Here is a 144,179-nt window from a genome sequence, read left to right as displayed (position 1 = left end):
ACCAACGGTCCCAGTCGTGACGCTCGACAAAAATTATTTTCTCTTAAAAAAATCTGAGAAAATTAAACACATATAGGCGTTACGTCAACAGTATTTTCCCAAAACAATTTGAGCGGGAAAAAATTTTGGGCACGTGAGCGCCATTTTAACTTCACGAAATGTTGGAAAACCAGGTACGCAAAAAAATTGGACCGTTCCAGGCATTCTTCCAACACTTGCTTTTTTGCGCTTTTCGGGCATCGTGATTTCATTTTCGGACAGTTCCTCCTAGTAGCTTTATCATTTCTACTCCTTAGCGCGTAGGTAAAGTTAAGTAAATTGTAGCGTTTTCGGGATTTTTTTTACAAAGGACAATTGTAGATCAAATGTAAATGTGTATATATATATATATATATATATATATATATATATATATATATATATATATATATATATATATATATATATATATATATATATATATATATATACACGCGAAGAAATTTCCATTCCCCGACAGGTACCGATTCAATTCAATGTTGTCCATGTTGTCAGCAATGGTTCAATGTTGTCATCAACTCGAGATAACGAAGTTTTCCCAGAATTAAATGAGCAAAAATGATTTCCTTCCAATTTTTACACAGACGGCTTTTATTCGGACATGCGCTGTAACGCTGTCGCGTTTAGACATCTAGCCACGCTATATAGTTAAGACAATAGTTTCATTTTGACGGGGCTGCACGCCGCAGTCGGTAGCGCTTTTACGTATCAAATGGCGCTTGGTGGTAGTGGTTTGTTGTCCCTCCAAATAATCCCACGGGAACACGTCTCCCCGTCTTTGAAGATCAGCAGCTTGTCGCCACTTCACGTGACCGTCTACCTCGCCTGTACTGCGCGGACATGGAAGTAATTCATGCTCGGGCTGCCATCGCGGAGTTATTACATGCGCAGGCGTGTATTCTAGTGACAAATAAAATGATGCGATAGTTTTCGGGCGACGGTACGTTGCAATTTTAGATTTCGAAGGAACGAAAAATTTCTTGCTTCATACAGTTGAAACTCGATTTAACTAAATCAGGGCGCTCGAATTATTCCGTTAAATCGGGAAGTTCGTAAAATGTCCGGTCAATACAGGTGAGGTAGACGGTCACGTGAAACGGCGACAAGCTGGTGATATTCAGAGACGGGGAGAACGAATGCAGGTAAATGTGCGAGCAGGGAAGAGCAAGAGAGTTCCAAGGGGACGTTCAGCGCCATCTGTCGCATAAACCATTAAATAACGAAAGTCACCACCGTGTTCCTGTTGGAGCATTTGCAGGGACAACAAACCACTACTACTCGGCGCCATTTAATACGTAAAAGCACTACCGACTGCGGCATGCAGCCTCGTCAAAATAAAACTATAGTGTCGTGACTAGCGGGGCTAGATGTTGAAACGCGATAACGTTACAGCGCATGTCCGAAGAAATCTGTATAAAAATCGGAAAGAAATCACTGCATTTTTGCTAATTTATTTCCCGGAAAACTTCGTTAAAACGAGTTCAGTGCCATGAAAGCGTCGTTATCTCGAGTTGATGACAAAATTGAACCCTATGGGTGCCTAATAATAATGGTCAACTTATTCCAGGCCTCAAAACAACAAAAGGCATCGCTCGCACACAGTTCAGCTAACGCGATCTAAAGAAAGAACTTATTTTAGTTCGGCTTCAGCTTAACATGAACGAAATTCGACACTGCGGCAGCCTTTAGTTTGGTAGTACCGCTAACCCAGAGAGAGCCACCGTGAAGAGCAAGAGGCCCTAGCTGAACAATCGCTGGTTGTTCTTTTGCAGAATGCTATACCCGGGACATCTTGCGTTTCTAGACGCTGATCAAAGCTTCCGCGCACGTTTTTGTGGCAGTGCTTAGTTAAAAATAAGGCCCAGACAAACGTGGTTCTCCGCTGAAATGCTTCTGAGCAGTGCCAGATCAGAAAAGGGGCCGACTAATATTATTATTTTCTCTTTTTTTTTCATTTCGCAATACAATATATTGGTGCTAACCTTGCAGTGGCTTTCCGAAAGCTCACCGAGTCCGAAAGGGCAAGGTGGTCTGCTGATAGGAATTTAAAGAAGGGAAAATAAAGAGCGCTACATTTTCCCCCCGTGCCTTCCCCTTCTGATAAAGTAGTAATGGTTATAAATCAACTAAAACCTCGACGCCATCAACAAAAAATACTAAAAAAAGTCTACTAAATCAAAGACGAAGCTTCAGTTGTGTGTACACGCAGTCAGATAAAGCCAGAATTAGGCATGGACGATTTTTGTTGATATTGAGTTAATTGGGCGTATTTGTAAATGGTACCTAGTATGTCGTATCGTGCTTTGTCATAAAACAGTCTGCACAATTTGTCAAAAGCCTGAGCAATAATACCAAGCTAACCTGTCCACTCCAGTTATCGACTACGCAAACGTTTTGTATACGTTACGGGTCTTGCTTCGCTTTTCTTCACAAAACAAGAAAAGCGACGTATTTTTTGGGAGTTTGAATACTCCAACAATACAAACAAATTCAGCATTATTTAGCGTTTTTTTTTCTACATTACCTATTACTTGCACTGGATCATTATAAAAAGACGCGGCCGCATATTAGAAAACTATCGTACGTCCGTTTTATATATATATTTTTTTATATTTGCTGTAATCGTTTACGCGCTGTGTACGTATCGGCTTATGTCACTTCGTAGTTTATTTCGTTAGTTCATCGAAGAGATGCGAAAAAAAAAAGAAATTGCATTCCTTATGCCTCTAAATGTTGGTGGCTTTTTTCGGTGCCAGTCTTTTGCAGCAACACGACAACACTCATTACTGAACAAGCGCAATATGCGTATGCGTGCGGTACGCCGCTCTGACAACCGATGCCAGTGAGTGCGTCCAGGAATAACCTCGTGATGTTATGATGTAACGTTCAACCCGGAAGCGATATTTTTCAGGTTTTATGCTCGCGGTGTCGTGCTGCTATGAGCCTTAACTTAAAGTGCCCCTACACCATCTCCGATCATATTTTTTAACATTTCAAGTAAACGCGCGCATCGAGTTCAGAATGCTGTCACAGTCAACAATGCCAAACGCGGCAGCGCTACGAGCCGTGGTCGCGTCACATATTCCAAGAAACAACCCCTTGTCCTCTCCGGGCTTTTCGGAATCCCCAGCGTTGGCCATGACGTCACTATTCGCGTCTTGGCATGTTACCCATAAAAAGAACCTGCTTGTCTGCTCGCGGGTGGGCGTGCTCGCTACTCTTCCTCCTCGCAAGGCGAAGTGAAGCACTCGGCCAGGACGAGAGACGAGTCGATGAAGGGAGCGTAGCGAAGGAAAGAACGAAGCGAGCGAGAGCCTCTTTTGGATCATCAAACGCGTGTAACTCCGCTATTAAGGCCCCGTTTCGAAAAATTCTCGCGGCTACTTGTCTGTGAAAGACTCGTGCAACACAACACACAAATACACAAATTTCGACCGCTGGGTGGTATACATATATATATATATATATATATATATATATATATATATATATATATATATATATATATATATATATATATATATATATATATATATATGTATATATATATATATATATATATACCGTGAAATGCCGAGCAAGCGCCTTCCCCTATACGGTGAAGGACAATCCGACCAGATTTGGAGGGGGGGGGGGGAGGCGCTTGCTCGGTTCAAGACCGAAATTAGAGATGGCGGCTGGGGAGCCACTAAAAATAAAAAATACCCATCTATGTTTCTGAAGAAATGCTTTATTTATTTGCTGTTTTTATTCCCTCCCGTCCCTGTCAAACCATTGAAGCAGCGACCGGTTTGACCAATATACGACCGGACACATGACAACGGAATTTCATAAACAACATTAGATACGCATTCAAAGAGCTCATTCTTGTGATTCTTTTTACGCAAGTGATGCTCTTCTTGAAAAAAAAGTGGCCGCAGGGGAGGGCGCTTGCTCGGCATTTTACTGTATATATATATATATATATATATATATATATATATATATATATATATATATATGGGCTCTTCCCGCTCGCGCTCTGAGCTCGTGTTCTTGCTTGACTGTCGCCATTGAGCATCGTCGCCGACTGCCGTCTAATAAACACCTCAACAAATTGGTGGAGAGTGCTGGGCTCCCATTCGATGCCCCTGGAGCTAAGATCCCGTACCCTACCAACTACCATGCCTCAAGACGCTGCTCAGCAAACGCCTCCTCCGTAACATTATTGTTTCTTCCATCGACGTTCATACCATCGCTACCGAACAGCGCAAGGATAAATGGATTGCCTCGCTGATAGACTTGCTCACTGATCCGTCGGCAACGCCAACCACTCGCGCGTTGCGTCGTCAAGCCCACCATTTCGCCATTCGTGACGACCTACTGCACCGACGCAATTACAACGCCGATGGCCGCCAGTGGCTACTTGTGATACCCCGCAGTCTGCGTTCTGAAATATGCGAGTCCTTCCACTCTGATCCACAATGCGCGCACTCTGGGGTATCCAAAACTTACCACCACATTCCACAACGATACTTCTGGCGAGGGATGTACCGCTACGTGCAGAAGTTCGTTCGCTCCTGCCTCGATTGCCAACGCCGAAAACCTTCAACGCACGTGTCACCCGCTGGTCTACAACCATTACCTTGCCCTAACCGTCCGTTCGGGAGCGTGGGCATCGACTTGTACGGACCACTTCCTCTGACATCGGCTGGTAACCGCTGGGCAATCGTCGCTGTTGACCATCTAACGCGATACGCCGAAACCACCGCCCTCCCAGCGGCTACAGCACGCGACGTTGCCTCCTTCCTGCTACACCGATTCATGCTGCGTCACGGTCCACCCCAGGAGCTGCTCAGCGATCGAGGCCGTGTCTTCTTGTCGGAAGTCGTCGAAGCCATTCTCAAAGAGTGCCATGCTGTTCACCGCAAAGCTACTGCTTACCACCCGCAGACGAATGGCCTCACCGAACGCTTTAACCGCACGCTCGGCGACATGCTCTCCATGTACGTCGCCGCCGATCACACAAATTGGGATGCCATTCTGCCCTTCGTCACCTACGCCTATAATACCGCCCCTCAAAGCACAACTGGGTTTTCACCCTTCTTCTTATTGTACGGAAGGCACCCGTCGCACACCATCGACACGATACTCCCATACAAGCCGGATTCAACTGAGTGTGCGCCGATTTCTGACACAGCCAGGCTTGCGGAAGAGTGTCGTGAGATTGCCAAGACTTTTACAACGCAGGAACAAGAGCGGCAGAAGAGCATTCGCGGTGGCACCACCACTTCTGAGTCCACGTTCCTCCCTGGAGCACTCGTATGGCTCTCGGTCCCTACCACTGCAACTGGCCTCTCTTCAAAACTACTGCCGAAATACGAAGGCCCCTATCGGGTCGTCGAGCGCACATCCCCGGTCAACTACGTGATCGAACCCATCGAACCAGCTTCGGACATGCGCCGTCGAGGGCGCGACATAGTCAACGTGGAGCGCCTCAAGGCCTACTATGACCCACTCATAGTGACGAGCTGTTAGGTCGCCGGACGGCTCCCTTTTCGTTCCCGGGGTAATTGTAGCGAAGCCTTTGAGTTGAATAAGGGGTTGCGCTCTCTATAGCCTTCTAGTGGGTCGTCGTCTTGGGCTCTTCCCGCTCGCGCTCTGAGCTCGTGTTCTTGCTTGACTGTCGCCATTGAGCATCGTCGCCGACTGCCGTCTAATAAACACCTCAACAATATATATATATATATATATATATATATATATATATATATATATCGTTAGCATAAGGGAAATTATTTTTCAAGGCCAGCAGTTAGCAGCGCTTACAAAAGAAAATGCTTCTAAATTCGATTCTTGCTTTGTAAATACAACGTATTCGCAAATGCTTTCATTCGTAAAGTTGCTCCGATCCGCTAGCTAACTTCCCTAATATTACGCCCAGACCACGAATAGCTGTAATCGGCTTTCACAAAGAGTTCCATGGCATAAAAAAAATTACTAGCCAATGATGACATTGTGGATTATATTACCGTTGGTCGCCAGCACACAGTAAAAAAAATCGATCAGGGAGTGGGGATGTGAAATGGAATGTTTTATTGCGCCTCCTGATGCAGCCGTCTTTGCTCTTTTCTATAGTACAAACCAACTTGACGAGTTAAAGACATTAAGATTTTGTTTATATTTATCGATCTACAATCAGTCCATGTGTCTTATTATTGGCATATATATAAAAAATCTCAAGTGGCAATTCTAAGAAAAAAATTCGGCAGATCCCAGGTCTTGTGGGAATCGGTTTCCTGTGAAGCAGTCGGCGAGTAATTGTCTATGCTGCATTTTTTTGGCTTTGAGCCTAGTGTTACGAGGTGGATCGACATGTTTTTGTAAGTGAAGTAGTAATGTGCACATTGTGAGTTTAGCAGGAACGTTGACTACACTGGCGTTTAAATGGTAACTTATGGTCTGGCGTAACCTCAGCACTCACGTTAGAGCACAGCATCAGTATTATTGAAACGAAGGGGAGTTTACGGTGCTGTGATCTGAATATCATACGTAACCTTTATTGGCGTATTCCTCCGGGGTGGAGCAGCGCTTGAATACAGCTTGCTGATCGAGTCATAGGAATACAAATGAATTGTTTATTAGACAACTACACGGTGTTAGAATAAAACAGGTGGCCCATCGAGCGCGGCGAGCGCATCGCCGTGCTGCTCGAGTTGCTCGCGGCCGCCGCTAGGCTCGCGACGAGTTTTTGGGCCGAAAGACGCGCACCGCAAGCTCTCGCTGTGCTGTAAAAACCTGTTTCTCTAGCTAATTTTGTGACTTTAAAACGTTGTTTGGGTTTTTACTAGCTTGTAGTGGCTGTCTGCCAGTTTCGACCGCTAAAGTAAGAGCGCCAGGCTTTATGAAGCTTAAAATTTTCTAATCGGCGCGGGTAAGCCCGATATGACTGTCACAGGGTGCCGATTGCAAGAGACGGGCGTGTATTTCTTTCTTTTTCGAAAGCGTGAAAATTCCTACCTAGTGTACAGAGTAAAAAAAAAAGCATTTGGTTTTCATGTTATCGTATGTATGTCGGAGGACTGCAGCCGGCGGTCTTTCTGTGGAATTGCATTTCTCCACAACTGCAGTCGCTTTTCGTCTTTCGGCGCGGAGAAAAGACAAAGCATTCCTTTGTACGTTTTGTAGCCAGATTTGCAATTTGGAGCGAAGAATTTTCATTCCATGGTGGCCGCCGCATCAGCGGCACAGTTGGAACCACCGTGGTTTCAGCCGTGGTTCCAGCTTACAAAGTGAGCGGAAACACCGATGAGGTCGCGCGCGTTGTTTTCAGAGTGCGCAGCAAACGCGACGCATCAGAACGGATCTCAAGCCGTGGGTCATCTAATCACGACCACCGTGATGTGGCCGTGATCATGACTCGGAGGCTGATTGCGACTTTGCCACGCTGGTTGCGTCGCATAGGGACGCTCTTGCTCTTCGGACGCTTGCACCCACGGACGCCTCCACATTTATCAAGATGACCAAGCAGAAAGGAAGAGACGCCGCTGCTACGCTGGTTGCGTTGCGCTAGTGGCGCGCTCGTTCTAAGCGACGGCAACTCTTCAGTGTTGTTCAAGGCCTCTCTGGTGTAATAAGTACACCGCGGATCTCTTTCTCAAAAGTTAAAGGAGTAAAATAGCAGTTTATATGCCCGCAACGCACGCTGGCCACATGCTTTCAAACGCGCCGGAGCGGAGATATCGGCCCAGACAGAGCCATATATACCCTTCGGGAGAGTTTGGCGATTGTTTCATCTCGCCGCTTTCCGAGCTCCGCCCCAACGCCGCCCTCTTCTCGTGACGTAAACCCTCTCTCCTCGTCGGCGGCGGCGGGCGGCAGTGGCGACAGCGCGGCGCGGAGTCCGGCGCTGCCGCGACGGAGAGATGTCGGCGCGCCGCACTTACACGATCGCTTAGGAGCGCGCGTAGGTTACGAAGCCCTTGTGCGAAGCCGCGCGTATTCATGGCGACTGCTCCTCGCATTCAAGCGTGAATTTGTTGCGTGCGATGGGCTGCTGTTGCGCGGTTGGCTGTTCAAACAACAGCGCGCAGGGTTTCCGCCTTTTTAGGCTTCCGAAGGAAAAGAAGCGACGGCGCCTTTGGATCAGAAACATCAGACGCAGCAAATGGACCCCGACCGACTGCCATTCCGGGGAATTAGAGCTTACCGCAATTCCATTCCTTTCAAATCCTCGGAATGAAAAAACTTAGCCCATTCCCACTCGCGGGAATGGCCCGACAGTTCAGTTCCATTCCTGTAATTCCTCAACCTAGGAAAGGCACCTTGATAGTTTTATCGAGTTAAGAATGGCTGATGTCATCAGATGCACTAAGAACTGCAAAAGTACACAAAACATCTTACCAAGGCCGAGGGATAGTAGCTTGGTGATCTATCTCGTGCATTACTACCACCCTACTAATTCCCATAGGGGCAGTCCTCCCGCTACCTATAGTATTTGCATGGCAGCATGTTTGAACGAATGATGTTTGCGACAGACGGTACCATTCACCAGCAGCCCCGAAGAAAATAGAAAACACGTGCGTCGAAGCTTGGCGGATGGATCAGATGCCGCCGACGCCTTCTTATCTTTAAAATTTGAGTGAGCATTGTCCCGAAATCATACGGTTCCCTCTTCGGAGTTTGAGGAAGGGAAACACATGAATAGGGCTTCTTTTCTTGTTCGGCGGGTATGGAAGGGTGCTTCAGGCGGCGGCGGTGCTTGTCGGCAAAAGAACAGAGCAGTGCAAGGGCTTGACCGCAAGGCATGAGTTGAACAGTGAAGGGGGTAGGGAGCTTTTTAGACGGACGCGTCGAAGTGGGTACGCAGATGCCTCTCTCTCTCTCTTTTTCTTTCTTTTTTTTGTGTGCTGTACACAAGGGGTAGGTTGCATTGAGCGCGGTTCACGTTGTTTGGGTCGCTAACATATGTCAGGATTCATTTCCGGTAGTTGGTTTCAACTGCGAAAACTGTTGTTTCAGGAAAATTGATTCGGCGGTCCGCGTCCTCGGAATCTTCGGCTATGAGTTGCGATCTCTTGCAAAATTGGTTCCCGCCTTTCTTTCAGGTTCTCGGTTCAGCTGGTGTCTTGAATTTTCTCTTTCGGCGGCCGGTCATTGGGAGCGATGGTTTCGATCACTACTCGGATAGTAGAGACTGATGCATTTCTGTGGTGGTGTTGATTGGAAAAGGGGGGGGGGGTGTTGCTGGATTTATCAGCTTGCATCGTGTTTTTGGAAGTGAACTGCTTTCTGAATAAATGACTTTCCGTAGCTGTTCTTGGTAAGTTTCGTGAATATATCATCTGTTTTTCTTTTGTTTTTTCACGTTGTGCGCTGCAGTATGTTCCGGCTCTTCGTATTGATGTCTAAGACTAATATATTCCGCTTTTTGGGGGGGTCTGAAGAAAACCGAAGATATCGACTTGTGTAGGTGTTTGTGCAGAGTTTTATTTTCAGGCTACGGGAACATCCAAACACGGCCGCGAGTCTTATGTTTTAAGGGCGAATTGAATTCTCGTTCAATGAAATTTATATGAGAGAGAAAAATTATGACGTAGGATCTCTTGACGATCGAAAAACAGTCGTTTAGACGTATCTGAGAAATATTTTTGGTTGCGGCTGGAGTGGAATGAGAGCTCGTCCCTCGATGTGTTCCATTCTTATATTTGCCGTGGCATATGCTCTATTGTGGTAATCAAAGGGGCAAGAAAATAAAAAAGGGGCCATACTGACAACCCGTGAAAGCATATTTTTTCTTGGAATGCTGCGCCCCGCTACGGTGGTCTAGTGATAAGTTATGGCGCTCGACTGCTGACCCGAAGGTCGCGGGATCGAATCCCGGCCGCGGCAGCTGCATTTTCGATGGAGGCGAAAATATGATGGAGGCCCGTGTATTTAGATTTAAGTGCACGTTAAAGAACCCCAGGGGTTCAAAATTTCAGGAGCCCTTCACTACAGCGTCTCTCATAATCATATCGTGGTTTTGGGACGTTAAACCCCAGATATTATTATTGGAAAGCTGCTTCCCTGGAAATTTAGGAACGCAGAGCCATAGAGCACGCCATAGAGCACTCCTCAACTTAGGAGTAGATGAGTGAATACAACACATTTCCAGAGCCGGTCAGGAAAAGTCGACCTCAGGGCACCTCTGGATATGAACCTTGGACTACCGGTGAGAAAAACAGCGGGGCAGTTACGGGGGGGGGGGGGGGGCTCAGGGGGGGGGGGTTACAACCCCCGAAACCCCCCCCCGTCGGTGCGCCACTGTAGTGCACGATGTTTGTGCTCGTGCAGGAAGCTCTTCCACTATAGCAAGGGGCCTTTATGTGCTCGATGAAATTTCGTGATTAGGAAGTATAGAGCGCGAAGAAGTTGAGCAGAAAAATGATTTTGTAAATTAAACCAACAGGATGTCCGCTATCAGACTAGCCGAACAAGGTATTGTTTTCATTTAACACGCGCCTACTGGGGGCCCTGCACCTGCTCTGACGAAAACCTTAGATGCCTCAGCAAACGCGAAAATTGACCGCCGGCGTCCGCGGCGTCAACACGACGGATGTCAAAAATCATCACGTAATGACGTGACCATACGACCAAAGATTGTGACGTCATCATGACGTCGAATAACGTGACTTCACGTGATGACGTCAGCACATGACCAGATGTGGTGTAGAAAGATTGCAGTGTCTCCGATCTTGGAGGCAGTGCAAAACAATGTTAGGTCACAAAGCTTTCGAGGGGGGGGGGGGGGGTGAGGAACAATTTATCGACTGAAGAAAAGGAAGACGGCTTTTCGCCTTCGAGTGGTCTTAGGCGAATGCATAAGGGACCCTGTGAGTTTGTTTTTTTTTTCTCTCTTATTAGAGAGTTTTAGTGCCGGGGACTCCAAGCCGCTTCCTTATTCACCCTCTTACGTTCCCTTGTACTCTCAGCCGCACCCATGGACTATACAAAGGAACGTAAGGGGCTTACATGCGCAAGGCACTCTGGGGTCCCGGCACTAAAATTCTCTAAGAGGGAATTTTAGGGCTCGAGATCCCCAAGCCGCTTGTGTACGCCCGCTTTTGCGCTTTTGTGGCCTTAATACAATTACGTGCGCTGGTATATCTGTTTCTTTTAAAAGCAGAGCTGTTTAAGCTTGGAGAATTCCCGTTAGTGGCGAATAAAAATTGTCATCATCATGAACCGGCACGCAATCCGTCCTCGTCTTTATCTTATGCTTTGCTGCCAGAACACGTGCACAGACTTTTCCGGCGTGGTATGCAATGATTCTCACGTAGCACTTATTGTCACGTGACATGTTCCAAAAATCACACATGTTATATATGGTCGTCACAAAGTCCCATCACGCAATACAAATTTTGGTGTATATCAATCTGGCGGTACGGCCGCCATCGCACCATGAGCGTGGCACGTAAGTCAAGCTCTACATGACACGCGTGTTATGATATTCACATTAACTCCCGTTATTATGTTCGTCACACAGTCATGTCGCGCACTACCAATTTTGGTGTATATCAAGCAAGCGAAACGGCCGCCAGCGCTCCATGAGCGTGGTACGTAAGTCATCTTATACATGACACGTGTGTCATCATTTTCGTATTAACTCCCGTTATTTATGTTCGTCACACAGTCATGTCGCGCAATACCAATTTTGGTGTATATCAAGCTAGCGAAACGTCCGCCAGCGCACCATGAGCGTGGCACGTAAGTCATGCTCTACATGACACGCGTGTTATGATATTCACATTAACTCCCGTTATTTATGTTCGCCATACACTCTTGTCAAGCCACACCAATTTTGGTACACATCAAATTAACGAAACGGCCTCCAGAGCACCAAGACCGCATGTAAATCATGCTGTACATGACATGCATGTCATGATTTTCATGTTATGACCAGTCATTTACATTTGTCATACAGTAACATTATGCCATACCAATTTTGGTATACACCCCATGAACGAAACGGCCAGGAGAGCACAAATTCGTAGGCGGCTAGATTGGTATAGATAGACAGATAGATACGCTCAAAGTCGCAGAAGTTCGCTAAGAAATGCTTCGCATTTAAAAAAACCAAGATAGACGCAAACCTACAGGCATTCATAGCTCGAAAAGTCACCGATGGTCACCATACTCCCTCATGCGAATTCTGAGCGCAGCTTTGTGTTGAGGCAACGCGAACTGTGTTTGAATTTCTGGCTATCCGCATTGGAACATTTGTTACATATTGCCACAGAAACTGCCAGTGCTCGAGTGCTACGCACGCCACTCTGTGCATTGCAGGCGTCATCGACATCCCCGTCACGACAAGCAAGACAGTAGCAGCGCACCCACCAACCCTGCATTGCATGCGCACGAACTCCGACCGAAGGGCCAGCACGCATGACGGAGGAAGAAAGCGATGTTAGAGGCCAGTGGCTCGTCATATCGACAGAATCCACGTTCGCTGTATTTCGTCCTCGTTCGCTCTATTGGTTACGCCGACTACGTCAACGGCGATGCCGAACAACGCAGGAACAGACTGGGCTCTAAAAGCACAGCGCGTATCGTAGAACGTCGTGGACTCGAATCGGCGTGCACAACTCAGTTTCACGATGATTTGGACACGCCTAATTCACTCCATATTCGTAATTAAATTTGTATAACAATGTTCTTGCACAATTTCGCTTTCGCAATTTGTTTAGGAGCGCTAGCTTTCACGAATGAACATTGCGTACATAGCCTCAGCCGTGCGCCCGTCGCGCGGAAAGACTATATATGGCGGACGCCGCCGGCGCGGAGGCGTGGCGGTGACGTGAACAGCGTCATCGCCGCGCCGCGACGTCACTGCCCCGCCCATTCGCCAGACTCTCCCCATCGACGGCTCTGGGCCCAGAGTACCCCTGCTGCCACCATGCGGAAAAGCGGTGGCAACTCGAGCACCTCCGTGACAAGCGCGGCGCATTGGCGAAGCGGCGCGTCGCGCCACCTGTTATTCTACCACCGTGGACTACTATAAAAGCGGAGCCAACACTGGAACCACAATTGACGTTAATTCAACATGACGTCTGTACCATAGGAGTGCATATGTAATGTTTATTGCTTTGTTATAAAACTAGATAGTCAGCACTGCAACCACAATTCACGTTGCACCGACATTACGCCTGCGTAGGGCCTTTTTCTAAAGCAGTTTAAAGACCTGGCGTGGCCCTTTGGTAGAATACCTGACTGCCACGCAGAATGCTTGGGTTCGGTTCCTGCTAGGATCCCGATTTTTATTCTTTGCATTCGTCGGGTCAACGCTGCCGACGTCGGTTTTTCTTAACGGTCTCGCACTTAAATTACCAATGTCTGTTCTCCCCATTACTGGGTAGCTATAAACTGTCAATCACCTGTGGCGCATAACCGTATACCGCGGCCCATGGTAAACGGATATGTGTCACACGTGTCTGGAGGAAACGGCTTGACGACGTACGCGACACGATTTTCACGTTATTCATATCATGACCAGACAGTCATATTCGCGAAGCCCTTTTACCCTACCGCACCAGTTTTGGTCTGCACCAAGTTAAGGAGGCGACCACGATAGCACCTAGACGTAGGCGGCTAGATAGATAGATACGTAGATATAAACGCTCAAAGTGCCTTTGGTTCGCTAAGAATTGCTTCGCATTTAAAGAATGTAACCAGTCATGATGCTGAGCCTATCATTAGCGCAAGCAGACGGCCAATAGCATTGAGCACTGACGAACTAAGGGTTTTGTGAACAAAGGCCCAGAAATACAATGCGGGCCCATGTTCGCAAAACTTTTTTTAAAGTAAAACTATTATTTCATAATGAGGAACACCGCGGTGGGGGATTTCGGATTAATTTTGAACACATGTAGTTCTTTAACGTGCACCTTAGGAAGAGCAAAACGATTTTTCTCATATTAGTAAAGTACTCTGTCACGATACCAAAAACGCCACGCTTGCTGCGAGAAGACGCTTAGTAAGCGAGAAAACGCGCAAAAACAAAATGTGGGTGGCGACGCCACCCTGAAGTTTCCGCACCATTCGCCTTGACGTCACATGCTTTGACGGCGCCCACTAGGGACTACGTATAGTTCCTAATCGGTAAAAATGAAGTCCATTGACCTCTGAGGGGGCCATAGACTTGACATACCAAGTTTGGGGTAATTTTGTTGAGCTCAGTGGCGCCAAAATACAATAAATAGACGTTGAAATCCGTGACATCAAGCGGGGAGATTCCGGCACGAAATTTAAAAATGAAACTTTGAACCACTTTCTCCTTTCTATGATGGCGAAATTAAAGACATTAGATTTCTCATAGCACAATTTATCTATCTAAACCGATTCATTGTTTCTCTTTAGTGTCCCTTTAAGTACAGCAACGTTATTGCCATTCGACCCAATCAGAATGCAGCACCGTGGCTGGGATCGAACGTGCGACGTCGACGTCAGCAGCGCAATGCCACATTTAGCCATGCACTAGTGGCGCATTCACACTTGAGAAGCGAAGAAAACGCGAAAACGCCACAGCGGCCGGAAAACCGTGTTCGCGTGTGTCGAAAATGCTCACATTTGTTCTGCGCCTCCTTCATGCCGTCGCCGCCTTCGCCACATTAAGAATTCATTCTATTTTACCCGTTCCCTGAGCATTCAATTTCTTACCAAATTCAAGTAATGCATGCAAAACAAGGAAAAGAAATAGCTTTAACCTTTTCAAAGCGTTGTTTCGGGAGATACACCAGCAGAAGCTACATAAGCGGGCACGACAGAAGCGGTGGCGGCGGATTCACCCGGCTGTGCAAAAGCGAGATACGCTGGGGCACGCCGACTCGCTGCTGCTTCACCTTCTGCGAATTCCAGTCTTCTCGGCAATCTTAATCCAAACCAGGCCCTCGAGGAATGCGTCCTTGCCGATGCTGTGAGTTTTGTCGTCCTGCACGGGCAGTTTGCAATTGCGCCGATGCTCTGGCCGCCATGTTGAATTTGCGGCCGACCGTTGTTTACACCACGTGGTTTAAAGGGGCCCTGAAACACTTTTTCAGCATGATCAGAAAACGCTGCCGATCGGTAGTCGAGGCTCCCGAGAACACGCGAGCCAAACATTATAGCGCAGCACGCGGCATGGGACTTGCAATAAATTCGCAAAGTCAGCTAAAAAGTGGTTCCTCTTCTCTCGACGAAAAATGATGCTTACAGCGTCACATCGAGGTTCCACATCATTGGCTGATTTGAACATGGCGCGCTCGGTATTGCGGCCGTCGCAAGAGGCGGCCACTCGCCCGCGCGAGCGCGCGTGCTATCGCATTGAAAGTACGCCACGCGTTCGAAGAAAAAAAAAAAAGAAAATGTACTCAAGGTCAGGAAGCGCGCGTGACCTACCGTCTTTCCCCGTGCCATCCCCCCCCTGCTTAGCTTCCAGCGCTTTCGTCGGGGCGAGAGAAGAGAGAGATAGCAATTACAGCTTGCGACAAATCTTTGTAACTCCGTTCGTACTGGACGGATTCTAAAAAATTTTGCGGCCTTCGATTCGTGAGGCCATAAGTTCCTTTACTGAAGCCATTCCATGGCTACTTGGAAAAGTGTTGCAGGGCCCCTTTAAGCTAGTGCAGCCAAAGTACGGCTTCCCGTGAAGCGAAAAGGCGATCAGCTTTTGCACGGCGGAAAAATCGTTCTGGCACCGATTTTTTCGCATCGGGCTTGCCGCCTGGTTTACCGGCCGCTTAGGCCACTTAGGCGGCGAAGCGAGTGAACTTCCGGCGAGTTTTGTCGCTTTCGCCCCCTTCGAGGCCAAGCGTGAACGCGCCTTAAGATAGCGCGGCGGGTATACTTGTTTCGCTGGGACAGTTTGTAAAGAGCAGATGCGCCACCTGGTCCTGATGCCGCTCATATTAACAGCGAATGCTATAGTGGAAAATATCAGAGTGCACCTACGGACAAAAAGCTTTGCGAATACGACCCTTCTGCAATTGTCTCACAGTGATACAATTGCTAGACTCGCCTCACTAGATAACGTTCTAGCGTTAAGCGTTGCCAGGTTCAGATTACAATGGTGGCCTGTTCGGACCCAGAGTTTCTTAGCTCCTCCACGGTGTCCTTCACGAACGTCTTTGCCTGCCGCATCAGAATGACAGACAATGCTGCATGTGACCATTGCCGTAGTGACAAAACCATCGAACACATCCTATGTAATTGCCCTCAGAACAGCTCCCAAAGACAATCCCTTTCAACAGTGTTTGTGCGCCTCGACGACCGGTCGCTTTCTGAGCAATCAATTTTGGAATGCCGGAACGATCATGCTTCACGCCAGAAAGCGACGAAGGCGCTGTTGAAGTTCCGACGGGCGACTCGCCTCGTTCAACGGTTATGACACTCCTGTGTGAGTTTGTGTGTGTTTTTTACTTACCTCCCTCCCTCTATCATTTGTATTTTTCTTACTTTTCTGTCTCCCCTTCCCACGTGCAGGGTAGTAAATCGGATATTTATTTTCCGGATAACATCTCTGCGTTTCCGCATTACATTTCTCCATCTCTCTGACCGCCAGCGTGGTCAGTTGCTTCGCAGCTGCTGGGGACTGAGGGCCGAGGGTTATTTGGCGTATTCATATAGTACGTGGTAGCCAAGTACTGCACCAAGGCGGCAAATCCTTGTCTGGTGAGGGAATGAATTACAGGCTGTGGTCAGAAGGTAGAAGGTACAGGCAGAAGGTAGCGAAGGAATGATCTGTTCCGAGCTTGGCAGCTTGGTTTTATAGCCACCGTCGGTGACGTAAGCCTCCGGTGACGCTGCGGTGGCCATGTCCCTTATCTGAGGCGTGATGTAGCATGCAGCCGTGTCACGCCCGCCTAGATAGTGACAAGGCGGTGGCTGCTCTGTTCTGTGCGCACTGTGTCACCACATCACCCCCCCGCGGAGTGCAGAGCCCTCAGGGTCTGTAGAAATCTGGGAGGCGTACCAGACGTCCAGAGCGTGTCGTGACCGGAGCGGGCTGCGACGTCGGCGGCTCTGGATAGATGCCTGTGGTTGGGGTGGCGCTGTCCGGTTCGTTCGAAGCGATGTATGCGGGCTTGAGCCGGTCAATCGAGACGCGGACGTCGTTTCCGTTCAGGCGCAGGGTAAACTTCTTGTTGTCGGGATGGACGACCAGGTAGGGTCCGCTGTAGGGTGGCTGGAAAGGCCTGCGGACGGTGTCGTCGCGGAGGAAAGCGTGCGTGCACGAAGCTAGCTCCTTGAACACGAAAGGTGTAGGCTTGCAGTGGTGGGCTGCAGGTGACGGGCGTAAGGCGGCGATGGTGCGTCGGAGTCGGGCGACGAAGTCGGTGGGGTCTGACGTCGTAGTGCTCGATGGTAGTGCGGCGAGGAATTCACCTGGGAGACGGAGTGGTTCTCCGTAGACGAGCTCTGCTGGTGTAGCGTGGATGTCCGGCTTGAAGGTGGCGCGAAGACCGAGGATGACGGCTGGGATGGCCTCGAGCCAGGTTGAGTCCGGGTGGCACATAATGGCTGCTTTGAACTGTCGATGGAAACGCTCGATCATTCCGTTGGCACAGGGGTGGTAACTGGTGGTCCTCAAGCGTTCGAAACCGATGGTCAGCCCGAGGAGCCTGAAAAGGTGCGACTCGAACTGTCGTCCTTGGTCGGTGGTTACGCGGCGGGGGGCGCCGAAGCGAGCAATCCAGCCGGTGAAGAAGGCAGAGGCGACGTCTTCCGCGGTGATTCCTTCGAGGGGCCATGCCTCGGGCCATCGAGTGTACCGATCGATGGCGGTGAGGCAGTAGCGATAGGGTCCAGCAGGCGGAAAGGGTCCTATGATGTCGAGGTGGACGTGCTCAAACCGACCGGAGGGCTGAGGGAATGTTCCGAGTGGTGACGTGTCGTGCCTGGTGACTTTAGCGCGTTGGCATTGAATGCAGGAGCGCGCCCAGGTGCGACAATCCCGCTGCATGGAGGGCCAGACATAGCGGTCAGCCACGAGGCGTGTAGACGCGCGTATGCCTGGATGGCTGAGGTTGTGGAGCTAGTTGAAAAGCCCACGGCGATGGGACAGGGGCACATAGGGCCTGCTTCGTGCAGTCGACATGTCGCAACAGATTGTGGCTGTCGACCCTGGAATGGGGACTTGTTGCAGCTGTAGTGAGGACCTGCCCTTGAGAAGTTCCTGCAGTTCGGCGTCCGTAGTCTGAGCCTCGGCGAGGACGTCCGCTGTTATGTGCGCAGAACTGATGGCTGCTACTCGTGAAAGCGCGTCGGCGACCACGTTGTCTTTCCCGCTGACATGCTGGATGTCGGTGGTGAACTGTGCAATGAACGAGAGTTGGTTCTGCTGTACAGGCGGGATTTTGTCGCGACGTTGAGAGAAGGCGAAGGTGAGAGGCTTGTGGTCGGTATAGATGGTGCAGTTCTGTGCTTCGAGAATATGGCGAAAGTGTTGCACTGCTTCGTATATCGCCAGAAGTTCTCTGTAGTAGGCTGGTAAATTTGTCGGGGCGGTAGTCGTGGTTTCGTCAGTGGAACTGGCGGTTGAAGGGGTCGTTTTCTGAGCTGCGAGTTTCTTGGAGAAGAACGCCAAAGGATGCCAGGTGTTGTCCACGCGTTGCATGAGGGCGGCGCCGATGGCGAAGCTAGATGCGTCCGTGAAGAGTCCCAAGGGAGCGTCTGGCACGGGATGGGTGAGGAGCGTGGCGGTGCAGAGGGCGGCTTTGCATTCTTCGAACGTTTTCGTTAACGTCGGTGTCCACGTAACGGGTTGGTTTCCTCGTAGCCCAGCCAAAGCATCATGGAGGGGAGCCTGGTAGTCGGCTGCGTGTGGCAAGAAACGCCTGTAAAAGTTCAGCATGCCGAGGAAACGGCGAAGATCTTTAACGGTGGTGGGTTAAGGGTAACTTTGCAGGTCCGAGATGCGTTTGGGCAAAGGCCTAGTTCCCTCAGATGAAACTTCGTGGCCGAGGAAGTGGACGACGGAAGCGCCTAGCGTACTTTTTTGGTATTGACGAGTAGACCGTGGTCATCGAGGCGTTGGAACAGCAGACGAAGGTGGCTGTGGTGCTCTTCGGCGTCCCGGGAAAATGCCAGTATGTCGTCAAGGTAAACGAAGCAGAAGTCGAGGCCGCGGACGACTTCGTCGATGAAGCGCTGAAAGGTTTGTCCAGCGTTCCTCAGGCCGAAGCTCATGAAGGGAAACTCGAACAAGCCAAAGGGAGTGATGATTGCGGTTTTCGGGACGTCATCCGGATTGACGGGTATCTGTGTGTAGGCCTTCGCCAAGTCTAGTACGGAGAACACGTGGCAGCCATGAATGCGATGGGCGAAGTCCTGTATGTGGTGGACGGGGTACCTGTCCGGGATGGTGCGTGCGTTGAGGGCACGGTAGTCCCCACAGGGCCGCCAGCCTTCGGTCTTCTTTGGAACAAGGTGAAGTGGCGAGGCCCATGGACCGTCAGAGCGGCGGGCGATTCCTTCGCAGAGCATGGCCTCGAACTCTGCTTTGGCTATGCGCATGCGGTCCGGGGCAAGGCGACGGGCGCGGCAGAAAACCGGGGGGCCTGAAGTGGTCCTGATGTAGTGCACGGTGGTATGCTGCACTTTGCGTGGCAGTCCGCTGGGGCGCGTCAATCGGGGAAATTCGGCGAGGATGGCGTGGTACGGCGAATGGTTGTCAACACTGTGTACCTTGATGCTTGGCTGTTGGGCGGTCGTTCGCTGACCTGGTGTGGAATGTCCCGTTGCTGCGTCGATGAGGAGGTCGTTGCGGTAGTCTGGAAGGATGTTGTAGTGGGCCAGGAAGTCTGAGCCGATGATTGGCTCGGCGATGTCGGCGATGACAAAGTTCCAGTGAAGGTCACGGCGTAAGTTTCTGAGCTGGATGTGCAGGCGGAGCGAGCCGTACGTCTTGATTGTGGAGCAGTTTGCCGCACTGAGCTCGAAAGATGTAGGCGGACGAGGACCTTGAAGGTGGGATCGCGGGTAGCAGCAAATGTCGGAACCGCTGTCGACAAGGAACCGTTGCTTCGTGATTTGGTCAGTCACGAAGATGCGACGGCCTCTGGGTTGGCAGCTTGCGGCCGTCTCTACAAGCTGCCGTTGGCGTTTTCCGCATGCCCAGCGGAACAGGGTGGTCGACACTGCCGGGCTCTGTCCCCGAAGCGTCGGTGGTAGTAACACGGGCGGCCGTTGTTATCGGGTTGCCGCGACGAAGTAGTGTTACGGTCGCGGCTTTGCGAGTGGCAGCGCTGGTGCATCGGAAGACCTTCACCCAGGAGTTGCTGAATGAAGGTGAGCTGCCGGTCGATGTCGTTTATACGGCGTGCAAGCTCGGTTGTGTTTAGCGGTGCGGCGACAGCCTGGATTGCGGGCGACAACTGCGGCAAGGAGACCTCGATCACGCAATCAGCGACCTCGGCAAGTTGGTCGAGAGGTAGCGTCAGCTGAGCCCGCAGAACTGGCTGAACGTGCAGTGGAAGTCGTTGGAGCCAGAGTGATCGCAGGAAAGATTCCTGGACTTCCATGTTACCCGCGAGAGCACGCATGTGGCGGAGTAACTGCGAAGGTTTGCGCTCGGCAAGTTTTGCGGACTGAAGTTGTCGCACTCTCTGGTCTTCCGAGAGTGACAGCCGGCGGATGAGTTCGCTCTTGAGGTATTCGTACAGGTTGGCCATTGGTGGTTTGACGAGGATATCACGGACCTCGTTGGCGTAGCGGGCGTCCAGGTGGGCGACGACGTAGTCGTAGCGGGTCCGGTCTTGTGTAATGCGCGCCAGGGAGAACTGGGCCTCGACTTGCGCGAACCATACCTGGGGCGAGTCCGCCAAAAATGGCGGAAGCTTGACAGTGACACGCCAGACGTCCAGGTCGGCAGTGGCCGCAGTGGTAGCAGCATCTACGTTGACAGCGGTCATTGGAACGGAGCTTTGGGGGGCGTTGTCCGCAAGAGGCTGTGCGGAATCGTCGGGCGAATGCGGTCCATTTTGCATGCGCTGCTGCTGTTGCTGAAGTTTCTGTTGAATTTGTTCCACTTGCTGCCGAAGAGCGGCAAGGGCTTCCGGGTCGGCCATAGCGGTGCGGTTTGTTGGGTTTCTGGGTCACCAGATGTGGGATGCCGTGTCGATGGAAGGACGCATCCCAACAGAAAACGTAACAACTGTTTATTAACGAAGTAGCAGCAGCGGGGCGAGCATACCGACGCTGCGCCCGGTCGGGTAGCGAAGGAATGATCTGTTCCGAGCTTGGCAGCTTGGTTTTATAGCCACCGTCGGTGACGTAAGCCTCCGGTGACGCTGCGGTGGCCCTGTCCCTTATCTGAGGCGTGGTGTAGCGTGCAGCCGTGTCACGCCCGCCTAGATAGTGACGAGGCGGAGGCTGCGCTGGTCTGTGCGCACTGTGTCGCCACACCTACCTCCCTCTATCATTTGTATTTTTCTTACTTTTCTGTCTCCCCTTCCCCAGTGCGGGGTAGTAAATCGGATATTCATTTTCCGGATAACATCTCTGCGTTTCCGCATTACATTCCTCCATCTCTCTGACCGCCGGCGTGTGCAGTTGCTTCGCAGCTGCTGGGGACTGAGGGCCGAGGGTTATTTGGCGTATTCATATAGTAGGTGGTAGCCAAGTACTGCACCAGGGCGGCAAATCCTTGTCTGGTGAGGGAATGAATTACAGGCTGTGGTCACCGATATGAGGCCGAACCCCAGGCCTCTTCATGCAATTACATCAACACGCGGATTTTTTTATCTGTTGGGGAATCACGCGGAACCCGGATTCCAACCACGGACCTCTTGCATGCGAGGCTGATGCTCTATACCTCTACGCCATCGCTGCATCGCCCAATTGCGCCATTGTGTGCAGTTAAAGATAGTTGGGATCTGAAGAACCCGTTTGAAAGCAAGAGTAAACTTTAGATCTTTACCGTACGTTCCTGCTGCGAGCAATTGAGTAATTTTTGTCTCTGTTATTTAGATAGTGTTGTCTTGGGTCTATCAAGGTTTATTTACCGAGTTTTAAGAAGTGTTACTGAACGCCTTGAACGCTCTGTGCAGCATCTTCTGCACTCTGTAGGCAGACAGGTAAAGATAGCACGTCTGACGTTTACGAAAACTTATAGGTGCATTTGAATGTTCCTACGGTTGTTTACAAATGTCTAAATCTACGTAACGTGTCAGCTTATTGAGGAATTGTTTCAGTTTAATATAACTATAGACGCAGCTGCTCAAATTGAGCCCCACATTTTCGAAATTCTCGGCCTGCACTCACAGAATGCTTTTAGGCTGAATTATTTATTACAGGGGGTTACTAACAGTGTCGCAATGATGCATTCACGCTGTATGATTACGAAATTGAAGCCAATGCTTCTGCTGTGCATATTAGAAACAAAGCAGGCCAGCCACCGGCGAAATTTGCTTTGCAATCCAAAACTTTTGTAAGTACAGGAACTCTGGCATAAGTGCGGTCTTAGATCGGCCATTGTTGCGCTAGTCATCCCTTTATCAGGTCTGTCGCTGCTACAAGCAGTGGGTACTAAGACGACTGTCACTAAAGAAGCTTTTACGCGAGTGAAATTTTCTTAACAAGATACCGAGGCTCCCGTTCCCAATAAGTTTAACTAGAACTCTTCTTAAAGGGACTGTCTACCGCTCGGAAAAATTTTTCTGATTGTGGTGAAAGTGAGAAGATCGTTCGTCACATCGGCGGCAACGAGCATAAAAAAGGAATCATATTTTTAATTTGATGTTGAAAATCGTGAAAGAATGACCGCTAGCGTCACCCAACGGGGATATGGTTCAATCTGCTGGTATGACAAGAAATCCTCGCAGGTAGACTCATTTTGCTTAAAGACAAACACGTATAACTTGAAATTGTATTTTACGCACTTGAGGCACCTTTCGGTTGCGTCAGAGAGTAATTTATTGCTTTTCTTTTTCTCACGCATCCAAAACGAAGATGGCGCCGCAAGCAGCGCCACCGGGCGCTGCTTGTGGCGCCGTCTTCGATTTCGTCTGCTTCAACTCATGCGGTATGCTATGCGGCTCTCCGCACTGGTCGTACTGTGCCGCTCGCTGTATTGTTGTAGGATGTATCATATGTCCTGCGCTGTGAAGGCGCGCATTTATTGTCTCTTTTTGATGAATCGACTTGGCTTGGAGTGCGGCAGCAGTGCTAAAATAAACGCATAGACTGCAATTACGGCAAAACAAGTGTTCTGTAATCGTATAATAAGGCTTCACTTACCCGCTAGCGCGCTGAAAACGACTGTTACATTCATTACAATAGGGTTCAGCGAAAATAAAGTAAAGAAATCACTTGTGCTTTCGCTTTTAATTTTTACCGGTACTACAATCGTCATCGCGTCTACCAACCAGTGTTGTGGGCATGTTTCACGCCGATAGAAGAAGACTGAACACAGATCGAAAAATCCTGTTTTAAAAATTTCTACTCACTTTCCAGAGAAACCGCTGCAAGGTTGGACACTTCAGACGGTACGCTTTCTATTGCGGTACAAAACAGAAAAGCCATGAAGGACGGTAGACAGTCCCTTTAAACGAACGTTCGAGCGAATCGTGTTAACGAACATGTCATTTTAAAAGGCAGCTGCCGATGAACGAAAAACAGCCCTTACTAGCAAAAAAACGTAACTTTCGCTCGAATCACTGTTGAGAGCGCTGCAATAGGATAGCACACTCACTGGGCTTTACTTATTATTTCGCAGGCTTTCTTTAACTGCCGGGGAAAAAAAGTTTTTACGCGACATGTACGTTGTCACGAAAAAATTCGATTGGCTGTTTCTGAGTACCTTCTACAACTTTATGAAACGCCCTTAGCCCTGAAGTTAATATTAGACATTTTTCGTAATTGTTTTTAGTTAACCAATGCCAATGACGGTTTACGAAATACGATTGAAAACCTAAACAGAAAAAGAACTAAAGTAGGGCTGAATATGAATATGCCAGAGACAAATGTATTCATTAATCGCCTAGCGAAAGAGCAAGAGTTCACCACTGGTAACCAACTTCTGGAGTCTCCAAAAGAATTTGTATACCTAGGGAAATTACTGACAGGGGAGCCTACTCATGAAAAAGAAATCTACCGAAGATTACACAGGTTCATGTAATGCGAAGGACACATAACCGATCGTCAGTTAGAGCGACGGAATGGGTTCCAAGAAGTGGGAAATGTATATCCGAGGACGGCAAAGTGTTAGATTGAGCGACGAAATTAAGACGTTCGCACGAACGAAATCCAATCGCCTCGCACAAGAGAGGGTATTATTGGAGATCATTGGTAGAGGCCTTCGTCCTGCAGGGGACACAGAAAATAGGCTGAAAATGATCAATGATGGGCTGATTAAGTGGTACATAAAAAATATACTGTAATGAACGCCACACGACGGCAGATCAAATGTCGTTGGTTTCATCCAGCCGCAGTTACCCATTCTTTTTTTTTACACCTAGGTTCAAGTTATGTGAAACCCTACAGAGATGCATGGTTCAACGTGGTGGACTTGTATCCACGGGCTTTTGAATGCGTAATCATTTATATGCCGATTCAACGAGAAAACTGTCCGTCCCTCTGTCACGTAAGACGATCATCGCTGTAAAGCAATAAATGTATAAAACGATAGAGTTGGATTTACCGTTTTCTCTTGGGTTTACTGTTGGGTATTACTATTTCTTACACATGCAAAGACGTCATCAAACTAGTTGTTAGTGAATGGCGAGAAAAAAAAAAAGCCGGCAGATCCCACGCATTGTGGGAATCGATGTAATGCGAAGCAGCCAGCAAAGAGCTGCATACATCGTCTTGTATGTCATTGAGGAAAATGCGTGTCATGGTTTTCATGTTAACTCCTATTATTTATGTTCGTCACACAGGCACGTCGCGCAATACCAATTCCGGGGTAGATCAAGCTAGCAAAACGGCCGCCAGCGCACCATGAGCATGGCACGTAAGTCATGCTGTACATGACATGCATGTCATGATTTTCATGTTAACTCGTGTTTTTATGTTCTTCACACAATCACGTCGCGCAATACCAATTTTGGGGTAGATCAAGCTAGCGAAACGGCCGCCAGCGCACCATGAGCGTGGCACGTAAGTCATGCTGTACATGACATGCATGTCATGATTTTCATATTAACTCGTGTTTTTATGTTCGTCACACAGTCACGTCGCGCAATACCAATTTCAGGATAGATCAAGCTAGCGAAACGGCCGCCAGCGCCCCATGAGCGTGGCACGTAAGTCATGCTGTACATGACATGCGTGTCACGATTTTCATGTTAACTCGTGTTCTTATGTTCGTCAGACAATCACGTCACGCAATACGAATTTCAGGATAGATCAAGCTAGCGAAACGGCCGCCAGCGCACCGTGAGCGTGGCACGTAAGTCATGCTGTACATGACATGTGTGTCATGATTTTCATGTTAACTCGTGTGTTATTTATGTTCGTCACACAGTCACGTCGCGCAATACCAATTTCAGGATAGATCAAGCTAGCGAAACGGCCGCCAGCGCCCCATGAGCGTGGCACGTAAATCATGCTGTGCATGACATGCGTGCCATGATTTTCATGTTAACTCGTGTTTTAGGGGCGAAGCTCCTTAAGGCGGCACCCGTTCGTCCCTCGTAGTCGTAGTCGTAGTGCGTAACCAGTCTTACGCTTTGACCTCCAAGGTGGTGCCGGTGGGAGATATTTCCTGTGCGTTGTTGAACAATAAAAAATTCGCAGCGTGCGCGTTAACTAAAAGCCGAATTCTTCTGTCTCTCATTCCCCATTAGCAGCCATTGGCATGTTCCAGTAGGAAACGTTAGTAGCTAAAAGCTGACTACTTCTGTCTCTCATTCCTATTAGCAGCCATTGTTTACCTCCAAGGTAGTACTTGGTGAGATTTCTCCTGTGCATGATTAAACAATAAAAATTTTGTTCAAAACGCCGTTGATTGATGAAATAAACCAACGAAAGATGCCAGATGTTTTGTAAAAGCAAAACGAAAGAACGCCAGATGTTTCTAAAGCAAAACGAAAAGACGCCAGCTGCTTGACGAAAGACGCCAGATGTTTTCTGAAGCAATGGTTTTCTAAACAATGAAAATTCACAGCGCACATGTAAAATTAAAGTGAGCTGCAAGTCGTCATAACTCATCGAACCTTTAGTATAAACGCGCCCGATCTCACGTCGGTGATGATGTACTGGGCAGAATTCACGGAAGATTCACGGTTTGCCGATGAACCTCCGCAGCTTCGCCCACTCATCATCATTCACTCCGTGGATATGCTGTGATTTTTTTTAGGTTCGTCACACAGTCACGTCGCGCAATGCCAATTTCGGGGCAGATCAAGCTAGCGAAACGGCCGCCAGCGCCCCAAAAGCGCGGCACGTAAGTCATGCTGTGCATGACTTGCATGTCATGATTTTCATGTTAACTCGTGTTATTTATGTTCGTCACACAGTGACGTCACAAGATACCAATTTTGGTGTATATGAAGCTAGCGAAACAGCCGCCAGCGCACCGTGAGCGTGGCATGTAAATCATACTGTACATGACATGCGTGTCATGATTTTTCATGTTATGACTTGTCATTTACGTTCGTCATGCAGTCATGTTGCGCCATACCAATTTTGGTGTACATTCGATTAACCAAGCGAGCAGGAGAGCACGAAGTCGTAGGCGGCTAGATAGATAGATAGATAGATAGATAGATAGATAGATAGATAGATAGATAGATAGATAGATAGATAGATAGATAGATAGATAGATAGATAGATAGATAGATAGATAGATAGATAGATAGATAGATAGATAGATAGATAGATAGATAGATAGATACGCTCAAAGTCGCAGAAGTTCGCTAAGAAATGCTGCGCATTTAAAAATAACCTACAGGGTCCCTTATGCTATCGCCTAAGACGACTCGAAGGCGAAGGCCATCTTTTTCTTCAGTCGATGTACTGACCCTCCCCCGCTCCCCTCCGAAAGCTTCTACATCTAACGTGTTTTTGTACTACCTGCAGGATCGGAGGCAGTGCAAGCTTCTGCACCTCACCTCGTTTTCAAAGCGACGCAAAGCGACGATGTCAAGACGTCATCATGTGACGTCAGGTTATGTGACGCCATCATGACGCCATAGGGACGTCATAATTGCGCCCCACATTTTGGCTATCTGTGACGCCATGATAACGTCATATGGTGACTTCAACACGCAATGATCATTTTTTACATCACTCGTGTTGACGCCGCCTACACGGGACGCCGACACCGCCGACGGTCAGTTTTCGCGTTTGATAAGGCATCCAAAGTTTTCGCCTTAAAACATTTTTTTTTTTTGGCGGTGCTGGGTTTGTAAACCAGGCCCAAATGCTCCGAAGGCACGTGCGTTAACCACTGGGCTACACACCAATGCACGTAGAGAGTGAATATATCTGAACCTTATGAATGCGCTGTGTGGGCGGTGCAAAACGAATGTAGATGTAGAACATTTTCTACAGAGACTTCGTTGAAATATTTTGTGGTGGTAGAATATAAGCCCTCTCTTGAACGATATGTAAAGTCGAAATGAAAGCTCGTGCATATCAGGAAAATTCCAACTTTACGGAAGTTTGATGCCAAACACGCCACCATTCGGTGGTTGAGGGTTGCGCCTTCCAGAAAGCCGTTCCAAACGCTGACGAACCGTAGAAAGAAAGGCGCCGTGCCGATGCCACACGACAGCAACGTTTCTTGAAAGGCCGCAGCCATGTAGTTTTCTTCAGTAAAGCTCTTCGCTTACGCATTCCCAAAGGAGATTCAACGTGGATTTTTTTTAACCATCACTCATTACTACCTTTATTCTGTCGTCTTTAAAAGGTAACTAGCGACAGACTTAAGCAAGCAGTCGGTAAGGCCAACTTGTCTCAATTTTAGTAAATAAGTTCTCACTGACACGAGCAACTAACACCAGAGCCTAGGCGCGCGCAGAGGGGGGGGGGGGGGGGGGGGCAGGGGGCGCCCTCCCCCCCTCTAGTCACCTAAGAAGAGGGGGGCACAGAGTCTGCAACATACATTGGCTTAATAGGGAGGGGGGCGCCACGATGAACCTTCGCCCCCCCCCCCCCCTTTGAAGGGGAACCCAGCGCACGCCTATGCACCAGAGTACAGCACCCGCTCCCCTTGAGGATGGGAGACATTCGGCCTTGTTGCAATATGACATGTCTGCCGGAAATAGCGCAAATAAAACACAAACAGATAAAAGGCACGATACATGCGCTAATTTGCACAAATGGTTTTATTCGAAACAAAGCACAAATATGTTAATTGCAATGTGCACTGGTAGATGCAGTGAACTGCCAAGCACTGCCAAAACAGTGAGTTAAGAATATGAATGTATATTGGACGAACTTGAGGGCAAGTCACTAAAATCACGATAATATCGCAAGAAAAGACGTCGTCATTGTAGCGGAAATCTTGGTTTGTATTCTATTTAGAAAGAACTCTTCTGAACAGCAAATTAATGCCCGTGTTGATGCTCAAAATATCGACATAAGCTCGACAAAGGTTGCCAGCCGATCGCGCACAGCACTTGCGACTGAAAGGGCATTGCGAATTACGGTCTATAGGGCTATAGATTTCAAAACAGGAGAAAGTGCCTCAGATCAGGCTGGCCGACGTTTCGATAGGGGACCTATCTTTGTCAAAGGCGCCTTGTCATCCCTGGCGTGTTAGTTTTATGGGGTTAGTGATGACGTCATGTCAGCGGCGGCGCGTCTGTTGCTGTTGGTAATTGATTACCAACAGCAACAGACGCGCCGCCGCTGACATGACGTCATCACTAACCCCATAAAACTAACAGCCAGGGATGACAAGGCGCCTTTGACAAAGATAGGTCCCCTATCGAAACGTCGGCCAGCCTGATCTGAGGCACTTTCTCCTGTTTTGAAATCTATAACGTGTATCCATCCGTCGGCTCCCTTCTTGATCTTGGTCTATAGGGCTGCATTTCAAAAGCTTTTCCTTCGCTAGTGCGTTCTGCCACTGGCCTAGTGGCTTCACTAATGGCATACTTTTAACCGAGATTAGACAGTTTCTCTTACGAAGAATTCCAGCGTAAGGCATTTTGTTAATACGGGCTCTGATCTATAGTGTTCAGAGCGCAGATATTTTACCTGTGTACCATTATGCATGACATACTGATCAGGGGCATAGCCAGAAACATTTTTCGGGGGGGGGGGGGGGGGGGGGGCACCTCCTTGATCTGAAGTGGGGGTCGGGCAGGCAAATGTGATCGAGCGTCATGTTGAGCTCTGTATGCCATGGCAAAAAAAAAATTCGGGGGGGGGGGGGGCATGGGCCCGGTGTGCCCCCCCCCCCCCCGTCCTGGCTACACCACTGATACTGATTCCTGGCATTGACGTAGTATCAATTCAGGAACTCACGACCGATAGCTCTACATGGTTTTCTCGTAGATAGCGAACTGATAAATGCCTTGTGATTGACAGTTAATACACATTTTAAATTTACTTTGCAGCCAGTGTGACAGCGAAGAAACGATAGACCACGTTCTTCGTCGCTGCCCTCGCTACAGCTCGCGCAGACTGCCGCTAGCTGCTGCGATGGCCAGCCTTGACGACAGACCCCTGTCGGAACAGTCAGTGCCGGAATGCCGACCCGAACTGTCTTCACACAGAAAATCAATTAAGGCCTTACTGAACTTTTTGCGAGCCAGTGGCCTATTGAATAGGCTTTAGTACTCCCGCTCTACAGCTTCCATTTGTTTATGATTTTTTTATCGCGCGCCTGCTCTTCTCTCCGCTTTCCTTTCCATCTTTCTTTCCCTTTCCCCCTCCCCTTAGCGTAGGGTAGCAAACCGGATGCTACAATTCTGGTTGACCTCCCCGCCTTTCTCTCGTTTTATTATCTCTCTCTCGCTCTCTCTATGTTCTGATCACCTGCGCGTGTATTTGTGTCATTTTTGTAGTCTAAGTGACTTTCTTATTTTCACTCATTCGTGGTTAATTGACCTGCTGTGTTAGTGTTTCGTGATTCTGCGACAGCCTTTCGATAGTGCTTTTTGCTTTAGTATCCTTATTTTCGTTCTCTTTACTTTGGATGACGATGTGATGCCCTACTTTTGGTCAAGGTCCTTTTTTTTCCAGATTAATAAAGAATAATATTGATTTCCTGCATTCTCAGTCTCCACTGTTTGAGGCAGCCCAAAGAGATCTTCAAGCTTGCTGCCTAACACAAGGCGTGGTGCCCATTTACGACTTAAGAGCGGCATCGGAGGCTCAAATTTCTCCAGCGCCCAAACGATCGTAAGACACTATTTTCCTGCCGTGGAATAATTGGCTCCTGCTTTCGATAACGAGCGGCTAACGTAGGCTTCGATCCTTTAAATTACGTCTTTACTTTGCCTTAGCACGGCGTCAATTGCTAGATTAGTTGCGTCGGTGTGGATTTTGGTATACTATATAACGACGTCTTTTTTCAAGTGCGCGAATACGATATTTTGACTTCAGGAGTCGTTAAAGCTCGCTTAATGTTTCAACCTGCAGCGTTTCCCCTTTAACGTCAAGGTATGTTATTTTATCGTACTGCCGGTTATGTGAGATATGTGTTTTGCAAAACGAGCGTAGTATGTGCGCATAAAAAAATCACATGCACTGCCTTTTAAATGCATTAGCATTTATACGCCTACCTAACTAGGAAGCCAGTCAGTCCGTCACATAAGACGAATCGCTCTAACGAAATTTTAAGTGCGTGAGTATTAGTCTATCGAATCACCGGGAATGCTGTCCGTTCGTCCGTTCGTCCGTCCGTCCGTCCGTCCGTCCGTCTGTCACGTAAAACGATCATTTCTATAATGAAATAATGCAGAAAACAAATATTTTTCTTCGTGGTGCTGTGTTTGAATCCAGGCGCCCACGCTCAGAAGGCAAGTGCTTTAACCACTGGTCTATACACCCACGCTTGCATAATGTGAATATATCTGAACCATATGAATGCGTTATACGGCGGTGCAAAACATGTAAAAGGAGAACAATTTTTATAAAGGTTTATTTGAATTTCGTAATAGTGAAATGAGAGCCATCTCTTGGGCAAGATTTAAAGCCGACATGGAGGATTTTCCACATAAGGAAAATACCGACTTAGCAAAACTTCGCGGCGGCTGCATTTTCGATGGAGGCGAAAATGTATGAGGCCCGTGTACTTAGATTTAGGTGCACGTTAAAGAACCCCAGGTGGTCGAAATTTCCGGAGCCCTCCACTACGGCGTCTCTCATAATCATATCGTGGTTTTGGGACGTTAAACCCCAGATATTATTATAATAGCAAAACTTCGATGCAAAACATGCGCTTCGATGGTCACGGGGTCCGCCTTCCACTGGGCCGTTCCAGACGCTGACGAACGCTAGAAAGAAGATGAAAGGAAGACGCTACGCCGATGCTGGCCGAAAAAAACGTTCTAGGGAAGGCTGCAACATACAATGCAACTTTACACTTACGCATCGCTTAGACAACTCCCAAAGGAGATTTCGGAATACGAAGAAATATATTAGAAAGGAAAAAAAAAAAAAAAAAACGTTGGCGACGGTGGGTTGCGAAGCTACGAGTCCAGGCTCAGAAGGCGGGTGTCTTAACCACTGTGCTTAACTCCCCACTTTTTATTCACACCTTAATTTTACAAGGTGTTGCAACCTCACCACCCGTTTCAAGATTTTCTTTTGGCGGTGTTTCTCGCAATTATACGAAGCAGAGCAGCTCGCGACCACCAAACAGCAGGTCATTAGAAGAAAACGCTGAAGAATCACTTAAACAACTCCCAGAGGTGATTCTGCATGGATTTTTTGTCGATGTGGTGCGGTATCTCTGAAATGGGAGCAGTCTTTTGTGCATTGAAATCAGTCTGAAAGTTAGTGATAGTGTGTCTAAAGAACAGGATCTTTCTTTCTTTCTTTCTTTCTTTCTTTCTTTCTTTCTTTCTTTCTTTCTTTCTTTCTTTCTTTCTTTCTTTCTTTCTTTCTTTCTTTCTTTCTTTCTTTCTTTCTTTCTTTCTTTCTTTCTTTCTTTCTTTCTTTCTTTTTGTAAGTGCAAGGAGACGTTTCTGGATTTCAGGTAGCCCGAATGACCCGACTGACTCGAGTACTGCTTCAAGCCGCGTCATAGGATCGAAATCTGCAGCAAAAACGGCGCAATCGATGTATCTGAGGCAGATATGCCGCTTCAAGCTCGTCAACGGCGTATTCATAACGCGCTAGGATGAATAAGGTGCCAATTAAGCAAATGCCGAAAAGCATTCAGTGGTCATATTACATTCGTTGGTTACATTACCTAGTGCACACTGTCAGCGTATTCTCGGCTGCTGCGACTCCCATTATTTATTTTACAAATCTAGGTCTTTATTGGGTTGCGTATTACTCTACCGAAGAGCGTATGCTTCAAACCGCATAAAAAATAGCCTACTTTTCTTTTGGCCTGCGGGGGGTCCGCATAGCAAAGCAGGAGGGCCATTTCGTGCGTAAAGATTAAAATGCTTTCATTATAGTAGGCTGTACAGTCGGGCTCGTAGTAGACATATGGCCAGTTCTTAACGTGTAACATTCGTGAATATCTTCAAGAAGCTATATTATGGGCGTGCCTTAAGTAGCGGTGTCCTCGAAGAGGGAATGGGGATAGCGGAGTTCGTCTTGAGAGTTTCAGTTGCTGAAAGTATTGAGCCCTTCAAATGCTTCCAGAAATGTCCTGCATGGGTCGTCGGACTAAGTTCCATTGACAGTGATTCAACATGACTGCATGGTTGCAACATGACTGTCTCAGCAAAAATCTTGGAGGACGTTTGAGCTTCACCTTCAAGAATAGAACGCGATAGTGTAATCGGGCCCCGTGCGCATCGCCTTCTCAATTTCTAGCCTAGCTTCGGTTCTCGGTGCATGCCTCAACCATGCCGTAAGGAAACGAACGACTGTGCGCATGCATAACATTGGCCGTTTCAAACTATCCTAGAATGCCTACTACAAGTACAGTTGCGCAGTGCCCACTACGTCATAATTCTTCCTTTTGCGAATCAGCGAAGGGCCCACTACGTGCCCGTAAGGCAACACGCGAACCTACGCAACTGCTCACTTGGTTGATGCTTTTGCAGCTGATGATGATTAAATATGTCTGAGCACTTTCTAATGGGTGGGCCTTTAAAATACCCACTCGCTGCGCAATTCACATGTTTTGACGTCTAGCGCGTTTCTACGCTTCTGCCACGTAATATTACATGCGTTAAGGAGGCTTCTCCCACTACAAGACATTCATATAGTGTTTTTTTATTCGAAGCAGTTTCAAGCAATGTGGCTATATGGTAGAACACCTGCTTGCCACGCAGGCGGCCTAGGTTCGATTCTCAGTAGAAATGAAGATTTCTTATTTATTTTATTTGCATCTTTCTCGATTTTTCAGTCACGGACAAGATTTTTCGCTCACAACCAACGACGCCGAAACCGACACCGGAATTTCTGCGAAATGAGCTCTTTAACGCCTATCACCTATATACTCACCTATATACTCCTCTTGCAGTGAACGACAAAATATCTCTCTAAGGTTGTTGCATAAACGGAGGTATACATTTTCTAGCAGTAATGGGCTGTAATCATCACGTTAAAAAAGGGACACAAGTTTGGCAAAGATCTGAACTTGTACCCGAGGCCTGAATTCTCAAATGGAAGAAAGCGGTTGTCACTCCCCATGGCTTGATAGTGCGATCGTTTCAAACAAAAGTGGCAAACACACAATCCAATTTCGCATTCGACACGATCCTGCAAGCATTCGTCGTTGAAGATAGAATTCTTCGACAGGGAATAAGAGGCGCTCGAGGCAATATCAAGGCGCAAAAGCTGGAGCGACTGGCCAAGCTCTCCCAGAAAAGCAATAGCCCGCAAGGGCCCTCCATTGCTAGTCCCGCTGGTCATGATGGTAGTCTTCGTCTCTCCTTCTTCCATTTTCTCTGTGTTTGCGCGCAGTGTATATCGTGCATAGGTCAAACCAATACGCCTGACGTCTGCGACAAAGCACGTCGTAGCAGAGGTCACTGTGACTGCCGACCACTAGCCAGAAATACAATGTACGAATACAATACAATGTAGCGGATGTACCAGATGCCCTGAACACGTCTACTTATGACACCTCACACCATAGGTCTGCAAACTCACTCGTGAGTCGACTCACTCAGACTGACTCAGACTAAGGTCGGGCCGTGAGTCTGAGTGAGTCTGGGTGAGCAGCATTTTGGTGAGTTTGAGTCCGAGTGATGATCTGACTAGTATCATTAAGGAGTGTGCAGTGGAAGTCGGCGGTACAGTCGTTAGACAGGACAGTGGTAAGCTATCCCAAGAGACGAAAAACCTCATTAAGAAACGTCAAGCCATGAAAGCCTCAAATGCAACAGACAAAATAGAGCTGGCGGAGCTTTCGAAGTTAATCAATAGGCGTAAAGTAGCCGACATAAGAAAGTATAATATGGAGAGAATTGAGCATGCTCTAAAGAACGGAAGAAGCCTCAAAGCTATGAAGACAAAACTGTGCCTAAGCAAAAATGAGATGTATGCATTAAGGGACAAGGAAGGCAAGGTCACAAACAATAGGGATAGAATAGTTGAGGTAGCGGAAGAGTTCTACAGAGATCTGTACAGCAGCCGAGACAGTCAGGATGATAACGTAAGAAGCAGTAATCGCCCAGAGGAATCGGACATCCCACCAGTATTGACAGGAGAAGTAAAGATAGCCCTAAAGCCTAAAGGGAATGCAAAGAGGCAAAACCGCTGGTGAGGATCAGATAACATCAGACCTGTTAAAAGACGGTGGAGAGATTATGTTAGAAAAAAACTAGCCACCCTGTATACGAAGTGTCTCTCGACGAGGAGGATACCGGAATCTTGGAAGAATGCCAACATCATCTTGATTCATAAGAAAGGGGACGTCAAGGACCTGAAAAATTACAGGCCCATCAGCTTACTGTCCGTTGTCTACAAGCTATTTACAAAAGTAATTGCTGACAGAATTAATAAGACATTAGAGTTCAATCAACCAAAGGACCAGACAGGATTTCGTACAGGCTTCTTAACAATAGACCATATTCATACTATCAATCAGGTGATAGAGAAATGCACGGAATACAACCAACCCCTATACATAGCCTTCATAGATTACGAGAAGGCATTTGATTGGGTGGAGACATCAGCAGTCATGCAGGCACTGCGGAATCAAGGCATCGACGAAGCCTATATAAACATAATGGAAGAAATCTACAGCGGATCAACAGCCACTATAGTCCTCCATAAAGAAAGCGACAGAATCCCAATAAAGAAGGGTGTACGGCAGGGAGACACGATCTCTCCAATGCTATTAAACGCGTGTTTACAGGAGGTTTTCAAGGCCCTAGATTGGGAAGAATTAGGGATAAGAGTGAATGGAGAGTATCTCAGTAACCTGCGATTCGCTGATGACATTGCATTGATGAGTAACGCGGGAGACGAACTACAGCTCGTGATTACTGAACTGGATATGGAAAGTAGAAGAGTAGGTCTGAAAATTAATATGCATAAAACTAAAGTAATCTGGAACAATCTTGGCAGAGAAGAGAGCTTTGCGATAGGGGGCGAGACACTGGAAGTTGTAAAGGAGTACGTCTACTTAGGACAGGTAGTAACCGCGGAGCCGAACCATGAGAGTGAAATAACCAGAAGATTAAGGATGGGATGGGGCTCATTCGACAAGCATTATCAAACCATGAATGGTAGTCTACCGCTGTCCCTCAAGAGGAAGGTATATAACAGCTGCATCTTACCGGTACTTACCTACAGAGCAGAAACCTGGAGACTTACAAAGAGGGTTCAAATTCAATTGAGGACGACGCAGCGAGCGATGGAAAGGAAAATGATAGGTGTAACCTTAAGAGACAGGAAGAGAGCAGAGTGGGTCAGGGAACAAACGGGACCGGGTTGATTGGCGGAACATGGGAGAGGCCTTTGCCCTGCAGTGGGCATAGACAGGCTGATGATGATGATGATGATGATGATGAGTCAACAACTTTTAGTGAGTCTGAGTCCGAGTGAGTCCAGTTGATGAAAATATTGGTGAGTCCCAGTCCGAGTGAGCCCTAAGCGCAAAATATATTTCTTGAGCGAGTCCGAGTAAGCTCCACGTTTTGTTGCCGACTTATGGTCCTATCTACTCTAGTTAAGCATTACTATCAGCCTTATATGGGCTTACGTTTATACTCAAGTCTATTCACACATATCTCAGCACACTAACATTCATCCGCCACCTGAATATTTATTGATCAGAGGCATAAGTTAGGGGAATGGGTGCCATGACCTCCACCCCGCGAACTCTTTAATGGGAAGTACTTGATAAAAATATCTCGTGTGAGTCGTGTATTTCATAAAAATACCTTTACTGTATCGGGATATAATAATGATATATGATATACGATGATAACTCGTACTTTAAAGTACAAGATCGAAAGGCATGTCGTAGCGCACCGATTAAACGGATTGACGCCATGGTCTAAAAAGCTAATTTTATGCCAACGGGCTCATGAGTCGACTCACTAAGGCTCACTCAGACTCAGGTGAAGCAGTGAGTGTGAGTCTGAGTGAGTCCGGCTGAGTAATATGGTGGTGAGTTTGAGTCTGAGTGAGTCCGGTTGAGAAAAATTGAGTGAGGCTGAATCCGAGTGAGTCCGGTTGAGGAAAATTTTGGTGAGTCTGAGTCCGAGTGAGCCCTCAGAGCAAAATATATTTCTGGAGTGAGTCTGACTAGGCTCGAATTTTTTTGCGGACCTATGCCTCGCACATCATATATGGCACTACCCTGTGAACACAGAGCTCCAGAGATAGCGCCTCCGCGCACCTTCCGCATATTCTTTATTTCTACCATCGAATAATGAAGCAGATCAAGGACTTCAACAAAATAAGCTTCATTCAGCTAGACCGCTAGTCAGCTGGTTCCAGCCGAAGAAATGTCCTGTAGTCTTGGTGTCGCAGATAATTCTTCTAATCTTACGTGGGGGCCTCGCGAGGTGACGTGCCCAGGTACGATTCATTATAAACAAGTATCACGCATTCAGTCCAGCCCCCTGCAGGCTCAGTAGTTATCAGTGCCTTTCATCGCACTATGACGAGGGAGCTCTGACGTTTTGTTTTGCAAAAGTATGGAAAGGTGGACTAGTTGGTAATTCATACTTCTTCAGCTTACTGGGAGCGCTCGTGTTCTGGGGTTCTTCCTTCGTCTGTTGTGTGTTCCCGCGCTCCCAGTCAGCTGAAGAAGTTTTGATTTTGTCCTCGTGAATTCACGTACACACTTCTAATAGCCTTGCGCGAAATATTGTTCATAAGAGGGTTTTGTGTATTGGGGCCCTATATGTAGAAACTGGATATTTCGCGCGCGTCTGGGATCTCATGGCAGATAAGAAATTATCATATATTATAATTCAGACCTGTTATGTGCGCAGGCAACTGAATCAATAACGCTACGCTTTCCATCTGAGTACTTGTTGAACACGTCGGAGTGAGCGCAGGTGGTCATGTCACCGAAAATTTTGCCTTCGCCACTGAGGCGATGTAAGTTGCCAGTCTTTGCACACCACATCCGCGGAGCTTCTCAAAGACTTTAAAAAATTGCAAGAGAAAGTCAGTTATATGGGGAGGGCCTCTGAGAGATGGCACGGGGTTTTCGCGTTCAGTAGCCGAAGTACAACTGAAGATATTTCTTCAGCATTCTATGGCTAACTCAATTTGCCCTCCTGCCACGCGCGTACCCCTGCGCAAAGGAAGAGGTTTCCAAGCATCAGCTCGTGGAATCCAGTCCCAGACATTTCAACATAGCAGCACTTCGACCAGCTGCGCAGTGTATTTGCCAACCGTGTCCGCTGCGCAGAAGTGTTGTTTCCTACTTGTGCATCATTAGAAAAAAAAACGATGTCATAGGAAACCGCAGAGACGAAATTTTACCAACTAAATTCATTGTATGCGTTCTCTTTCTTCTTTTTCAATTTCAGCACTCTAGGCGGAGGAGGAGAAGGAGGAGAGGAATAAACTTTACTGCGAACCATCAATTTGAGTGGCGCGGCCTAGGCCTCCCACGTGGGGACGTCGAGGTTCTGCCTCTTCGCCGCCTCGCGGGTTTGCTGGGTGGCCCATAGCTGATTGTTGAGGTGGGAGCTGCGCAGGACGGCGCGGCATCTAGACGAAAAAAAAAAAGATTACCTGTAGCTCTTTTTTTAATAATAATAACATCTCGGGTTTAACGTCCCAAATGCTCTTTTTTTGGTCAGTAATGAGCTGCCACATATGTCACTCTTTTCAAACATAAAAAAGTCACAGTTTCGCCGCAACGGCGAAGCAATGAATGCGATAGCAACAAATTGGAATGTAACGCGAAGAACGGAAAGCAGCTCGAAATTGCCAGCACGTCGCTCGAGCCCAAAGGACGCACGAAAAGAACGCACACAGGACGAGCGTGAACTATCATGCGTCACAGCTCGATACTTGAAGCGCACTGCTGAAACATAAAGCAGGACGCACGAAACGAACGAACAGGTTCACACAGGACGAGCGCTAACTAAATGTCGAAGTTGTTACTTATTTCTGTTTCAACAGCGCGCTCCTTTCGCAAACGCGGCCGTTGCAGCGAGTTAAGTGACCTTCGCACGCTCTGTGACTTCAGCGCGGACATTGCGGGGAAAGCACAAGACATACAACCTCTCGCTCCTCCCCCCCGCTCCCCCCCCCCCCTTTTTCTTCGAGATACGCGCACGAAGGCGACCACGCCCTGTAGGGCGAAGAGCATCGGCGTTCGCAGGAGTTGGGCGACGACCTTTAAAGCGCCCCCCGCGCGTATTTCGCGCCATCTCGCTGGTGAGTAAGAAAGCACGCTGAAGTAAGTAGTGTATATAAATTAGCATGCTGAAAGACGGTACTCTTCGTGGCCTAGCCGTCTAACGCCGCGCATTTCGTAGTGAGAGGTCGGCCGTTCGATTCCGCGCGTCGGAAAGTATTTCTGAATCATATTTCTTTGTGGCTTTCATATATATATATATATATATGCGTGTGTGTGTGTGTGTGTGTGTGTGTGTGTGTGTGTGTGTGTGTGTGTGGTGCATGACGGCCGCGACGGCAAAAACCAGCAGAGACTGTCCATATAATTGCTATCGCAATAAAAACACACGTTAACGCTCTTTGGAGAGACGCGTCTCCCAAGACTCTCCGAAGAGAGCATGGTAATCTCCAAAAGAGAGTTAGCGTGTATCATTATTTGATTTATGTATGCGGCGAGTCAGGACTCACCGAAAAAAGTAACGAGTAATGTTTTCAGAGTGAATGCTCGCAAAAATGTGAATACTTCTTGCTTCCAAAAAACAATGATAAACGAGAATCCTCACAAACTACAGACATGACTTGCACGCCAGAGTCTAAGCTAGGAAAGCTTACAAATAACTCAAGCTAACGGAATTAACGTATACAAGACACACCCTAAAAGCCCGGCACCATGCCTGAATCCGTCCGCTCATGTAAATGAATGAGAACTCGGGACTAATGCATCAACTTCGCCCGCTCCAGATTTCTAGCGTGCATATAGCAGGCGTTATGTCGGCGCTTTTTCTGCTGTACATATTCACCATCCTCACTCGGCACCGTACTACGGAAGCATACATGCTCTGGAAGAAACTACTTTATTCCAGAAAGCGTACTTGTGTCTTAAGCGCAAGTGTATTAGTTATTGGATAATTCAGCACATTCATGGCTCATTTCCATCTTTCCTTCCCTCCGCTCTCTCTCTCCCTCTCTCGAATGTCTCTTCCCATTTCCCCTTCCCCCAACGTAGGGCAGCCAACGCCAATCGAACATGTCTTTGGTCAACCTCTGCCTTCTTCCTTTTGTTTTCTTCCTTCTGCGAAGCTGATACACACAGTCATCTACGTCACAGGTGTTGTCATCTACGTCACAGGCTTCTCAACCAAGAACTTGGCTTCGGCTACTGGGACTTGTTAAAGAGCAGCTTGGCCAGATTGTTGCCATTCCTTTTGTCCGCTCCGAGATAGCGAAGAAACTTGCTTAGCGCGACCAACTCTCAGGCGACAGTGGCGAGTAGTACACTTACCTAGAAGATGTCCTCGCGCTCTCCTTTGTGCGAATGACAGTGTGCGCCATTTACCCAAGGGTATTGGGCCCGATGCGTTGAATGCCCTTCTCATCAAAAAGATGGTTGATCCCTCCGTCATAGGAATCGGAATAACACGAAAGTAAAGCGTGCCCTAAAAGAAGTAACTGAATGTTTACTGTACATTGATATAAGAGAGTTTGCACAATGTATATTGATGTCTGGCAGCTATAGCACCGTTTAATGTGGATGCACCCACTTTGATGATTGGTAGTACATCTCCGTCCCGACGACTAACGTCCATGTTAAATGATTACACAAAGCCTTCTGGTAGCTGTAGTAGTTAACGGTGAAAGCGTAATCAGAGAACGAGGTGTGATAGCCAGAAGAGCGTCGCATATTGGACGCAGAACTTGGTCGCCATCCCGTGGCATGTTAAAATGTGATTGAACACCACGGCCGGACTAGAGGGAAACGCAAAGCGCGTCGTGCCGCCCGCCCGGCCGCGATTTTTCTCGGGGCGAGCGCGTGAGCACTGAACGCGGTGTAACAGCTAGGTGAGGCAGGCGCGCGTCGCAGATCTATTTTTGGTTTGGATTAGCGTGATGCTATGAGCGTGGCCGACGCTTTTACGACGCTTGGGCTAAGATCGCCACCTCGCGGTGTGTTAAGGCATTGACAAAATTGAACTTCTATTGAAAACGCGTCGAATGGGACGGACGTGTAACGCGTTGCAGGTGTTAAAGGGACACTAAAGAGAAACAATGAATTGGTTTAGATTGATAAAGTGTCCTCGGAGAACGTTTGTGTAGTTTATTTCACCACCATAGGTTGATTATTAGAGGAGAAAACCAAGTTCAAAGTTTCATTTTTAAATTTCGCGCCGAACTTTGTAATTCGTGACATAAAAGATTTCAAAGAGCATTTAACGTATTTTGGCGCCACTGGCTCGACGAAATTTCCACAAACTCGTTATGTCAAGTCTCTGGTCCCCTCAGAGGACAATGTACTTCGATTTAACCGATTAGGAACTACGTAGGCCCAAGCAGGCGCAGTCAAAAATGTGTGACGTCACGGCAAATGGTGCCGGAATTCCAAGGTAGCGTCGCCACCTGCATTTTCTTTTTGCGCGTTTTCTCGCTTATTAAGCGTCGTCTCACAGCAAGCGTGGTGTTTTTGGTATCGTGGAAGACTACTTTACTAATGCGAGAAAAATTGTTTTGCTCTTTAGTGTCCCTTTAATCGCGGAGGCCACAGTAATGACGAATTACTTTACTTTACCGCTCCCAGAGGGCAACACCACTCCGCCGACCGGGAGAGTGGTAGGTATAAAAGGCGCGTTTGTAAAGCCTCTACAGTCTGTGACCGTGGCGCAGTGGATAGCGTGCCCGGCATGTGTTGTTGCAGACAGAGAGGTCGTTGGTTCGATGCCCGTTGACGGAACTGTTTTTCTTTGCCATCTGATCGTGTAAATTTTTTCGACGTCATTTTCGTGACGGAAATACGTCACTGAAGTCTTGGTGGACCCCGGCATAAAACACTTTCGTGTTAAAAGAAAGCCACACTTATGCCACTTGCATCATGACTACGTGCTAGCTGCCTTATGAGTCTCATTTGATCCTACTGCAGGCTGACACATCTGATCCCAGTGTAACTGACGACAGCGACCTGGGTGCGTTGATCCGCTCCGCGATTCGCGCGGAACTGCATGCACAGCCTTCTCCGTGCCCTCTCGACGGCTAAACGACGTTTGCTGGTGATGGTCCACGCAACGTTGTGAGCCCAGAGCTAGCTTTGATAACATGCGCGCAAGCCCGAAGCTCGCTTCACATACAAGCACCCACATACGCTCAGGTTGATGCCACATCGTCAGTGTCCAAGCAGCCCGCGCTGTAGGCCCCTGTAGCGCACGGATCCCGACTTCCCTTGCACCAAGAGCACCTGTTCACACTTGTTACAGCACCTGGCGCCTACCTCGACCACTTTGCTATTACTGAGCCATTCATGGCCATATTTCAAGGAAGAGTGGGCGGGTTGGTACAGCTTCATTGAAGCTATATACAGCGCGACTGGAGCAGACGAGAGGAAAAAGCCAGCCTTCCATTTCATTACTTGATGACAAGGTTGCCTTTTTTGGATTTTGGGTAAAGCTTATGTATTGACTCGTGTCTAACTGATTTATGTTGCAATTTTGCGGTGAGTTTTTCCTTGGCTGTTTTTTACTGTTTCCTTGTTAATCAGCTGTGTCAAATATATGACAATGAAAAGTTATGCAATGGCCATTTTCTAAGCAGGTTGATAAGTTGCTTGTATGCCTATGGCCCAGGTATTGACCCCGTCGGGGCTTGTAATATATGCCTGGTTTCTTCTATGAAACTTCAATTGATACAGCGCCATGTTGTGTCCTTTTCTTTGTCCTCGTGTCTGTGTCAGTCACGCGGTAGGTACGATATCTTAAAATTATACCGTCAGCAAGGCGAACGACGGGGCTTTGATGCCTTTGAAATATACTATTTTTCATCTCAGGTCCACTACAGCGCCGCTCGCATAAACTCTACGCTTGGAAAACTAAATAGTGCTGCTTCGGAAGAGAAAGCTGCGGCTTTGGCACTGCATCCAACTCCTTCGGACTGCCGGTCCAATATGCACTATCGGCGCTTGTTGAAGGTCTAGAGTCTAGAGCATTTGGTGATATGCAGGGGCGGCGCCAGGATTTTTTTACTGGGGGGGGGGGGGGGGGGGGGCACCCACGACAAGTGGGTTCCTTCAGGGGGCAGGGAGGCTGGGAACATATGCATTGTACTTTGACTATGCTTGCTCTTGAGGGGGCAAAGGGGGGGCAGACGGAAATTTTTGGGGGGCTGGAGCCCCCCCAAACCCCCCACTGGCGCCGCCCCTGGTGATATGAGTGCATCCCTTTCGTCTATAGTGCCCATTTGTGCTGCTTTTTGAGAAAGATGAAGAAGCCCAATGCCCTCCCCACCATTGCGCTGATGCTATTCTAGAGTACAGTCTAGGGTATACATGTAGAGTACAGTTAGGAACGAAAAACAAAGCCATATGACCAACCACTTGCGCACCGCAGTCACAGGGCTCTCAAACACAAAGTCCGCGAATGAATTTCGCTCTTAACCAGCTCATAGAACTTCTTAACGCAATTATTAAAGGAGGTCTTGCGCGAATACCAATGGGTAAGCACGGAAATCAGCCCAGCTCAGCAATGATGAGGGAACGCATACATTTTTGTAGTTTCGCCTTTTTGACTTTCAGCGGCTTTGCGAGTTTGCGAATTTACCATATACAGCAAAGGTTTGCACTGTGATGTACGTGTCCTGCCGTATTTAATAAACGGTGAGGCTTGCAAGACTATAAACACAAAGCACGATAGACAACGTCACGAGATCACCTTATGTCACAAGTATGAAGATTAAACAATTACGTGTACTGCCCATTCTTCCGATGGTAACTGAATGACCACAGTGTCGGAAGCCCCGTACTTTTCATGGGAAACTGTTCCGCGCACCGTTGCCGAGGAAGGGACACGGGCAGCGAAGAACGTGTTAGCTGTGAAATTTGCTTTGACCTCATACAATAAGTGAGCGGTTATTCACTTTTTATACAACATATTTCTTTTAGAATATGAAGAATGTTTGGTAGGCACACTCAATTTGCTTCGATTTCGGTGAATATAGCGAAGGACACGGCGTTTTGCGGCTTGAAGTGAGTGCTGAGAAAGTTGGAGGACACTTGAGGTTCACTTCAAGAGTAGAACGCGATAGTGGAATGGGGCCCTCTTCGCATCGCTTTCTCAATCCGTAGCCGCTATTCGCTTCTCGGTGGACACCTCAACCATGCTGCAAGGAAAGGAACGTCTTTACGAGTAGCAATGGCCCTTTGAAACTATCCAAGGACGCCTACCGTAAGTACATCTGCGAAGTGCTCACTACGCCATGATTATTCCTTTCGCGAATCAGCGAACTACCCACTACGCATCCGTGAGGTAACCTGCGCAGCGGCCCATTTTATTGACTCTTTTGCGAATTATGACGATTAATTATGTCTGAGCTCTTTGTAATGGGTGGGCCTTTAAACTCCTAACCGAACTCGTTGTGCAATTGACATGTCTTAACGCCTGGTGCGATTCTACGCTTCTGCTACGCAACATTACATACCGTATTTACTCGAATCTAGGCCGGCCCCGATTCTACGCCGACCCCCGATATTCGCAAGACCAGAAAAAAAAAAAAAACTTATTCATTGCACTTGAATCTAAGCCGACCCCCCCACTTTCGCACATCGTTTTTTCGAAAAAAAAAAACATCGGCTTAGATTCGAGTAAATACGGTACGTTAAGGAGACTCCTCGCATTACATGACGTTCGTATAGGGTTCTTTTCGAAAGCAGTTCCAAGCAATGGCGTAGTAGTGCGCCTGCTTGCCACGCAGAAGGCCTGGGTTTGATTCTCACTCGAACCGAAGTTTTTTTTTATTATTCGTCTATTTGCATCTCTCTGAAAATTTCGCTCACGGACAGCGCTGATTTTACGCGCTCAACCAACGACGCCGGCACCGACGCCGACACCGGTAATTCTGCGAAACGGGCTCTTTACCGCTATCGCGTTAAAACTCAAAAACATTGCTTCCCCGTCACATTAGCTGTGAAGGGCGCACTTGGTCGAAAGCGCTCTTCCTTTATACATAGCACTTTTGAGTACACGGCCCTGTTGACGTGCAAGATACCCACCATGTGGTCTTTCCTTTCAACGGAAAAAAAGAAAGAAAAAGTTACCACGTCACACACGTATAATGTTCCACGTTAAGAAATCGGTCGTTTCTGAGGATGCAGTATGACATTAATGTTCGTTCTTTCTACAATTAGATGCCATACAAAACAAAAAGGCATGCGTTGTTGATGAAAGTGGCCAGCAATAAGCATTTCGTCATTTTTCTGTTCTCGTTTTTTTTTTTGTGGTATTGTGCACCGCAATATTATAAGCCCGCGACAACCTGCATATCGAAGAGAGAGAGCAGGAACGCTTCGGTTCGCCGCTATAAATGGAGGCACCCGCAGCTGATCTTTAGTTATGTCAATGAAGCATGATGATGAAGTTACGCGGTAGTTGCGGACACCAACCCAGTGGACTCGTTACAAATCGGAGATCGGTGTGCAGTATCCAGTCGCATTGATTTCTCGCGTTGTTCGTCGCAAGTGAAATATTCCGCAAACAACACTGACATCCAACAGCCGTTGAAAACAATTATTATAGCTCATGTCACGATGAAAAAAAAAATTGTGAACGCAGCTCTCGCTAGCAAGAGTTTTCTAGAATTCGATCCACCGTTTTATTCCGCTCACGTATCTCTGTAAACGCTTTTACAAACTGTTGCCGGTAACACAAGAAATTTCCATTTTTTTCAAAGCCTTCTTGTTCGGAGAGTTATTAAACTGTCATTAAAATTAGCAATGCATTGAGTTTATATTTATAGAAGGACAACATCATACAGTAAGTTGAGTATTTGGTTTTACAGTTTCGTATGGAAGCGGCAGAAGCTCTTAGCGAGCTATTTATTGAGTTACGGGTCCCCTGCGGTACCGTATATCGAACATTTGATGTCATTTTAGAAAATCTATTTGTACAATTGCGTTTTACCTAAATATATAGAAAATGACATCTGGGAGTTTTGTTGACGTACGCCTGTTCGAGTATAAATAGGGCGAAAAATATAGATGCCAAGCATAGCGCCTCTTGGATGCTGTGTGAAGTGCTGAGTTCACCGAGCTAACTCGATTGAGGACAACGTGATCCGCATGTCCAAATATCACAGTGAAGTTTTGACGAGGCCGTGCGGAAGCTGTCGTGCTTACAAAAGACGGTCGGTGTTTTCATTTCGCTTTCTGTAAACTTGTTGCTTCCAGAGCTGGTTGGCTTCCTCTTGCCTCGCTCACCATCCACAAGTTCGCTAACCGGGTCACGACTCATCCTGGTCTTCGCTCTACTGGACGTGCGAACATGTGACGAACACGCCGTAGACGGCTGCGATCGGTAGTTTAGCGTCGTTTTATGTCAGCAGATCTATTTGCGTCTGCTTCTCTTGTTCCCTAAATTTAATTCGCTTGTCGAAGAATGGGAGACCTTCCTTATTTGTGCTGCCCTACTTGACACGGCGCAGCTGAGTGACTGCCCGCTTTAAATTGCTCATTTAACTGATCATACAACTCCCAGCCCCGCGCTGATTAAAGACGATATTCTTTCTTGGGGAACTTAAACGCAGGAATTCTAGTCTGTCTGTTTGTCTGTCTGTCACCCGGCCAAAGTTGAACCACTTGCTTACCGCCCACCCAGCTTGAACAGGTACGGCTGTTCATACTTGTGAACGTTGTCGATTAAAAAGTAAATATAACGCACATCTGAGGCGCACAATCACTAGGCAAATATTAGATGGTGTATTCCTTTAATAGAAAATACATAGATACGCAATTTTAAAGACCCTAGTTTCTTAAGCTGCGCTGAAAATGCGACTGCGCTCAATATGCGACGCGCCGACGAAAGCCTTCTGCCACGGAGGAAGGAAAGAACTTTCCTCCTCCGTGCCCTCTGCACAAGCTCGTTTCCCGACGTATTGCCAGGTAGCGCCCGTATCTCCCGCAGCGTAGAGTTACTGCATATGCTACCTTTAGGCAGCAGAGTTGCGCATCTGTCTTCCAGACGCCGCTAGCAACCGTGCGTTGTGGAGACGCTTACGCTGGGGCCAAGTTTTGTATTTCTCGATGGCGCCGCTGCAGAGAACTGCATTGACACTAGTCATTCACATTAAAGCAAATCACCGGTCTTCGACACGCCGAACATGTCGACCAGTGACCCGGTAAGCATGTCGCCTGTAAAAACGGAGTGAGTCTTCGCGACATAGCCATGGTTGCTAGCCAGACCTATGCGCAACTCTGCTACCCAAAGGTAGCATATACAGTAACTGTAACGCAGCTCTCCTCTATCGTCTTTCGACGACATTTGCAGCGAAGCACGCAGATACGCGGCCAATTTTTTTATTTATTAGATGCGAAGCAGCTTATGGCAGAGTTCAATCGGTGTGCGGCATGACCACCCTTACTTCGCATGCGCATCCTCCTCCCCCTCCTCTCCTCTCCTACGCCCCCCTCTCGCGCGCCTCATTCTCTCCTGCGGAACGCCGCGATGAGCGCCAGCACATGCGCGTCCCCTCCCCCTCTCGCTCCTCTCCTACGCTACCCCCCCCCCCCTCTCGCGCGCCTGTAGACCGCGTTCCCCGCTCGCCCTCTATCCCCGCTCGCACGGCCGGGGTAGAGGGAAGACACGACGCGCCTAGCGTTCCTCTTTGCGTTCCAGACGCTTCGAATGGATGGATGCAGCTTACGGCGCGGGACTGCGCCCCAGCTTAAGAATCTGGTGAGCCAGCTCCTAAAAAAATTACACCATCTCCCGCTCAAGCGAACCATCTCCCCGCTGCTTCGCATCCACACATGGTTCCCTGTAGTGGGAGATGGTGTAATTTTTTATTTAGTTTATTTTTACGAAAACGAACCTTTGTGTGTACGAATATGTGTTCTCGGCGGTCCTGTGCTGCGGTGCACATAAATAGGTTTTTCTGAAACACCTGAGATATAAATGCCTCTGAGATATGATAACTTCCTTTGTACAACAGCATTTTGTTCGAGATTTTAACGTATCGTGCAGAAAGCAGGAAAAAAGAAAACGGAAATAATACACTTTCGAAGCACTCAATCGAAGAACGTCTGCCACACACAGAATAGCGATGCCCGAGTTAAAAAGGTATATTTTTTTATGTGTTATTGAGGGGACAACGCTGCTGCCGTCGCCGTCTTTCGTCTCAAGTGCGTGGGGCACCCTATCGTGAGCACGCTTAGCATCAACGCGGCCGTGAAATAGCGGAAATGGGGAGTGTACCGTACTGCGTTCGCTTTCTGCCGCACCCTGCTGTCACGTGGTCATTTGCCGCCGTAAATAGTCCGCGTCACTTGTTTCTCGCGGCCGGCGACACACACATCGTGCGGTGCCTTGCGTAGCCATTGATCTATATGGCTTGACAAAACCGTGCAAGAACGTCGCGGTCGCGATTTTGACGCTTGTATTTTAACCAGTCCATCAAGACATCGAAGAACGCCTGCATACTGCGCTTTCAAGTGCAGAAACCGGCGAGGATCAGGTAGAACGCTCTCTGATATTACGAGCGGAAAATAGACGCCACGCGACGGCCTGTATGGCTGCACAGAATCCGGCGGCAGAAATTTGTTCCTGCGCGCGATGCCCGCCTGTTTGAGGTAAGCGCCTCTCTGAATACTCGCAAATAATGTTTTCGTGGCTATTTACGTTGCTCCGACGCCACTTCAGCGTGTTTTGTGTGGCTGCTGGAGAATGTGCGTGCACAGAAAGATTGCCGAGCGGATCTTATTGTGTTCGCATAAAATTGATGCATTTGGGCTCACAAATAACGATGAGTGCGCCATGGAAACTGAGTGTTACAACGTTTTTGATGCAATCACTCTCCGCATGAGACATGACATTGATCCTTCATTTTACGTGCGTGCTTTTGTTTCTCTCGTTCGTACTTTTGTAATATAACGTGCACCGAGCTGCGAATGACGTGTGAATGTCCGGGGTATACATGATATATGCTGCATACCCATTCTTAAGGTTCCTGAAAGCTAACTCCGATCTTATTTCTTGAATGACAAAAGGTTTTATACGGCTTAGAGTCTCGGTTTCAGTTCTCTGTTATTACTTTCACGAAAAGGCTGCCCGCTGGAGTCAACGTTTCTATAATACTTCGCTGTTATATATTTGGAGCTCACCACGTTAGCTTGAAATGCTTCGGCAATTCAAGACTTTTTCACCACAGTTACTGTTTCCTCCCTGACTATTTTAATGGGAAATTGTTTCATGTTGAGGGCATATACTAGTAATTCGGATAATTGTCTTTCTTTTCGAAACTTATATCAGTGTGTTGTCTTAACGTTACTCCTAGATTCGGCACTTCTCCGATACTTAGCTCTTTCGAGAGAGTTTTATTGGTATTTGTTCTTTCTACGAGCTATGTTCCTGGGGGACTACGAACCTGTTATACTATATTTTATGGGAAATTATGAACGTTGCGCTTTCTTAGTCAAACTTTTTCCTGCCTAATAGAACTTTTATTTATTGCCAGCAGCTTTTCGTCTTATAGGAAGTTTTACTTGTCCCGCCCTTGTCAACTGCAGTTAACATTTCGTTTACTGATAACAATGAGCAGGAACATACACGAATTTATTACAGTTTAGCCGCTCATCACCGTTTGAGCATTTATTGCTGGCGGCGAAAACTGACACGTATTTATGCTAATGAGCGAAATTCTGGACGCCTAAAACACCGCAAGAAGAACGAAGAAGCACAGGGAAAGACGCTCTTTCCCTGTGCTCCTTCGTTCTTCTTGCGGTGTTTTAAGGCTCGTTCACACCGGCGACTAGCAACGGTCGCGCGACTAAGTTAGTCGCAAATGACCGTCTTGGTCGCAAAGCGACTGCTTTGGCCCAGTCGCTCGCTGCTCGATTTTTCAGTCGCGCGACTGCAGTCGCAGATTTCTGAGCCAATCACGTACGCAGGAACAGGACGTCAGCCTATTTTACGGGGCAACGGTAATACAAGCTCTATACGAGCAGACGTGAATTCTATATGGCGACGTATATAGGTCGCACGCAGGTGTGAACATCGGTCGCTTTGAGTCGCCTTTTGGCCGCCAGTCGCAAACGGTCGCGCGACTGTTGCTAGTCGCCGGTGTGAACGAGCCTTTAGGCGTCTAGAATTTCCCTCGTTATGATGAGCAGACTAGCCCAGCAACAGGTACTTCTAAGGTATTTATGCTACTTTCTTCTGGATCGCTTCTCTTCATATCAGTTCGCTCCAGAAACCGAAATGCATCTCTAAAAGCGTGGGTATGCGCGCCGCTGTAGTGAAATTGGTACAGAATAAACCTACAATGTCAGAGTGAGCAACTGGGCGTGTTGGTATTGCATGATTCGAAATAGCAGGCGCAGAGAAGACGACGGACGAAAAGGGACACACACACACACACACACACACACACACACACACACACACACACGCACACGCACACGCACACGCACACGCACACGCACACGCACACGCACACGCACACACACACACACACACACACACACACACACACACACACACACACACACACACACAGGGCGCCGTGTGTGTGTGTCTCCCTTTTCGTCCGTCGTCTTCTTTGCGCCTGCTATTTCGAATCAAAATAAACCTCATATGGAATACTGCGCATTTGTTTGTGGCTTTAGTTGTGTGTCTTCCCGCGTGCGCTTCCATGCGATGTGTTTCACCGTGCAACGGGGTGACCAAAAGGAAGGCGAAAAAGGAAGGCTCCACTGTTCGTATTTTTCATCGCACCTTTGTGGTAACATAAAGATGCTAAAGTTGTCGTTGATTGTGTTATATAGATGACTCTTCTGCCTTTTTCAGCCAGGTTACCAGCGCTTTAAAATGAATGCTAGCGGAGGAGCGCGCAGGTGTCGCGCGTTTTGCATTTTTTAATCGCGCCGGTACGCATGCGAGCATAGAAAAGTAATAACTGCAACACTTTTTTCCTAATTAGAAAAATAAGAATGATATACTTCATTGGGGGGGTGTAAAATGCATGCGATTCGTAAACCATGCGTTATTCCATGTAAAATCCACATCGCGCGGCCGTCGCTTCAGCCGTGCTGGACGTATGGCGTGGGGTTGGACGGTGGCCGTGCTTTTCCCGTTACAGTGCATTTGCCGCACATAGAGTTACCGCAGAGTGGGACGCATTTGGGTAGGTTGGTTAAATCTGTAACGGTTGGCGATGTTAAATCTCCCTGTTCTAGAATATGCATCTGTGGTTTGGTTCCCCTGAAAACTCTGTGAAATCACCTTGCTCGATAATGTTCAACGAAAAGATATATGTTTCCTTTTTCAAAACTGCAGCCATAGCTTCTCCCCAACACTGGCTCTGCATTCATTGAATACTCAACCACTGATTTTGTGTTATCTGATGAAAGCTTTAAAATTTTTATATTCAATTATTAACTCCTCACCTGGCCTTTCTGACGGTAAACTCATCACATTTACTAAGAAAGTTGTACCGCATGTCCCAAGCCTTGAACATAATACATTTATTTGCTCTTACTAACACATTCGACTAGCTTTTTTCCACTCAGTATAGATCTTTGGAACTCTCTGCTCGATGCATGGGCTGGCACTCGTCGTCCCCAGGTCCAGATAAGGTGACCTATGCTGCCTTACGTCACCTAGGCCAGAACGCACAATGCTGCCTCCTGGATATCTTCAATCAATCTTGGCATAATGGCTTAGTCTCCGATGAGTGGAAGTGCAGCCACCTGGTGCCCCTTCTGAAGCCTGGAAAAACTCTGCTGGACCTGGCATCATACCGGCCTGTCGCACTGACAAAGTTGCGTCGGCAAGGTCATGGAGAGGATGCTGCTGACACGCATGTAATGGAGCCTAGAACATTATAGCATCTACTCTGACGCTATGGCTGGCTTTTGACGAGGTCGGTCTTCATTCGATAGCGTCAACGACCCACTGAGCTCCGTTTAGCACCAGAAAACTATGCAGCGTCTTTCGGTAGCACTGTTCTATAAGTAGAAGGCGCCTATGGCAATGTGACCCGTGAGGAAATTCTCGATGCTCTCGAGGCAGTGGAACTTCGAGGTCGCGTCATCCGATGAGTCAGGAGCAACTTCACAAATAGATCTATGTTCGTCCTACCGATAAGCATTTCCCACATGAGCCCGACTCTTTTCATTCTAGTTCTGGTGGAGCTCACTGAAACACTGCCATAGACGGCTAATATATTACTCTACACTGATGATATCTGCATCTGGGTGTCCGACGGGACACGCCCTCAAGTGCGCGCAAGAATACAGCAACCTTGACATACCTTCGTCTGCAAGGTTTGGCTATTTCTGCAGAAAAATGCGCAGCGGGGGCCTTTACATGCAAGCCGATGCCCTTCTACGCAGTGTGCATTGAAGGCCAATAATTTGCCTACAAGAGCAGTCATAGATTTCTAGGTGTCATCGTGTATCACGATTTCACCTGGTGTTCGCTTATTTCTTTTCTAAAGAAAAAGCTAATTTGTATTAAGAGCGTTTTTAAGTTCGTTGCCGGAAAATCATGGGGCCCATCCGAGCGCTCAGTGTTGCAGTCATATATATACAGTCGTTTTTCTCGGTTTTCTCCGATACAGTCTTCCTGCCCTGGCGAAGTCGTGGACAATTAATATCTGTGCACTGCAGAGCGTGCTAGCCCAATCACTTCGGACATGTCTTGGCCTTCCCAGATGCTCATCGACGGCTGCAACTGTCGTTATTGCATCTTGAACGAATAATAGCGCAACCAAAACGAGGGCGAGAATAGAAAAGACAGACTACAGCGCTGACTCCCACTTAAATTTTGTTCCGAAAAGAAGCAGAATAAATAACATCGGGAAAACCTAAGAAAAGAAACAACCATCGCGCATGCTCAATGTGACAAAACAAACAACAAAATGCTATGTGGCTGATGAGACGTGGACGTGACGCAAACTATCCGTGAGGTATGATACTTCTGCATCTGACAGTGCTAACGAAGGCTGACTGACACAATTATCACCTTCCAGTGACATGAAAAAAGCCTCCATGATCTCCCGTGAGCGCTGATCTCTATGACAATGCAAGATTTCCGTTTTATCAAAACAAGGTTTGCAAGCACTTCTTTGACAATGAATGGCCAAACGAGAACCTGTGCCGTTTTTGACATCACGCGCATGCCCCTGGATTCTGATGTTTACGCACCCACTAGTTTGCCCAATGTAAAACTTGTTGCAAGAACATTGAATTTTATATACTGCATTAGTTTTCGACAATATACCAACTTATTCCTGTGTTTTGTTTTATCTCGCAGTTTTGCCGTTTGTCATATTTTTCTCCGTTTAACTTCCTATGCACAGATGGACATACCTGCCGCAACTTGTGGCCAACACTGAATACAACATCAACTTGGTACCTATTACCCCCATTTTTAATCCCGTGCGACAGCCTATGCACATAAGGAATCACTGCGACATTCTTGCGAATGGTAGTATGAATATCTTCTGTTTCCTTCTGCCGAGCTTTTACTTTCTTTGCCACTTTTTCGCAGGCCCTCGTGATAACCCATTCAGGGTAACCTGCTTCTTTAAGTAGTGAAACTTGCTCTGTGAAGCTATGTTGATTGAACAAACAAGATTTGAACAATGAAGACTGAATGCATGAAACACTAGTGCCACTTTTTACCACTTTCGAGTGATCACATGAATACGCAAGCAAAGGCTTATCTGCTGTAGGGGAATAATCCCAACAAACGTGATCTTCCGCCGAAAAAAATAAACTTAAATCTAGAAATTGCAACTCTTTTTCAGTCGGCAATTCACTCGTGAAACTGAGCCCCCTACCACATTTCCTAAACACTTTTAGAACATCGATTACTCTTCTTTGTACGTCAAAAGTCTTGAAAATAACTAAAAAGTCAGCTACATACCGCACCTTTAACGACAAAGTCTTCGATTCTTTGTTCTACCTTTTTATCCACATAGGCTAAGAAAATGTTACTGAGAACTGGCGCAACGCTAGATCCGATGCACACTCCCGATTTCTGTACAAAAACATTTCCGTCCCAGCCGACAAATGTGGAATTCAAATAGAAAGACAAAACCTCCATAAAACTATAGACGGAAACAAGGCATTTGTTAATGAACAACTGTTCATCATTCTCATCAGTGATACAACTTTTGATGCACTGCATTAGCGTATTGTGTGGTAAAGAATAATACATATCCTCTACATCAATACTAAAACCAATAGCATGCCCCGGATTGCAATCTTTCAAAAATTTCAACAAGGTGCCAGAATTCGGAACAACGAAAGGGTCACGAAAAGTAAGAGCCGACAGATGAAGCTGCAGCGACTGTAAAACTACGTGCTTCCAAGTGTTTGCTTCCGAAACTATGGCTCTAAAGGGAACGTCATGTTTATGTGTATTTAGCGTGAAAGAAAACTTTCAGCGTGCCAAGCTTGGCCTTCTAGACCTTTGCTACTAAACTCTCAAGGTGTAGGTCACCTAACAGAGAAATAGCTCGGTCTTTCTCCTCAGCTTCATGAACAGAGACTTGTTTGAAGTTTTTCTTCGCGGCCTCCATAGCCTTCTCGGAAAAAGTTCCTTGACGCAAAATAACAAAAAAAAATTGCGCAAGAACAGCCGGTCACAACTCATATCGTTGTTGAGACGCTGGGAGGGCACATTTGGCACCTCTCACGGCTACCATCACAGCATTTAGCGCGTTTGCCTGCGCGGATGCCATATGCTTCGTTCTGCGGTATTCTGACGACTCACCAAGACACATTATCATCTCGCTTCAAGCCTGCGATGCGCCCGGCATCTGCGTTGTGGTGTCTCCGTCAACCTCATGTGTGCCTATCGGTTCCTGGAATCGTTAAGAAGGTTCACCCGTCACCACTAGCCCTGAAGCGTCTTTGCGTCTGCTAAACGCAGCCTACTTTGACCGCATACACGTTTAGACCAATGACTCCACTAATTCCAACAGCTCTACCGGAGCAGTGGTTGTTCCATCTGGCGACATATCATTGCAGTTTTTTTCCCACATAACGAAATTGACAGCAACAGAATTCGCAGCGCTTCAAGGTGCTGTAAAGTATATACTTCAGCAGCCCCTTACTCAATGGGCCATCTTTACCTACCCGAGGTTAGCCTTACAAACCCTACAGTTTGCCATACGGCATGGATTACACGAGCACCTAGAGTATGAAATAAAGCACGCCTACCACTAAGCGCTCGAGAAAGGACACGATATTATATTTTAGTGGTTGCCGAGCCATTGCGGAATTGTCGGCAATGACCGCGTCGATGAAGCTGCGTGATCAGCTCATTAACAAGACCTGCGGATGCCCATACCGCTCTCTAGAACGGGCGCTGCGCGGCAACTGCAATCACATGCTCGCTGCATCACACTTTTACAGTGGAGTACACAGAGTTTCTCCAATTCACGCTTGTATTCTGATGACCCTAATTTACGACTTCACTTGCCAACCAGGCTCTCCCGCCGCGATGCGACATTGTTGTGTCGCATGTGCTTGGGTGTGGCATTTGCGAATGCATATTATCTCATTGGAATAGCCAATCAGTGCGGCATCCAACTTATGCGGCTGTGAGGAGGCAAATGAGCACGTTCTAGGACATTGCCCACCCTCCCAGACTCAATAACGTGTTCTAGGAGCCAAACTCCATCGTCTTCCTGTAACACCACTATCAGAAAAGAAGATCCTTGGATCTGGCCCACGTTTTCGTGCATGCACAAGGCCACGACAGCCCTATAGTGCTACTTTAAGACGACCGGACTTCACGAGCGTTTGTGAACTACCAGCGTGAACTCGTATTGTGTGTGCTGACACTAACAGTTCATTTATTCTATTTATTACATTCCTTCTTTCTTCTCTAGCTTATCAATTATTGCCCCTTCTCCACCCCCCCCCCCCCCCCCCACGTTTAGGGTAGCCAACCGAGCCAAAGCTTGGTTAACCTCCCTGCTCTTCACCTTCGTTTCTCTCTCTCCCCCTCTCTTTCTCTCCCCGGTGACATTCGTTCCTTACGACTAAAAGATCTTATAGTTGGCACTGGTGAGCATCTTGCGAACATGTAAACGGCTTCATTTTTAATGATTCTTCTTTTCGTGTATTTTTACCGCAACTAGCAGTCTACTTAATTTATTGCGTTTTTTTTTTTGTCTTACTAGCATTGTATGAAGTTCCCACTCCAACTATATCGCCAAATAAGGGCTGCAGTGTATACGAATAAATAAATAAATAAATAAATAAATAAATAAATAAATAAATAAATAAATAAATGGGCAGCTGAATTTCTTGTTCGTTTCTCATGGATATGAAAGCTTATAATGATCCGTTAAAGAACGCCTGTCATGCTTTGTCTTGATAACAAAAAAAATCACAGTATCGCCGCAAGGGCGAAACAATCAATAGCATCGCGGGACAATGCTCTCGAATACGCCCTCCATGCAACGGAGATGGCCGGCTCGTTTCATTTCAGCTTCAGCTGCGATCGCCGCTCGCGCGCTTTTACTGCTTTTACTCGAGGGTAGAACATACAATGCGCGTGGCGATGTTACCGAGTTGGACTTTATACGGAACATGATGGCGGCTGCGGCGGTAGAAACCCGTCGAAAGTGTCCATACAATTGCTATCTCAATACAAACAAATTTCGGAAGGTGTGTACAACATTACCAGTAATATGGCTGCTTCGCTGACAAGTTGCTACGCTGCAAGTTTCACCGAGGGATTCTGATTTGAGAGCTTCGCATGCCCGGACTACAATCACAAAACGAGGCAGGCAGCGTTCCACGGTTTGACAATTTCCTGCCTTAGCCTGCGGCAACAGCGACTCTACTGTACTACTTGTTCATGTTTGGCATCACGGCACCGCCAGTCCAAGGATGCTTCTTTCGCTGTTGTACGAACCATCGTTGGGTGTTCCATGAGCCGTTGGCGCTTTTTGTGCTCAGGCATGTTCGATCATCTCGTGGCGCACGCCTGTCACATACACCGCTCTGCTCCAACCTCAACGAAACAGAGGAACATAATCCCCTCTCAATGCAGATACCCAACGTTTCTCAATTATGTACGGTGTGCAGTTCGTGTAATTGTTCAATGTTCTCTGTTATAAAATGGCACCTGTCAATTTAGCCTCGTACCCGCCGTGGTAGCTTAGCAGGTAACGTGTGGCGCTGCTAAACTCGTGGATGCGGTTTCGATTCCCGGCCACGCATTCTGTATTTCGATGTGGCCGAAATGCAAGAAGTCCCATGTATTTAGGTCTAGATGCACGTTAATTAACCCCAGGCGGTCGAAATTTATGCAGACTCTGCAGCGTGCCTCATAAGGACATCGCGATACTGGCACTCAATACTCCAGAAATGACTAACATCGGATATATTAGCCTGCTAATGCTATTCTAGAATGATTTATCTGTTGTTATTCCTGTCCTGTATACGGCTTCACCGTTCCACCCCTCGACCTGATGACGTCCAAGTATTCTGAATAATTATTATTGATAAGGTTGCGCAGGCCGTCTGGCTGTCTTGGCAGTGACGCATGATGTATCGCCCGCACCACCGCTGGCGGACTTGACAACGAAGTGCAAATGATTATTGATCGTTGCCATAAAATTTCCTCCTCCATAGATTGCCAACCTCAAAGCTGAGGAGCAGTTCAGAGTATAGTTACCGTTTCGTTTTCGCGCTGTATTCGTGTTTTCTCGTTCTAGTGTTACCGTCCCTTTCGCACACCACCGTTTGAAGTTTCCTTTAGGATTGAAATTCATGCATTATAGCTTTTTTTTACGTATACATGATACAACCCACGTGTAGGCTCTGCTTAGCAAAAAGAAATCCGGCAGGTGATGCACAAGATTTAAAAGATGCTTCTATTAAATGCGAAGCATTTCTTAGCGAACCTCAGGCACTTTGGGCGTTTCTATCTACGTATCTATCTATCTATCTATCTATCTATCTATCTATCTAGCCGCCTACGTCTGGGCGCTCTCCCGGTCGTCTCCATAGGTTGTAATATACCAAAATTTGCACAGCACAGGGTGAGTGTATGATGAACACGATTCACTGGTGATGACATGAATAACGCAAGATACCGGTCGCGTACGTCGTGAAACTATTTCTCTCAGTCACGTGCGGCACATACCCGCATACCAGAGTTCATGTTATGCGGGTATGTGCCACAGGTGATAACAGTCTCAACGCAGTAATCGCGAACATACACACTGACATGCAATGAAAGTGATAATAATAGTAACTGTTGGGGTTTTACGTCCCAAAACCACGATATGATTATGAGAGACGCTGTAGTGAAGGGCTCCGGAAATTAGGACCATCTGGTATTCTTTTTAATTTGCACTGACATCGCACAGTACACGGTCCTCTAGCATTTCGCCTCCATCGAAATGCGACCACCGCGGCTGGGATCGAACCCGCGACCTTCGGGTCAGAAGCCGAGCGCCGTAACCACTACACCACAGCGGCCGACGCAAGGAAAGTTAGGGAGCTGAAGACACAGCACCCCTGGAAGACGCTGGGCTACCATCCACTCGTCCACGTGGTCTGCAACGTCTACCACGTGGATTACGCAAAAGCAAAAACCGGGGTCAATGCATCCTACAATAACTCCGCCGAGAGGAACATGTCCCTCATGATTACCGGTGACTTCAGCATTGATTTATCAAAACCCAACAACGCCTGGTTCGTAGACGGCATGAAAGACGGCTTGGATGTCGACAGGGCATCACAACACCTCGGTGCCACGTCCAAGACAGGAGGCATCATAGATCATTTCGTCGTAAAAGCCATCCGCGGTTTCCACCAGCTCTACTATACCTCGCACTTCACTACACTTAGACCGTTCGTAGCCGCGATCACGAACGGATCCGATAACAAGTCTTGTCCCGCTGCTGGTGCTCACTGATCACGGTTATGGTGACCTTATTCAAGAACTGCCAAGAATCCCTTCCATACATGCACACGGGTTCGTGAAACGTGCGTGCTTTCTCCGTGATACCGGATACGTATAAGCATAACAACTGTAATGCAACTCTAACAACTGCAACTGTGACTGTAACGTACGTGCAGTGCGCCTGCGCGTGCCACTCAGCCATGTATATATTTAGGTAAATTTTTCTGAATAAAGCTTAGTTGCGAGTAACGCCTGTGTTCCTTCATTGTCCTATTCGAATTTGCGCTATCCAGTATTGAAGAATATAAGCACTACATATCAGCTTACTGCGTCTGGTGTTGGTAACACCTATGTTGCTGTTGGCATCGTTAAGCAACTTTAAACAACTGGTTGTATAACACATGTGCGACTCTTCAAAATATGTGTGTGCGTACACCATTTGCACATTTCTCTAGCGTCATTCCGTAACGTTTCGCTCAATGTGAAAATTTGCGACACAGTCATCTTCCTGCGCATGCTTCGCATAACAGCGATTCCCACGGTACGTGGGATCTGCCGAATTTTTTATATGGGACGAATGACACGTGTGCAGTGAACAGAGAACTGAGGAGTAAATGTCTGATGTGAGAAATATTTTCATCTTACTCATGATGAAGAGAGACCTACTGCGTATAAAAACAGTAGCCGGCGCGGTCTGCGGGTGCCAACGTTTTCTCATTTATTGATCTCAATAAAAATAAAACAAGCTCACGCGCCCATGCAAACGCGCACGTGTGCACACACATTGTGATTTTAAAGAGACAAGGCGTGCAAACACGGACACAAGAGAGAAGTCAAGGCACCACAAACGTGCGTTTGTGCTCTCTTGACTTCTCACTTTTGTCCGTGTTTGTATGCCCTGTCTTTTTAACATGGATACTTACCAACTAGCTCAGCTTTCTGTTATTCTAAGCACATTGTGAGTGAGCTTTGCTAGTAAAGAGAGGGCACACTGTGCGTGTATTTCGTGCCATGGCCCTAAGCTCCTTTGTGTATTGTTTTCACTACTAAACCCAACTAGTCCAACTTTAAATATATTCTCCTCCTAAATCCGTTTTGTTGTTAAAATCTATTATTGTTCGCACTCAAAGGCAAGAAATTGCTTATCGGAGAATTCCTCGTTTATTCCTCCGTTGTCGACTGCGCTCACTCATTACCACATTTGCTGGCACACTGCTCTCGTTCGTGCATTATTCTGCCACCACAATAGTCCAGTCGGCGCCCTTTACGCAGTAATCCATTCAAGCACGTCAGCTGCCGACCAGCAGCATCCCGTACATTCACTTCCATCACGCAGGGAAGGCAGTCTAAAATAGCCTACGAGGAGGAATATTAGTTTGCGCCTCCTGCGCGCGGTACTCGTCCAACGTTATGAAAACATGCAGCAGAGAATAGCGACGCGTGTGGACCGAAGGGCAACCACACTTCTTTCCACAATGTGTTCTCTTTTGAATGCGGACGGCCTTAGGGGCCCGGGCTGTCGTCTCATGTCATCTGTTGTCATCTGTCATCTCATGTCGTCGCTTGGCGTCACGCAGGAAAAACCATATATAGCATAGCCATGTCTAGTATAATATGGGAAGGGGGCCCTGCCGGCGGCAAGTCATCTTTTCGTCCACTTTACTTTCTTCACATATATATTCTAAATGCTACAGATAATACCCCCTGTACTTTCCTTGGCGTTATTGTCTGTTAGTTCTCATTAATATTGTGTCTAACAAAGATAAACGAGCCCTTGAAAAATCCTCTGCTTTCCTTCATTCATAGCGAGGGTCTCGTCCTGGCAGACTTAATGCCTTCAGGTAGTATGCGAGGGATTATTGGTCAGCTGCCTACTCGTAAAAAAAAAAAAAGATCACGTGCTACGTGACGCCAACAGGCTAAAAAAAAGAGTGTTCCACACTCGCCGCCATGGCTGCGATTGGCGCTGACTAACACTCCTAGGTTTAAATCAACATATATACCCCAGAAAGTGGACGGGAGGATGACCGCCGCCGTAGCTCAGTGGTAGAGCATCGGACGCGTTATTCGAAGGTCGCAGGTTCGGTCCCTGCCGGCGGCAAGTCATCTTTTCGTCCACTTTACTTTCTTCACATATATATTCTAAATACTACAGATAACACCCCCTGTACTTTCCTTGGCGTTATTGTCTGTTAGTTCTCATTAATATCGTGCATAGTATAGTATTTTAGTAGGATTTATGATTAATGCTTTCCCTATAAAACATCTGGCAGCTCAAAAAAGGGCAGGAAGCCACGGATGAATCTTGAGCTGCTCAGCCAAATACGAAAACGTGAACAACTTTACACATCATTTGTTCAAGTAAGGTCTGCCGAAGCACTGAAAACTTACACAGCATTCAGAAACCATGTAAACAAAAATATTCGCTTAGCCGAAAAATTCGGCAGATCCCACGCGTTGTGGGAATCGGTTTGATGCGAAGCAGTCGGCTAGTACTTGTATGCTGTATTTTATGGCTTTGAGCAAAGCGTTAAGAGGTGGATCGATGCGTTTTTGTAAGTGTAGTAGCTGTGTGCACATCGTGGGCTTACCAGGCATGTCGACAACACTGGTGCTTAAAGAGTAAATTAGAGTGTGACGTAACGTCAGCCCTTACGTTCAAGTACATACGTCAGTATTGTCGAAACATAGTGCACTTTATGGTGCAATCTGGTGAATATCATACGTAACATTCGTTAAGGTATTCCTCCGGGATAAAACAATGCTTCAATATAGCTTGCTGAATCAGAGGAATACAAATGTAATGTTAATTATATTGTAGTGTTTATTGCTTTCTTGTAAAATTAGATAGCCAGCACCACAACCACGATCGACGTTGCACCGCCATTACGCCTGCATAGGCAGTTTTTCCAATCCGGTTTATAGACCTGCCGCAGCTCTGTGGTAGAATACCTGATTGCCACGCAGACTACTTGGGTTCGATTGTTGCTGGAATGCCGATTTTTATTTGTTGCATTCGCCGGGTCAACGCTGCCAATGTTTGTTTTTCTTTACGCTCTGGCATTCAAATTACCAATGTCTGTTCTCGCCGTTCCAGGGTAGATATAAACTGTCAATCACCTGTGGCACATACCCGTACACCGCGGCCCGTGGTAAATGGGTATGCGCCACACGTGTCTGGAGGAAGGGGTTTGACGACGTACTCGACAGGATTTTCACGTTATTCATGTCATGACCCAACAGTCATATTCTTCAAATCCTCTTACCCTCTCATGCCAATTTTGGTCTACACGAAGTTAAGGAGGCGATCATGAGAGCACCCAGACGTAGGCTGCTAGATAGATAGATAGTACGTAGATAGAAATGCTCAAAGTGCCAAAAGTTCGCTAAGAAATGCTTCGCATTTAAATGTAGCCAAGTAGCCAAGCCTTTTAGGGGCGAAGCTCCTTAAGGCGGCACCCGTTCGTCCCTCGTAGTCGTAGTCGTAGTAGTAGTGCGTAACAATTGTCTTACGCTTTGACCTCCAAGGTGGTGCCGGTGGGAGATTTTTCCTGTGCGTTGTTGAACAATAAAAAATTCGCAGCGTGCGCGTTAACTAAAAGCCGAATTCTTCTGTCTCTCATTCCCCATTAGCAGCCATTGGCATGTTCCAGTAGGAAACGTTAGTAGAAGTAGAAGTGTAAGTGTTAGCTAAAAGCCGATCCAAGGTAGTGCCTGGTGAGATTTCTCCTGTGCGTGATTAAACAATAAAAATTTTGTTCAAAACGCCGTTGATTGATGAAATAAACCTACGAAAGACGCCAGATGTTTTGTAAAAGCAAAACGAAAGAACGCCAGATGTTTCTAAAGCAAAGCGAAAAGACGCCAGCTGCTTAACGAAAGACGCCACATGTTTTCTAAAGCAATGGTTTTCTAAACAATGAAAATTCACAGCGTACATGTAAAATTAAAGTGAGCTGCAAGTCGTCATAACTCATCGAACCTTTAGTATAAACGCGCCCGATCTCACGTCGGTGATGATGTACTGGGCAGAATTCACGGAAGATTCACGGTTTACCGATGAACCTCCGCAGCTTCGCCCACTCATCATCATTCACTCCGTGGATATGCTGTGATTTTTGTTCACCGTCACACACTCTGGAGCCTTTACAAACGCGCCTTTTATATCTCGCAGTTTCCTCTCACAGTGCTCTTGGTCGGCGTGGTGGTGTCGCTGTCTGGGAGCGGTAAAGTGAACTAATGCATCACGACTGTGGCTTTCGCGATTAGCTCCTGCAACGCGTAGTTGCTACGCTTCCGTTCCATTCGGTGCGTTTCTAATAGGAGAAGTGTTATTTTGCCTTAACACACCGCGAGGTGGCGACTATAGCCCAAGCCTCGGCCTCATGCTCGGCCTCGCTCATAGCACCCATCCATATTAAAGATAGCTCTGCGACGCGCGCCTGCACCGCGTTCCCCGCTTACGCTCGCCCCGAGAAAAATCGCGGTCGCGCTAGAGGGAAGACCACGGTGGGGAAGACACGACGCGCGTTGCGTTTCCCTCTAGTCCGGTCGTGGTGTTCTGTTTCTTTTTAACATGCCGCGGGATGGCGACCTTAGCCGACGCAACACCATACCGAGGCGCTTCAGGCTGTCACGCCGCTTTCTCTGATTACGCTCTCACCGTTAACTATAGCTACCACAAAGATCTGTGTAATCGTTGATCATGGGCGTTAGTCGTTGGGATGGAGATGTGCCACCAAGCGTCAACTTGGGTGAAATTATGTTAAACGGTGCTATTGCTACCAAACACCAATAGACATCGTGCAAGCTCTCTTATATCAGCGTACAGTAGACATTCAACGATTTCTGTAAGGACGCGTTTTACTTTCGTGTTATACCGATTCCTACGACGGAGGGATCAACCTTTTCTTTTTTTTCTGCCGCCACCGGCGTAAAAAAAAAAGTCAGTTTCACCGCAAGGGCGAAGCAATGAATGCGATAGCAACAAATTGTAGTGTTACACGAAGTGAGGCTGGCAGCTAACTGTTTTGTATTCGATCTCGCGTAACCACAAAACGCTGGTGTAAGAGAATGCGGCCGCTTCAGGGAGAGATGTTCTCCGCATAGTCACTTCGCGTTGAGAGCGCAGAACGTAGAAGGGTATACGAGCTGGCTTTCGAAAGCCACTGTGATGGCTTTCGAAATAGCGCGCACGCAAGCGATCGCGACCGCGCCCTTAGATTCAAAGTTCAAAGTAGTGGATGCTCGCGCGACAATCCCCCCCCCCTCTCGCTCCCCACCTCGCGTATTTTTTCATGGTCGTTAAAGACTGCCGGGGCGTTTCCTGTCTGCTTCGACGGCAGGCCTACCGAGCGGGGTTATGTTATCGCATGCACCCTAGCTCCGAGCGACGGAAATGGGCCGGCTCGTTTGATCTCTGCTTCGGCCGCGTTCGTCGCCCCCGCTCGCGCGCTTTTACCCGCAGTGGAATATACAATGCGCGGGGGGATCTTATCAATATGGACTTCATACCGGAAGGACATGACGGCGACGGCGACGGAAACGGCAAAAAAAAACCGTCGAGACTGTCCATATAAGTGCTATCGCAACAAAAATGGCCAAATTGGCGCAAAGTAGCCAAACCTGGCCACCCTGGCCGCGCAGTTTGCTAACAACCACCGACGCCACAGCTGCGCACCACCTGTTCTCGCCTCGCCTTGCTACCGCTAGAGTGTACTAGAACAGGGAAGTGCTCGGAACGGCCGCAGCACCAATGTACAGAAAGTGAAGCCCAGAGTCAATCCACCTGCGGCGCTGCGATCGGTAGTCTGCGATGTGTCGTCGTTTAAGAGTTGCGCGCGGCTCCTCCAATGTGGGGCAGGGGTAGAATGCCCGCTTCCCACTCAAAAGGCCCGGGTTCGAATCGCAGCAGTAGGTGGTGGGTTTTTATTCTTAGTGTCACGTTTTATAGCCGTGTTGGTTTTCCTTTGTTTCGTAAAACTAGCTTCTGTTGCTACGTGTTGCCACAAAAAGTAACGTAAAATGTGAAATCTCGTTTCGAGTCTCGTATTCACGAAAATCTCTGAGGCCATACTTTATGTTTTTGTTCAATACCGGGCGGTGGCGCTGCAAATAACTGCGCTCCCTGTGAAATTTCTTCTATTTTACTCCACATTTTGCGTTACTTTTTGAACCAACACGTAGCAACTGAAGCTAGTTTTAAGAAACAAAGGAAAACCAATACAGCTATAAAAGGTGACACTAAGAATAAGAACCCACCATCTACAGCTGCGATTCGAACCCGAGCCTTTTGATTGGGAAGCGGGCATTCTACCCCTGCACCACCTCGGCGGAGCCTCGCGAAACTCTTAAACGAAGACACATTGCAGACTACCGATCACAGCGCTGCAAGCGGATTGACCCTGTTTGGGCTTCACTTTTCGTAGCTCGTTCCGGGCACTCCCCTGTCCTAGTACACTCTACTACCGCGCTAGCTGGTGTGACGTCATGCCAAGCCGCGCATGCGCCGAAGCAGTAACGACGGGGAAGCCGCCGTCAAGCCACGTTCGGCAACGGAACTCGCCGCGCGTAGCTACAGCGACAGCTGATGTGACGTAATGCCAAACCACGCATGCGCCATAGCAACAGCTGCGGAGGAGCTGCGTCGAAGCTACCGATATGATTAAGTATAACCGCACCAAATTTAAATAAAAGAGTTTTCTAGCAACCGTTTGCGTAAATAAATAGGTCATAAGTGGACTTACGGCGCATGTGTCTGTCCTCGGGATCATCAAAAGGCTGTGCTCGGCCGCGGCGAGGTGGTTCGTAGCCATGGGCCGTCCGAGGAAGATCCGCACAACCGAAGAAGAGGCTGCCTACCGCGAGGCACGACGTGACGTGAAGATAGGGCGTAGCTGTCGACGTCGAACTGATCCAGCCTTCTTGGGCAACGAAGCTGCGGCGAAACGGTTTGAGAAGATCCCTTAGTCCCCGCATGCAAAACCATGCAAAACTAACGGCAACAAAGTTCAAACCTAGAAGCACCCAAGTGCAAACCTAGAAGCAGTCAAGTTCAAACTTTAAATCAGTGATTCCCAAATGGGGGTTCGCGTTTTTTTTTGAGGCACATTATGTTCCGTGACAGCGGCCCCTTCTGCATTTTGAAATGCTTCACAGCATAACCATCTTGCGTTGCGGCGGAGCTGACTTATGTTTTCCCCTCGTGAGATGACTGCAACATTGCAGTCTTTTGCGACATATACACGCGAGCATACATTTTCTAGGCTTGCATATTTCAAGAGCAGACATAGCTAGAAACAGTTTGAACGTGGCTGCAGACCGCACAACTTATTAACGAGTTGTCGAGATCTAACTGGCGCGGCACTTTAACTTATCTTTCCCGGGGAGAAATAAAAGGCACCTATTTCACGCTGCATGTTGTGCTAAGTTATGACCCTCTCCTTTTCTCTCACTGCAAGGGCTCCTTCATCACTTCCACCAATCCACAAGGGGTCCCCGTAACATCCATGGCTGAGAACCACTGTCTTATATCGACCAGCTTCGCTGTTTAAAGCCTTGCGCGGCCGAGTGCAAGCTTACCCGTTTTTTTTTTCTTTCTATTTCTAGCTCCATCTATCTTTCTTTCTCTTTCTTCTCTTTCTCTCTCTCTCTCTCTCTTCATTTCTCGTTTCCTCTTTCTTTTTATCTCTTTCTGTCTATATATTTATCCATCTTTCTTTTATTCTCTCTTTGTGTTTCTTTATCTTTCTGCCTTTCTTCCCTTTCTTCTCTCTATTTCTGTCTCTTTCTTTCTTTCTATACTATGCTTTACTCTCTCCGCTCCTCCTCATCCTTTCCCCACATCTCTCCTCCTTACACTCACTTCCCTTTCTAACCCCCTTGGTATACTATACTAGACAAGGAAGGCTATGTTGCGCTCTGCTAGCGTGCCTGGACAGCCGAGTGGTTATGATGCCCGCCTTTGGATCGTGGATACGCGGTATCGAGTCCCGCCTCGTGAAGAACTTTTTTCGCCAAAAATTTCTCGCTTTCGTTGTATTTTTATTCTCTCTCTCTTTCTCTCTTTCTGTACTCGTTCTCTCACCCATGGGATTTATTCCATCCCACGCCTGACAAATCGGCGCACGTGCGCACTATCAGTTCGTCACTATCACTACCTAACGTTGTGCAGAGTAAGCGACGCGTTTTCGTAGTTGCGCGTTATGGACACGTTTAATGGCACATACAGGCGTAGGCGGATGCAACTTACAAAAAAAAAAAAGAAAAGAAAAGAAGGAAAAAAAAAACGTCTGCACGCTTCAAGGACGCCGTGCGTAGTTTTCCACCCGTGCACCTTGGCCTAAACGACACAAAGGATTTGACGATTTACCTGTAGAGACAGAGAGTTTCAGACGTGTCTTCTAGAGTCTGTTTTGTGCGGCGAAGCATTGCAGTAAGAATGTGGTGACGGTCGAGTAATAAAGGTGCTGCTACGACCTAGTACAGCTCGCAGTCTTTTTTATAGGCTGCATATGAAGTTTATGAATGGCAGCTACATCGTTTGTCAAGGCAGCACGCGAATAATGCATCCAAATGTTGCCGATGAAAGTGAATGCTATTTTACTGAGCGGAATTTATGGGCTTGCTTCTCTTTGCATTCTTCTTTGCGATGTTCCTGTGACCATATCTATCTATCTATCTATCTATCTATCTATCTATCTATCTATCTATCTATCTATCTATCTATCTATCTATCTATCTATCTATCTATCTATCTATCTATCTATCTATCTATCTATCTATCTATCTATCTATCTATCTATCTATCTATCTATCTATCTATCTATCTATCTATCTATCTATCTATCTATCTATCTATCTATCTATCTATCTATCTATCTAAGTTTTTCTTTAAAAAACGAGCATTAGGAAATATGAGCGTACGAGGGAACTCCGTATGTTTGTAAGGGAGCATTAGGAGGGCGTGCCACAGTGTTCGACGTTGCTCAGACCGCCACCGATATTTGACACTGTTGCGCAACCTACGGCACTGAGCCCTCCGTGGTTGGCGAACTCGCAGCCTCGCTCACATGCGTAAATGCCGACACCGGCAAGAGTGAGGACGGCAGCTGTCGCCGTTCAGGTGCTGGAGCATCCCTCACGCCGCGTGGGATGGGACGCTTGTCGATCGCTGCAGTGTCAGCAACGCCTTGCCCTCCTCTCTGGCGGCAAACTTTATTAATCTACGGTGGCCTCATCATTGACTCCTCTCTAATTCAGCGTCACGGCGTTCAGCGCCGTTTCGTATTCCATCCGCGTGTCCCTGTCGAGGGCCTATGCTACTAAATAATGCCTTTAAATGACTGGCGTTCGGAACACTTCAGAAAAGGCAAGTTGGTCTGTTTCAGAGACACGTGCGAGAAGAGCATTGCGTGAAGGCGCCCGTTTGCAGCTATGCGTTTTTTTTTGTTTCTTGTGTTTTTTTTTTTACTCTCGTCCACGTGCCCTCATGCCTGTTTGAGCGTGCGATGCGCCTCACTAAGAACGTCAAACATTATTGTCAAAAAGTGTGCTTGATTGGGCTTGTTGGTGCATTGTAGATGAAAAATAAAACGGCACTTAGAAAGGACTAGATGAAGACATAGACATGGCGCTGACTAACAACTAGCGCCGTGTCTGTGTCTTCATCTTGGCCCTTCTTAAGCGCTTTTTTATTCTTCCCCTATTGTTATCGAAGTGTCAAGAGAGAGCAAGTATAGAAGCAAGTATAGGAAGTGTGGCACGCGCGTTTTACGATGGCATATTTTTCTTTAAAAAGGAAAGGAAGTGATCCTTGTGAATCAAGTGTAACTTCAGGTCATTGTTCGAAGCGCAATACTAGAAAACAAATTGACACCTTCCACATCACTTTCGAAGTGCGCCAGTTTGATCTACCACCTCTGAAAGATTAAAGACACAATAATCTCCATGTAACGCAAGTTTGCAGCAATGGACAAGGTCAACATGGTAGCTACACCTCAAGTAGGGCTTTGCGGAACAGAGCCTGGTGGTTCTTCTAGGGATGTCCCGGCGAACATCCCTATAGAAGAAGTCTGGGTCTGAGCTATGTTAATTCGCTCGCTCTCATTTTCCTTTCTTCCTTTGCTTCTTCCCTAGGTGGCAACCACCAAAAAGGAAATTCGTAACCATATATGTGTAGTAGATGCAGTGTTTGCACCATCTGAGGATAGCTATAGGAAGTTCTCGCTAATACAGTCAAACCCGACTACATCGAATTGGGTGAAATCGAGTTGTCCTTTATATCGAACTGTTTTGGAACACGAAGATGGTTTAATGTCAATGCATAGGAAACTCTACCGCTACATAGAACAAAAAAATAAAGAAGAGAAATCAGGAGCCTTTTCCCAAGCGGGGAAATGGGGACAAGCAAAGCTTGGCGGGGGGGCGGGGGGGGGGCGTGCCTGGCGTACTGCTTTACTTTTCTTTCTTTCTTTCTTTCTTTTAGATGCGAAGCATCTTATGGCGAAGTTCAAACCGGTGGTGGTGGTGTGCGGCGTGACCACCCTTACTGCGCATGCGTAAGCCCTCTGCACACACCTCCTCTCCACACACCTCTTCTCCACCCCTCCTCTCCCCCGTGCCCCCTCTCCCCCTCTACACTCCCCCTTTCCGCTTTCTCTCTCCCATCTTCTTTCCCTCTCCCATTTCCCCCTCTCCATATCCCTTTCCCTTCTACACTTTTCCTTTCCCCTCCCCCTCTTCACTCCCCCTCTGAAACGCGGGCTCGACATGCCGAAACGCTGCTTCGCATCGCCCATGGTCCCCTTTAGCGGGAGATGGTGTGATTTTCTTTCTTTCTTTCTTTCTTTCTTTCTTTCTTTCTTTCTTTCTTTCTTTCTTTCTTTCTTTCTTTCTTTCTTTTCTATCTTTATAGGTAACGGCCGCCCACGGAACGCTATTTTCTGGCGGAATTGGCGTGGCGTCTTTTATGTTCTTTCCAGCGCTCGTCAGCCTGTAGAAAGGCCCAAAGAAAGGACCATCACGCGATCATGAAAACGCGGTTTATAAACTCAATTTTCTCGAAGTCGGAATTTTCCTCAAATGTGCAATTCCTGATATTGACCTTCCGTGTTGTACAGCAGATCGCTTTTTGTCCGCCAACACGAAATATTACAATGAAGCACTCCACAGCAAGTGTACTGGTTCGCAATCGTTTTTTTAATAGTCGGTAGAACGCATTCGTGTGCCTTATTTCAGTTCACATTGGGCAAGCATGGGCGCGTGGCCTAGTGTTCAAGGCACTCGATTTCTGACCGCGTGGAGCCAGGTTGAAACCCCAGCCCCGGATGAATATTTGGTTTGTTTTATTATTTCTTTGGTAGCTGTGGGTGAGGAGGATTTTTTTGAACACCACCAGCTGCAAAGGTCAGTCAATACAAGCTTCGCTTGAAAAACTGGCAGAATCGATGTAATGCGAAGCAGTCAGTGAGGAGCTCCCTACACCGCATTGTTTGGATTTCATACAAATGAAGGTAATCATGTCATGACATGTCATTCGATATCACATGTTTGTCATGCATGCATATACATTCTGGTACATACCATGCTAATGAAAAGAACACGACGTTTGCAACATGCGATTTGTGTTACTCATGTTATGATACACATGACATGCATGTCATGAACTTTGATGTTTTCACCTGTCATTCGCGTTCATCATACGTGGACGTGAACTGATGTACATTTTAGTATATAGCAGGGTGATGAAACGACCATATGACATCACGGTGGTGACTTTGATGTATGTCATGACATACGATACATGCATGTTGCTATTCATGGCATGACCTACACAATTCATGTTGGTCATGCACTAACGTCATGCACTAACGTTGGTATGTACCAAAATTGGTATGTATAAATTTTGGTATATACCAAGTTAGTGAAACGACCACGAGAGCACGAAAACCGCATCATGTAAATCATGTCATGCAGGACTTGCATGACATGATTTGAATGGTAGAACCTGTAATTTATGTTCTTCATACACCAATGGCATGTCATCCTAATGTTGGTATGTCAAGTTAATGACGCGCCCGCGACAGCACGGAGGCCCTATCATGTAAATCATGTCGTACATGTCATGCATATCATGATCCTCATGCCCGGGGCGTAGCCAGGGGGGGTGGGGGGGTTCAAACCCTTCGAAATTTTTCAGTTTTGCTTGCGTATATAACACGCGCACATACAAACGCACGCACGAACGTACAGAATGTCTGGTTGAACCCTCCCCCCCCCCCCCCCCCCCCCCGAAAACATTTCTGGCTACGCCCCTGCCTCATGCTACGACCTCTCATTTATTTTTGTTATACACTCATGCCATCCCCTAGTAATTTTGGTTGTATCTGGTTATAGAGACGGGTGTGAGATGACCAAGAATATGTCATGTAAATCATGACGTACATGACATGCATGTCACGATTGTCGTGTTACAACCTGTCATTTATGTTCGCCGTGCACTCATGTCGTCCCATACCGATTTTTGGTATATATCAAGTTAATGAATAACACGGCCACGAGAGCCCCAATAGCGTGTTATGTAAATTATGACATATCTACATGACGTGCATGTCATGATTCATGCATGAAACATAGGGACACCAACGTTAAAGAATAAAAGTAACATTTTTTTTACTTTACAAAAAAACAAACAATCCAGACGTTTCTGGTCCCACTCGGACCCTTCTTCAGGGGAGACTGGGGAGACCTAAGAGCATTGTTTATATAGCCTTGTTTACCTCATGCCGTGGCGTCACGCCTTTTCTCCATAATGTGCCGAAGTCCGCTAAAGTAGACGCTCGGCAGCGCACCTTTAGACTGGTTGACGTTTCCGGGTGTCGCCTGGATGTGGAATCCTGGCACAACTACAAACGTCAAAAAACAAAAACTGGAAAGAAAAATCCCGCGCGTTGCCGTGAAGCTGCCTTCTTTCCAATGTCGGGAAGCGGTACTGCGAAGCCAACTCGCGCACCGAAATTATGGGATATTCCACTATTATAGGATATATAATAGTGGAAAGTCATTTGTGTCACCACAATATGTAACTTTGATCGACAATACGCCACTGACGTCAGTCCAGTAAAGTCGACTTGAGAGCGTCTAATCCAGATGCCGAGACCTGGACGAGCGCCGGCTCAGGTATTTAGTTTATTTGGGCCTTCAGAATCTTATGAAGGTGACATCCGGCGAACGAAGTTCCACGAAGAAGTCAACGTGACAAAAACTTTAGCACTACGATGTAAACTTATTGAATGTGCGCAATCCACTGAGGTAGTCACTGTATCAAAGTGCCAAGGACCGAACCATTTGGATTTCAGTGGGTGGACTGTTTCTTTAGTTCCACGTTCATAAAAATGGAGAGAAAATCTTGGTATCGCGTCAAATAAATAGTGGCGCAGCGAAAAAAAAGAAAATCGCTAGTTGCTGGTAGCAATTAGCTATTTTTTTCCAAAGCTCCAAACACAAAAACCTTCTAATTTGGGTTTGTTTTGGGTTGACTTCTACTACAACAACCCAAAACAATCGGAGGACGTTTGAGCTTCGCCTTTAAGAGTAGAACGCGATAGCGTAATCGGGCCCCGTGCGCATCGCCTTCTCAATTACTAGCCTGGTTTCGTTTCTGGGTGCATGCCTCAACCGTGCCGTAAGGAAACGAACGATTGTGCGCATGCATAACAATGGCCGTTTCAAGCTATCATACAATGCCTACTACAAGTACAGTTGCGCAGTGCCCACTACGTCATAATTCTTCCTTTGGCGAATCGGCGAAGGGTCCACTACGCGTCCGTAAGGCAACACGCGAACCTACGCAGCTGTTCCCTTTGTTGATGCTTTTGCTAATGATGGTGATTAAATATGTCTGAGCACTTTGCAGTGGGAGGGCCTTTAAAACACCCGCTCGTTGCGCAATTCACATGTTTTTACTCCTGTCACGATTCTACGCTTCTTCCATGTAATATTATATGCTTTAAGGAGACTATTTCGCCTATATGACATTCATATAGTTTTGTTTTCCGATGCAGTTTGAAGATATAGCGTGGCTCTGTGGTCGAACAACTATTTGCCACGCAGACGGCCTGGGTTCGATTGTCACTCGAACCCCAAGATTTTTATCATTTATTTTATTTTCATCTTTCTCTATTTTTCGGTCATGAACAAGATAATGATTTTTCGCTCATGACCGACGACGCCGTCACCGACGCCGACACCGGAATATCAGCGAAACGAGCTCTTTAACGTTATCGCGTTAACAAAGATAACGCTATAAGCTGTTGGGAAGGTGCTCCACGGCTCTAAACTCAAGCAGACAAATGCAAGAGTCTAGCAATGATATCGAGCCTGCCAGTTCTTGAGCTTCATGTCCACTGAGAACATCGGCAGCAGATTACCGAATAAACGGTTTAGTTCCCTGCGTGGAGTTTCAACATCTGTCACACATTCTATAGTAGGAAACAGGTTGTGGTGGCAAAATGTCTAAAGGAAAAAAAAAATATTCTGCAAACTGATGTCTGAATTTTAAACGTTCTTTTTTAAGTGTTCCAGAAAAACACATTTATTATGCTTATGAAATAGCGATCATTGATTCAGTGCAACGGCACAAATGGCACTTACTCAAGAACAATAGGACTCCTGGCCCCACACCTACCCATCCTGTTGCTGTATTTTAAATCATAGCTTAACACGATGAAGTAAGTATAAAGAAAGAAGTCGGCCGTTTCAGTCGGAGGGTGCAGCATTGACAGCGATGGCGAGGTGTAGTGTCGCTGTCGGACGGAGTTCAAGCTATACAGAGACTTTAAAGGTTGGTGAAGCACAGCAAGCAAGAAGGCAGCTGCTGCCGCACTGCAGAGACATTGTGCTTGCAGCTACCAGGTCACACAACTCTGGTGCGATGAGGAGGGTTGCCAGTGGCCTTGCGGTCATCGGTGTCTCGTGCCAGCAACAGAAAGCAGAACGCTTACATGGCTTCACCAGCGAGCCGATTTAGTTGATCAGCACGTGTCACAATGCTTCCAAAGTGGTTTTGCTAGTCTTTAGCGCGAGAAAACCTGGAGTCATTGGTTCCTCCTCCCCCTCATGTGAAAATGTTTACTGGTAAGTTTTGAACGGTTTATACCGTGCAGCTAAGTAATGACATTGTCATTGTGACAAGCTTAGGCGTGCAGACACAGATACAAGAGGAAAGAAGCAAACACAAGCACCGACCATCAAACGAAAGGGCACATTGCATGTGGTGGTAAAGAGAGTAAACAAAAGTTATTTGGGTACGCTTAGGTATAGCAGCGCCGCCCACCAATCAAGCACTTGTGCGGGTTCGCGGGATCAATATTTGTTTTCTCACTTTATTTCTTCAGTGTGCAAGTCAATCGAAGACTGGCTCACACATGCGCTTCCACTACATAATGAAGAAAGTTGGGCTAGTTGGTTCCGACTCATTTTCCGTGACATACACGCGAAAAACCTAAAGGAAAAACGTTGGGACAGGGCGCGCTAGCGTCAAACTCTTTACAGCGACATACTCTTTATAGTATATGGGTATAGGTTCTGACGGATCGTGTCCATAGTAGTGATGTAGAACTATCGGTAAATTGACTATCGATAGCATCAGTAGTTATTTTTTATTTTTTTTTGAAACTATCGACAGTGTAAAGAAACTGGCGATAGTGCAGTCGGTAGTACCATAATTAAAGGTCCTCCGTTACCATCGTTAAAAGACTTGTTAAACCACCTCCGATCATTTTTTAATCTTTCAAGTAAACGCGCGCATCGAGTTCAGAATGCTGTCATGATAAACAGTGCCAAACGCGGCAGAGCTACGAGCCGCGACGCGCGCCACAAATTCCAACAAACGATCCCTTCTCCTCTCCGGGCCTGTCAGGAATGCCCAGCGTTGGCCATGACGTCAGCATTCGAGTCTGGTCACGTCATTTACAAAAAGAACCTGTTTGCTCGCAGGTACGCGCGCTCGTCGCTCTTCCTCCTTGCGCGGCGGAGAGAAGCACTCGGCTAGGAGGGGAGACAAGCCGATGAACGGAGCGAGCTTAAGGAAAGAGCGAAGCGAGTGGAGCCGCTTTTGGATCATCAAGCGCGTACAAATCTGCTATTAAGGCTCCGTTTCGAAAAATTCTCGCGGTTGCGTGTTTGTAGAAGACTTGTGCACAACTGCAGCACCACAACTAAATTTCGACCTGTGGGTGCTTTAGGGGCCCTTTAATATTAATGTCGATATTACTGCCACGCGTGTTTATTAGGAGCGAAGCTCCTTAGGCCGGCACTCCTCCGCGCCGTCGAAGCTCCCTTCTCTTTAAGCATCGCTTTAGGTTGCAGTGGCCGGTGATTTAAGAAGAAATGTTTAGGCCTTGAGCGGTTTGGTTCTAGCGCGCCAGAAATTAGAAGGTAAAGCAAATAAGCTATGTGCACAACTGGTTATAATGGTCATGTTCACTTTCACCACCTTTATCGTGGATTGTGAAATGAAAACCATCATTCTAGTACACTACGAGTGCTTTGTCGAAGGTAGTAGCAGACGGTCTCCCCACCCGGCGGCGGCGCAAGGACAATGAAACGCTGCGCGCGCCAAACGTCGCGCCCGGCGTTCCGTCGCCGCCGTCGAAGCTCCCCCCTCTCCTACCTGTCTCCCTGTGCTGCGCGCACCGCACTCACTCGCTCAGTCGTTCCCGCCACCGAGTGCAGCAAATGCTGTCCCAACCCGCTCGCCACCCTACCGCCTTCATGAAAGCCAGCAGCGAGATCAGACGCACAGCCGTTTGCGTCACATTTCTAAGGAGCTTCGCTCATCGGTTGTATTCGCACACGGAACTGCTAGTTTTTGTTTTGTTTTGATGTATTTGGGTTTCACCCACAAAGACTGTGAAGGCCTAGATATAATCCGGCATGTTCGGCGCATCAGGTCGCGCGCGCCGAGGTCGGATACGCTGGGTACGCGCAGCCAGCGACGGCGGCCAATTCCTCCAGCGCGCGCACCTTGCCGCGACGATCACCTTCGAAGTGGCGCATGCGCACTCTCTTCGTCGAACATGTCCGCGGCTCCGCGTTCTTCGTTTGACTCGTACACACTTCTCGTCCTTTGCTTCTTTACCAGTGCTTTTTGGTTGATGCGCGTGTTTTTTCTCGCTCTATGCACTGTGTGACCTTCCATCGGAAACGACTTTCCCCACAAGCATTGCGTTAAACGCTCTGGGAACCACAAAGTAGCTAAATAGGTTGCATCGGAAAAGAAAGCCGATCATGCATGGACCTACGAGAGCGCATTCCGAAGGCTTCCCACGCGTTCCTTTTTCTCTCCGTGTCGTAGCAGTCCATGCTGGTGCTGGTCTACACGCACATGTGATTTATAATCTCTTCGAGCAGGCGCACAATCATGTAATCGTCGATCAATGTAGAGTAAACCACGGCCACACTTTCCGAACGCGGGCCACACGCCGCCATTTTGCCGACCGCCGCTTCCGCGCGCACTGCGTCGTGGTCAACGTTTGACGCAGACCGCGCCGTAATGTTTGAGAAGCTTCATGATTGTTTGATATAATTCTGTTAAGATGATAGAGCGAATAGACTAGACTAGATTAAGAGCGAATAGTCAAGTTTATTCGAGAGCTTACGCGAGCACCAGTGTTAACGCTGGAAGGTTCGATGAGTGATGTATAAAAGACGATGCGTTCCACCGATGATCAGATTAGTCGACGGCCGACGACTGTTCTCGCCGCTATCAGTGCGCAGCGTGTATCGCAATTGTATTTTGAGTTTTGATTTTCTGGGCACAAGTTCGCCCAAATAAAGAGCTCCGTATTTCACAGTCTTGCTGCAGCATTCTTCACCGTCCCAACCACGTGACAATACTATCGATAGTTGTGTGAATAATGATGGTGTTGCCGGCCGGCTATATTGCCAAAATATTAGCGATAGTCAGCTGCGCTTGATTTATGAGCAATTTTTAGCAAGAAGAGTAGATTATTTCCGCAGTGAAAATGGGTGAATATGTCCATCAATAAATTCAAATCCAAAATCAACCATTTACAACTTACAAATAACAAACTTAGTTCTGGATATTTTTTATATTGAAATCATAAAAGGCAATATAAATTGGAAGCCGCGTAGTTCCACTACATGTAACACCTTCCTTTCCTCTACAGCTGAAAAGTTTGACTTTATGCTCATGTGTCAGCAAAGCACCGCGGTGAAGAACACAAGCATGTCAACTTTCTTGTCTTTCAGCCTGCTCCTCCGGCTGCACTATGTACCACGCACGGGGAACCAAGTTTATTTCGCAATGAGTTTGCGCTGTTGATTTTATACTGTCGATAGTACCATCGAATTTACTATCGATAGGGCTATCGATAGTATTTTTTACCATGGATAATTCGTGGCTCAGCTATCGATAGTATCGATAGTTCTGCATCACTAGTCCGTAGACAAAAGACGCGTAGAACAATATTCGGTGCCCCTCGCCACAGGTTACCCTCCCACCTTGCAACCGTGAATACCTCTTTCACAAGTGTCGCGATACACGGCGGCGGCACTTCCCACAAATCTATGTGTCCCTTTGTCCCGTGACGTAGAGATCGCGCTGTTGCCCTTTGAACTCGCTATGGGGCGGACGTCTGTCGTTCGATCGGAGGAAGAGCAGCGGAAATTGAAGAAGCGCCAACGCGCACAGAAGCGCGAATGGGCGCGAAAACGACGTGAAGCTGTTGCCGCAGAACGTGCAACCACGGCCGCTGGCTTCCTTATTCACAGCAGTGGAAGGTATCTGGATTTTTAAATGCGGAGCATTTCTTAGTCGCACCTGCGGCGTCGGCGGCGCCGTCCACATCCCCACTGCGCATGCTCGGCTTGTCTCGTGCCGGCAGCAAGCCTCTCCTCTCCCTCGAACGCGGGCGGTGTGTATATAATCGGCGGAGCGCGCTTTGGGAATTAAGTCAAGCGCGTATTTACTTGGCTTTCGCTTGACTTGACGCTTTGCTTGACTCGAGTAGATGCGGTGGAAGCAACAGTACCTTCAATCAGCGTCCCACCACTCGTTGAAGGCAACGTTACCCCACCCTCAGCATCGTCGGCGTCAACAACAGTAAACAACGCAGAAGACAAGGCTGCGAAGGGACGAGCATACGACGCTGAACGCGAGCGTTTGAAGCGAGCTGCGGACCCGGAACTTCGTGCACGCTGGAGCCGTTCAAGTCGTACTTGGTGTGCGCATCGTGTAACAATTAAGCATTTCAAACCATACCCAATTACGCAACATTCACGCGATACCCCCACCACTCTGCGGCGCATTTACTTGAGTTCCCCCGTGGGAAGATGCGGGCGATTTTCCTTTATTTTTTTCACGCTAGTAACCATACGTAAGAGAAGAATGCTTCCACTACTATTGATATGCCGAGCCTCAACCATGCGACGCGTTTGGTCGTTCTTGTATCTGTTTAAAACAGCGCATTTAACAAATTTCGACATGCATATTCAATTTTGACCATAGAACACGAGACTATGGGGCGATTTTCCGGTTAAGCTCTTGAACGTTCACATTCGCGTTATACCGTTAGCATTGCGCGGTTGGTTGAATTCAGCTGAACTCGGCACATTGTCAGAAGTTCGGCGCCTGCATTTCACGCGTCGGGAAGGCTGCTTTATCACGCCCGAACGGACGTCTGTGCATTTGCAGCAAGCTTTGATATCGTTCTGCAGGTTTGCTTTGTTTTTGTCACTTTATTAGGGTGATATATATTTAAGCCGCTAAATATAACTGGCACTTAATACATGCTTTGCAATTGCAACCTTGAAGTAACCACCTTCTGACTTTGTGCGGTTTTCTAGCCGCGTTCACGCAGCAGGTTCTATACGCCTGTCAAGTCGATATCATAAAAAGAGACTGCAAGCATGACGCGAGAGCCGAAAAAACGGGGCGAGCAGTTCCTCTTGCTTCACAGTGGTTAAAGCTCAGCTAGCTGCCTCGCGTCTTAATCGGCGGGTGATTCTCCAGCGGCACGGAGGACTTGACTCTAACCTTCTCAGGAAGCAGTGCCATGGCCGTATAATCTTTTTTTCGCACGCCGCAAACGTTTGTTCACGAAAGTACACGGCTGCTACTGTAAGCATGCCATATCAAAACAACAATCATATGATTCGTAGTCCACGTCGCAGGACATCGATAGCGTGTACGGCTTCATTTCGGAGTGCATGTGGACCATTATTCATCTTTAACATGACAGAATGAGACTTACCTCGAGGTATACGTCCTACACGGTGTAATCGCGACTTGGGAAATGCATTTCGCTTTGAGTTGGGCGTCGTTGTTGTCGATCGTCTGCTCTTCACCGTTAACGTGATTGACGATAGCCTTTCTCATTTTATCAAGTTCACTTTTCGGAAGTGCCAGTCAAGCTTGAAAATCCTTTTAAAGCCGCACTGCAAGCGGTACATTTCGAGGCGGCGCAAGTGCACCGCGAGAGCTCTGCACGTGCAAAGCGAGCGGCAACGCGGTGGAGAGAAGGGAAAACGCGCGCTGCTAACACCCCAGTTTCTCTTTTTCTGCCAGAGATGGCGCTGCCTGTCAAGAGCAGCAGCGCCGCTAAGCGTCGCTTGGGAAGCATATAGGTGCTCCAAAAGTAAAACGGAGCACGCGAGCTGTGGCCACACGGGGCCGCACTAAAGTCCCTGGATATTTTCGGGAAAGTACCGTCTTTCTTTTAACCGAGCCGCCACGCCGAGCACCCTCCTCTGCCGCCTTCCACCTCCCCGCTTCACGGGCCGTCGCCCGGGAAACGCGCGCGTTATCAGCGTGACATAGCATTCTCCATAGGAAAGTGGCGCGAGCCGGGTTACAGGGCCGGCGCTCGCACGGTGGCCATTTGGGAGAGGATATAGATAAGCATTGAACACTTCGGAGAGGAGGGTTGGATACTTTGGAGAGGATATGAAGGAGAGTGTCGCTACTTTCTATATATTAAGGGACTTTAGGCCAAACTAAAGTCTTTAGGCCAAACTAAAGCCCCTTAATATAGAAAGTAGCGACACTCTCCTCCATATCCTCTCCAAAGTGTCCAACCTTCCTCTCCCAAGTGTCCTAACCTTCTATATCTCCTCTCCCAAACGGCCACAGTGTGGGCGCCGGCTCGCGCCACTTTCCTATCAAGAATGCTATGCCACGCTGCTAACGCGCGCGTTTGCCGGGCGACGGCCCGTGAAGCGGGGATGTGGAAGGCGGGAGAGGAGGGTGCTCGGCGTGGCGGCTCGGTTAAAAGAAAGACGGTACTTTCCCAAAAATATCCAGGGACTTTAGGCCAAACTAGAGTCACTGTATATGCTACCTTTAGGTAGCAGAGTTGCGCATAGGTCCGGCTAGCAACCACAGTTATGCGGTGAAGTCGCACTTCGTTTTTGCAGGTGACATGCCTACCGTGTCGCCGATTAACCTGTCTGGCGTGTCGAAGACCGACGATAAACATTGGCTGTCGATGGCTAGTGTTAATTCAGCTCGCTGCAGCGGCGGCGTCGAGAAATCAACAAATTGGCCCAAGCGGCAGCTTCTCCGCAATGCATGGTTGCTAGCGGCGTTGGAAGACAGATGCGCAACTCTGCTACCTAAAGGTAGCATATACAGTAACTCTAGGCCAAACTGCATGCCAGCGCGCTCTATCAGAAGATGCCCAGCAGATAGCGACAGTGCGTCGGCATATCCGGCTGACCCATCCCGATAATCTGATGCTCACCTTATCGCCGGCTCAAGCGAAGCCGCGCTGCTACCATCACTGCTCGTCAGGGTACACTTTCAACACTGCTGTATGTATTTCTTTTCTCGCGTCGTGACGAGATCTTCGGAGGCATGCGCTTCCTGCATCGCCAAGAATGCCACCACTTTCGCCCCTGACGAGCAGTGATGGTAGTGGCGCGGCTTCGCTCGAGCCAGCGATAAGGCAAGCATCAGAATATCTGGATGTGTCAGCTGGATATGCCGACGCACTCTCGCCATCTGCGGCGCATCTTCTGACAGAGCGCGCTGGCATGCAGTTTCGCCTAAAGTCCCTGGATATTTTTGGGAAAGTACCGTCTTTCTTTTAACCGAGCCGCCGCGCCGAGTACCCTCCTCTCCCGCCTTCCACCTCCCGCTTCACGGGCCGTCGCCCGGGAAACGCACGCGTTATCAGCGTGACATAGCATTCTTGATAGGAAAGTGGCGGGAGCCGGGTTATAGGGCCGGCGCCCGCACGGTGGCCGTTTGGGAGAGGATATAGATAAGGTTTGGACACTTGGGAAAGGAGGGTTGGACACTTCGGAGAGGATATGGAGGAGAGTGTCGCTACTTTCTATATATTAAGGGACTTTAGTTTCGCCCCGTTTGGCCACAGCTCACGTGCTCCGTTTTACTATTGGAGCACCTGTACAAACGTAAGGCGAACGCTGTGTAACTTGACGCATAGCTGGCGCAACGGGAGGGAGGACCGAGAGAGAGAGAGCGTGCGTCGAGTAAGGTGGGACGGCAACACGCCTGACGTTCGTGGTCCTTTAGCGTACTTGAAGTTATGACATACATTAATGCCCACTCTATCATATGCAATTCTTAACTTAAGCCATTCCATCCCTTTTATACACGTTTTCGGCGTTCGTGTGGCCTGGTGTATTCCTTAAGTGAACAATGTTTCGTGCGCTGCCAAAGCCACGTTTAAAGAAGTGGGTGGTTGAGATGATTCGCCAGGGGCCGCAACGAGCCCGACGCAATGGGTTTCTTATATGTAATTGTTGTTAATAGTAATTTCTACTAACTATATGACTCCAATTTTAACTTATGGCATACCTAATGTTCACTCTATCATGTACAACCCTTACCTTAACCCATCCCAATCATTTTCAATTTTAAAAATTTTCATCAAGGTTTTCGGACAAGTTCAATTAACAAATGACAGGGGGATCTGGAACGATAAGAAACACCGTCATTCGGTATTCGTGCCACTAATAAAAAGAAAGAAACAAATAAAAAAAGAAGGACCGATGGGTTCGAGAAGTTTGTCTAGATCTTCTTGAACATGCGACTCAAGAAGCGTGCACACTGAAGGCAGATTGCCATCGTTCCTGTTCAGAGTGTAATGTGTAGTCTGGATCATGAGAGACTCAAGATGAAGGCGTTCCGATAGTCCCTTTTCTCCAGAGAGAACACGTGCCTTCCCTCAGTCGATTGCGTGTCCTCCTGAAACAGCATGCGCAGCCAAAGCACTGGACTTCACATTGCCTTTTTTCACGTCATAATTGGGCTGCTTAATACGATTTTCACAGTCAGCGTGTTTCACCAATATACACGTAGTCACATATCCCTGTACGGCGGGACGAATCTTCCCTAGTTTATTTTTAGTATAAACAGTTTTAGGTTATGGCAAACCTCAGCTATTACACGCGTTTCCTTTTTTTTTTGTCATTTTAAAGCTGCGCATTCTTCAAATTTTGCTGTATGGCAATTCAATAGCAGTGGAAACGCATTCGTCAGCCAATATTCAATTAACTAGCAAAAACAAGCAATGAAGTGACTAAACAGTTATCTCTCGGGATAGATACGCAGATGTGACTCAGTGACGAGTGGCGATGCCATCTCTGAGCATGCGCAAAAAACACTTTTGTCCACCTTCTTTTCCGCTGTAGTTCGCCCTATCAGTTTAGGTATGAGTTTAGGTTCCATAAGGAGCGCCTGTACGTTTGCTGCTTAGCCCCGCAAGGCAACCGCCGCCAAAACTGTCTGTACGTCGTCTGATTGAGGAGAGAAAACGAACACGCGAAATTTTTGTGGACGGTAAAACTTCGAGAGCTCCAGCTAACAGGATTTTTTTTTTCTGCTAGCTCAGCGTCAGATAACTTGCTGGTCCTCAGAGGCGCCATCACAGATTGTAGCCATGGTAAAACCATAGCTTTAGGTCCAAATACTGTAATAAGATGAACATGAAACCCGTAGACGCTGCGTGAAGTAGAGCGCCCGTGTTATATTGCTTTCTGCATTGCTGACATCACGGTATCATACTGAAATGAAGGCTTCCAATCCTATCCGATCTTTGCTGAAGTATAGTGTGGAGAGCAAAGTTAGACCCGTAGTATCAGGTAAGGAAGTTTTTGTAATTATAGCTCACAACATGCTTTCAGAGAGAGAGAAGAGAAAGGCAGGGAGGTTAACCATATGGTAGTATCCGGTATGCTCTCTCTCTCTCTCTCTATATATATATATATATATATATATATATATATATATATATATATATACAGCAGTATTACTAAAACAAGTGGCAAGCAGTTGTATGACCTGCATTATTTGCTGCGAAAAGGCCCCCGCTCGAATCCTGCGCTGACGTTGCTATGCAGTGAAGGCCAGGCAAAGGAAAAGTTCGTACGACCTTATGGTTGTTGAGTTGGAAAACTTTTTTCTCTCGTAAAACAAAAACTACTCTTTTTCAAACTTCCTGTACGTCATGCCCACAAAGCATACTACACAAAGATGTAAAAGTCATACTTTTACTTGTACCACTACTTGTGAAAAATGAAGCCGCAATATGGGTCAAAACGCTCTTTTTTCAAAATTTGTCACGATATTGTGGCAACGTTTATTCTCCTTTCGATCCCGCAGTATTTGTATCACTTACTATAGGAACCTACAAAGTCCTCAATGTGAATATATTACTCGCGGAAAAATCGGTGTTCTTTCTAAGAAACGCTAAACATGCAGAACCTTGCTACTTTTCGTCAAGGCCAAAAATAATGAAAGTTGAAACAAAAATGAACAAACTATCATAATCATGAAAGAACAGCGCCTTGAAATTGAGAAAAAAATTGTTTCTTAGTAGTGGCTCAAACCAGTAATTTTGTATAAATTGTTATGTACGACACAGTTTCACTTCCGTGCCCCAAGTTTGAAGCGCCCACTAGGGAACACAATTTTTTTTTTCACGAAATATAACGCCTCAATATATATAACGCCTTACAATCACAAAAACCAGCCCAATTTATTTCAGCATGATCGGAGATGGTCGGAAATTTACCCTGGTATACTGATATGGAATGACCCACATATATATATATATATATATATATATATATATATATATATATATATATATATATATATATATATATATATATATATATATATATATATATATATATATATATATATATATATATATCCGGTGATGCAGTTTTCCGAGACAATATTGTCTCGGAAAACTCCCCGACGCAGTTTTAGGAGGGGAAACTGCATCCACCGGACAGCCACCAATTCCTCCAGAGCGCCCGTCGAACTTGTTAGTCGTGTTAGTTGAAGGTGTACGCGTCGAAGCTCTCGTGGACACTGGCGCTGCCATTTCCATTATTCGCGCTGACTTTTGTACTCGCCTCCGAAAAGTGACCACGCGTTACTGCGGCCCATCTCTCCGTGCAGCGACGAACGCCGTCATTCGTCCGCTCGCACAGTGTGCGGTTCGTGTTCTTATAGATGGTATTCGACATCACATTGTCTTTGCGGTATTTCGTGAGTGCACCCACGAACTCATTTTGAGGTGGGATTTTTTGTCGTCAGCGTCCGCTTCCATATCTTGCCGTCAGCGCCTAATACACCTGAACGCCACGGATGACTCTCTCCCTCAGCACGAACAGCGCATTCGCCTCGTCACCGCTTCAGACTACGTTCTTTGGCCATCCAAAGAAGAAATTATAAGTGTTAATTCCAGCAACATTGTGGATGGCGACGTGCTCATTTTACGTTACGGCCACACCCTATGTCGAGGTATTCTGATTATTCCTGGCCTTATTCGCTTCACCGACGGGTCTGCCTTCGTTACTGCGTGAAATCGCACACCTGATCCCAAGATGTTGCCCCGTGGATCAACAGTCACTTGTGCCGTTGACACTCATCCGGTTGCGATTGTTGCCCTTCCGACTGTTCTACCAAAGTCAAGCTCGCCGCCACTTCATGCCTCTTCCACACCTCTGTCGGCAACCATAAGCCCTGACCTGACACCTGCCCAGAGACAAGATTTGCTTGCCCTGTTGGATCGACACCGTTCTTTGTTCGACGTGAATTCGCCCGTCCTCAGCATGACTACCGCCGCTACTCATCGCATCCAGACGGACGGCTCCCGTATTATTCACCGGCGCCCATATCGCGTGTCTCTGGCAGAGCGCAAAATCATCGAGGAAAACGTCTCAGACATGCTTCGACGAAACATCATACGTCCTTCCTCGAGCCCCTGGTCCTCCCCAGTTGTTCTGGTACAGAAAAAAGACGGAACAGTGCGTTTTTGCGTCGATTACCGTGCGCTGAACAAAATAACGCGCAAAGATGTTTACCCCCTGCCACGGATCGACGACGCACTGGATTCATTACATGGCGCCGAGTATTTTTCTAGCCTTGATCTTCGATCCGGCTACTGGCAGATACCGATGTCCGAATCTGACAAAGAGAAGACCGCTTTTTCCACTCCAGATGGGCTGTACGAATTTAATGTGATGCCTTTTGGACTTTGTAATGCGCCTGCTACCTCCGAACGCATGATTGACAGTGTACTGCGTGGTCTAAAATGGAAAAGCTGTTTGTGCTATCTGGACGACATAGTCGTTTTTTCGTCCACGTTTTCGCAGCATCTGCAACGTCTTGAAGAAGTCCTCGCTTGCCTTGCAAAAGCTGGCCTCCAGCTAAATACGCAAGACGATCAAGGTTCTACGGCACTCAGTAAGCAAAGAAGGGATTCGCCCGGACCCTGAGAAGCTTGCCGCCGTTCTCGACTTTCCCCGTCCGCTGCGTCAAAAAGATCTCCGCAGTTTTCTCGGCTTGGCATCTTACTTCCGGCGCTTCATACGTGACTTCGCAGAGCTTGCGTCTCCACTCCATCAACTACTCGCAAGCAACGCGCCCTTCGTTTGGTCCGAAGACTGTGAAAGTGCCTTGCTGGCGTTGAAGCAAGCCCTTACATCCGACCCGGTACTGTGCCACTTCGATCCAGGCGCGCCCACCATCCTTCACACTGACGCTAGCAGTCATGGTCTTGGTGCCATTCTCCTGCAACGTGACACCACCTCGCGAGAACGAGTCATTGCTTATGCCAGTCGTGCTCTCACCGCGGCAGAGAAGAATTACACCATCACCGAGCAGGAGTGCCTAGCTGTTATTTGGGCAGTACAAAAATTTCGCCCATATCTCCATGGCCGCCACTTGACAGTCGTTACTGACCACAACGCACTGTGCTGGCTTTCGTCGCTAAAAAACTTATCGGGCCGCCTTGGTCGCTGGTCGCTTCGCTTGCAGGAGTACGATTTCGACGTCGCCTATAGATCCGGAAAGAAGCATCAAGACGCTGATGCTCTATCTCGCTACCCACTGCCCAGCCATGATATCTCTACATCGCCTCCTGCCACTGAAAGTGCTTTACCCATCGCAGCACTTGGTTGGCTAAGATCTGGCAGCCCATCCATACTTGTGTCGCACCAACGCACCGACCCATACTGCCGCACTGTTTTGGAGCGCATCGAAGGTTCTTCTGCTCCTCCGAACGCCCGACTTCGTCGACAGCTTAACCAGTTCAAGCTTCACGGTGGTGTTCTCCACCGCTATGTCTACCACGTCGACGGCAACAAATGGGTACCAATCATACCACGTTCTCTACAACGTGAGGTTCTTCAAGCATTTCACGATGATCCCACAGCCGGTCATCTAGGCTATCATAAAACCTATGACAAAATACGAAGTCGCTGCACCTGGCCTGGCCTCTCTTCAGCCGTTGCCAAATATGTTGCTTCCTGCATCCATTGTCAAAGCCGCAAACGACCCACGACTGCTCCTTGTGGCCTCCTGCAAACTCTTCCTTGTCCCGCTTTGGTTTTCGACGTCGTCGGGATAGACTTGTACGGCCCCCTACCAGTGACATCGAATGGGAATCGTTGGATTGTGACGGCTGTTGACCATCTAACCCGCTACGCGGAAACAGCCTCGCTACAATCTGGGGCTGCCACTGAAGTCACCGATTTTTTTCTGCGCAGCATATATTTACGCCACGGAGCTCCACGCGTTCTGCTCAGTGACCGCGGCAAAGTCTTCCTTTCCTCTATTCTTGACCAGGTTCTGCGCGCCGCCAACACCATTCACAAGACAACTTCTGCTTACCATCCACAGACCAACGGCTTGACAGAACGCTTTCATCGCACCCTCTCTGATATGATTGCAATGTACATCGACCCCGACCACTCGAACTGGGACGCAATCCTGCCGTTCGTCACGTTCGCTCATAACACGGCTACGCAACGCACCACTGGCTTTTCTCCCTTTTTCCTAGTCCACGGCCGCTCGCCGAATTTCGCTCTGGACGTCTCGTTCCTTTTGGCTCCCGCACCCTCCGCAGGTCCCTTATCCGAAGTCTTTTTGTCTCGCCTCGCACACTGCCGTCATCTGGCCCGAATTAACACCGGCATCTCCCAGGAAGCTCGCAAGTCTCGCTACGACTCCACTCACCGTGCTGTGATTTTTTCCCCTGGAGACGAAGTTCTTCTATGGACTCCGCTGCGCGTTCCTGGCTTGTCCGAAAAATTCATGAGGCGCTTTCTTGGACCTTACACGCTCGTTGAGCAAACCTCCCCAGTTAATTACCGTATTTCACCTCTTACAACTCCTTCCCATCACCGTTGCCGGGGGACAGAAATAGTGCATGTTTCTCGTTTAAAGCCGTATACCCGACGCCTTACGTAATACTGTCACGCGGCCAGGCGGCCGCTTCCAGCGCGAGGGGCAATTAGTGTGAGCGTAACAAATCAGTGACTCTTCTTTGTCATCTCGACATAATAATAATAATAATATCTGGGGTTTAACGTCCCAAAACCGTCATCTCTGCATATCATCATCGTTTGTGCAACTTCCTAATCTGTATATATCATCATCATTGTATAAAAGCTCGAGACAGACTCGAATAAAGCGGTGCCTCACAATATATATATGCGCCAATAGCCAATTGAATAAAGCAGCAACGGAGAACCGGTTATTTTTAGTGTAGGGCGAAACCTAGGGTGTCCTGTATGCCCAATATTGCAGGGGCAACGCGGAAAAGTTGCGGAGCGTTTCTGATCACATTTTTTTTTCCTGTTGCCTCTCGTCGATGCGTTCATATGCTGTAAAAACTCAGATGAATGTTACAACGATTGCGCGCCGGCGTTGGTGAAAGGGAAGCTACAAGTAGTGCCGTAATTGTAAAGAATACTTGTAAGCAATAACTCTCAGAAAAAACAAATACGACTGTGAGAAACATAATCCCTTGTTTATCAAGTTCACTTTCATGTCGTTTATTTTTTTATGGAAATGATGGCTGGACACGCCAACCTATCCGATGAATCGGATAGCGGATAGGTTGACCTGTCGAGGGTGGCACCGGCTGCTGTTAGTCATTTAGAAATTTTTAAAAAATGCGAAAGAAAGAAAGAGAGTGAAAAGGAAAAAGAAATGTCTCAAGATGCGGCACTCAGTATAACTCCAGATGTGTAAAGGCGACGTGATCAAACAGTATATACATTAAGTACCAAGTTTCGTGCATGAGTTCAGGTAGGCAGAGCAAGTACGCATGAGCATATATAAACTCAAATATCTTGCGTGGCCTAAAATACACAGCAAAACACCGAGTTATACAAAACACTGACCCAGGGACACGACGCACTTTATATGCAGATGATATTACACTGTGCACGGGAGGCGCGATCACAGGCGAGCAGGAAGAGCGTCTTGCGCGGGCGGTTGGCACCATGGAACGCCACCTCATGCAACTGCGGGCTCCGCTGTGCTCTGGAGAAAGTCCGAACTGTTAATACTTGTGGCACGCACCCGAAGCAGACCTCCAAGCCACGACGCATCAAAACCGCCAGTCGTTCCAGAAGGCGTCCCGATACCGAATGTCGACTTGCTTCAAATCATCCAACTCCATATACCGGGTGTTCCAGCTATCTTTAGCCAAGGGTTAAAAAATGCAATATTAGAGGCAGGCGAGTGAAATCAGTTGCAAATTGCTGATAGTCACCTTGAGCACTACAGACCATTTTTTTTTGTTTTGTATTTATTTAGTTTGTTAATTAGGATTATTTAACTAAATTAAATTGCTAACTGTTGACTTTAGGCAAGAAACGCGACTTGCAAAGTTCGACAGCGTCTTCAGAAACCCCCACTGCATTATTTGCGATAAAGAAAGTCTCACGTATACCATTTTTTCCAAGCTGCAAAGACAGCCCGCGAAATACAAAAACAAAAAAAAACATGGCTGATCAGTCTGTCATAGGAATCGGTATAACACGAAAGTAAAACGTGTCTTCACAGACGTAGTTGAGCGTTTGTTGTGCGTTGTATCGCCCCCGAGGGCGAATGAATGAATGCTATAGCAACAAGCTGTAACGTCACGCGAAGAACGGCAAGCAGCTCCAAACTTGCAACGCGCTGCTCAAGCAGAAAGGACGCACAGAACGAACATACACAGGATGAGTGCGAACTAACAACTGTCACAGCTCGACAGTTAAAGCGTGCTGGTCAAATACAAAGGAGGACGCACGAAACGAACGCACAAGTATACACCGGATGAGCGCGAACTGTCACAGTTGTAACTTATTTGTTTGCGAGCAGCACGCTCCTTTCGCAAAAGCGGCCGCTGCAGTCAGCCAAGTGACCTTCGTGCTCTCTGTAACTTCAACGCAAACTTGCGGTGAGAGCGCAAGACGTACAAGATGAGCGCACGAGCGACCACGCCCTGTAAAGGCGCACGCTCATCCCAACGCGTGGGGCGACGACCTTTAAGGCGCGCCCTTCGAGCCCTTCGCGCCATCTCGCTAGTGATAACGAAAACACGCTGATGTGCCACCGATCTCTGAGTACCGCCACGGGCAAATGGTGTATATAAATAGTACGCCATTAGTATTACGAGGAACGTGCCGTCTGTGGCGGAGTCGTTTCGCGCTGCGCGCTGGGCATTGAGGGGTCGTAAGTTCGACTCGCGGTGACGGAACGTTTTCTTTGCCATACATTAGTCTTTATATTTTACAACGTCCTATCCGTGACGGAAATGCGTCAGTGGAGCCATGGTGGATTCCGGCATAAAACACTTTCGTGTTAAAAGAAAACACGTAACTGGTGCATTCGCGCGCAGCGAAGGTGCTGCTCTCAGCCGTGGTTTGAGCGAACGAAATCAGCTGCGGCCGCGACTAGCCGGCTCCGTTGCAGCGGTAGGCCGTTAAGTTAACGGTGGTTTCTTGGCCGGCGCTCGCTACAACTTGCACCGCCACGCGCGCCAGCTGGCTGAGGAGGAGGAATAAACGTTTATTGCACGAAACGGTGTCGCGGTGCTAGTCCCGCGTCTACCCTAGGTGGGAGGTCTCCTCATTCCAGGAACCCTCTGGCCTTCGCTGCCTCTTTGGCCCTGGCGACGAGACGTCGTTGTTGGTCCAGGTCCTCTGAGGCGAGCTTGGCCTCCCAAGTTTCGAGAAGGTCCTCATTTTCTTGAGCGGCGTTACTGGCATTCGGCGAAGGCGTTGTGTCTGTCTGTATGCTGCACGGGCACGCGAGGATCCTGTGGGCCAAGGTGTCAGGTACGTCGCAAATTGGGCAGAGGTAGTCATACAACGTTGGGTACAGTCTGTGCATCAGTATACCGTGGGTGTAAGTGTTGCTCTGCAGTCTTCTGAGTATGGTTCTGTCCTCTTTTTTGAGCTTTGAATGTGGTGGGGGGTACTCTCTGCGTTCTAGCCTTTGATGTTGCAGTATTGCAGAGTATGTGATGGGTACGGGCTCAGCCTCCGCGGACGCAGTCCCGGCGTCTGGAGAGTGGGAGGGGACAGCCCGGAAGACGTGATCGCGGGCTGCGGCGTGTGCCGCCTCGTTCCCCTCCAGCCCCTCGTGCCCAGGAACCCATGTCACACAAGTGTACGGCATCGGAGTGCTTCGGCGCTTCAATATCTTCAGTGCTTGTACAGACACACGACCTTTGGTGTAGTTTCGTATAGCTGCTTGCGAATCTGTGAAGACGACAGCTGCATCCAAGCACGTGGTGGTTGCTAATGCGATTGCCGCCTCTTCTGCAGTTTCTGGGTTTCGGGCGTGAATTGTGGCAGATGCGAGCTCTACGCCCCGAGAATCTACGACGTTCAAAGCGTAGGCGTTTCTGTCGCGATATTTGGCTGCGTCTGTATATCTGGCGTCCGGATCATGGCTGTGATTTCGCCGTAGAACATTCACTCGGGCCTGTCGTCTTTGCTTGTGATGCGCAGGGTGCATGTTGCGCAGGATTCGTGCAATGCAGAGAGATTCGCGCATGTTTGGCGGAATTCTTTCTTTTCGGTCCGTGGCTGTGTCGGCTACAAAAGTTTCGCCGTAGTTCAACCGTTGAAGCACTGATCTTCCAGTAGGCGATAGCTTTAACCGTTCTAGTTGACTAGCCTTGTGTGCTTCGGCTAGTTCCTGCCAGGTGTTGTGTACGCCCATCTTGAGAAGTTTCGCAGTGGAAGCCGTGAATGGGAGCCCCAAAGCGATTTTGGTGGCCTTACGTATTAGGATGTTGAGCTTCTCCACCTCTGCATTCTTCAGCGCGAGATAGGGAGTGCCATAGGTTATTCGACTGCTGAGGAGAGCTTGCATCACACGTAGCGTGTCTTGTTCTTTAAGGCCGCGTCTATGGTTCGCAATTCTCCTGACTAGATGCGTTAGCTGCGATAGCGTGCGCTGTACACTCTTAAAAAAAGTTCGTAAAAAGGTAGTAACTGGAAGGAAAATGTTAGTAACAGCCACTGTTACTAACTCTCTGAGACAGTTACTAACCATTTACAAACTCGAAAGCAACAGGCGTGTTGTTACTACCCAAACAGCCAAGTTACTAACTCGAGTTAGTAACAAAAAGCTACTTTGCTTATTACCCTTCACAGTGCTGCAAAAACATGCATTCACTCACTGAGTGAAAGTTTTTAATATATTTTAATATATTTTATCAAACCCTTCTCGTATTCACTTTTTTTTATCATGGCTTGAAGACATATAATTTGTATGGCCAACATTTTTAGAGGAATTGATATTTGAGTCTGATTGCACACCTTTAAAAAAAGTTAGGAAAAAGCTTGTAACCACGAGCAAATAGTAACAGCAGCTGTTACTAGCTTTCTTGGACCATTACTATCTTTTTGCTACCTTTTACTACCTACGTTAGCAGACACTTAAAAGTTGCAACGGTTACTACCTCTTGCGTACCGTTACTAACTTTTTGCCATGCACCTGTTAAACGAGTTTTTTTAAACCAATCTTAGAAGTTATTATTACGAGCTTTTTACAACCTATTCACTAGCACGGGAATCGATTCAAGTTCATTGAGGCGATATTAGTAAGCTTAGTACCCCGTCTTGGGTCTTGTATATTAGGCCATGTTGAGACGATATTACGCAAAATATACATAGCATATTGATTGTCTTAATATGCTTGATTAAAAGTCCTACGCTATGTCACCTCGCGCACCTTATAAAATTGTACGCTATATAAGTATAGGCGCATAACTTAAGCTATTTATCCTAAAGCCTAGCTGCCCACCGGCACCAGCTGCGTATCCCAGAGGTAGGGCTATATATACTCCTGGAAACGCTTACGAATTATACGTGTCGCGTAGCCTTGTTGTTGTGTATGTGTGCTGTTCTGATTCATGACGTGCTGTGCATAATTACCTAATGATATATCGCAATGTTGATGCTCGTGAAGTGACCGTTATAAAAAAAAGAGGCGAAAGGATCACGGCTACTTAATTTTTTTTTGGTAGTAACCGTTACTACCTATTTTACAAGTTAGCAACGAGAAGGGTAGTAACCGATACTAAGTGCGTTTGTAACGGCGAGGGTAGTAACGGTTACTAACCTCCCCGTTACTGACCGCACTTACTAACAGGGTAGTAACATATGTGACAAGTAGTTAGTAAACCGAAGTTAGTAAGTACTACAACCTTTTTTTTAAGAGTGTAGTCGAGGGAGTGTGGCCGCCCCGGACCCATCTTTGTGGATGTGGAGCCCCAGCACGCGTAAAGTTTCCACTTTTGGGATGGGCTTTCCGTTTAGGGTGACGCTGGGATCGGGTTCATTGTAGGCGGCTGGCCGTCCTCTCGTTCTAGACTTCATGATGAGATGTTCCGACTTTTCGGGAGCGCATCGGAGGCCGCATTTTTGTAAATACCTCTCGATGGTATCTATCGCTTCTTCTAGGCCCATTTCTTGCGTTCCGGTATTTGAGGCCCTTGTCCATAACGTGATGTCGTCTGCATAAAAAGCATGTCGTAGGTCTGGTATAGCGTCGAGGAGGCTGGGTAGTTTGATCAAGGCAACGTTGAAGAGCAACGGTGAAATGACCGAACCCTGCGGAGTACCTCTGCTCGGTAGTCGGAAAGTATCACTGCGGAGGTTGTACATGCCCACTGTGGCCGTGCGATGCGTGAGAAAATTCCTCACGTAGTTGTATATCCGCGACCCGCAGTCCAGGTGTTCGAGATTGCAGAGAATAGCGTCGTGACTGACGTTGTCAAAAGCTCCCTTTATATCGATGGCTACAATTGAAGATTTGCTTTTGGTGCTCAGATGATCGATAAGGTCTTCCTTGAGCAGAAGGAAGATGTCTTGCGTTGATAGGTGTTGCCTGAATCCGAACATTGTGTTCGGAAAATATCCCTTGTCTTCGAGGTACGGAGTTAGCCGGTTGTGTACCATGTGCTCGAATAGTTTCCCTACGCACGAGGTAAGGGAAATTGGTCGCAGGTTCTCGATGCTGAAGGGCTTGTTGGCTTTCGGGATCGTGGTGATCTCCGAGTGCTTCCACGTAGCCGGTATTCCTCCGCTTTCCGTGCATCTGTTGAAATACTGGAGTAGGGCTTCGGTGGCCTGCTGCGGAAGGTTCCGAAGATGCTTGTTGATAATGTGATCCTTGCCTGGGCTGGTGTTTCTGGTGAGTGTAGATAGTGCTGCGAAGAGTTCAGCCTCCGTAAAGGGTTCGTCAAGTTCGGGGTTTGGTTTTCCACTGTAGGCTCTGTCGTGTGCCGTCGTGGTTATGGGTGGGTCTCCACACAGCTTCTTCTGAACCTCTCGAAGGAGGTTCTCCTCTGATCCGGCGTAGTTGTGTACGACCCTGCAAAGGTTTTGTCGCTGTTGCGTCCTTGTAGGTCCGCTGTTGAGGAGAGCGCGAAGGATGTGCCACGTTTTCTTCGTGCTTAGAGTTCCCTGTAGTGCGTCGCAGAATGCATACCAGTTCTGTCTTCCTAGCCTCTCCGCATATTCCTGCGCTTGTTCAGTGAGCAGGGCGATTCTCTTCTTGAGTTGCTCATTTAGTTTCTGTCTCTTCCATCTCCTGAGAAGAGATCTTTGGGCTCCCCAGAGATGGAGGAGGTGCGTGTCAACGGCTGGCGCTTCCTCATTCAGCTGAATTCTCTTGGTGTGACGTTCCGCCGTGTCGAGGACATTCTTCATCCAGTCGTCTATGTTCTCGATGGTGGTCTCAACATTTAGATCATCTCTGAATAACTTCCACTCCGTTATTTGGGCAGTGCCTATCCTGGCGGGCTTGCGAGTGTCAGCTACGGTTAATTAACGTGCGCTCGGCAGAGTGGAACCAGAAACCCTAGGCAGCGACCAGCTGGCTGACGCTTAAAATAAACGTCAGCCAGTTTCCACTCTTCTTGGATATCATGTGTGGCGAATACCCACATACCACATAGTGTGGTATGGGGGTATACGCCCAACGTGACGGGAGAAAAGAGTTTCATGACGTACGTGATAGGCATGTCATGTGATTCATGTGTTATTAATGTCGTCATACACTCACGACACGCAGAGTGCGGCCGCGAGCGCCAGTTATGGAAACTCTCCGAAGAATATAACGCGCAGCTGCGCCACGTGTGAGCAAGAGAGACAGGCTCAACAAATGAGTATCCTGCACGGGGGTTCGGAAAAGAAAACAACGGTGGTTCGGAGTAGAACGGCTGAGCGAAACAGATGCGGCGGGTAGATGATGGCCTCCAGGACGAGGAGTAGCGGGCAGCCGAGTTCCTGGCTCAAGGTCGCGGCAGCCTCCTTCCGGGTTCTTCGTCAAGTTCCTTCCCGTTGCCTGGTGTTGGCGGAACGTCTCGAGACGTTCAACTCAAGCCAACTCAGCGTTTCCAGGACTGCATCCAAGCCTCGGCTGGCGAACACCAAAAGAGCGCACGGACACTGCGTTGCACCGTGTTCAGCGTTCACAGCAGCTTCTATTGCCACAGTTTTCGCTTGACCAGACTCACATGCACGCGTGCCTGTCCACTGCAGTTTCCATGAACATTTTTGTCATGAACGGGAAAACTATTTCCTCGTCAACATATCGCCTCTGACGAGTCGCGCTTTGTAGCCTTGTGCTAGTCCGGTTTCGTGCATCGCATGTCTTAGGCAGCGCACGAAGACATATTTTCTTGCGCCCTGCGTGTACTTATTATTCGTGTTATAAGCGGCCTCGTTGCTCCCAATGAAATTTACGTGATCGCTCTTTTTCACTGACAGGAAGTGTATTAGCTTCAGGTTTCAAAGAACACCTACAGATCCCTCCTCTGCATCCGCATAACATAGGAAACTCCATACTGCGACCTCAAGACAGTGGAGAATCAAAAGCTAAACCTCCTGCTACGAAAGACCACGCTCGCCCTAGTGCTGCCCCCAACCGCCTGCACTGACCGACTGCTTCGCATGAGTGTTCCATATATCTGGTAAGAACACGACGAAGCGCACCTCATCAACCAGGACGATAAGCTTACACCCAGAGGTCGATAAATCTTCCGACGCCCACGATCCTTCGACGCACAACCTAGTATGCGAACGTAAGGGGAAGATCACGTCGCAGCTCGAGATCCGAGAACGTCAAGGATCTGAGCGAATCCCTCAAAACATGCATCCTGAACACCACCCAGGAACACCCCTTGCTAGGGTAAACACCGGTCATCAGACACAACTGCCTTAATGACCACCACGCGCTTTACGTCGACGCAGCCAAGTACTATCCGGCACGAAATGCCTTTGCAATCAGCGTCACAGACACCAAGGGGATGGCACTGGCGTTGGCGACAATCGTCGCCAAACAGGCGAACACAGCCAAGAATACCGCTGTAGCGCTGGTCTCCCATACGAGCGAGGATGCTATAGTGGCCTTATTCGATTCTCACGCAGCCGCAAGCTACTACATGAAAGGCAGGATCTCCATCAGAGCAATCAACATACTGGAACGCCGAGGCATACCTCCCCTCTACACCTTTATCATGTAGATTCCGGGACACGAGGGACTCGTGGGTAATGGAGCGGCACGCACCGCGTCCCTCGGAAGCGTCAACCGGGCTTCCCCGTACGGGATCTTAGACACGTACGTCCCACCCAATAACACTAGCGGAGGAAACAAAAACCACACCAGTAACTTACCAAGCAGAGTCGCAGCACTATCCGCTTGCGCGTGGGGTACAACCTCCCCACTTTCCACCTACATTCAAAACTCAGAAGAGACGAAGGCATCGATTCCAGAGCAATACCTTCACAAACGGCATCCCATTGCACGATATCCAACGCTATAGAACTACGTCTGTCCACACTGAAACGTTCCAGGCACCCTAGTACCCCTCCTACTGCACTGAAAGCGCACCCGAGCAAGCATCGCAGCCATCACTGCTACACAAACAGCAGCAGCAGAGGCAGACCCATACCTCCTGATTGAAAGGTCACCTCGAAGTCGGACCGGGTCGAGCAGCGCCAACTGGTCCGGGCTCGACGGGTGGCACAGGCGAGAGGGTTCCTGCAGTAAGGGACCCTCCCGTCGTTAATGACAAGTCGCTATCTTAAAGTTTATTCCTGCATTGAGTTTTCGAAAAACTTTTGAAGTGACAAGTGCTCTTTTCTGAAGGTCTGCTGTTGGCCATGGACCAAGTATGCAGCTCAAGCTGCCTAAACTGTCAAAATATTTCCAAATTATTACCTACCTGCTATCGGGGTTTCGTTTCCACCTCCTGTAATAGAGTTAAGCCAAGTCCTGTTTAGTAAAGGAAAATCATGCTTCCGAACGCGAAACTATCGCAATTACTGCAGTAAGCTGTGCACCAACATATTATGCGCATGTTCAGCATGTTGCCGCTCGGAAGCACGCCGTCTCTTGTAAAAGAGAGCGATCTGAAGCATCGAACTTAAGCAGCCCACAGAAACAAGCATGCGAAACAGCATGATATATGCAATCATGAAATGATGGATGTCGCAGTTCTATGCCATTCCACTTGATGCCCTGTATAAGCAACCCGCTAAAGAAAGTTCGCAGTGAATAACATTGACTTGCTTTACATCGTACTTTAATGCCCATAGGATAAAGCATGGAAGCCTGTAAATCATGATGAATGCGATTTGAACCAATGCGTACAGTGCACTCAGTAAGACCTAACTTACGTGCGGCAATCTTTGTTCACGTGATAAGAATTTCGTGCTAGTGTCAGAGTATATAACCGCGAAGCAACCCCTATATGACTGAACCGCGTTCACGTGTTACGCCCGTTGGAATAAAAGAAACTACCGAAGATATCCTGTCCTTTCGTTCCTGTCATGGCATCCGCCGTAACCACTCTCCAGACAGGATTTATACAGCTGGACTAAAGACCGTTTATGGGAACCAGGATTCTTGAGCCATGGCCGTGTGCGTTTCTGGTGCAGGAATCAGTAGGTTACTTCAAATTGACAAGTATTTGCGACTTACAGTATGGCTGGTGTGCACATTGAAGTGTAGTGGAACTGTGCTGTCTCTCGTAGTTTCTTTTTTTCGTCTTACTACTTTTTCGGCAGTGCAGGACAGCAAAATGGACATGCTTTTGGTTAATCTCTTCGCCTTTTCTTGCTTCTTTCGCTCTCTCTCAAAGCGTCGCAACCTTTTTCATTACTTTCTGCGCAATGTAAGAGTGCAATTTTTCCACGAAGTAACGAACATTAAGTTCGAATCAACGACTATAGATTATGGTCTTTTTTTTTTCACCAACATCTGACATGATCTCGGTGGTTGTCAGTCTTTAAGCCACCTCAAGCCCAAATTGACGTTGTCGCGCAGCCGTCACTACCTCGTTTCTGAATAAAAAAGGGAAGGGCAGAGTGTTGAAATGGCCGCTAGAGGAGCGATCGAACCAATGAGACACACACATGGAGAGAGAGAGAAAAAAAAAGAGGCGCGTGAGTTTTTTCTGAACTTGCTTCGCGCCCTGCCGAATGCCCTCCGAGCGAAAGAAATGTATTGCGCAATGTCAGGAGGCGCTTAGCTTTCGGCATCTTGCTCGCGGCTGCCAAAGTGCACGGCATAAGAGAGGACAACTCCATCTCTCCTGCTCAACTCCCACTGCGAGCAGTCAAACATGGGACTCCAGTGTGGACGGCCGATTACAACAGACACAGCATCGGCGACGGTGGCGGAGTAGCTATCGGCTTTCACATTCATGCAAAGCCTCCCTGCAGGCTGGCTTATTGATTTAAGGCTCCGCTTGCTGTAGCATCCCCAAAGGCCAAGGGAAAAACAGAACCCTGTCGAAGCACAGGCTGTTCTAGCGCAAAAATCAATGAATAACTGTGGGCGTGAGTCTGTGGATGCCCGTTATAATGCCTGAGGAGGCATTGCCGAAAGACTACTTTAATGAGTTGCGCACCGCACCCGAACTGTGAGAACACTAAAGAATGGAGGGTGGACGGGCACAGAATGTCGGCACATATATAGACTCGGGTGTCTCAGCACTGCTGAGTGTAGCTGCGTCCAGAATAAACTGTCCAATCGAGCAAGTCAGTGCGAAACAGTTTCGAAGAGGGGACAACGATATATATGTCAAACTGTTACCAATAAAAGCATGAATACGCTATTACGAGCATGTGCATACCTCTACCCTCTTTTTTACAACCTCGTTGACCCCAGTAGCTGAAAAAAATGTTCGATTGCTTAGATATTCAGACATCTTCTAAAGAGCCGCTGGTAATCAAATTGATTCTATAGGCCTTCGTAAGACAGTGCGTGCTCTCGATAAGGTGACTTTGAAGTAGAAGTCTTATAGCTCGATCTTATCGTTGACATGTAAGTGTAATATTTTACACTTATTCGTACGGGAGCACTTTCGCAAGGTTCGTCGTCTCAGTTACTGCCCCCTATATAGAGCCTTTGTGCGAACACGCAGCGTGTTCTCCAACGAAGCCGCACTTATTCGCATTTGGGCTCCTCATAGCGAATCATACATCTTGGTATGCATCAGCATTGACCAGAATTCGTCAGCATGGATAAGGCTCAGATATAACACGCAAATCGCAACAAACTGTACAGCATAAGTAAGGACTGATCAATTTCTCATTTCACCCACAGATTGCGAAGGCACCGCATGAAAGGTGCCCTCGTAAACTGATTGTACAAAGCATCGAACTAAATACGACTATTTAGTGCAACATTCTGTCATGCGATATAGCGTAAGGAGGCTATAAATCTCATCATTAAAGTCAGCATTTACTACTGCGATTATTTCAACAAGCCTCCCGCACAGCAAATCAGCATATATGTTCACGGCCAAAAATCTTACCTTCTCCAGTGCATAATACGACCTACACCTAAAAACAAGTTGCCTGTTTCGCCCTAAAAGCAAAGTAGTGAGAGCAATAGCAATGCATTAAAGAACTATACAAAGTAAAGACCATAGATTTCTTGCATCGCGGTGACACTCACATAGTGAAGTAAAATATCGCTTATTAATGCAACTGGCAAGCATTGCGCCATGCCTGCAGAGGTGAGCATGAACGTATCTCATTCGACGACCGCGATGCACCTCTTGTCACAACACTGACATCACCAAAAGCGTCGAAAGAAGCGAGTGAAGACGTCGTGTTGCCTCTGGCTTCAACGCGTCTTCAAACGAAACATTTAGATAACCTAACATGCAACGTCAACTTCACCAAAAGCCATGAAGTATCCAGCTTCTGGACTTCTAGAAAACGAGTATTCCATATATTGCAACGCCCCCCCCCCCCCCCTACAACGTTTACTTATAAACACCAGCCGTGAATTTGACAATTAAAACGTTAATAAGAAACTTTTTTGATAATCAATATTTTCAATGTAAGCTTCGCAGCGGCAAAGTTTTTCCGTCTCCAGAGCTCATGTGCGATATGACAAGTCGTCCTCGGTAGTACAATGTATAGTTACAGTGCTCGGCTGCTGACCCGCAAGTCGTGGGTTCGTCTTAAGGACAAGTCGCGCGGTCTGTATTGTCGGCACCATATTCGGCATCTCATTATTGTTTCACTTTTCCGTTTTCTTTCGATCGGTCCCCATCTTTGTTATATAAATGCGCCGTCAGTGCCCCGGTGTTTTCTACATTAGTGAAAGCTCGTTGCGTCAAAAAGGACGTGGCGCGGACCGTGACCTCTTCACCATTGATTGGTCACTGGTTACCAACAAAATCAATGTTGGTAACCAAGTCAGTCAGATTGGGGAGCTTATTTTGGGCAGTATGCGCAATTTCATTACTTTATTTCACAACTAATCGCCGTAAATATCGCCATTGGTTCGCATCTGAACTTTGAAGTGCACTAAAGAATATAACATTCGCGCACACAGGTAAAAAGTTTTTCGCCTAGTCAGTGGAAGGAAGAATGCAGTTCTTTCTGAACTCTCTGTAGACGCCTATTTAAGCGTCATCTGAGCTCATATATTTCACTCTGAGAAAAAAGCGCCTCTGTCCGGGCCGCTGAGTTTTGGAAGTATATGCGCAAACGGTCTAGCAAAAGAGGAAAATTCTTTGAAGTATTAAACTCAAATAGGATAGATGTCAAAGCCATCGCTAACTGTTTTGCTACGCACTTCTTACCCGTTTATAAATCCTCAGACTCAAGCCCTATTATCATTAAACATCTCAAGACAGTTACTGCATCTATACACTCTAGGTATTTTCACGCGTATTAAGCGTGAAACGCGCTCCTCGGCGTCGTAAAATTCGTTTTAAGCCTTACGTGACTCAAAATACAGGTTGTTATTCCTCCACCCAAGCGTGACACGGGTCGAGAAAGCAAACATTCGCTTTCTCTTCAAGCGTGATCCAGGATTCCATGCGTCAGAACCGGAAAACTCACGCTCAGGAAGAGACCGCGCCACCGATCGTGGTTCTCCTCATCACTCGTATATATATCCTCATACGTATCCCGAAGTGAGCCGTGTGACGTGGACGTTACTCGCTTCTAACTTGCTGCTGTGGCTTGCCCTTCCTTACATTTTTTTTTCTCATGCGAAAACCTTGGAAGGTGGCGCACACTTCAGAATATAATTTTGGCGGGAAAACGAGGTTTGAACCGTTGGAGCCATTGGCCAAGGTATATGTAAGCCGGTAGCGAAACTGCCATAGAACCCCATGTGTGAAGTAGTTGGCGGCTCGTTGCCACTGTCACCATCTGCGTATCGCGGGGACAACTATAACAGCAAGCAAAAGAAAAAAATTAAAAATGACGGCGCAACCGGAAGCAGTAGCGACGTCGCGCATTTGCATTACTTGGCGCGAAATTCAATATTTTTTTTATATTACTGACCATTTACACGCTTGTGACAGCTACACGACTTTATTGCGTCTTTATGGCTAGCCACTTGAGTGTGAGGGAGAAAAGGAAGATCAACAAGAAAGATTGGGGAAGCAAGCTTGTTTTATTAGCCAAATAGTGTATTTGCAATATACACATAAATACTTCGCAGATGAAGAAATTATGATACAACGGCTCACGAGCACAATAGAACAATAGTTCGAAAACACACGCTGCCCAACCGAAGAAACCACTGAGGCGAGACAGCAGTCTGAAAGTGCCCCGCCACGGTAGTCTGGTGGTTGTGGCGCTCGACTGCTGACCGGAAGGTCGCGGGATCAAATCCCGGTAGCGGCGGCTGCATTTTCGATGGAGGCGAAAAAGTTTGAAGCCCGTGTACTAAGATTTAGGTGCACGTTAAAGAACCTCAGGTGGTCGAAATTTCCGGAGCCCTCCACTACGGCGTCTCTCATAATCATATCGTAGTTTTGGGACATTAAACCCCAGATATTATTATTATTATTATTATTATTATTATTATTATTATTATTATTATTATTATTATTATTATTATTGTTATTATTATTATTATTATTATTATTATTATTATTAGCCTTGAAAGTATCACTTTGGCACACCGTTACAGTACAGCGTTTCTTCGCTTAGCGTGCCGCATTCACCGTCACGAAAGGCGAGGGCATGCCGGCCGTGCGCTAGAAAGCAGTCTGCAGTCACAGCAGCGGTTATCTTCACATTCTCAAAGTCAAAGTCAAAGTTTATTTTCCATTCTGTCGTACAGAAAGAAATGGCTGTGAAAAAAAGCTGTGTTTTAAAACAGCTTGACTAGTTCACAGACCCATTAAAAAAGAAAGCAGAAAAATAAATGTAAAGTAAAAAGTCGGAGCGGTAGCAGCACCGCGGTAATCATGACGATATGGCACCTCACGGGCAGTGCGCCTTGACAGGGCGTACACATTGCAGTTGTGATTTTAATACATATAAGAACCACAGACTGAGAACGAAATTATTACACTGCGTAGAAAACATCAACGTGATAACGCGATTGTCATCCAGAAACAAAATATAAGACATATAATACACTGCATAAAAAAAGACATTATATAGATTACAACCCTAGAAGTATCTACATGCAATTGAAAAAGAAGCAAATATATATCAAAGAGTTTTGATTTGGGACTGAGAGAAAAAATATGTAACTGAATGTGCTATTGATTTAGAGATCAAGTATTATATCGTTGCAAATAATTCATGCATGTCGTGGTATGAGCAGTTGAATAAGTCAAAACCTTTTAGGTCATAGTGATTCAAAAGAGCTGGAAGAGTGTAAGAGAAGCGCTGTTTGCCGGAGTTTAACCGTGTTTTATCAACCTCCCACTTCAACCTCCCACCATGACGAGTGGGGTAGTTTAGTTCCCTTGCACGCAGGTTGGCTAGACTACGTAGATTTTTTATGTGCCTAAGAGTTTCCAATCTGGATTTTCGGCTTTTTTTTATTGATATGATATATAAGGAGATGTTGATGCACAATTATGGCGCCGGCTACTCCTTAGCCCTTGAGTGAAACTTGAACACATATTTTAAAGTAAAACATACAAGGCAGTTCATGGAAAATAGAACACTCGGGCACACATATGCAAAAACACACTTATAGGCACATATCACAACAAAATGATAAAGAAATGTTCCAAAGTCAGCGAATGAAGTCTCTGATAATGTCCGTCGTTAATATTTGGTCCGACCAGCACAAAAACAACAGAGCACACGTCTGGTCTTTAAGAAGATGTATTAATGCATAATTATATAGCTCATGCACCTTAATTATTTCTGAGCTACAAAACAAGGGTCTAGTGGATGCCACAAAATGAGCATTGAATATATGCCTAATACACTTTTCTGAAGCATATATATTTTATCAACATTAGTAGCCGTCGTTGTACCCCATACCAATTGACAATAGTTTAAACGAGAGTTAAAAAGTGACTGGTATAGCAAAAGCTTAATTTTTTTTGGAAGCAAATACCGAATTCGACCTATTACACCTGTTACCTGAGCTAATTTTTGCAAGACATATCCCACATGATGATCCCAGGTCATGTTCTCGGAAAAAATTGTGCCAAGACATTTAAAATTGTCAGCAATCTCAATTTTGCCAGTACTCAGTATTATATCTTGGTGAGATGGAATTATTTTGTTCTTAGCTCGAGATATAGCAGCTTTTGTTTTGTTTTCGTCAATACGCATAGTATTTGCTGCTGACCATCTTCCTAGCGTTTTCATTGTTTTGTTACACGTTCTTATAAGCTCGTTAATGTCATGCCCTGAAAAAAATATACTGGTATCATCAGCATATATGATATATTTGGCCTCGTTGGATATATTTATGATATCGTTAAGGTATTTGTTAAATAACAGTGGTCCCAAATGCTGCCTTGCGGCACTCCACGTAGCACAGGTTTCACACTGGAGAAAGAGTTGTTTATGCATACAACTTGTCCTCTGCTGGATAAGTAAGTGTCCATAAGCGATAGGGCCTGGCCTCGAATACCATAGCAATGTAATTTATTGAGCAGTATTTTATGACTAACTAAATCAAAGGCCTTGAAGAAGTCGAAAAATCGATTCTGTGGGCTTGTTTAGCTTCTCTGAAGTGTCACGCCAGTAAATAACACATAAGCAAATATATAACCTACGGAAGGTACGCACGAAACAACTGCGCAAAAAGTGAGTGATACCTCGTTGACCCGACAATGCGCCGAACCACGAGCCGAACTAAACACAAGCCCAGAGAGCAGACTGCCTGCATACGCCCCCTATTCATGGTGCTCATGGTGCTCGACCAAAAAATGAGGCAATCAGTTATTTAGCCAAGTGTCAGATAAACGGTAAAGTAAATTTCTAGTTTACTTTGGCATATATAAAATTAAGAGCATTCGAAATAGATCCATTGAGTTTTTCGTTCACGTTATGTGTCCCCTCCTCACCTAGTCGCGCTTGAATCTTACGGCGGACGTTGATGTCTGCGGCGATAGGTTTTCGACAACTTTTCGTTCAAAGTTTCGCCACCGATATAATTTGACCATGCCATTGGCTGATCAGGCACTTTGCGCGTCGTGTTTATCTGCCTTTCAAGTGTGTACTTTGCGGAGTGCTCGATTTCTGATGGTAAAAGGCGGCGAAGAAGGAACAACTTTACGAGTAATTTGACATGGACTGACCTGCGCGGTGTGCCGCACGCTGTAAGTGCAAGAACATCAAATGAATGCCCATGGTTCTCGCTCGACACGGTGCCATTTATTCGAACTCGACTATTCCGACCGGATGGTGGGCTTACTGTGAGTGCTCGCCTGCCATGCATGGTCGCCTGGAATATCAAGGTAAGCACATTATTTCCTGATGGCCTTGCTCATTATATATGACAAAGATATTTTCCGATGAACGACGTATTCAGTGTATTGTGCAGATCTTCCTAGTGATTTCCGAACTTCGCATGTGTCAAATCAAGTTCTCTATGTATAGTGCTTACGGATTGAAACGCGAAAACTTAGGGCCAAGTAATGCACGTACTTCTGTTTCCAGCGTCTTCGGTTTGTGTCGTAGCGGCGTCATTTTGACTCGGACACTTGCATCACAGCGAACATTAACTTTAGCAGCCAGATAGGTAGCGACATGAAGCAGTTATTTTGGGCAAGTTAAAAGGTGTGGACCGCCATTTAACACTTCAATAAAAAAATCTGGTGAGGCGAGTGCTTCTTGGAGACTAGATGACCTCTCTATTTGGGCAATTGCTTATAGAAGTCGTTATAGTAAAGAAAGTGATGTCTCAATCCGTGAGTGTATTGTAGTTTCTATTTTACTCGGGTCGTGCGGTCGACCGGGAAATATTACGAGAAAGAAGTAAGCTGTGTTGTTCTGGCTGTCATGGCTGTGAGTCGTTTATCTCGTTCGCCGGCAGGTTTCCACCGGTCTCCGCGTCTTATGCTGGTTAGCTTTATTCGCAGCCGCGTCGCGGTTCACGTCGGTGGCCATTATCAGGCGAGGAGGCGCGACACCGCCGATGAAGGAGCCGCCTGGCTCCTCGCGCGTAGGGGCAAACAGCGTCTGCTCCCTCCGTCCTCCGCGGAGAACCTCGAAAACGACGGGCACTATTGTATACCGCAAATCTACACAGTCGACGCGTACATTACGAAGCCTTGGAAAATGTGTCATATTCTAGAATTTCACCGCGTAAAGGACACAACAAAAAATGCGCGTGTTTGTTCTGCACATCGCGGCTGAAGTTCTCGGCTGAAGAATGCGCATCGCATCAGACTTTAAGTATTATACTGAAGCCGCTATCGCCAAGAGACCGCTGTGGGTACAGGGGAATTAATTGTGGGCGGTGCCGCAACCTAACCTTATATTGTAAGATGCGATTGCGTCATCTTCAAGAATTTCAGGCTGCTGCGTGAAGTCGCAGTCGTGTGTAATCTATATCTGCGTGGCTGTGAGACCGCGCAAATATAGTTTCACCTACGATCCAGCACGTGGAGCCAGTGCTTCTACGGGCGTTTGTGTTAGCTGTCGCGGCAGCGCTGTGGCAAACAGGTCGAGTTCTTATAACGAAAATTACACCAAATTACAGAAAAGCAGTTTTTTTTCCAAACGGCTCAAGAGCAGCACACGTGTTAAAACCGTCAGTTCAGACTTGCACCTTTCACTGCAAAAGTACAAAAATGTATAGAGTACAAAAAAACAAAAACTAAGTGCTTCTTGAGATTCTCAGTGGAGTAACTAAAATCTTATCTCTGGAATGCCTTTCCTGAAATTCGCGACGAATTCTTTACTGATACAGCGAAATGCGATCACTACGATTCCCTGGTTAACTTTTTTTTGTGGATAAGTAGTTCTGAGATAACGCGCTGAGTACATATTCTGTGGATATGTGTGCAGCTACTACGAATAAATGAATCTGCATTCTAAGGATTATTCATCCTTTCGGGGCAACAATGACCGCTAGCCCCCGTAGAAGACGTTTGCCCAGCGGAACGTCTAGCTGCGCGACGTGTACAGCTTTTAAGGACTAAATCTTAAAGCCCTCGGTAGCAAGAAGACGGAGGGGCGAAAATCACTTTCATTCGGCACTTTCATGCTTTGCTCTGTAAATGACCAACTCTAATGTCTTTGCGGCTTAATGAACTGTGTCCTTTTGCATCGATCGAATTCCGCGGGACTACGACATAAATAGTAAAAGTAAATAAGGACAACAGGTTGTTCATGCTAATGAGTGTTTTCGCTATACGTGCAGATGCCAAGACTGCTGCTTCGAGATATGCTTTGTTGCTTCCGAGCTGTCGTCGACTGAGAATACCGGACGCTTTTCTAAACGTGCATGAGGACGAGTCGTGCTGTGCGCGGGAAAGTCATGCTCAGTTCCACTTCCATAAACACTACAGTTGCACAACAATGCTTAGCTCGCTCGGCTCTCATCCGAGGAAACAGTGGTTCGGTTCCCACCGTGGGCACAATGTCTTTTTTCCTTGAGAGGTTCCTCTCTATTGATAAACGGTTGCACCCCAACGTCCCTTTCTTGTGGCTAACAGTTGCGTCCTAAGGGATGTTAGACTAACAATGAACCTCTCTGCATTTAGTCTCGAGCAAAACTAATGATTTCGCAAACGCAGTTCGCGTCTGAAAGGTGCAATTTTTTATCCAACACGGTCGGAAAATCGCTTGAGTGCAATGTTCGGAAACAGGGACTCGCCAGACTTCAGCAATTAATTTATGTTGTGAAAATCTTACCTTTTCGAAATTTTTATCCGTGCAGACAATAGAGGCGCACGAGGAAAATTTAATAGATGTAGCCTGTGTGAAGGCACTCTTGAAAGCGTCGTTTACCCTGAGGAGCAGGTCTCTTGTGGCGATATTACCTGCCGATCTGCTGAACGAAGAACTGGTAAGGCAGCCCTGCCCCTTATTATGTTCCTCTTTATTTGTTCACATTGCAATATTTGAGAAGGTTTTGCTGGTGCCCAATATAATCTGAGCATTTTTTTTCTTCTCCAAACAGATTGCGACTCCAAAACTCATACTCGAATTTGAGACTTCGAAACTCGTTTTCACTGTTCTTGCTGGCCCACAATACCGTTATAATTAAACCAACAAAGAGCCATGAAGTTTTGCTTATTATGTACTGTATTATCTGTTGGTGAATTGTAACTCAATGTTTTCTCTTTTAGCTTGACTTCGATAGCGAGTTAAGATATTCAAACACTGTCGATGATAACGTAAAATGCCTCAGGAAGATCCTATCAGCAGCGGCGACACTGGCATCTCTGCCGCAGCCATCCTACACAGGCGATCACACGTACCTGCCGAGAAGGCTCTCAAAAATCGCTCTAATTTGAGCGGTGAGTAAAATGTTTTCTCACAGCCGAAGATACGAAGGAAATCTAAAACACCTTCATTATGCTAACACTACTCAGTTCTGAGCCGTGAATAGCGAAGATTTAAGGCCTCAATCGCAATGTGAGGCTTGCCAATAAAATCATTTTTATGAACTTGTAGTTCTACATGAAGTCATGTTTGTCAATGGCTCATTCCATCGGGTACCACTTTATTTTGTTAATTTTATATTTTTTCAGGTTCCACCCGCAGGCATCGTTGGCCCGTGCGTTCTATGGGGCGACGTGAAGCAGCTGGTATGCTGCAGAGAAATCGTGAAGCTGCAACCGGACACATCACTGGAAAAAGCCTTGGTGCTTTGTTTGTGTGTGTATTACGCAAAGGACGTTACGTATGCGGCTGCTTTCGGGCGCTTGCTAGGCTTCGTTCAAGCAGTAGTAAGACGTTGCGGCTTCGACAAAATTCCATGGGTGCAAAAAAAAAAACAAGAAAAATACGCGATTTCTTGACGAAACCACGCTTCGATTGATTGGAGTACATAGCACAGTCCACGTGCTGGTTTAAAGCGACATCAACAATTCATCTATTGCCTATTTTATAGTTCCGACGGTTTTTTTTTTCTCAGGTCAGTGTTCATCTATGTATAAGGAAGCATTCTTGTAAGTTATTGCGAATAAACATTTCACTCAAACTCAAACTTCGTCAAAATTTTTCGTTCGATTTTGTTCCAAGCTAGCTCTGATTGAAAATGTAAAACGTCAGAGCAATCCTCACAGACGTTCTTACTTAATTTTCTTGACAAACGCAAAGTGATGGTGCGGAAAAAGTGCACATCAGAAGCTTAATTGTAGGATTCGCTAGATGCACTTGTGCAAGATGCTTTATTAAAGTTTGTCTTGCAATGCATTCCATGGCATTTGGGTTTGTCACTAGCGAAGTTTCATAGGCAATCCGTAACGCCTTCCTCCTGCTAACACTACTCAGTCTTGAACGGTGTATAACGAAGATCTAACGCCGCAATCGCAATGTGTGCTTGTCGATCTGCGACTGGAAGCCTTCCTAATGCTTAGTTAAGGTGTAAGGGAGGATTTTTACTGACTTGATGGAGGATTCTCATGCTCTATTAGATTTGTTTTTGACCGTCAGAAATTGTTTAAAAATAAAGCTGAAAGAACATATTTGTTGTGCCGTATTTGTTGTTGCTTGGCGGCTGCTTGGAGGGCATATATACTGAGCCCGGCATTCAATACCTAATTACAAAAATCAACTTTCAATTTTCATCTTGCGCATGTGTGAACTATGGAAGATTCCACTGCGACAGCGTAACATGAGCTTGCCAGCTCCATCGTAAGTACGGAACGCACTGCCGATCTCGGCGCAGGCACGCATTATGTGCTGTTAGGTACAACATGGAGTGAGTAGCCAGTGAATTAATGAAAGCTGGTCTTTTATTTCTTGCTTACTACCTCTACTTTAAACTGTATATCATATAAATATCCCAGCTAGCAAGCTCATTTTACGCTGTCGTCGTGTAGCGTTGCAAATGTACAAGATGAAAAGTGAAAGTTGATTTTCGCAATCAGATAATTAATACCGAGCATCAGTATATACAGGGTGTTTCAAGAAATGTGTCCAACCTTCTCAAAAAATCAGGAAAATGCGATATTTTCTCGGGGCTTTCAGAATTGCTTTTTCTGTAGCGGCAGGAATCTGAAGGTAGTTAAGGACATCATTTAGGACAGTAATTAAGAAAGTTACATTAATTAACTTTTTAATTAGTTTAGTTAGGTGATTGTTTCAAATGGGAGAATTGAAGTTCTTCATGCGAGGGACCCATCCGAGCTTTGAGATTTCGAAAAAGCGTCCTCTAGTAATTGTTGTGGCGTACTGAAATTCAACGAAATGCAACGGCTTTCAACAGCGAAAGCCATCGAATTCGGTTGAATTTCATTACTTCGTAATTATTACTAGAGGCCGCTTTTTCGAAATCTCAATGTTGGGATGGGTTTCTGGCACGAAGAACACCAATTCCCCAATTTGACACAGCCACCTAACTCCACTAATTAAAAGTTAATTAATTTAACTTTCTTAATTACTGTCTCAAGTCATGTCTCTAACCATCTTAAGATGCCTAGCGCTACAGAAAAAGGCATTCACTCATTTTGGACGTCTCAGAAGAATATGGCAGTTGCGTTCTTCCATGTTTCTGTTTAGGTTTCGCCATTGAATTTGTTTGAATTTCATTACTTCGTAATTATTACAAGATACCACTTTTTCCAAAATCTCAAAATTGGGTTGGGTTTCTGGCATGAAGAACTTCAATTCTCTCATTCGACACAACCACCTAACTCCACTAATTAAAAAGTTAATTAATTTGTTTTTTTAATTACAGTCCCAAATAATTTCTTTAACCATCTTAAAATCCCTGCCACTACAGAAAAACCGATTCTGAAGGCAGCAATCAAATATCGCATTTTCCTGATTTTTTTAGCAGGTTGGACACATTTCTTGAAACACCCTGTATACTCTCGAAGCCCATACAGCACAAGAAATATCTTCTTTCAGCTTTCTTTTTAGATGATTTCTAGTGGTCACAAAAGCATCTCAAGGAGCGGGAGAATGCCGCATTAGGTAAGCAAAACTCCTCTCTTACGCCTTCTCTAAGCGTTAGAAAGGTCGCCAGTCACGGTTGGCAAGCGTGAGCGCTTAGTGTGACGGCGCACCTCGCTTAGAACAGGCGTGCAAAAAATCGCCCCCGCTCACACTTGCTACGCATGAAAATATTTAGAGTGTGGTGCTGTGTCGCTAGATGACCTGTGAATGCGTCAAGCGTTTGAAGTCGTTCTTATCTCGTGGCCCAGATGGCAACCCGTCAGTCATTCTAAAGGCGTATTTGTCCCCGCACTTAATACGATATTTAATAACTGTCTGAATACTTCCACATTCCTTAGCATGTAGAAAAGTGCTCGTCTTTTTCCTGTGTTTAAGTTTGGCTTTAAAACTAACGCCTCCATTGATTACCCGACTTCTCTGTGCCACAATAAAGATATTTGAGCTGGCTATTCACAACGCGGTACTTTGCTGTGAAAAATTCGTTGATTCCGAATCAACCTTGAATTTTCACTGGTCGCTCGAATGTCACAACTCTTGCTAGTTTCATGACGGACATCTCCAAGCCTGTGTTTCAGAGAGGGCAGGTTGACGCCATTTACTGTGACGTTAGCAAAGCTGTTAATGTCATCCACTCACTGCTTATGGTTAAAATTATGAAATTTGTTGTTCGCTCCTCAGTTGTGAAGCAGTTGTCATTATCTTCAGTTGTCATTATCACGTCATCTTTGCGTCACTGTGACGTTACACCACATGAGGTCACGTGATGTCATCACACGTCGTCACATGGCATCGTCGCTTGGTCAAAGGTGGGACGATCACGGAGGCACTGCAAAGCCATGTGAGATGCAGAAAGCTCAAATTCCTCCGATCACGGAGGCAGTGCGTTAGGTGCGGAAAGATGGTTTTCGCCTTCTAGTCTTCTTAGGGAAATGCATAAGGGACCGTGGGACTTTTAGTATTATTTCATATGGCCATGTTCATGCGCATCAGCTAGGAGAGTCGTTCTGACATGCTGAAAAAGCCAGTATGATATAAGATATCAAAACTATTCGGTCTTGCAATGGTGTGATGGCTTGTTGCGGTCAGGCTATACGTAATCTCATCAGATTAGACAGTCTTAGAATATGATAGCCTTGGGATTTGCTTATGAAGTGGCCTTGGGTTGTCGTCACTGCGCATGCGTCATACTTCGACCAGTTCTTGGGTAGGCATTCCGGCCTTTACTTTTCGAAAATATAGCACGTATTCAAGATTCCCTCAAGGCTGCTTTGCGTTGATGTCGTGATGATCCGAGCGCGATTCTTCTGCGTCTGGACTTTTCGTGGAGAAACCGGACACGGTATTCCAGTGGTTATGGTGCTCGATTGCTGACCCGAAGGTCACGGGATCGAATTTCGGCCGTGGCGGCCGCATTTAGATGGAGGCGAAATGCCTGAGGCCCGTGTACTTCGATTTAGGTGCACGTTAAATAACACGAGATGGTCGAAATTTCCGGCGCCCTCCACTACGGCGTCCCACATAATCATGTCGTGGTTTTTGCATGCAAAACCCTAACAATTATTATTACTCTTCGTGAAGAAACCCTATTCTAAGGCGATCTACGCCACGCTTACGCAGACCCAACCAACCCAAGGCCTGAACGCCCCATTCTAAACATCTGCTGTACAAATTTTATTAGCTTTAGAGCTCACCGATATTGTGCCTGTCACTAACTGCATGTGCACGTGTTATCTAAAGCGCGCCGCAGCCGCTATGCCAAGTGACAGCGCAGTGCGCTGTCGCTTGCGCGGACTATAACTTCGTAAGTCAGAACCATACATCGGCAAGATTTGCCAGCCTATACTATCACTAGCTTTTGACTTCTCCCGTTTCAGTGCATGCATGTTCATGTCAACTCGCACACGCTTCCAAAAAAGGGTAAGTAGCATATTTATGAATGCTCATATAATGCACGCAGCGCTAGCGCCGAAACATGCACGCACACGTGCATCACACATGGGGTGCAACACGCCCAAAGGTACACGGACAACGCACATACATTCACTATCTCGCCCGTGCCTTCGTAACTATGTTCGTCGGGTCCGCGTTTTCATTGGAACCTTTACAATCAATTGTCTTATGATTTAGATATGTTTGTTGAAGCAAGGTAAGTTCTGATATACCTAATGGCGCGTGAAAAAAAAAAAGCCCGGGCTCCAAGAAAAACAAGTATATAACAATGTACCTTCGTGGTGCGGTAGAGTTAGAGAGAGGTCGCACGAACGCCAGTGTCAACCATGGCTCACCGTGACACTCGTATAAATATAGCGGGTGGCGTCGAAGCGGAGAGAGCTTTTCGACGTCATCGCCACATGCCGGCGGCCTCTGGGCACACTAATTGGCCAAACTCAAAGTATACTGTGCATTGCTCTACAGCCGCCATGCGTGCCGTTTGTCGCGTTTTTGTCGCTGAATATTGCGTGTTAATTTTACGCCCGTCGACGTTATTGCTTTATACGCAGAATCGTGTGGTAAGATGGGCCAGTTGGTAATGGTTCATGGTGTCACAACACAAAAATAAAATAAAGTCAAATAAATAAATAAATGAAAAAAGACGGACGAGAACACTAAAGAGGAAAGAGCATGTCGGTAAGGGTCATATTGAAAAAAAAGTGCTATTTGAACGGAGACTAAGAAAGAACCATTTCTGACGTGCTCCCTGCTGTGTCCTTTCTTAGCGTCCGTTCAATTCGCGCGTTTTTCACTATGGACCCTTCTGCATTTTCCTAAGACGACTACACAAGCTTTCTCCTCTTTTTTGTTCTTGTCCTTTTTTTTTTACGCTCTTACACCATGAACGTTTTATACGATCGGTCACTTAACGTTGACCTAGTCTTCAGTCCACATGGCTCATTTATTTTGGTGTACGTTTTCACAACGACCAGATTTTTTTTTTTGTGCGGTTTCCCGCACTCGCACCCTCGCGCTGCCACGTTGCTGCTGCTTCCTTACTTTGCGAGCGTCGTATTGCGCGTATAGGCTGTGTATACCTTGTAGCAAAAAATGCCTCGGATTCCTATCTCACTCGGAAGCTCTGGGCGAGAAAGAAATGAGGGACCACAAGGGAAAGTGAGCGAAAGGAGGACGTCCGATAGAATTTCGATGGAACGGAACATCGGTCGCAATCGAATTTTGTTCCGGTGCTCGCTGCATGTAGCACATACTTCCTGCAAGATTTTTTTTTATTTTCCTCCCACTTCCCTCCCCCTTCCCTTCTAAGCTCGAGCACCCTCTAAAGAGAGGACAAAGCACCAGAGAGCCTAGAGATTACTCACGTGTGTGAACGCGCACACTGCTGCAGCGAGAAGCCACAAGCGGAGCGAGGATGAAAGGTGGTAAAAAAACAACGGGTATTTCGGGCTACTGGGCGGTGTGTCACTCGGTCGTCGCATCGAATGTGAGCGGGAAACTGCCAGCGGCCACCGGCGCAGCCACGACATTAATCACGTTGACGATGCTCCTTACATCGTTTTCCTATTGTCGCCGCGTGACGTCGAGGACAAGCTGCGCCGCGAGCGTTGTCGCTCGATGAAGGAAAGCTGACTCGATGTGACACCTGAGCCGATGTTGTCGCCACGCGTGATAAATGATTTCGCGGTAAGCGCGTGGAGAAGGCTAGTGCACACGACCAGTGGGGAAGACACCGGTTTCTTTCACCGCATCGATAGCCACAGGTCTGTGTGAAAGGGGAAAAGAACTGCGATAAAAGCGAGTTTGGGAGTGACCTCTCCGGATCGTGAGCACTGGCTCGTCTTCTCGGAAGCGCAATTTCCTCTTTCTTTTGTTCTGTATACATCCTCCATAGCAGTCAATTTTGGGACGCTATGATGGAATTATAGGGAAGCCACTAAATCGGTTACTGAGAATCGAGGGGAAGGCCACCACGTTAAAGAGCGGTCACACATAGCGCATGGCAAACATTGTTTTGCGCTGCAGGAACGCGCGTTTTGCGCTCCTCTCTGTCATTCGCGCGCCTCTAAGTATGGAATATGATGCAGAACCAAGCGGATCTTGTGTGAGCTCTCTGACAACTTGTGCGGCTTAAGCTGACGCGTCGGACTAAGCTGACGTCAAGTAAACCTGACGTCTCTGGCGTCAAAGCCTTCCAGCCCTGTTTCGTCAGCGACAAAAATTATCGCCACGTTGTCATGGCGACAATGAAGCGATAAATATGTCGAAAGAAGAGAAGCCATCATGGAAAGCACTCTACGATGTAATAAGACACCCTCAGCCGTTCCATTTTATAAATGTCACCCCATTTCATTAATGATTACTGTCTGTTCATGATGTAGAAGGGGGCGCGACTAACACGGCATACAACACCAACACCAACTCGCCCAACTTTTTATTATTCGCAATGCCCACGAACTACAGGTGGCGCGCCGTGCTTTTCAAGATGGCGCCAGGAGGAGGGTCAGTCCGTTTGTTAGCATAGGAACAGATGGGACGCGCGGGCGTACGGCCCGTGCCACTTTCACCGGATGATGTCATGAGCTGCGCTGATATGAGACTAAAATACTTTCCGAAACCATGGAAAGTGCTAAGTACTCGCCACCTAATTATTTCCTGCGGGGTGAAAGGTTATATTTCAGCTCCGTTACCGTGCATAACGATGCTTTGCGAAATCCTGTGCGTGCTACATGAAAACTGCATGAACTAGAATTGACGTATGAGCTGAACGGCACTCCGAGGTAGTACGTACCGAGCCTGCCTGACGGATTTGCGGCAGTAGTAGGCCGTCAGCGAGTAGCGACATCGCTGCTGCACGGGACCGCACATTTAACGTGGTGATGGTTTGCAAACATAATACGCCGTCGTCATTACTTGCGCAGTCGGGAACGCGGAGTTACGTCTTCAACTGAACACAAGCATTTAACATGATACATCCCAAATTCAGTAGCGCTTGTGTCACAGCCGTGCCGAGACTCTAGCCGTGTGCAATTCACTTCACTCGCATGTTGCAGGTTCGATCAGCACGATCGAAACATGAATATCGAAAAGAATGCGCACGTATGCTTTTCGCGACGTCGAAGAATTTAGCTGAGAGGCGTGGATTGTGGCCGTGACTGCACGTTCCATCGCTCTAATCATTTCGCTTCGCTGGTCGAGCTCGAGCGTGTTGGCGGCATGCGGCGCTCCATAATATCCACAATAATTGTGATACATGCAATGCACAAGAGGAACTGTGCTTTTATTTTGATCTCGCTCAAGGATATTATACATTAAATACAATCAAAGTGACTTACGAGCGTGAAAGAACATTAACGCACGAGGAGACGTGAAGTGCAACTCGCTCTTCGTGAGTTAGCAGCTGATAGTTCATCGTCACTGTCACTCTCGGTGCTTTCACAGTCTTCTACGTCCAGTGAAAAATCCTCGTCGTCAGGATGGTTTCTTTCAACATCACTGCTGAAAGCAATCTGAAGAATTTCCTCCGCCGAACGACTTCGACCACTCCGCGTCACCACGTTTACAATTACAGCTCTAGACGTCTGGGCGGTCTGGGCGCGGAGAACAATTCGCTCTCAGACCGGTCAACAAGCAAATTGCTTGCAGTGTGCTGCCACCTATCAACAAACGTACAAAAACAAGCGGCGCAGCGGTGGCTATGAAACCCAACACACTGGCGAACATGCTGGCGAAGGACGGCATGGAAAGGCGTTCGCTCCACGAAAGGCGTCGAGCAGACGCGTCCTCGAATGATTGAAACGTCGCTGGCACGATTCGTAACAGCGCTTTGCTGACAAAGGATAGAGGCCCTATTTTAATGTATCGCCAACTTGAGATCGCTCAGTTATACAAGAGCACATCGCGAGCCCGCGCGACCTCCCGCGTACAGTGCATGTTATTGGTGTAATGGGACTCATGCACTACAAGAAACACTGACCAATGCTATATGCAAGTAAAACAGGGTGAGCTTCAACTGAATATGTCAGACGATAACATTTAACTAACCTACGCGGCTACAGAAAGCCTCGTGAAGCTGATAGTATGTGTACGCTCTGGGCTAGCATTGAAAGCGCGAGTTGCCACGTATTTTCATGAAAACTTCGCGTCTCGCAAGAACGAATCAGATTTCTCGTGTCACGGAGGGCCCGGTTTGTTCACTGATGCAGGGAACATGCAAAGTCGTAGTGTTCCTTTCTTGCTAACGCGTTAACACTGAGGCTAGCACAGCCGAACAAGGGAGCGACCGCGTAGTGCTGCCATTTTGTCGTCTACTAACCCTCCTCGAGAGGACGCTCCTGAATTCCGCTTGGCGGCGCGACAGTCTATGGGCATTGCGAATACTGAACTATACTGTACTGTCTGTAAACTAGAACACATCATACATTCCCAGGTCATTAACTACTTGGAAGAGCATCACGTTTCTTCAAATGCCAGCACGGTTTTAGAAGAGCGTATTCGTGTGAAACGCCCATTGGCCGCTTCATCGATGATATTTTCTTCCGTACACTCTTAATCAAATCCTGGCTAACGCATGCCCTGTAGGCGGGACGCTTCAAAACTCAGGAAAACTCCCGGCTATAGTAGGCCTTCGAAAAGGAATTAGCCGTGACAAGTGTATATAAAAAACGTGCACCCTTCACCGCCGCCTTATAGACGGCCTGCAGTATTAGTGGCGCGTCGGTGCGGGCCGCGTAAGTGAGAATCCTGGCTAAATCTCAGCGTATGCTCCCGCGTGTTATAACTTGTCGGCGCAAGGGTCGGTGTATACGCATGCGCCGACAGCGTCAGCCGCAAAGGCGAGCAATGCTGCGAGGAGGTATACGCATGGAGCTAACTACGCACTGTCTCTTGCGTGCGTGAAAGGGAATACGTTCGCTACGCTCTCCGTTGCACTCCGCTTCTGCGGTTTTGCGCAGAGAAAAGAAAGGAAGGAGCTAAAGACGAGAGTTCGAAGATATTGTGCGACGGGAAGGGGGTTGCATTCTTGGCGCGACATGGGTTAGTTCTAGCGCATTCCACGACAGCGGCGGATGTTTGATAGGTTGGTGTGGTTTGTTGAGCGTGCCGCGTGAGCCGGTACTCGGCCGCCATGGAAAAGTTCTCTTATCTCAATATTAAGGGGGTGTTGCGAGGACATAGCGACATCCCCCTGGACGTGCAATGGCTGCACGCAAGCTGTTGACGCAGGATTACACGACGCTTTCGCGCCATTCTGTCTAGCTGGTGCGCACACTGCGGACACAGCCCGGCGCATCATACCTGCCTGGGTGAGTGCTGTTCTTTCTTCACATATATGTTCGTGCTGTTAGCGTTCACATTGTTGCATGCTTGCGCTTATGTATATGAATGACTGCATTGAACCGCCAGAATATTCTTTTGACGGCTTTTGAAATAACTATACGAGTATGCGTACGAGTAACTTAGGAGTATACGAGTGCTTATCTTTGTTGTAATCGTCATCCGTCTCTATAGTCGCGCACGTGTTATCGCGCTGGTCGCATTTATTGTGAACTCTCATACAGTTCAGAAGCTTTCGTCGCTCTTGACAGGTGTCACCGAGATGATCAATGCGTGTTGCTTGACAAGCTGTGTAATTTTAGCTCTCGCGTGGCTTCTTACCTTTCGGCTAGCAACTGTTCTCTGCATTTATGGTCAATGATACAGTGCGTCAATCAAAGGAAGCATATTTTTGCTAGCAGTTGAACAATATTAGGATCTGCTTGCATGGTGGGTCGTTATATTTGGCATTTACATTTCTTTTTTTACCTCTAGGAAGCGGAAAAATTTTTCCACAATCAAAAAGTAATGAAACTGCACTTACGAGTACCGAAGACGTTAGTAGGTTTCATTGGATCAGGCGCTCATAGATGCGACTAGCTTCATGTCATGTTTTTAGGAGGCAAAATCAGCAATTTCACTTTCTGAATAGCGACAGTCTTTAAAACGCGGTTTGCGGCCGAATTTCTAACAAGTTTTAAAGCCAGCCTCATTCATGCTCGTGAATACATGTGCGTATTTACTGTGTCCCTTCACTTATTTCTGTGGTGTCTGGTCACATTTGCCCATTGGTCTTATGCAGTGCCAAGTCAAGTGTGCACAAGTACATCAGTGCATCATGCACCAGCTGTGGTGCCTGTGCAAACTGCAGATCTGGATGAAGGTAAAGTAATGCGTCATATTTAATTTAGGCGTTAGCTAATTGATGGCATTTTTGTTCTCTCATCTATCATTTCATGCGATGCAACAGTGATATATAACCGTGGTTGTATAAAAGTACTGTTGTTTTCGTTGGCAGCTTATTATTTATGTTGGATTGCTCATTGTTATTGTTTTTACAGAGAAGTGAAGTGCGTACAGCAGTCGTAATAAGGGATATAATTCTCGTTCATCCTCGTGTTAGTATACACAGAATTTGAATACGTTTGCAGGTGACAAAACCTTCTGACACAAGAGCCAGGCGCAATTTTATCGAGCAACTGGCCAGGAGCTCACACCTTGCAGGGTCTCGAGCAGCAGCAGCAGCAGCAGCAGCAGCAGCAGCAGCAGCAGCAGCAGCAGCAACACCGGCCGTGGTGCTGTTTACAATGCCGTAACTGAGCATACGATCTTTCTTTGTGTTTTTTATTCATTTTCTTTTTGTGTGTGTGTGTGTTTCACTCCCATCTAAATATCGAAGCCGAGCATTGACCCGCCGCAGCGAATTAATTTTTAATCATGCATTGACTCCTACCATTCAAATATTTGCCGTAACTGGCATTCCCCTGGTATTAAAGTAAATTCGTTTGCAATATTGTGCAATAGTGTGCAACCAAGTTTCAAGCCAAGTTTACCTGCCACTTTATTTACTTAACGAATGAATCGTGAGTCTATTGTTAAACTGCTTTCCTTGTACGTGATTCTCATCAAATTGCGGCTGTGCTGTGGTTTTGACTTGCAGCCGACATTCGAAACAGAGCTTCACTTTTAAGAAAAACTGGAAGTTTCATGGAGAAGTTCAACAATGTCAAAGTCATACTCGGTCAGATGTGCAATGCCCGCATGAATTTCGTGGAGATCGATGGGTATATCTGACGAAATCATGCTACGCTTTCTCTCATACCTGTAGTAAGATTATGGTTAAAACACTATTAGAAAGCTTCATTAGCAACTTCTGAAAACACTTTCATATTTCTAACTTCTGCGACGCTGTCTACACAAAATTCGACAAGGTGTATAATAGATTGGAAACGTCCGTTTACTAGGTAGAAGTTTTTGTGTGATGGGCGAAAACACCAGGTGATCTAAGAACATAACGTCGCATGTGTCCTCTGCTTTTCTTTTTTTCCGTCAGGATGACATGCCAGCAGCCCGCCCATCACCTGACCGCTGAATTCGGAGGGAGTACGACAACAAGGCGTTCTACTGCGATCAAGTGCAAAAGAATGTGAAACCTTCGGTTGGGCACACTTCTAGAGAAAGCCCTTATTTGGCGCTTGACGATGTACTATGTTAAGGACCTCACATAGCCAAATGGGTATGCTCAATACTTCGTCTTGTGCAGAGTATTATGAACCCAGTTGTTTCCCAGGTGTTTTGCCGGCGGGAAGCTGCTGAAGACACATTGAAAAGATGAAAGTTATTCGTTAAGCACCAAAATATATTTGTCCAAAAAAAAAAAAAAATCCGGTCGCACGTTTATCGTTTCCTTCAGCGCTGAGCATTTCTTTTAGCGCTGTTTGAATTTTTTTACAATAAATAATTATTTTTACACCTGAGCAGTACCTGTTTCTCGCATGCTTATACACGCTAGACACTGCGGGTGCTCTTGAACTATGAAGCTGGTATGGTCCGTGAAGTCATTCTCAACCGAAATGATTCCGCTGAACGGTACATTATGGGGAACGCGGTGCGTCTATGCTTTAAACGCCGCTACTAAAAAAAAAAAAACGATGCGAAATTTTATACACATGTCTAAACACACTGCATGCTTATCGTTTACAAGCTCACTGTTAATGGTTAATCTAGGTACCCATCAAGGGGGAACTGAGCGCGAAAACGCTCCTATGTGATGTAATCGTTTCACGTTAAAAAAAATCCCAAGTGGTTAAAATGAGGTAGTATTAGCATACGGTAACCAGAGCTTCGTGTGCACAATTTCTTGTGTTTGCTGCCACTGCGAATCTGTCAAAGACTAAACACTGGTATACACACGTTACTTTCCGAATACAGTATAGCGTACGTGCCCAGCCAACGCAACGTGTGCGTACACAATTCCAAAACTCTGTTAGCCAACAATCAACCACTACACGGCCTGCCACTTGACGTCAAGGGAGTCCGCATTAGGGATACCGCAACCTGACTGCTTTCTTCGTTCTTGTGCATGCCACAAACACACAAAAATAGTAATGAAGACGCTAGATAGGATCAATGGGGGATTAGTGTAGAGATCTTCGTCCTCAAGTGGACATAAGATAGGTTGGTAGTGATAAAAAACAAAATGCTTCCTTGGACAAATGCCCGAATCGTTTGCCGTGAAATGTACATATCTAATTTAACGTTCTGCTATTATTAACGGCATGCTGTCGAAATCAAGTGCAGGCAGTAGAGCTTCCACGAGGTGTTCTAGACTTCGCAAAACCGTTCACCCTTTTCTCCTAAATCCGCTGTAAGCAATGCCTAAGTCTGGCAAACAATATTTGCATAATTAAATGACCATCCTCTGGAGCGTACATATGTGCCAGGGCGAAGCGCGCACGCCGGTGGGTGTACCTCGTATAACATCGCTGCATTGGCTTAAAAAGTTCAGAAATCGTTAAACACTCCATGTTCGACAAATAGCCAGTCTACGTTAACTTTCTTGCGATATGTCATAATTTAGCAGTTTAAGTTCCTCCTGACGACTGCCACACTGAGGCGCAACCGCTTTGCATGTGCGCAATAAAAAGAATAAAAAATCCAGCTTGCACCAAAAGTTGCATCCTTCGTAGACCATACCTTGTCTTTTAGCATCTGCGCATAGCTCTGCAACACTAGAACCTACTGTTCGATGGTGGCAAATTAATTTTCTATTATTGCAGCACTATACTACGTTCTGGTTTTCTGCTGTACGCAACGCGTCTCGGTAATCCGCACATAAAAAATTAGGTGTGTGTATGCGTAAAAAACTCCAGAAGGCTATCCCATGCACTCTAGCACAACAAACATTGCCCAGTCGCGTGCGCATGCAAATGCAGCTGTGTGGATGTAGCTCGTAAATGTTTGCGTGTTCCGCCGTAATAATCACATCGAGATTTGTCAAAAATTTATCAAAACGTGAAATTTGTACAAGGCACTGCATGCTCATGAAAATGCCTTTCGCACCAATACTAGTACATTGCGTGGACTCGCGCTTCCAGAAAATGTTCAAGTAAATTTATGTGAAAAATATAGTAGCTTTGAGATGAGTGTGAAGTGATTTAAATAGCGCGGCGAGACCGCTCAGCATGAATCCAGATGTTCTCAAAAATATGGCCACTGATAGAGTCCTAACAGAACGCCACAAATATTTCTGCGATAAGTGCTGCCGGATATAAGATCCAGTCCATGTTAGCATCAAATTCCTGCCTGCGCACTGCGTGCCTGAGAACGGCGAACCGCGAGCCACGTCTCCAGCGTGCACAGCCGAATTCACGAGTCACGTATGTCGCGCGAGTGGCGTCCAACATAAACGGCATTTCCTCCGGGGCGCAGTCCGCCGAGCGACTGCGAAGCTGCATGCAATCAGCGCCAGCTCCTCGCTTCCATGGTCGACGCAAACGTCACCCACATTTTTTATTGAAGCTAAAATAATGTCTACTGGGTGCTGTCATTCATTTGAGGGGTAGCGACGTGCACTATCCAACGTTTAGAGCCAAGATGAGTTCCTTTACAAGTGAAGTTTATCTGCAGTGCGTGCACGGCGTACCGCACCTGCTCGGGCGTGTTCGGGTATTGTATATACGGCTGACAATACCACGATTATCAGCGCATGTTCATCTCAGTGTGTAATTATTACGGGGAGAGGGTCGAGCCAACGACGGTAACAGGTAAAACATCCTGGCATATGAGCGTGAGCGGTTTGTTCTGAAGGACGGTCGACTACGGCTTCGAAATAAACTGAATAGGCTTAGTGACGATATCGGCTACCGGCCCGGTAACCGTCGGCGGTGAAGCGGCCAGCGACGTTACTGAGAACACGGCGATTCTCCGTCGGTAATCGGCTACGTCGCTGTGCGGTTGCCGCGGATGGATTCCGAGCACACGTTCCACGGCAAGCGAATCTTGACGTTGAAAACTCGTTCAATCCACGAAAGGCAACAGGCTGACGGCTAATATCAATAAGACTCGGGTATTATGCGCACCAAGATTCTTTAAATGTCACTGAGGCGCCAGTGCCGAATATATGCGGAACAGTTTTATCTTTTGTACCAAGCACGCAAATTCGCTTCAAGCATGCTCCCAGAAATAACTTGAGTGACCCCGTATATATTTTCACGAATGTCATTTAAAAAAATGTCTCCTTACGTATCAGTGAACGCTGCATTTTAATACGACTTCCACTGCACGAATACGCCAGAGCACGTAGCGACGCATTGGTGCATATAAACCCCCGTTCTTTTACCGCGTTGGCCGCAGCGTGATGTGGTGTAGTGGTTAGCGTACGCGCTTGGCGATCGAGTGTTCGTGAGTTCGAATCCCTGTGTGTTTACTGTGAAATTTTCTGTGGTTTACTTCTGAATGTAATATGTGTATATGGATTATGTACGTCATAAAATGTGTGTCTAAGCCTCCGAATCCCAGAATAGAGCTTCAAAGGTGACCTAAAACAATTTTTTTTGGCCGCTTCGTACACCGCCTATAGCAAGGACGCGCCGCAGCTGGGACGCACCGTAAGTAGGACTCTCCGTAGCCAGGACAGCTGGTCACGTGGAACGAGGAGATGTCTATAGCCGGCCTTAAACTAGCCGGGATTCGAGACGAAAAATCTCCGGCCTATATTGAGTCCCGCCTATGAGATGAGCCGCTAAGAAAGCTACTACGCCGAGGGACGGCTACGGGTGGTACCGCCTACAGGTTGTGCCGGCTAAACAGACCGTCTATAGGCGTTAGATTTTTCGTCTCGTTTCCGGGCTATAGACTGCCACTTTAAGCAGGACATGATTAAGAGCGTAGACGCGGGTTTGCAAGCAGAGGGTATGTTTCTGGGCTACTTAAATGCTTCACCCTAACGCATAATTAGCACGGATAAAAGATTTCGTATCATCTCGCGTTAAATTCACTTCCATGAATGGCACTAACTCGTCTTTTGATAAAATAACATTGGTGTTCCCCAAGGCACAGTGATTGGACCTTTGCTATTCTCAATGCGTATTAACGGTCTTCCATTTTCACTCTTATAGAGAATTAGACTGTTTGCCTATGATTGCGTAATATACTGTGACGTATCCTCTATCACCCACCAGCTGACATTGCGATCGGGTCTTAATACAATAAGTCCATGGTGCTCATCCCGGCTGATGACGCGAAACCACAGCAAAACGAAGGCTATGCTTTTGTTACTATCTGCTCGGAACACTCACCTTTCGCTGGTGTCGCTGCTTCAAAAAATCGCGCTCAATTGCATGAACTTTCGCATCCCCTCAAACTTGCTCGCTGATCACTTCTTCATAAACTGCACCATCACCCATCCCTCAATGACCACTTTTTCCTGCAACCAGCCGCTATGTTTCCTCGACGACACAATCCTAAGTAAAAGAGGTAATGTGCCATTCTAAACACTATGCCGAATCTTTCATACCGTGCACATCAAAAGATTGGAACCAGTTGTCATCACACAACGCTGCAGAAGCTAACATCAGTGCACTTCAAGACCCAATTCATGATAACTTTCAACAAACCGCCTGCACTTACTATTCCAATGACCTTTTTTCTGCGCATTCGTATTTTGCAGTTTTATTCGATTTACTACACATTTTCCTTTGCCTTATTACTTTTTTGCATTATGTATTACCAAACTTTGTACTTCAGTATAACTCTTCTTTACTATATTCACAACCAAGGAATAACTTCGTTTATTACGCTTGTGTGATTTTTATGCCGCGAGTAAATATTTATATCTATGTTCGACATCTTACTAATTGTTCTACAAATTTTGTTCACGCCTGCACTTCTATTAGACACCCCCTATGTGATAGCCTCAAACCGAGGGCCTTTAGGGCGAACCTGAATAAATAATGTTACGCCTGGGACTGTGCTAAAAGTATAACCCCCATTTTAAAAGGCCGAACATTGCCCACAGCCGACGCACTTTGACTCTTTTACCGTTTCGTAACACGGTCTCACAAGAAAAAAATATCTGGTCCATCGTTTATAATATATGCCGCTTCCCACGAAGAAAACTGAGGACACAAGCACCATACAAAGCGCACATGAATGCTGGAGAAGCGCTTAGAAGTACGTGCCATTCTCACAGTAATTATTTCAAACGCACGCTTTTTGATAACAGCTTATTTTTAAGCCATTATTGAAATACACACAGCGCAAGCACCAGATCAAAAGCAGAATGTCGTACGTTTATGAAAATGTGACAACCCGCTGGTTTTGTTTTAGTCACCACCTACGTCACCCAGAAGCTTACCGTAGCGCATCTTTGATTTCACTGCACATTTACTAATCAAGGGAGTGCAGTATTATTGTGCTGATTTTCCTAGTGCATTGCGCATCTTTTTTACACCCCGATTTTATTTCCAAGAGCGCACGCCGAGCTCTCAGTAAAATTCACAACTTCGTGGCTGAGGTATATGGTGGTGGCAAAACGCAGCAATATGTTCGCGCACAAACCGAGCGTTAGAGTAGACGGCCGCGGCAATCTTGTGGGGTTGTGTCATCGGCGTCCTGCGAAATCGGCAAAGAACTTTCGGCCTTGTTGCTTGGAGATACTGTTAGCGCTCAGAGCGAAAACGTGTGAAGATGCTCACAAGACGAAGGCACGCGGCACGCACACGCGCGCATGCAAAGAAAAGGGCTAACGTTGATTTACTTGAAACCAGATCATGCATTGGCATATGGAATAAAATAACTAAGGCATGCGCGAACTGAGAAGCATTGATGAAAAAATAGTTCCTTCTTTGTTAAAGGAAAGTTGAAGAGGTTTTAAATTCCACAAAACTTCGTGGTTAGCAAGGACCGACAATATTGTCGACATGTCGTAATTTTCTTCGCAGTTGTTGCAGCAGGGGCTTTAGAATACGCCGACGAAAAGCTTGTCTTGTTCTTGTTCCGCCCACGCGAGCGCGCCGAGAGTGTGGGCATGGAAACCTACGTCATCTTCGGGTTCTTTGGCGGAGCCGTGCTGCACTCAGACGGAAGGTTCCCGCCGCTCACTGATCCGATCTGCGAGAGCGCTGTTTATGTGACAAAGGCTCAAGTAAGTATAGCGAAACTGAAAGTCCTGCAGCTGGATTATAATATCAGGAATAACGACAAACAGTCGAACGCTACGTGAACAAGCGTCTCTCGTATCTTCAACCGTGGCCTCCGTGACCAACTCGTGAGGTGCCTTTGCCGGAGCTAATCGAGGACGCCACGCTTCGGCAGTGCTGCTGTTGGAGATAACGCGTCATACCGAGCATGACGTCACCGTGTTCGCTCAGCATCTCAAAAAGCCCCGCGGCCACACCTACACTCTAAAAAAAAAGGGAGCGAGAATGGAGCAACGGGCTCCGTTCCTCCTTCGGAGCCGCGACTTTCTCCTTTGCGGGCGATTTACTCGTCGCGCCCTCTTGCGGCAAGCGCCATTGGAGAAACTTTTCTCCTTTTCTCCTCAACCACGTGACTTGCGCGCGCGCGCATGCGCACGCCGAGTTCAATCGTGATTCCGTGCTGCGGAGAGCGGCTGCCCTTTCGCGGTCACTCGGCAGCCTCAGACCGGACTATCCAGTGCTACCGATCTCGGCCAGTCGCGTGCAATTACTTGTACCTAGGATTGATGCGAGCAACACACGAGTGACGTTCATTGTTTTTGTTCTATGTGTTGAGTAATGTGTGTGGAGTTCTTTTTTTTTTATAGGCTCGGCGTGTGCGCGATGCGCCGCATACTTCCGTGTGTCTCGTGTTGTTTGTATACGCTTGCGCGCGATCTGCTTGTCATAAATACAGTAAGTCCCGCTTCACAAAACAGTCTTGTTTTATTGAACACCTTCGACGGTACACCAATAATTCAACTTTTTTCGGCGTTAACATACTTGGCTAGAGCACGCGTTTTTAGTTTCACACAGCACTTATAGCACTTATCAATGCAACAAGCAATATAAAGAAGCATGAAGGTTAATTTTTACAACATTTTAGCAAACGTGATACCACTGGACAGTGCATGCGTGAAAGTACGATAACATATAATTGCTGGAGTTTGACGTGTCGAAACCACCGTATGATTATGAGGCACGCCGTAGTGTGGGACTAGGGATTAATTTCGATCAACTGGGGTTCTTTAACGTGCACCCGAACATAAGCACATGGGTGTTCTTTGCCTTTCGCCCCCATTGAAATGTGGCCGCCGTGGCTGCATTTTAACGTTAACCTGCATCATAATTGCACATATCTGAAAAATAAGTCAATGACTTCTGTCAATTAAGCCAAAATTCTCAATCACATGCGTTTTGGAATACGCATGCCATCACTGAGAATTAGGACCGACTTATGCACGCGTGCGGTATGTATCTCTCGTTCTCAGGATTTTGCTTTGGCGTGCGAAACTCAACACAAAATGCGCTTCTAATGACAGCTGTGCACAGTGGGTAATCACTAACACTCTCACTCACCTTTGAGAAAAGAGTATTCCAAATCTAACGCAAGACAAACCACCGCCACAACGACAACTACACAGTTGTCGCACAATGACCACAATTTCACACGCCAGGCGAATACCGTGACGTAACAGTAGCAGAGCAGCATGTAGGTACAGCGTACTGAAATATTACAGAACACGTAGTGTGGGTAGCGTTCTTTTCCATAATTCGCGCGGTGTAGCGCCAGTTTCTCTACTCAAGTAATCGAGCTGCCGCGACGCCAAGAGCCACTGACATCGCTCTCGAAAGACCACCGTCCGGTGCGAGGCCATCTTGTCTTGTTTCTTCGCACGACCCGCGTTGTAACGTACGTATACACAAATGAGACGGCCGTACCGCATCAGAAGCATTGTCACTGAAGGGCTAGCAGTTGAAAGAATCCATGGCCCATCGTCATACTTGTGGTCAACGCATGAACAGAATGTGAACAGATGTTAACGCCAAACCACTCAACGAAGTCGACGCGACGAAGGCGACGGAATCTGAACTATGTTGCCGATGCTGCGCCCTCACACAGTAACTATTGAAAATAAAGAAATAAGAAGAGAAATTTCATCTGTGGCCGCTGTCGGAAGATGGCGCTACTTCAAAATGTCGCCGGAATGGCATAAACGGTTCACAATATGGTCGTTTTCGCACTAACTAATCAACTCTCTGTAATTCTATTGTTCATTATCGTGCGGCTTTAGATTAACTGGTGCGCTTGGCTAAGCCATAGCTAACATTTAATAATGTCGGCGTATATTGTGACGCAGCCATGAAACCGTAAAGAGTTGAAGAAAAGTGACGCATCTTTGTGCCACTATGGCCCACTGTAATTCAGTGACTATATAAGGGCCAGCGGTTCTTAGAGGGGTATGTGTAAACGTCTATACGTATGCGTCTGTAGTAAATTGTTTGTGTTGTAGGTTTTATACATGCGAATGAATTGTGTATGTATTGAATTGAATGTGCGTACTATGTGTCTGCCTAGTGAACATGTGCGTATCAACTTTCCGGTGTCCTTGAGTAATCCATGAATGGGCCCACCTCCCCGAAATGCCGTGTGCAGTATCGACGTACGCCGCCTCAGTCAGAAACAACTTTTTTTTTTAGTATTGTTTAATCCCTCTAGATGGCGCCAGCTACCACCTACTTCGCGGCCGAGGCGCTCTCATAGCTCCACCTACTTATATGAAGTTGAACATCTATCTATCGAAACTATGCTCTGCTGCGCCGGGATTGTTTTGATGCGACAGAATGTACATTTTGGAGGCGCAAACGCGTGGATAACGTCGCCACACCGTGTGACGCTTCGACAAATAAAGACAGCAAGCGTAACGTACAGTCTCCGGGTGAGAGCCCCTTTGCAGTATCCGTCTCTTTTAAAGTGAACGCCGTCTCGCTGGCCGAGCGAAACGTACGAGTTCCGTCGTTCGGTTTCGCGAGGTTTTCATCACTACAGGTTTGTCTGCATGATTTTATTGTCATAGCGTTCGATATTAAGCTCAGCGGGACCGTTTTTTGTGACTGCCAGTGCCGCATACTCTTTATCAGTCGAGAATCGATGCGCTCGCTAGGCCTAAATCTATTGCTCGCTTCACTGGCTTGGCGTCAGCCATCTTGATTTTGACGGTTTCTCCATTGAAAAGGGAGGAACGGTTTCTCCATTTGAAGACGAACATTGGGGACATCGCCGTTTCTCCCTTAAAGGAGAGAGGGTCACTCCATTTTTTTTAAGAGTGTACTGTATTTTGCCAAAAAATGCTATTTGCCTTCACCTTTGAGAACTCTCACGTCGCTTTTCGGACTCAACAGGGATCAAACTATCCTTACACGGTCCAAGGTCATTTTTTTTTTAGAGCGCTTCAGCTTCCCTTTAAGGATAGCGAGGGTGGACTAACACAACATTGGCTTAGCTTATAAAGAGGTGCGGATTCAATTATCACTCTAGTGATATCGTCTGTGTTTTCACAGTATGAAACGCTAATTAAAAAACGGCAAACAACCACAGGTGCAACAATGTGCGGCTAACCAGCCATCGCTACATTTTTTCGAAATTGTTGCAGGGCTCCTGAGCCTATCATTCAGACCTCGCCCCGTTCGCCCAGCGTAGTGTTTACCACACGATAGGTGTATCTGGTATACGGCTTCTTCCTTGCAGGGCACGTAACGCGTCCTCTGGTCATTATTGCAGCCTCCCAGCTTATTGGAGACCGTGAAAACCACGCTGATGTTTTTCCGAGCACCCACCTTTTTCATATTGCGGGCTATTTTGTGCAGTTATGACAAAGATGACAGAGGAAAACTTCCTTCGGCCTTACAGAGTAGCTTTTGTGTTGGCCTGGCACCTGGAAGGTGGTTTTCTGAGCAGGGCTTCTGTGACCGATTCATGAAGGGATCGGCATATGCTGCCTACGTTATACGAGCTTTTCGGCAATCAGTGCTGATCCCCAAAAGATGGAATGGAAGCAGAATTTCTTTAGGACAGGGGTCGGCAACCTTTTGAGGCATAGGGCCAAGTTGCATGAAGCCGACACAGCGAGGGCCCAGACGGCAAATCAAGGGGGATTTGCCGTCTGGGCCCTGGGTGCTCGCAGGCAAAGAAAAAATTTGATGAATTGACAATAAATTACAAAACTAGATTAGAAATCATATTCATTTTCGGCACGCATGTCACAAAGTTGCAATCAAACATATGTTGGAAGCGAAAATTATTTTGCAGGTCCCAACTACATGTCATATCGGCCTTCAGATAAGATGTGAGAAAGGAAGGGGGGAAGAGTTTGATGTCGCGCAGGGGGCTGCATGATGCTGACTCGCGGGCCACATGTGGCCCGAGGGCTGGAGGTTGCCGACCCCTGCTTCAGGACATTATCAAGACAGTATCTGACAATGATCCTCGTTACCAATTTCGAGTGTGAGGAAGTGAACGACAACAATGACTCGTTTCCCTTGGTTCACAAGACCACCACGTGCGTGTTCTATTGAAATGAAACCTTATATCGGTGCAAGCTAATAGAACCATCCTCTCCCAGAAGCTCATCGGTAAGCACCTGAGGTTGTAAGCAGTCACCAGTCAGTATTACTATGTCAGTGGCTTCAGGTTCGAATGAGCCTTTGTCAGACTTTGTAAAAAAAAAAAACAGGTAGTCCCCATATCTAAAACATTTTAAAACCTTTGTGCTCGTAATACGCTTCAACGCCTCTGTTGAGACTAGCTAAAAACAAATCGCTAAGAACAGGCGCGATACAAAATCCAGTGCAAATGCCTTGATTTTAAATGAAAGATTTCCCATCTCATTGATACTAAGTCGATGTCAGGTACAATATTTGCTAAAACGCCCAAGAGATGCGTGGGTGCATCTTTAAAATATATCCAGCGAATCTGGTCTTGGGCACCCTTTACGCATTTGAGCGATTTGAGCCCACACACACACACACACACACACACACACCCGCGCGCGCGTGCACGCACGCACATAGTTATGAAGAGTCTGTCTGCGGTTGCCGTAAAAAAACAGGAAAATAGAAAGCTTCTAAAAAACTGTTAATTTGACGACGTCGCCGATCGAAACGTTGACAAATAAAGTTTCTTACCAGCGTATGCCTTCTTCATATATATATATATATATATATATATATATATATATATATATATATATATATATATATATATATATATATGTCATTCCATGCCACGTGTCTCAGACGTGGCGCTGATACAATTCATAACATTCTCCCATACCTCATGGAGTATTGTGGCAATTGAAAAACATTTTCGAGACCGTGGCGCCCCCTCAAAGTTCGCTTGCTTCTGTTAAACAGTGCCTAACAGAAAAATGCAAAATGCATATAAAATCTATTTTTGTGTGTTGAGCTTCGAAACAGGGCTTGCGCTACTACAGAGGTTCTGTTTAGTTGTTCAGTTTAACGATTCTGAAATGTTTGTGTTGAACTGCCAGCTACGTATTTTCAAAAACAACGAAAATCTTCAAAGTTCGCGATTTTCCCTTAAGTTAACTGAAACTCTCCCATTGCAATCTTAATATTAGTGTGGTTTTCAAGAAAGTGTATTTTTTCACAAAAATGTTTAGCGGTGAAATAGACTTAAAATCTTCCCGAAAAATTGCGAAAGCAGAGAAAATTCGCGATTTGTCGCATATTTGACCGTATATTTTGTACTGATGTGGTCCAAGTAAAAATTCTCGTGATACGGCGATAGAAGACTTCATTGCTAAGTAATAAAGAAAGTCTAATAAAATCATTTTTTTTATTTTAAGGAAGAAAATAATTTTTGAATTTGGCCCTCCAAACGCACCCTGCGCCCCGCCACGGTGGTCTAGTGGTTATGGCGCTCGACTGCTGACCCGAAGGTCGCGGGATCGAATCCCGTCCGCGGCGGCTGCATTTTCGATGGAGGCGAAAATGTTCGAGGCCCGTGTACTTAGATTTAGGTGCACGTTAAAGAACCCCAGGTGGTCGAAATTTCCGGAGCCCTCCACTACGGCGTCTTTCATAATCATATCGTGGTTTTGGGACTTTAAACCCCAGATATTATTATTATTAAACGCACCCTGCATTTGTTTCTGTTGCCACTTCGCCGCAAAGCACGTAGTCGCCCTTCCAGCTGACACTCGTCATGGGCAGTGAAAAGTGATGAATTCGCATTACAATGTGAGCATGCTTGGCGGGCCCAATGGGAAGTATGGACGCCGGACAGCAGATTACGGCATCGTTGGCACATTGTGCTACAGGGTCGTCTGTACAACCAGTATACACACACCGAAAGAAATAACGCACACTGTATACATTTTTTCTCATGTATACTAGTTGTAACTACTAGAATCGACTAAGTACATCGTAATGAAACATAGCACAAGAAGAAATAAAACAGGCAAGAGGTTGCCAGAACCAGTGCCGGTACAGTCACGTGAATGTGTACCATATAATAGAGGCACAAAGAGGCAAAACCGGTAAAAAGGGGGCAAAATGCTACACAGTCTTAGATATGTAGCCCCCGATTAGATCAAGTAGACCAGTCGACTAGTTCAAAGACTGCGGAAGTTCAGAGGAAGATCGAGGCTTGAAGTGATACAGGGAGTACAGGTGGAACAATTGAATTCACGCTTCGAATAGGGGCCTTGTCGAAACGTTGGCTCCATTTCCATTTCAAAAAACGTAGTAGCCACATTTCCATTTCAAAGGCAGTAGTAGTCGTACAAATCACCATCCAAGAAGCAGCACACGAGGCCTATAGTGATCTTGCAATGTATGTCGATTGGCTGACTTTATTAGTGCGGGCTGCCCTCGATCAAGGGAGTAAGGACACGAACACTTCAGCAACTGAAGCAGCGCGAGACGTTTCAGTGCATCCCGACGTTAATTTGGAGCACCGTGCGGACCTTTTTTTGTCTATTTTTTAACACTTCCCAGATAAGTACAAAATGTAATTCCTTAATTTTTCTTATAGAGCGCCGACCCTCCTTCGGCAGTGTATCTTGCTGGGAGGAAGTCGCAAGATTCCGGACACAGTGTCATAGTCGGAAGTTCAACAATGTGTCCAAAAGGAATGTCATACAACCCTCGAAATTCCAGTTAGCACGCAGAAGCAAACATTGTCTTTTCCCAAGAACATTTAATGGTGACGACTGCAATTGAAAAACACACAGGCACCTTTATTTATAGACTCACTTTCGCCTGTCTTTTGTCTTGACCGTTACTGCCGAACAAGTTTTACTCCGTAGTTTCTGTTTTGTTTACTTCTTTCTATCTTTTATTCATTTTTGTCCCCGACTTTTTGTGTGTGCGTGTAATGCTGTACACTGTGCGCTACGCATCTCGCGGATAATTCAAGCTTCGGGCGAAACCGGAAGCCTTCGTCCTAGCGCCCTTTTCGAGCGAGTGAAAGATAAAAACTATGCAAAAATAAATAGAAGAGTACCGCGGAGTTTCGACCATTCGAATTAGCATCTTCTACACACCATTATCAAACTGAGTAGATTGGTGTTTGTTTCTTTGGCGGTCACGTTCCCCTGACGATCAGAAATGAACTACGGCAACTTGGTTCTAAGAGCGCGAACGTGTGGGCATAAACTGACACAACTTTTGGCGGATTCGTTGAAAAGCTGCTCTCTCATTGTGTCCACGGCTAACTCCCGTCTCCACCTTCACTTTTTTTTTTCTTCGACAACCAGCGCAGAACGGAGAAGGGACGAGAAAGGGAACAGAGACAAGCGCTTGTGTCGGTTCCCTTCCTTGTCTCTTGTCCGTTCTGCGCTAGTTGTTGAAGATCGATTACCAACTACCCCAATCTCAAACTTTGCTCCATCACACTTTGTGCATTTTATGCGACGTCAGCTTGCCTCCGAGTCTATCTTCCTACTAATGCGCTGAGGAGATGCCGCTGAGAAGCCACTTACGGACCCAGTGTTGGCTAAAGGCAATGCCAAACACTCGAGTGCGCCGGCCACCTTGTTCATAATGTAGCAGCGGTCTCCATCAGCGACTTCTTGGGCGAAACGTATGACGCCTATACTACTGCGATAAGCTACAATGCGCTGCAGGGCTCTTGCGTATCCCAGCGCCGTGCATGGTTATGCACGACATCGGTGTGCATCCGAGAACTACATTTCCCCATGAGTGCTGATAATGCAACGCGGGAGCAGGCAGGCGCCAATGCCTGCATAAAAAAACGTGCTCTCGTGGAGGGTGCTTGCTTGCAATGGAGCGAGCTTGCATAGTCCGGCTGATTTGGTTGAGCAAGCGATATTCCACGTACAGCACAAGCGGCGGAACCAAAAGTAAAAAGAACGCGACAAATTCGGTCTGCGTATACTTAATCGCCGGCCGCGGAAATTAGCGTGCGAGTTTACGCAACCCGAGTTGCGATATTATTGCCTACAACAGCAACATGCATTTTAATTTCCGCAAGACGAGGGCTGGTCTGTCTCAACACTTCCGCATACATATACAATGTACATGACCAAGAAATGTACTAAGTGTCGTTTCGTTCCCTCTCACTCTGAACTATACGTACAACGACGTGCTGTCCTCCCCACTCGGTCAACTTTATATGCGCTGTATCACTTATATCCTCAATACGCAAATATTTTGAAGGCGAAAGCATTAGATGCCACATCAAACGCGATAACTGAACGTCGGCGTCGGCGTCAACACGAGTGATGCAACATATCACGCGATGACGTCACTGTATGATGTCATCATGCCGTCACAGATGGACGGAATGTGTGACGTCATTATAACGTCCCTATGACGTGACATGATGACGTCATCGTATGGCATTGTCGCTTGGTCAAAGGCGGGCCGATCATGGAGGCAATGCAAAGCCACGTTAGGAGCAGAAAGCTTTCCGAGGTGGTGTGGGCGGATCAATTAATTCGTGGACTGAGAAGAAGAAGATGGCTTTCGCCTTCGAGTCGTCATAGGCGAATGCATTAGAAACGTTGTGAATTATTTTTTTCCGATCATGCCGCACCCTAAGTTTCCATTGCGAATCCGAGTTTTTCGGGTCACATCACCATCCCGATCATTCTTCGAGCGACTAAATGTATCAGTCCACATAACTTGTCGTCTCGTCGAAGGAAACTGTTAATCGATTATACAGTTAAGATGTGCATAGCATAAGACGTTAAGAGTTTTCATATATATATGTATATATATATATATATATATATATATATATATATATATATATATATATATATATATATATATATATATATGTATATATATATATATATATATATATATGTATATATATATATATATATATCCAGTGTTTTTTCTTATGACAAAAACTAAAAAAACACAACTTGTAAGTTGCGTTAGCTTCTTTTTTTACCCTGGGACTATAAAGGGGTTACGCCGAGCACCAGGTCAGGGGCAGACTGTTTTTAATTAGTTCGCTAATTAACTAACTACGTTAATTAACTTTTCTAATTTACAGCAGAGTGGTCGAGGTTTGCCGTGTGTCGTAGATAGAAAATTATCCTCATCCTGAACCGGCACGCGCTCAATCACCGCCCAACCACTCTGTGTAGATGGTTAACAAGAGCAGCTAAAGAAATTATGGCAGCTTCCCACAACAGTGGTGCCGAGTCTGAAGGAAGCGCGGAGCAGGGTGGCCTTCCTTGTTTCTCTTTCTTTCTTTCTCTTTCTCTCTATTTCTTGTATCTCATTTTTGCTTTATTTGTCTCTCTTCTCTTAGTTGCTCTTCATATATCTTTATTTTTCTTTCTTCCATTTCTTCCTCTCCCTCTCGGCTTCTTTCTCTCTCGTTCTTTGTTTCTCTTTATTTTTATTTCTCTTTCTCTTTCTGTCTTGGTCTCTGTTTTTCTATCTCTCTTTCGTGTCTGTTTCTTTCAATCTCTTTCTCTCTCTATGTCTTTCTCTGTCTTTCTATCTCTTTATGCCTTTGTGCCCTTTATTTCTCTTTATTTTGCTCTTTCTTTGTATCACTCTGTCTTTCTCTATCTCTATTTTCTGTTTCTCTTTCTCTCTTTCTTTCAAGTGTATCGCGTGCTCGACTTCGCCGAGCAGAGCTTACGTTGAACGCTCGCACCTACTGTACTCGGTAGTGGGGCTTGCCCATTTCCCGTGGCGCACACCCACGTGTGTAGCTTTAAGCGTCGGCTCAGTTTTGGTGCGCGAACGCTTATACCGTCAAGGGCGTGTGAACAGTCCGTTTTGTGCAGCTTGTGGCTCCTGAGAAACACTTGAGCATCTTATATTACACTGTCCCGAGTTTGTTACGCAGCGGGCTTTGCTGATTAAGGAATATAAAGTCCTCGGATTTAAGTGCGCGACCACTGATGATTACCTCTTTCAGAGAGGTTGTGTATCTCGACGCGACCAGGCCCATGGAGCTGTGCTGACCTTTATGGGCCAAACGGACCTGGCCACCCGTTATAAGCGTTTCTTTGTGTGTGTGTGTGTGTGTGTGTGTGTGTGTGCGTGTGTGTGTGTGTGTGTGTGTGTGTGTGTGTGTGTGTGTGTGTGTGTGTGTGTGTGCGTGTGTGTGTGTGTGTGTGTGTGTGTGTGTGTGTGTGTGTGTTTTACCTATTTTTGTCCAAATCTTCGCCATTTCTTTTTCTCTACTTTCCCATCTCCTTTCCTCTTTCCTCCTCCCAAAAGAGTAGGCAGGCGTTGTGTTCCTCTAGGTGGCAGTTGCCAGCTTGCTCTCTCCCTCTTTTCTCTGTGTCCTTGTGTATCTATATGTAGCAAATGAAGTAAATAAATAATAAATAACTAGCTTTGCACGACGGAGCACAAGTTACCGATAATTTAAACAGCTTTGCTGTCAAAAATCTTAATCGGTGTTTGCCACCCGTGTGTTCTCTTGTTAATCTTTAGTGAACCAGTTTGGTGAGTTGTGGGATTTGCCCAATTTCTGTGGCACATACGCGCTATCGGAGTTTTACAGCAGAGTTGTTATGGTCGAGGTTTGCCGTGTGTCGTAGATAGACAATTATCGTCATTACTGACCGGCACGCGCTCGATCGCCTCCCCACGATTCGAAGGCGAGAGTCGTAACCACTAGGCTATCCAGGCATGCTAGCAGAGCATGGTATAGCCTTGTGTAGTATTGTATAGCAAGGAGTTGGGAAACGATGGTGAGGGTGAGGAGGACAGATGTAAAGGTGAGGAGGAGGAAAAGGAGGAGGGGTGAACGAGTACAGAGGGAGAGAGAGAAACAAAGAGATAGGAAGAGCGAGGGAGGGGTGATGGTGTGTGTTTGTGTTCTAGTGCTCTCTAAAGGCTACTTGCCACGAAAAATTTTCCTTAATTTATACACACTGCCCTGTTCACGCGTTCCTTTTTTTTATCTGCCGCGTTAATTGCACTGAGCCTTACTTCGGCTAGCATGCATAATAAAAAAATATTGGAGGACGCTTGAGCTTCGCCTTCAAGAGTAGAACGTGATAGCGTAATCGGGCCCCGTGCGCATCGCCTTCTCAATTGCTAGCCTCGCTTCAGTTCTCGGTGCATGTCTCAACCGTGCCGTAAGGAAACGAAGGACTGTGCGCGTAACATTGACCGTTTCAAACTATCCTAGAATGCCTACTGTAAGTATAGTTGCCAAGTGCCCACTACGCCATAATTCTTCCTTTTGCGAATCAGCGAAGGGCCCACTATGCGTCCGTAAGGCAACACGCGAACCTACGCAGCTATATATATATGAGCGCTTGGTAATGGGTGCGTCTTTAAAACACCCACTCGTTGCGCAAATCACATGTTTTGAAGCCTGGCTCGATTGTACGCTTCTGCCACGTAATATTACATGCGTTAAGGAGACTGCTTCCATTACATTCATATAGTGTTTATTATTTTTTTTTTGAAGCAGTTTCAAGCAATAGCGTGGCTATATGGTAGAGCACCTGCTTGCCACGCAGACGGCCTTGGTTCGATTCTCAGTCGAAACGAAGATTTCTTATTATTTATTTTATTTGCATCTCTCTCGATTTTTCGGTCACGGACAAGATGATTTTTTGCTCACAACCAACGACGCCGACACCGACGCCGACACCGGAATTTCTGCGAAACGGGCTCTTTAACGCTATCGCGTTAATACATGTTATGTGAAGGAAGGAAGGAATAGGAGAGAAAGGAAAGGCAGAGATGTTAGCCAGTCTAGAAGGACCGCTATGCTACCCTACACTGGGGGAAGGGATGGGGGAGAAATAAAGATAGAGAGAGAGAAGGAGAACACGCACGCACAAAAAGTCACACACATCTCACAGTCATGCTAACGCCGTCAGTTTATAACCGCCGGTGCAAGTCTGATGCCTTCAAGAAGTTGAGCACTGCCTTCGTCGCCTTCAACCGCGATGACCTCTCAGGACGACATTCAAGAATGGTTTCTGCTGTCATCGGTCTGGGATCTATACGAGCAAGGGCGACTGCGAGTGATTTTCCCCGCGCATTGTAGCGAGGACAGTCGCAGAAGATGTGCTGTAGTGTCTCCTCGCTACCACAGTTGTCACAAAACGGGTTGTCAGCCATTTCGATTCAAAAGGAGAATGACTTTGTGAAAGCCACTCTTTGCCATAAACGGCAAAGCAGAGTGGCATAATTTCAGCGCAGTCCCGTAGGTGTCTGAAGACGTAAAGTGGTCGGCCAGCGGCAGTGGCGGTTGTGCAGTCTGCATGCTGTATTACAAGTGGGGGAAGTTATGTGAGGTCACTTCTTGCCTACATAGGCTGATATATTGGTTATGACTGTTCAGTCTGTAGTCTACATTTTCATGCAAGTGTTTGTAACGATATTGTATGTTGAATAATAGCTTAGCAAGTATGCAAAATGTTTGAGCCGGAACCGCAGCCCTTCATTAATTAGCTTTTACTCCCGCGCAACGTATTTAGCCACGAAAATTCCATTTTTACCGTAGATTTTGCCCAAAAACTAAATGTCTGCGGCAGTTTGGCACGACTAATAATTACAGGGCAGTAGTCGTCTACTATTCACGAGTGGACTTTAATTACCCGAATTTAGACAGATAAATTCAAGAATACCTGCTATATTGAAGCAATCATAAGGCGAGCAAGAAGTGTTAAGTGATTTACTATCCCTATGATATTTCTGACTTTTCCAAAATTTGCACTCTACCTCATTCGTCGATGAGTTGTGATCGTTCTCATGCTCACGTACCGATACTTTAACCAATTATAGTGGCCGCATGCGTTGTTACATTTTCGCGCCAATGTGACATTTATGTGAAAATTATCTCTGAGTACATGACTGTTGTGCTTAGAGGTAGGACTCAGGGGAGGTCTTACGTGCAAGTGCCGAATTTCAGATGTGAGAACATTTCTTTTGCGTCAACAGTTACATATAGCACTAAGCATTTGAATATGCGAAACTGCGCGTCCATGTGTTCTTTTCTCAATTGTTCAGCAAGATAAGATGAGTAGCGACCAAGTTCTAATCAAATACATTTATTTTAAAAAAATTGAAAGATAAACTTTACTGAAATGATACCTTTTTGCACGCTAGTTGGTTCATATCATTGAACGGGTAGCATACTGCGAAAGCACGAAGCATGGAAGAAAAAAAGGAGGTAGGGAAGAGCGCAGTTTAAAACCGCGCTTTTTCCTGTCTCTTTTGTTTCCCCCATCCTTCGTGCTTGCACAGTACGCTTCACGTTCTATGATAGACTTCATATTGTACCTTGCGCGATACCCTCACAAATATAATTTTTTGGCGAATATCATATGTCCTGCGTATTTTTCGAAAGTTTCATAGCAACTCATCTTTCAGCTTTCATAAATTAGATCTGACGCTTTTGTAGCACTGGTCTCAACGCCGCTACATAGCAGAGGGTACGCGTCTGTTCGACGTTGTTGAGAAAAATCCGGACGAGTAGCTAAATGGTGCTTCATAAACGCACAAACACACAAAAAAAACAACGTCATGCACCTCCACAATCAGATGCGGAGTATATTGAAGTTTTCGTGCACCCTTGCCATCGAGGTATCCTTGACGACCTCGTAGATTGCGGTAGAAGCTTCAAGGCCTCGTTGCATATACGCTTCCTTTAACCAAACTCCGGAAGGCGTACGTGGCCTGCGCCTCGAGCCACAAACACCCTGCATCGTTTGAGGAGAACTAGCATCTGTAAAATGCATCGTCTCGTTTCCTGTCACAAAAATAAGGCAACGAAAAAAAAGGGACCACACTCTTTTCGGCGACTCGTTGAATAGTTTCCTCACGGAAGGCCTTCGGAGGGAGGGTGTAACCGGAGTTAGAAGTTCTTCCAGGAAGTTAGGCTCAGCACCAGAGGCGCCTATGTTCAGGCACCATGTTGAACGCGTCGAGGTAGCAACCAAAAGCTCAAGAAAAACGGAAGAACCGAAATGACGAAGAAAGTATCAGGAACAAGGGCATCTTCATTTGCATCATTTTCCTCGTTGTTGGCTTTGTTTTTGTTTTTGTTTTCCATAGGCCTATCTGTTCGCGTTTTTCTTAACCGCTGCGAGCTTGTTTTTTGCTTGTTATTTTACATCACGCGGTAGGGAATCCCCGAAGGCACGCATCCCTTGTCTGGACACGTGTGTGTACCGACAGTTTCGCTAGAATCAATTATTCAAGACACGCCTGAACCCTGTCGAGATCGATTAACCGACTACCGCATTTACCGGGAAGCACCAGCACAGTAACGGCAGCGACCTCGTCCAGCTCTCATGCGCTTGTGCACTTGCGTCATCTAGTCTGGGAAGTCTCCTTAATTTTTTCTGAAAGCCTAACGCAGCGCAGGAGAAAGGGAGGCAATAGTAATATAACCGAAAGCACTTCCCTGAAGTCATGCTCAAAGATATGAACCTGTGGAAGAGGACTCTCCGTCCACTGGCTACGCCCGGGTGTGTATTTACGAAGAACTAAAATCAGCGCCACACCAGCACTCCGCCAAGACAAGAACCAGAAAGTTTCTTTCACTTTCATTGATAGCGTACCAAGAATTCGAAAGATGGAGCATCATCGCGTGAGCCACCAGCATCGCAAGACGCCTAAAAACGTCGCAGCTAAAGCACTACTGCATCACAATTAATCAAGAGATACTTATGCAAGACTTGCTGTCGATTTACTGTCCTAATGATAAAAAATCATTCTCGCGCACGTTATCACCTACGGAAGTCAACAAAGGATTTAAGGCTTGCCCATTGATCATCGGGAGCACTCCTTTGTACGCCATCTGTACTCATGGGACCGCCGTGACAAGGGAAAGCTATGAACAACGTGCTTTATTTCATCCAGGGAGTGCAGTGCCGCGATTTCTTTTCAGCTACGACAAATCCGCCATTGGGTTGTAAGTAGGTAGGTAGTCAACTTTATTCGGGTCCTCTAGAATCTTCACCCCGTTTCTACAGGGGCAAGACTGCGAGCCGCTCCTACGTTGGGACAGGGAGGCCAAGCCTCACTGCCGCGTCGTGGGCCTTCTGGACAGCCCGGAGTTGATCATACCAGTCGCGGCTCTTGAGAAATGAATAAAATGCTTCCTCCGTTAATCTGTGGTGCATGTGGTGCTGTAAAGAAGGGCACTCCCCGAGCATGTGCTTAAAATCGCTAACCGCACCACAGTCAGGAACACGGGGGGAGACTTCCGTGTACCTACTGAACACGAAAAGTGTGGGATACGACTTTGTTTGCAAGAGCCTGAGAGTCACGGCCTGAGGCCTCGTTAGATTTCGATGTGGTAAGGGGATAGCCCTGCGATTCATCAGTGATCTCGTTGAAGGTGAAGAGAATATCTCTCAAGAGGGGAGGGGGGGGAGAGGGGAGGTCGGCCTCCGGAAAGGTCGGACCAAGACCGTCACCGGTCCTACTCGGCACACCGGCTTCCCAGTGCCCGGCGCGGCCGGCAAGACCTCGCGCCCGGGCATGGGCCAACTCATTAACGTTGGCTAGCCCCCCTTCTACGGCGCCTCGCGGGAACCATGTAATGACGTGATGAGTAAGCACCTTACCCCACACGTGCCCTAACAACCTCCTCACAAACAGCCCCTGTCGAGAAAGCTCGAAGTACTGATCTCGAGTCCGTATAATTCTCTTCTCTCTCCGACCTAAGGAGCGCCAGCGCAATGGCCAACTGTTCCGCCTTGCAAGCCGACGACATCCTGATTAACGCAGCTGATAATACTGGGCCCTTTATGTTCACAACGTTAGCAAGAAAGAGACTGAAGTCACCTTTGTACTGGGCAGCATCTACAAAACATGACTCTGCATAGTACGCATGCGCGTACCGCAGAAGCGCGGAGGCGCAAGCCGTTCTCCTGCCAGTGTTGAACGTTGGATGCACGTTTCTCGGAATGGGGAAGACCGAAATAGCCTGCCGCACACTGTCCGAAAGCTGAACGCTCCTATCCCTTAACGTCGTAGGATTGATCCCGACCTTAGTCAAGATGCCCCTTCCTGCCTCCGTAGACAAGAGCCTAGCAATATTTGCGGACTGCTGCGCTTCGATCACTTCCTCTGATGTGTTGTGGACGCCGAGGCTTGCTAGGTTACCTGTGCTTGTGCGCATTGGGAGTCCTAGGACTGTTCAGATGGTCATTTCATGTTTCTGCCATCTGTGCATGGTAGTGACATAATTCCCATGGCTCATGAGAAACGTGTGAAATAGTCTCAGGAGATTATCTTCCATAAGCTCTTCTTTTAAATGCGAAGCATTTCTTAGCGAACTGCTGCGACTTTGAGCGTATCTATCTATCTATCTATCTATCTATCTATCTATCTATCTATCTATCTATCTATCTATCTATCTATCTATCTATCTATCTATCTATCTATCTATCTATCTAGCCGCCTACGACTTTGAGCTCTCCTGGCCGTTTCGTTAATGGGATGTATACCAAAATTGGTATGACACAACATGACCGTATTACGAACATAAATGCCAGGTCATAACATGACAATCATGATATGCGTGTCATGAACAGCATGATTTACATGCCACGGTCTTGGGGCTCTTGCGGCCGATTCGTTAATTTTATATATACCAAAATTGGTATGGCGTGACAATTGTGTATGACGAACACAAGCGGCAGGTCCTAATGTGCAAATCATGACAAGCATGTCATGTACAGCATGATTTACATTATATGGTCTCGTGGCGCCCGTGGCGGTTTAAATGAATGGATAATACGAAAATTGGTATGATGAGACATTTCTTTATGACGAACATAACTAACACGTGTTAACATGAAAAGCGTGACATGCAAGTGATGTACGACATAGTTTACATGCTACGCTCATGGTGGCCGTTTAAATGAATGGATACAAGCCAAAACTGGTATGATGAGACACTTCTGTATCGCGAACATAACTGACACATGGTAACATGAAAATTATGATATGCAAATCATGTACGACATGATTTACATGTCACGCTCATGGTGCCCTCGCGGCCATTTCGCTCGCTTGATATACACCAAAATTGGTATTACGCGACGAGACTGTATGATGAACGCAAATCAGAAGTGATAAGGTGAAAATCATGACATGCAAGTCATGTACGACATGATTTACACGCCACGCTCATTGTCCGATTGTTGCCGTTTCGCTAGCGTGATTTACATCAAAATTGGTATTGCGCGACGCGACTGTATGATGAACGTAAATGAGAGGTGGAAACTTGAAAATCATGACATGCAAGACATGTACTTGATTTACATGCTACGCTCATGGTGCCCTCGCGGCCATTTCGCTCACTTGATATAAACCAAAATTGGTGTTGCGCGACGAGACTGTATGATGAACGTAAATAAGAGGTGGTAACGTTAAAATAATGACATGCAAGTCATGTACGACAAGATTTACATGCTACACTCATGGTGCCTTCGCGGCCATTTCGCTCGCTTGATATACACCAAAATTGGTGTTGCGCGACGAGACTGTATGATGAACGTAAGTCAGAAGTGATAACGTGAAAATCATGACATGCAAGTCATGTACGACATGGTTTACATGCCACACTCATTGACCGATCGTTGCCGTTTCGCTAGCGTGATATGCATCAAAATTGGTATTGCGCGACGCGACTGTATGATGAACGTAAATGAGAGGTGGAAACTTGAAAATCATGACATGCAAGACATGTACTTGATTTACATGCTACGCTCATGGTGCCCTCGCGGCCATTTCGCTCACTTGATATAAACCAAAATTGGTGTTGCGCGACGAGACTGTATGATGAACGTAAATAAGAGGTGGTAACGTTAAAATAATGACATGCAAGTCATGTACGACAAGATTTACATGCTACACTCATGGTGCCTTCGCGGCCATTTCGCTCGCTTGATATACACCAAAATTGGTGTTGCGCGACGAGACTGTATGATGAACGTAAGTCAGAAGTGATAACGTGAAAATCATGACATGCAAGTCATGTACGACATGGTTTACATGCCACACTCATTGACTGATCGTTGCCGTTTCG

This window comes from Rhipicephalus sanguineus, chromosome 1, assembly GCF_013339695.2.
Source record: "Rhipicephalus sanguineus isolate Rsan-2018 chromosome 1, BIME_Rsan_1.4, whole genome shotgun sequence".
In the NCBI taxonomy this organism is placed as follows: Eukaryota; Metazoa; Arthropoda; class Arachnida; order Ixodida; family Ixodidae; genus Rhipicephalus; species Rhipicephalus sanguineus.
This window is presented reverse-complemented; position numbering follows the sequence as displayed.